Raw genomic sequence first — 121,896 nt, 5'->3', positions numbered from 1 at the left:
GGGGGTAGATTCCTACAAGTAGTACATTCAGTTATTTCCATCTTCCCACAAAACCAGTTCCTGCTTCTGCCAAGTCTCTGAAATGTTCTTTCCTAAGGTAGATGAAGGGGAAAAAAAGAGAGGGAGTGGGACAGAAACACAGCAAAGGACAATTGCTTTTCAGAAATGATTGGAGTCTCATTCTCTTTCTGATTTTCTCCCCCCACCCCGGTTTTTTTTTCAGAAAAGAAGACACTTCCAGATGGTAGATAATATTTTTTCATATATAATTCCTAGAATTTCTGTTTTAACATAGACCAGACATCATGAAAAGAGAATTTGGTTCCCAAATCTTTTTCCACTTTGTCTCTGCTAAGAAGAAATTGTATTTTCCTAGGAACAATGTGAGAATAGATTACAAGAAAAATTACAATTGGGGTATCCTCTTTAATTCCCTCAGGATTTATACAATCACTTCAGTGAGAATAAAATCAAAAGCAAAGGTATATCAGTAAAAGAAAAGTGTAGCAACTATATGTATTAGTACACTTTGGGGAACATGCACAGATCATGTATGTGTGTCTCCAAAAATTGTTACTGTATGAAATCCTTCTCCCCAACTATGCCTAGGGAACTCAGACCTCTCTTTTCAGGAAGTATTCTTTAATTGAAACAGAAGCAGCTGTATTTCATATCTCCCAGACAGTTTACATTGCTGCAAAAATCAACAGATACCTGTACAAAAACCAAGGCAGCCAATATCTGAAGATATTGTGAAGATATTTGAAGATAAAAGTGCCAGAACTGAGTCTGTGCAGGTGACAGGAGGAGAAATATCCAGGAGTTTCCACTTAATATGGGAAGGCTGGCAGAATGGCTTCTGATTCAGTGATAAGACCCCTCTTTCAAGTATCATGCCCACTCATCAGCTTTTGGATACATCTCCTGAAGCACCTGCATCTCTTGGAATCCATGGCTCTCCTGCAGTCTTCTATGCAGAACAGCTGCCCTCCTGCCCAGTCTGTTTCCATTCATATATAGGATAGACGAGATACGAAAAGAGCATTGCAATGGATTTTGTGTACTGTAAAAGATGACGACTAAAAATTCCTCACTTCATATTTAAAAACAGATAACCATAAGTTTGTATGTCAGACAATTCCTTTAGGACACAAAATCCTTATTTGGGATCCTATCTGAGGGCTCTTAATTTCAAATCAACATTACTTTCTCTTATTCACTCTTACAGGTATGGAACACGACTGTTTCAGTTCTTTTATTTGCAGTAATATGACTAAATAAATAATAAAAACATTCACAGAAGTAAAATGCAAATCACAGATTTCAATGGGAAACGGTCAGACAAATTTACCATTTTTTCAAACGGTAGCATGTGAAGGTATGCAAGTTTCTGTAAATAATTTGGTGGCAGTAATGGAAGTTCTGTAACATCATGGGAACAACTTCTGTCAGAGCTCTTCCATGCTGTTTTACTACTTTGAATTCTTAATTACAAGACTAATCCGATGTGATTTTTACTGCTAGTGTAAACAGACCAAACAGTGAAATTTTAAAACCACATTTATTTTTAATACAAAATCCGTTGCACTATTACAGAAGTGAGCCTGTATGTTCACCCCCACATGCACAGATAATTCAGCATCTACAATTAAATAAGAGTAAAATGATTTTTTTTTACCAAAACCATTGGCAAATCCTGTGAAGAAATGTTCTCTTTGTGCTTTGTAATCAGTGTTCATAGAATTCATTTTGTATTTCAGTTCCCATTAAAAAACTGACCAATGGAAAGCTCAAAGGTGCGAAAGAAGCTTATTACAGCTGGGCTACATTTGGGATTGCTTCAATTGTGCTTTACCTACAATATATACATGAAAGCTGCAAGGTGTCCTATGGGCTAATGTAGTGCACTGGCAAAAGCTCTGAATGGTTTAGTTGGAATCTGCAGTACATGAGCAGATAACTATTTTATTTCCACAAAAAAAAAAAAAAAAAAAAAAAAAAAAAAAAGAAAAAAGAAAAGAAAAAAATATAAGTAGATGCTTTAAAATACCATGCACACCATTGGCTATAGTACTTCTTACACAGTACAACATAAGCTTTCTTGGTTTATTTGTCTGTAACACCTAGAAGCATATAGCATCTACGCTTTAAGTGTATTTACAAATTCAACAAAATATCTACATATAAAAAGCTTACTTAAAATTAAACTTGATGCAAGTTATGAAAAACCAATTTATTGGCAAATGAAACTGAGCATTCCTTCAACCATAGGTTGCCATAAAAATTTATATTTGGAGGTAAACATTTGATTGATATAGTATGCGAGAAAATAATTTTTTAACCGATAAGGGAAATCCTTTACCAATAAACCGTATTAGCACTTGTCAGATGGAATGCTGTGGTCCGAGCGTAACCCCCACACTGCTTCAGGCTGGAGATAATTACAAAGCTGCCACACTGATCAGGCTGGGACACAGAGAGAAATGCATTCTCACCAAATGATGGAGTCAGCTGCTTTGGGTTTTTAATTATTTATTTTACAAGAGCTTATTCCTTGCTGTGTTAGTAAATAATTGAACTCTGGTTGTGTTTTGGGATTTTTGTTTGTTTGTTTTCATTTTTGTTTTAAGTATTCTAAGGCCATGAAAACATGTTGTGCTGTAACTGTGTAGAAAGCATTTTCTAAAGGGAAAAATCATACTCTTCTTTATGTAATTTAAAATATTTTAAACTTTCCATTTTTAGCACAACAGTTTCATAACACTTCTTTTTCTTCACATTTTTCCTTTATTTGGCAATGACAGTAGTCTGCTGATCACAGTTTACTGCACTAACTGATTTAGTAGTACAGCACATTACGGAATGCATATCGTATAAAGGCACTGAATGTACTTTGCCCTGTGTTTTCTGGAATATTTTCCTTAATTTTTAAAGTTTTTCTTTCAGTGACTGTAAAAATTCCAAAATGCATTGCAATGCATATCTTTTATGCCCTAAAATCAATTCAATATGTTTTGATGTAAAAATAGAGCACTGTACTGCCGTAATACCTGACAGATTAAAAAGGCTATAAAGTAATAGGAGCAAAGAGCAGATAATAGGGTCTCATTAAGCATCAGCAAATGCAAGTGTCATACTTAAATCATTTAGCATTTATATACTGTACATACTGTTCCTAGCTGTCTTGCAAAAAGACATATGATAGCTAGACATTAAGTCACCAATTTCACAACAATGTCCACAAAGACATTGAAGTTCTATATAATACTACTATAACACTCTGACATTGAGAACAGAATTCATATCCAGGGATTCAGCTGAGGACTGCATAACAAATTGTCAAACCATGTCTTTATAGTGTACACGAGATTATCTGTGAGTTGTGTAGGGTTTTTTTTTTCCATGCATTTTACTGTATTTTCAACAGGAAACAAAATTACAAGCTGATGTTACTGTTTGTGTCAGTTCCTTTAAAAAAAAGTAAAAATACTCAAGTTTTGAACAAAATTTGAATTTTATATTTTGATTCATAGTAACATACCACTTACTGTGTCATTATGCTGTGTACTGGTGTTAACCTGCATGTTCTCATAGCATTAACTTCTGGTGGTGAGGAGCTCCGATACCTGCGTGTTCATAGTATGAGAAGGAGGATGTACAAGTGCTTTAAGCAAACTGGAGATACAAGGGGATCAAGTTCTGTGGTTACACAAATGAATTCATGGCATTTACAGGAGAAGGAGCCTCAGAGCTTTCATTTCCTTCTGCAGGTTCTTTCTCTTTTTTACCACTATATTGTCCAATAAAGGAGCCATCCTCATTGAACTGACCATTTACACCTTCTCCATAGTCAACTAAACTATCATCACTGTCTTCTTTTTTCACAGTTCTGTCTGAAGGTGTCCGGCTTCCTTTTTTTAGAGGTTTATGGTCCTCTGCATCGCTGCAGACACAAACAAACAAACACGGGATTAACGGATGCAGTGTTTATTAAGACAAAATCAGCCATGCATGCAGAGTTTATGAAAAGCATGTGTGCAGCCCTATAATCCTTTAGTAAACCCACATCACATTGTAGAGACAAATCAATATGATGCAGTTCACATGGAAACATGGGGTAGGAATGGTTTAAACAGAGAATGTCTTCAGTGGTGGGAGGGGGAGTTGTAGTTTCTTTTATTTTTTTTTCCCCCATCGTGCATGACTTTTGAGTGGTAAGACTGGGCCCTTGGAGGTCATGTAAATGCAACTGCAAGCATTAAGAAGTGGGTTGTAAAGCTATAAAAAAATAATTTGTTTGTTCTCCAAAGTAACAAGCTCATGATGTGCCGTGAAGTTAGTCTGTTAAACTTCTTAATTTCTTTGACTCCTTGAAAATGAATGAGGAATGAATTTGGTTAAATGAAATATACTGATTTTCTTTACTAGTATAAAGAAAATAAAAGAGCTGCATTTCAAATAATTTGTTACATAATGCAGGCCAGACTTGCAATTTTCAACCTTACCTTTCAAGAGACCTACATATTCCATTAAATGGGTGCAGAAGAAACAAATGAAAATAGCCTAAGAAGAAAAGCAAAGTCCATATCCTGATAGTGATCAGTATTGTATCAATAATAAGTTGCTCTTAAAATTTCTACAATATTTACTGTATTACAGGTAAAGCAACAATTTAGCTTACAGTAGCTAGAATTGAGGAGTTGAGAGCATGCTTAGCTTTTTTCATTTCTTATCAGATCCATCTCCCTAAGCTACTCCATGACTGATAATGTTCTGACAATGATGATGGTGATTTGGAGGACAAGACAAAAAGGAAAGGAAAGAAAGGCCAGTGGAGGAGATCCCTGTAGCAAAGTACTGTGGTCTTTCCTTTATCAGTGGAAAAGGCAGCACCATCAACATCCTCAAATAAATTTGCAGCTGTGGTAGGCTTGTATTTCATGAAATAGATATAGTTGGGCTCTTTTCAGAATCCTTTACATTGCACTTCAGTGTCAAGATGAGGATTTCAGCAGCAGCTCCAAAGCATTTTGAATTGAAACCCACCATTTCCAGCTGCACTTTTGGGTGCAATTATATACCTTGTCTTAAACAGAACATGTGACTTGATTTGCATATAGGGTACAAAAAAATGAAGTGGTTTGGGGGTTTTATTTAGATTCACAGCTTATGGGAAATATAAAGAAACACATATAAAATATTAAAGAAACAAAATTACATTTTGCAATTTCTAGAACACTAGGCTGAATATATACTCAGCAAATTATTTTAACCCTCAAATTCCTAAAACCTAGTATGTTATAAAATAATGCATTTTTTTTCTAACTAATACCTTCCTTTAAGCACCCAGAGAAACCATATATATATATATGGGGGTGTGTGTGTATATATATATATATATATATATATATATATGTGTGTGTGTGTGTGTATAAAAAACACAGGATGTACAAGGCCACATCAGATCATATAGTTAGCCAACAAAGGCCCTGGTGGGAAATTGTTGCTAGAAAACCATTACTGCCATTTTCCAACAAGCTGTTTCTCCTCATCACCTTTTTTTTGTTTCTTTTGGAAAACACTAAGTTATTAAATTCTAAAAGAAGGCCACCTCTAATATACATATACTTACAGAAAAGCATACCAGAGATTTTATCATTCTGAATATACACTGGGAAAAAAATGGTAGGAATATCTCTCTTATTTACATGTAAGAAAATCCTCATGCTCAAAGCACACAAAAGCAAAACCTCCCAATGTGACTGTATCAGGCTTGATGTTTTCCTTATTGTGGTGTACAAGGCACGAGGATAAATGTCCTTCATCTGTGCTCACTGGTGCTACAAACATACAGGCAAATAACATTTAAAAGACTGCACTCCAAAATTTCAAGAATCCAGCAGCAAAGTGAAAATGTTTGTAACACTGTGAACGCAAGCAGATTACAGAGACATTACTGAAGAGAGTTCATTTTGGAAGGACCTCATATTTAAATGTTGAAGATGGAATTGAGTATTTAATACTCATACACAATGTAGTTTCTCCAATGCCCCCATCAGAAGGTATTAACAGTTATTGTAACAGACTGCACAAGTCAAAGGAAGGCCAGGCCCTCCTGCTGAGATTGTAACCAGTCCTTCTCCCAGGGAAGATCTGCTTTCTGGGTTAGACTGTTAAGGAAAGAGCACTGGTATATGGTTTGCTGTTTAATTTCAGGTGAACAACTTCATAATTCTTTACACCATAATATGCAGAAATTAAAATAAATTAAAATTGCAGTTGTATCATATTCTGATTGGTCATGAATCTCTGTGCAAATATTCTAAAATATGACTCTAACCAGTGTAATTCACTAGGTTGGAATATACAAATATAAACAATATGCCACTACTGTATAAATACACCAACATTTTTGTGTTTAATCCAATGAAAAGCTTGATTTGCCATTACAATTTACAAAAATCTGAGTATGAGAACTTCTGCTTTCTGTTGCTCCTCTGGTTTTCTTATTTATATTTTTACAAATGAAGTTTATGTAGAAGACAAACAATGAAGAAATACTTACACAGTTGCATTGAGTATAAGATTTTTCTATATTTTAGTCAGGATGTGAATTCCACAATCTCTATAATTGAAAGCAAACAAAACTGCAGATTTACCCAGGAGTGTAACTACATGGAGGTGGGTACTGGTGTGAGAGCCTAGGTCACAGAAACTGCAAAAATCAAATCTCAACCCGGGGATTCCTTCACTTGTTGCACTATATAAATCTAGAGAGAGGTTCTTTCAGGACTCTGGCAGTGGGAAAAACAAGTGGGATTATCCAAGATGCTTTACACTCCTGGTTCAGAAAAGATAACATATGCCATGGTACCATTTTTTCTGTATCAAACTGGATTATGACTCTTAATATGAACACAGTGTTTTGAGTGGAAGAGAAAGAAATTGAGAAAAAAACCAAACAAATAGGAAAATGAGAAAAAAGTGAACACATCAATGTTTTGGACAACACTTTTGCTACCCTGGGGATTCAAAACAGAGGAGGGGCTCTGGTGGTCTGGCAAAATGAATGTATTATCTGTTTCCTGCCAAGAATCAAACTACAAAAACTGCTGAATTACATTAGGAAGAGCTATAGAACACTTTAGACAGTAGAATATATAATATTATATTGCCATAACATGGTAAAGCCATAAATTTTGATACTGTACCCACAAAGTTTGCCAACCTTGCTTACAACTGTTCATAAAACTATTCCAAAGTGCATATCAGGATAAATCATAGTTTCTTTCTGTTTCTGTTTGAGGTTTTGCTTGCTGACTTCTATTACATACCTAGTGTAATATTATGATACTAAAAAATAAAGTGCAAATAGGATTGACTAAAATTACAGTGGTAAAGAAGTTTTTTAAAGCGTCATTTATGCAATGCATATAATAAATAGTCAGAAAACAATAGTTGACGGGAACCAAACATGAGGTGAGAATGGGTATGCTTTATTTAGAGCCATGGAAGTTAAGTGTAGTCATACTTTTACTATTTTTTGCTGTAAAAATAAATTCCATACTAGTATCTCTTTAGGGATGCAAATTTCTCAAAGAAGACTCATATGTACCAATCATTTTGATAAACACTTATATGTATCATATACACTTCTTTTCAGTAAGAAAGTGTTTAATATTAAAACATATTCTAAAAGCATGATTTAAATATTAATCATTAATGATTGCTATTATATGAACATGTTTCTCTTTCTTCTTAGTTTAATGAAACACATCTCAAACTCGAAGTTAATTATTAAGAGATATAAGAAGTATGAAGGTAACAATAACATAAGTGCACAGCACAAATTTATTTGTTTAAAAAAAGTAATTCCATTTCACAAGCTTATCAGTTATTGAAAGAAATATGTACCTTGAAATCTCCTTTCTTCTTTCAACTTTTCAATTTTTCTTCCTTAGATATGGGTACATGCAGCAACCAGTCAGAATGGGGAAGACACTTTTACGATGCCTCTGCAGTCCAGCAGGCAACTAGTTCCCAACTAAACTTTGCCACATTCTTAGACATGCAAAAAGACTCAATATATGATTAGCAATATACTACTTTTCCTCACAGCACAACTGTCAGGTGAAAGGCAACATGAAACAAAGTGGGTAAAACATTCTGGGCTATGAGACACAGAAAGTGGATGCAGAAGATGAAAACTGTTGGCAGTAAATCCCTTTTTCTGTGACCTCAGATCAATAGCCCAGAAATGTTTATGTAAAAGCAATCAGGTAAAGCCACAGAAATTCCTTCCTCTATGGCTTCCCTGCATACTCCAGGAGAATCTGTCCCTATACTTAAGAGGTTTCTGCTGACACTCTTAAATTATTAGGACTGAGAGTCCTAATATTATTACAGTCAATCCAGACTTCAAACCATTTTACTATTCCTTATTTAAGCACACCTATATTAGTCTTCTGAGTAGTTTTTCATTAACATCTCTGTAGTACTTAATCTTCAATCCTGACAGAAGCTGGAAAAACAGGGTGATAAAGCCCTGGCTTTAAAAAGCAGTGCGCTGAAAAAGTTGTTAATCACACAAGTATTCAAGAATTAAAAAAAAGAATTGTCAAAGAAAGTACATGTGCGTAAATTAGAATACAGTAAGACTACTGCCAAATCCAATTGGACTGTTCAGTTCTTCAGGCAGTCCACTGAGATAACCTCTTGCTCTGGAAGGGACCAAGCTTAGAATTACAGTCCTGAGGCACAAATCATGGCTAGGTCCCTAGGGAAACACACCTAAGCTGCAAGTTAAGTAACTACAGGAGAAAAACCCCACAGTTGTGGTTACAAACTTTATTTTCATTGTTAGATAGCTCAGAAGAGGGAAGAGTAATATATTATCTAGCAATTCCAGAACACTCTGCCACAGTGTCTCACAGCATATCCTAGAATTTCTAGGAAAAATACAGTGTCAAAATATTGAAGAGGCAAAACAATTTTTAAAAAAGTGCAAATATCCTGTGTAACCACCCTATCAATCCAACCACTGTAGTTGCCTTGTCCTGTTTCATCTTCTTAAGAACATTCTGCAGACCACTGGACTTTCGTCCTTCCCTTGTAGTTGTTTGCTTCCAGTCTTCCTACCCATGAACTCACAGGTCTGTAGCTGTCATAACTTCTTAATTTCTCTCCATTTATGGACCAAGAGGAAAATTTAGGCTGATTTATACACCTACACTGACCTCAACACACATCTGTGGTAGTTACTCTGTTTCTTGCAGGTTCTTGGTGTAGACAATGACTGTCCACAATTTACTGTCTCAGTCTTCTACAACTCAGAAAACCACTGAGAGTGCAGAGAATATTGCTACAGAGGCACTGTTTTCCCTTATTACGTAAAAATGAAGGAATCCATCCAGTCACAGGGATATAGCATGCATAGTCATTCCATAGTTCCTGAAGCACCTGCATTTCCTAAAGCATTCTTTCCTTCACTAGATCAATATGGCAAAAAAAATCTGATGTTGTCTGGTCCTGCAGACCAGCCAGCTCTCACACAGAATGTATTCTCTTAGTTGATGTTGAGGAGTGCAAAACTTCAAACAAATCCAAACCATCCCAAGACCACTAGGAAGCCTAGAAATGAAATGGGAAAAAACCCTCCCCTAAAGAGAGTGGATTTGAGAGCTATGATTTCTCTAGCTTAATTAGTCATTAAGATTTAAGTAACTTCATAAATTAAATCTTACTTGGAAACCACTAATTTTCTAAGCACTCGGTTTATTTGTCCAGAAATACTGAAACATTTCCATGTCTTTCCATGCTTCTCGGCTCCTGGGAAACTAGGAAGCAAGTCTATGTTAGAAAGTTCCTCTTGATGGTCTGATATCTCTCTGAAAGTGAGATGTCTTTTCGTACTTGGCATGAAATGACTGTGAGACCTTATACTTTCCCTTCCCTCCTTTGAACTTTGGAGGAGAACGCAAGGAACTCACACTCTTGTGAGGAGAACAGGAAGAGCTTCCAGCAGAGCTCTTTTTTTTCCTCTGACATAAGTAGTGCTTGTGTTCTGATACATCCTTCATGATCTGGACTAAGGATTCACCAAACAGCTTGCCCCCTGTGTATGGCAAGGACAGCAGTTTACATTTCAGATCTAGTGATGAGCTCCAAGGACGCAGCCAGAGAGCTCTCCAGGCTACAGTGAGGCATGCCACATTTTTAACAGTGAGTCTGAGAGAATCCTCAGCTGCATCGTGGATAAAATTAGCTGCAATTTTACACAGCCTGCGTTTTCTCTGCATGGCACCAGATGGGACCCATTTCTTTTTGTATCTAGCTCGTTCTTCCTCTAACCATATTAGTAAAGCTTTAGAAGCATAAGTGCAGTAGATAGATACGCCAAGCTGGGCTGCAACTAGCTTAAAAGATCTTTTAATTGCTTCCTCAATCTTTCTGTCAGTAGGATCTTTAGGAAGAGCATCTCTATTATCAGGCACTGACAGTACAGAATTACCAGTAACCAATACTCTGTCCACCTCAGGCAAGGTCCCCCACAAAGCAGCTTTATCCACTGGGAAAGGATAGAGCTTATGTAGGACTGGTGGGGCTTCATGCTTGCCTTCGGGATTTCCCCAAATCCTGCAGACAAGATCTTCCACAGCTGAATGGATAGGAAGTGCATTATCTACCTTGCCTTCTTCGGAGGGGATAAACAGTTCTTCAGAGGCACATTCAGATTTGGAAGATTTTAACATTAGCACCCTCTTTATGTGTTCAAAAAGGTAATTCTGATTCTCCATGTCAAATTTACGCAGAGGATCTGGTCCTTCTGGATCTTCTGTAGGGGACTCAGATGCCACCTCTCCATCTTCAGGGTCTGATTCAACCTCCAAGGCCTTGTCAGCCTCAGGTTTCTCCTTCCCAGGGGCTGTTTGATATTTTAAACTGTCCATATGATCAAACTCAGAAGTCTGGGAACTGCTCCCAGATGCTTCTAAAGGAACCAGTGGAACTTCTGCAATTGGTATCCTGGGATGCTTCACTGAATGGGACCTAGCCTGTGCCACAGATGTTATGCTTTGTCTGGCTGCTGTCAAAGCATCCTTTAAGACAGTGGCCAGCTCAGGCAAGATTACAGATTTCATTAGTGAATTCTTTTCAGATTCGGAGAAGCGAGTAGCAGTAGAAGGTCTTACCTTCCTGTGGCAGGAGCTCTGCATGTCGTCTGAGTCTGAGCTGCAGTCTGGGGTCTGGCTGCACCAGTGATGGCGAGAAGAATGCTGCCTTGCCAGTAAGCCACCAATTGAGTTGCAGCTGAGGGGTTGCTGGAAAGGGGATGGCTGTCCTGCCTGAGAATCTGAGCCCTCCTCCGACCCCATTATGTGTTGCTCAGAAGCATGATGTCTAGAGCCATGCCTGTACTTCCATTTGTCTGACCTCTTTTCCTCTTGGCAGAGGGAAGCAGAGACAGAACTAACCCTTGTAAGCTCTGAAGACTGCCTAGCCCTCCTCCTGGTGTAGGAGGTCTCTGATCTGGTGCTGGAGTATTGATCCCCTGACCTCCTGAAGAAGTTGGATCTGTCAGATCTCACAGACTTTGCTTTGGTAAAGACAGGGTTTGCTTCAGCAGAATTGGCACAGCTACCTTTTGTTTTCTTTTCCTTGTCCAGTTTCTTTCCTGTCCAAGCAGACATGGACCTGAAGTGATGAAAAAAGTTCAAAATACTCGAATTCCTAGATCCTTCAAAAATTACATTTTTTTCCAAGGGAAACCCTATACCCTTTTTCCTCAAAGAAGCACCGCATCATGTGAGGCAGACAAACTGGGAACTGAGTGACTGCAGTGATGCTGGGCTGCAGAGAGGATGACAAGGTATCTTCTGTAATCTGACTGGTTGCTGCTCCTGCCCTGTCTCTAAGGAAAAAAGAGGAAAGCCCAATATAGACTAATTACACAGAAATACATTTTTAAAAGGAGGTTTTGCAGGGTACATAGAACTCTCCCATTGAATAAGTGTGAAAGCTTGGCATGCATCTGCCCATATTCACTAGACACGAGTGAATGAATGCATTATAAAATAATTTAATAAAGCTCTAGATCATTCTTCAGATTAACTCAAGCCACTAAACATGGAGACATAAATTCAAATCTTGCTACAGGTCACACATGAAAGCAGGCTTGAATACTTATTCCAGGCCTGAGAAAACATGCATTGAGGTCACACCATTTGTACATTTCTGTACAAAGGTCAGTTTCTGCTGCTGGAAGTTCCAAGATTCAAGAACCAGTGGAGCAATAAAGGAGTATGCAAACTAGGCTTCCCAGAAAAACTTACACAGTACTTCTTAAACTCTCCTTCCAAAGATTGCTCAATACTTCCCTTTTTATCTGTTGTATTTAGGTAATTCATATGAACTTACAGCTGTAATGAAATACTATTCTGAACTCATGAACCTAAGAATGGAGTATACTGTTTTTAATCAGAGAAGAATAAACAGAAACTGCTCCTTAGCATTCAGAACTGTACATCTAGTCCTGTCAGATCAGGATGCACCTTTTCCTTTTGTGAAGAAGCTATGGCAACAAAGTAGATCCTTCTTGAAAAAAATCTGCTTTTTCTATGTACATTGTAAATACCAAATCTTTGCAGTAATAAAGAACTTCTACACTGCCTTTAACACAGGAATGCACCACAAAATCTATTTCATACCCACGTGAAATATAATCTTATTGACCTATTTAGAAAATAGCAACATTATTTTTCATACTAATCAAAAAACAAATAAACTGCTTATTTAATAAGCTATATTCATAATTGTTGTATGAATAGTCTTGCCAAGGCATGCTTTTGGTAATGCCAGATTTGGCTAGTATAAAGAAGAGTGCCAAGAATAAGAGCTGTGCTGCATGCTTTGAAGCTGCTTGCTATATATCTTGTACTGAAATACATGAAAGGGACATTGGCTTTCTTTCTGGACACTCCTTCACCTCTGTGTATAACATCACTTCTTTGTTATTGGATTAGATGTTAGTACTGACAGCGATTTTAAACACATGTGTTTTCCAGTCAACACCAGATTGTCTTTGTTAGAGTTCAGTTAGAAATTTATTTTCAAAAACTGTAATGCTCAACATAGTGCCCTAACTGCAAGGACACTGTATCTGGCATTTGAACTCTCTGAAAGATGGCTTTGTAAATAAAGATTCCACACTTTGACTTTCAAACACATACAATTGTGTTTGAATGTGGTTTTCACCTTGAATTAGCAAATGGCTTATACTAAGCTTGGATAATTTTTTTTTTCTAATGTGGTTGAAATGTTATTTTTAGTTCTAAATAACACAGCATACAAAATCTTTGACATGGAAAAAAAAGTTAGTCTTAAATTAATAAGTGTGATACTATATACAGTACATGTGTGACATCAACAGTGAACATGACAAACCACATCAGCTGCTCACCTGTATTCACCAAATGTTCCATCATCTTCCTTCATAGGTTGTATTTCTGGATCAGCATGTGCATCCTCCTTTTCCTTCACTAAAATATTTGAAATAATAATTTTTATCATGAAACTGCAAGATGAGAAAGTGTAAGACCTTAATTTCTAAAGCTGATAACATTTGGCAGGAATGTCTTTTGAATAAAAACTATTTTTTAAATGGGGCCTTAGGCTATTACTTTTTTTTTTTTAAGAAAAAGATCTGTTAATTAGTTATAGGATTTTATTTCCATTCAAGTATGACTGTATGTCATTTTGCATTAGCAGAACTTTCTCTTTTATTTCTAGCACTAAAGAGAGAAAATTGTAAAAAATCCTACTAAAATAACATATTTACTTAGATTATTAATAGAGTTATTGCTTAATCAAATTTGAATTATTCAGTTCTGCTTAACAATACTCTCTATTTCTTCTTGATATTTTTCTCATACTGATTGATAAAACTGAATCAGATTCACTTTTGTTCACTGTCATTTTGTACATTTTCTGCTTTAATTTCATGTAGTAAACCTCCAATTTTAGATTTTTTTTTCATTATTAATAATTCTCAAAATACTAGGCATGGTTCGTTGCTTCTTTTCTACAACATGATCAAACCCAACACAAAATCACATACACTGGAACCTAAATTTTACACAATTTTATTTCTCGCACATTCTGGTTTTAGGTTTAATCCTTGTTCACTGGTGGGAATAAATCCAGGCATATAACTTGTCCCTATAACATAATAAATGGAGCACATTGACACAGAAACCCACAAGCACCTGAGGAGTCAGGTATTTACAGGTGACATGTATTCCTATAAGTTAAGATTGTTCACAGGATAAAACAATATACTGACTTTAAGAAATCTATTTATGGTTCTTCCCTTTGCCTTTTCATTTTTGTTTTTCTGGCATCTATTCCAATCTTTCCCTTGTCTAGCAGACACAGTTATATAATCCAATACACAATCTCTTGTCTTTTACTCTGGTAATTTCCACACTTTATTTTTACATCACTGATTTATGTGCCATTATTTAAGAGGATATTAATCATTCCTGACAGTATTTACTAAGTCCTTAACTGCAGTAACACATAAGGCCTTGAGATGTATCAGGCTGCTATAATTTCATACTGAAGTAATGAATTACTTTCTACAAACCACAGGCAACCTCAGGATGACATGCAAAAAATTATGATGAAAAAGAGTTCATAACTTAAATTTTCATAGATTTCATAACTTAGTGTTTTCTGTTTGTCACTACCTGTGGAACAGTACATTTGCAATGACCCAAGAAATACAGAGTCACTGCTATAAACACTGGTACATACTGATTCTGGAAATCTTAAAAACGGTCCAGGTCCACCTTTATATATGTGTGTGTATCTGTGCATGAAGAAACATTTACCTTGCAAGTAATAATTCTGCAGAAGCAGCAAAAAAGACAGAATATCAAGGATCCATAAAGTATGGATATCCTTGATATCCTGCCCTCCACACTTTTACTCAAAATCTCTGTTTTACCCTCCTCTGGATGGTGGTTCACTCCATGCCTTCCCTACTCTTTTCAGTTTCAACACTTCACTTGTTTCAGTCACTTGAATCACTTTTTCTATGTCCTCTGTTATCTCATTTCTCTTTAAAAAAAATCAAAATATTAGGAAAAAAACCCTAAGAGGATATCTTCAGCCTGTCATATAATTCTATGCAACACCATAAGTTCCTTAATCATCTGTTTTCTTCATAGGCATAGGCAGCTGGAACAGAAACTTCTCTTACCTAATTTTTGCTGTCACTACAGATCTTTGTTCTCTCTGTAAAACAATCTAACAGAATAGAATTCTTATACTTAATTATGTGATTTTCTTATAAAAATAATCTGCTATTCTATTCCAGCAGATTTCCCTGTGGGGAGCTGAAGTTCTTAGTGTTCCCTGACACCAAGTTTTTAGAAATGCACTGATCAAAATAAGCAGAAGAAAATAAAACAAAGTGTAGATTTTTCTTTTATACTTTTCTAAATGCATCCATCTTTTTCATGCCCAAGTTAACAGTAGGGAGTTCAAGAAGTTTGAGTTGAATTTAAATAAGCATTCTAGAGTCTAGATATTTATTCCCAAACCCTAGGAGAAAATAATTTTTTCATTAAATCAAGATTTTACATGAAACTTAGCAACTGTACTTTCTATTGCAGCTAGAATAGGAGAATGAAAAATCAGATTATCCTTGGATGCTCACTTGAAGTTCATTCATAGTCTCTCATACCTCAACAGCTGCTCTGAGATCCTATCCAGCAGTACTGTGCAAGGTACAGTGGTTCTCACTATCCTTTTCTAGAGAGCTTTGGTCTATGGAGCTACTCCATAGAAAGAAATATAACACTAGGGAAAGATATATATGATACCTGTACATCCACATACATAAATACACATAATACATGCCTTTTGTAATGTACACCAGGAGGGATGAGTGTTTTCATAGAAGACATACATTGTCTAATTCCAATTTTTAATAAAAAATTTTAAACATACTTGGCCATTCCTAAACATACTATAAAAAAACTATTTTACACCTCCTCTTAGAACGAAAAAATATAGAAAAAAAATCCCAGTCTAACTGAATTATGGGAACTTTAAACTTAGCTGAAAAACTGCAGAGGCTGAAGATGACACAGATTCTGGGAAGGAACTCAAGGTATTGGAAATAACATAACATATGAAGGGATTTGTCCTATGGCATGCATTCCCCATACTTTAAAGTAACCAGTAGCTATGATTTGGACTTTCTGACCAAATAAATTGTAACTCAACTAATGTTAATGGATTAAACTCATCTGCATTGGACTTCAGAAAGTGCAATGTGCACTGGTGGTGATGTTACAAATAAAGCTCAACCTCTGTAGAGAGGTCATGCACTGACAGGACCCTCCGGGAATGAAGAAGGTCCTTCTCCTATGCTGAAACGGATGTAGGTTTCCTCCCAAAAGGCAGATGGCTCCTGCTAAGCCCAACAGTTTGCCATATACACAGTGTAAATGTAAATCAGCAGCAAATGTAATTTTCCAGTAAGCCTGAGATCTGTCTTAGTGGGTTACCAACAGATGAATTTTACTACCCTGGTTACACAGCATACCTGGATACTTGCCACCCTTATTCCTCCTTATGAAGCAAACAATCAGTAAAATCAAGATCAGAAGAGCAACAGCACACATGAGACCAATGAACCATCCTTGAGTAGCGATGTCTACCTGCCGGCTTGCCATTGCTAGAGATAAAAGAAGAAAAAATATGTTTTGCTGCATTTAAATGCTATGCTAATTCAGATAAATAATAGAAAATACAATGTTCATTAAAAAATAACACTCACTGTGAAAAATAGATAGCATTAAGAAAAACAGCTATTCTGTATTTTGTATTTCCATTATTCAGAATATTTCCAAGTACCTATGCACAGAAGTTAGTTTTCAGTATATAAAGTGTCTGCTAGCATTTAAGCTTAGCAACTACTTTGCAAAATCTCTGTACATACTACATTACTTTCCACAAACCTCAAAACTATTCTCAACCATTTCGAATTAATTAAACTCCTGAAATAAAGTTGCAAGTTGCAGTTCACACAAATATGTCAATTGCATTCTCAAGATGAATAAAAAGCCAATACTGATAAGCTAATGTATTTCCATCATTCTGAAATGGGGAAACAGATGGATCATTCAAAAGCCCTAATATTAAATTTCAACTAAATATCAACAATGAAGCATCCTTTAAAATTTATTAAGCATCAAGTTTTCTTTCTTTCCTCAAACCCATACCTCATCCTACAATTAATTTATCATGATTGCCATGATTTAGCATTACTGAAGTGGGAAGCCTTCCCTTGGCACTATTTCTCTCCAAATGCTGACTCTAGTTGGAAGATAATGTAAATAATAAGCAAACTACAAAGAAAACACTACAGGCAGTAATAAGAACAGGAATTAACTATGTGGTCTAGGGTCTGGATCTACTGGTCTCCAACACAGTAGAATTATTCTGGTGAAGCTTATTTTCTCCTCTATTGCTGGAAATACACTACAGGCAACCTGATTTAGGATTAGCTGCTGGGAGAAGGTGGAAGAGTGACAGGAGTTAGGGATACATGCTCCAAACAAAAAAATATGAAGTGGAGGAAGATGAACATCTATCCAAACCTGTCTTATTCATTCTTCAACTTCTTTTCCAGACCCAAAACCCAAGAGTTCGAAACTCTGTGAAGAGCTGCTCAACTGACAGAATTCAAGTCAATGTCTCAGTGTCATTTTCTAGTTAAGGAGTGTGAGACAGGTATCTTAGAAAAGCAGCAATGGTTTCACATTTCTCATGGATTCTATGGAAACACAAAGTTCTTCTGATGTACAGTATCTCCAGTCCACTCCATACAGAAGACCAGTGTGTATTCCACTTTAGAAGTACTATGCTAAAATTACCTTTTTCTTTAAATGCTTATTTTTGGTCTCACTGGACAAAGACTTGATTTTCATCTAAATAATTCAGTGAGTTAATGTGCTGGGTTATTTTGGAGATACAATCAGAAGATTTCTCAGTCCTTGTTTATATTTTCTGATATTTTAGAAAGTGACTCTTATATGCACAAGAATTTAAACTATGTTTGCATCAAAGTCTCTACATCTCATATATAGTTTATATACCTAAATATTTCTACTCTTTGTGCCACATATAAATATACATAAATACATATACATAAAATATTAAAAAGTGGCAATTAAAAAAATCACAAAAGGAATCTTTCTCTGGGCTACATGTGAAAATAAAAGAAAATTTTGTTTTCATCTTAAGGTTAAAATTATTTTGAGTTTTGTGCATCTGCATTCATAATGGGACACTAGATGTTGTATAATACATACTGTAACAAAATGCAAAAGCACAATTCATATTCAAATGTAGTAAGAAATAGAATCAAGCCAAAAACTCATGCATAAAAATATGCAAGATAGATGGGAAGATGAAAACTTACTTATGCAGCTTCTTGTATTAACTTACTGCATTTCCAGTAGGAAAGGGTTTCTAGATCTCTGTGCATCTTTAAAAATGGCATATTTCCTGCCTATGCTAAGCAAATTATTTGCTTCAGGCAGAACAACCTTGCATCTTGGTGAACCACTAATGCAGGAGTCAATGCAGAACACTGTACCAGGAATGCCCAAAAAGGATAAACCTGCACACTATGAAGATGTTCTATAGGAATGCTTGTCAAAGAAAAAAAATGTGGGAAAAGCCTCATATTTGAAATATCAAAGTTTCATTCCTAACAAGGACATACTCCAGTGTTTGCCTCTTTATCCACTCCATCTTTTTGCAGTGTTTAAAAGCTTTGACCAAGACTGAAGACAGTGTGACACAATATTTTTCTGTAAGAAATAGGCTGTTTAAAATTTCATGCTGAACATTGAAACTTGCCACTAGAAAGGAGAATGGAGTGTCTAAAGTCCCTTCTTCCTTAACTACAAAAGGGCATGAGTTAACATGACTGGGTAAGTACAGGAATCCTTATCTACTGGCTCAATACTTTTTATGCAGGGAGATGCTTTTGGGAAGGTTTCCATGCAACTTGTTTTGAATTATTTTACAGTCTTGATCCTTGTTTCCTGCTCCTTTAGGCTTCTGATGTGTATATGCATAGCATTTCACAGGTAGGCTTTGGCACCACTAGCTGTTCCTGGCTCTGTATTCAGCCTGTACATATTTGCCTGGCACTGTTATTCAGCACTATGTTTTCAAACCTTCCTGCAACATGATAAACTGTGAACAGAAATTGAACAAATAAAAGGAAAAAATGACGATTTTAGAAAGTGCTCACTCACAAACTGGCATACCCATTATCTATATTGTTGCCTGATAAATATAACATAATGTTCAAGTGTACTTTCATATTTAGAATACTTTCTTATAACATAACATTCTAGAGTTGGTGGGGCTACTGCTGTATAACTATGCACTGGCTAAAATGCTTAGAATGAGCAGAAGTGGCTGGCAAAGACAAAAATAATAGCTGACCAAGAACATGATGATGGCATGGCATGTGATGGCAACACAATATTCAGCACAACATCAAAGAACCTTCCAATAGAACCTTTTTCCTGAGTGCAAATGGCAGGCATTGCTGATTTGCTTACAAAGAAATAGGACTGCAGCATGAACATAAGAAACTTAAACAGCCTTACTGATTCCCAGGATATATGTGTGACATCAAAATCCATATTAAACTAGTATATGGCAGGAAAAGAGATTTACAAGTAGGAATGTCTTAACACTGGTATAAATAGATTACATGGGACATCAAATCGAATCTGCATTTTCTGATTATGCAAATATTTTAGCCCTATAAAAAGCAGCATTATTTAAATACAGCCCTGTAATTATACTAATTGGAAATATTAGAAATAGGTCATCTTCAGTGCACAGCACACAGATGGAATGTGGGCAGGGCATATATTGCCCCTAGCACCAAACATCAGTCAAGTAGAGTGATTTGAAAGGATTGTAACATTCATAATTCAAACATAAATAAACTGGCATTATTTAGGCGTTCATAAAATGATTTAACATTGCTCTATGAAAGGAACATGCAAAGATTCTAGCTGCAACATCTCTTGGCTAGAAGCAGTTCAGCATTTCAGCATTGGTCTAACACGATTCTGGCTAGGATACAGAAATGTACTGCAGTACAGTGTGCCTCACCTGGACCTGTCTCAAACACATCCTCTGAACTCCTAAAACCAGACAGGCCCTCAGCACCAACCCGGACTTTATATGCTGTTCCTGGTGTTAAACCCTTTAAGACAAAGAAGCTTCGAGAACCATTTACAATTTCTTTTTTCCAATCTTCTTTGCCTATAAAAATTTTAGGAAAACAACAAATTGGTATTTTAATTTTATCTGTATTACTGAAAGTTTCTAGACAAAATACTACTGACAGTTACTTGACTAATCTATGGATCATCTGAGACAAATAGCTGTTGTCTCAAAAATAATTATATAAAATTATGAGCAATAAATTGCATGCAACATATTAAAGAATTCGTTGTACAGTAATTATGAAACTATTTTAAACATTTGTTCCATTGTACTAAAGAAATAAAAATTTAATTTATTTTTAAAATGCTTATTGAACCTGTAATTATGAGATACATTAAAATAGATTTTAGACATTTTATTAAATGACAGTTGCAGTTTCAGTCCATATTTATTTTGGTCAAGAAGTTCTACTTCAAAATCTGAATCTACCTTGTATCTTTTTTCTAGGACAGTCTCAGCTATTTCATGGCCAATATCCAGAAAAATGCATTTCTATTCCAATTTTCAGATTAGTCACCTTTTGACATAACTTTAGAAGGATGGGGTATTTGAAAAGAAGTGTCTTGCTTTTATTAGCTAACTTTGTTCTAATTATTACCAGTATTATCAAAGTTTTAAACCTGGTTTTAGGCAATAAGGGCACATAAATTGTTTCATATCTTATTTTAAGGTTTAATTTAACAAAGAATATCTTATTTAATCTTTTTTTTCCCCTGAATTAGGCATAGTTTAGGAAAATCCTTGTATCCTACTTTAATGCAAGTAATCATATTTTTATACATGTAATCGCTTCATGATAAACAACTTCACGCAAACTACGTTTTTAGAAGTTCGCGTTCAAAAGAATTTATAAAATAATACAAAGGAACAAAGGTTCATGTTTATCTATTCATCAAAAACATGCTAAGCATTGATGTTTATTCAAATGAAAATTATTTGATCTTCCTGATCAAATTATAAAATAATTTAAAACATTTAAGAGCTATCATTAACACTGGGTCAATTTAAGACCCCATTTACTATAAAAATCCAAAATACATCTCAAAACTTTATCAGAATTTAATGAAATGACTTCTTACTGCCTGCTACACCATATTCAACATAAAAGTTCGCATGATCTGGTCCCTCATACTCCCAACTGATATTGGCATAGGTCTCAGCAGCAGCTGTTGTAACATTTCTGATCCTTGGATAAAGTGGTTGAACTAAATACACAATAGAAAAACAAAGCAGAATATGCAGTTGTGACTTCATACATTTAAAAAAAGTATTAAAAGAAGTTACTACGTTAATTTAGACCATATAGAGGGAAAGTATAGCACATTTTTCATTGGTTCCATTACTGGAAATTAGTGATTAAAGTACAGTATTTTGAAATTTAATCCCAGGCAGTTACTACACTAAGAAATTAGTAAAATCTATGTACTTTACTGAGCATGCTCTGTACCATAAAAACGACCAAATACTTAAAAAGTACCTAACTGCCAAAATTCCGAAAAACATTATTTCTATTCATCTGGAAGTAAAATGCAGACAGCTGGAAAGAGATGAGAACAGTGTCAGGGTAATGGGAAATGGTAGGACAGAAGGGAGGCATGAAGGTGGTAAGCTCCTCCCTTTATGGCATGTGGCAGTGAATGGACTGCAAATGCCCCAAGTGCAAGCCCTTACAGGATTTTGGCTCTATTGCATGGATAGCGATAAAAAAGGAAGACAATACCCTTATAGAATGTTGGACGGACAGTATGCATGACTGGGGAAGTTGCAAAAAGGATTTCTGAATATCCTTCACCATCAGAGATAGTAGGAAAGAAAAAATAAAGAGTAAAAACATTTTGCATCAAAAAGTAGCAATTAACTAATACAGTAAAACCTTACCTGTTAAATAAATAACACATGCACATTCTAAAATCATGCAGGTTTCAAATAGTTTTACTTGTTAAAATATGAAACAGCTAAGTGATACACATGTATTTGAAAACAAACTGAAGTATGTATGTACTGGCAGCTTTGCTTTCACAGGACAATCCTGAAATCAGCTTTTGTTAATATTATGCATTCATGGCACCTTTAGACGCTGGAAAACTAGATATCTGATATTGGAAAGCCAATATCAGAGTACTCCGGAGTGAAGGACACGAAGGACTGGAATGCAAGGAGCTGCCCATTGTAAGGTGCTGTGTCTCCCTGCTGCCATTCCAGTCAGACATCAGCACTTCTCACAGACACGCAGAATGCCCACATCTGTGAAAAGAAGAGCTTCTCTCTCCAGCATTCTGAAATTAGCCACTTCTCTGCTCATACCTTTGTTCTTTGCCACTACTCTGCTCAAACCTTCGTTCTTTGTAACAAGCTAGTAATGCTTGCTACAAATGAACATATAGCTCAGCGTCTCTGTTTGCCTAAGACTAATGAAAATATAGATTTTATTAGTTCTAATGCTGTATAGGGCAGATACAAAGAGGATGCTCCTCAGATGTATGAAATTAGCTTTAACTGAAAATGCTTCACTTTGCCACTGACTTTTCTATCCTGCTAAAAATAGCTTTTCTATTAGGAACATTAAAAATGCTTCCCAAAGTACCATGAAACATCAGAGGTAAAAATCTAGTCTCAGTAAAGACAAATGACAAAATTCCAATGCCTTCATCTACATGAGAAAATAAAATGAGCAAAAGCCTGTTATCAAGGCAAAAGAGGCTACACAGAATTTATCTATCCATCCACTTAAATTACTTTCTTCTTCTTCTACCAGGCTGGCTTTGCCCATATGGCCAGCTGGAAAAAGTTCAAAGTTATATACACAGAGAAAATGGCTTACTTGGGCCCCTAGAACAGATGAAATAATATGAGTACCATGTCTAGAAAACTATAGTTTCTGAGTATTTTTTTAATACCTACATTAGGCAAATTCCATCGGTTCTTATGATAATGTATTCTGATTATTACAATGTTTTACAGAATAATTTTTTATCACCAACCAAAATAATAAGGAATATACTATTTAAATAATAAAGAATGGATTAATTTCTTGTTAAAACCACCTGAACAAAATACTTGAGAAAGCACTACATTTAGAAAAAAAAAAAAAAAAAGAGCCATCTAGGTCTCTAAGTCACAACAACCATCCTAAGAAATACCAAAGTCAGAGCTGTCTATGGGAAATCTAGCATGTATCAAAATACACAACATGGTAATGCAAGGATATTAGATTCTGTTTCTCTGTGCCACTTGTAGAGGTAGCAAGAGGAAAGAAAAGCTCTAAAGAAAGTCTCTAAATTTAGGAGGGTGCAGAGTCTGAGATTGCAGACAGGATGTATAAACTTCCTTCCTGATTGAGACATAGGAACAGGTGTTTATTTCAATAACAATCTCAGCATTTGTGCTGGGCCAAGAAAACAAGTGGTTTGTATTTGAAATATGACTTTGTTTTGTTTCATTAAATTGTATTTTCTCAAAGTCCTATTGTCCTGGATTTTGGTATTCCATGGAATGGAAGCCCAAATGGGAATGGGAATTAGCAGCCCAACCGTACAAGTGATATTTGTCACAATATTAAGTACAGAAAAAACTGTTAGCAATAATCTTTTGTACTCCTGTAAACAGATGCCACAGCATTGCCCCTAACTTCTTCCTTCTCATGCCTGAGCACTCGGGGATGAAGGAAACTGTCTCATCTTCTGTGAAAGACTCCAGATTATGGAGAGTTTCTGAATTATGAAGCAAATTCAATAATTGCTTGATCTTATCTTGTGGGGTATTTTTCCATATCCAATTTCCAGTTTCTGCTCTCATTAAAGAGTTGCCTGCTAGTTTAAAGTATCTGGTAAAAGTCTTTCTGTTCATATGATTGATCATGTGTTCCTATGATCAAACAATCAAGTTTGCTCTGAAAGTTACCATAATTTCCTTGCCATCTTACTTCTAAATTCTCTCAAGTGACTAATTTATGCTTATATTTATCAAATGTACTCATATCTGATTCTTACCAATAGCTGTATGTACAGATTTACCCATATGTAGTATTTGGTCAGATTTAAATTCTGTGAGTTTTAACTATTAAATAAGGTGCACCAGGAAATTTGTTCAGTAGCGTGCTTCTTTGCAAAGTTATTATTTTTGCAATTCTTTTGCATTATTGCTTGATCTCATTTGCCATCAGGCCTGCCAAGCTTTACTTAAGTCTGTTAAATGTGCCATATTTGCAACATGACTACACACAGAAGAACATAAAAGAAGGCTGATGGATCCTGAGGTGATGAAAACTTGGAGGTGAATTGGTTACGACATTTAAAGCTTGTAGTCAATCCACCCAGACTCTTTTGTCTCCTCAATCACCACACCTCTAATTATAATTAACCTCTCAGTTCTTCAATATGTTTCCCAGCACTGTTCACAAATGGCAAACGTGTAATTGTCAGCTGGCAGAAGCTCCCAGCATGTGCAAGCGCCAGTTGGGAAAGAGGAGGGGAGAGGGGCGGGCAGGAAACTCTGCACTGGAGAGCAGAGCACTGCGCTCTCTCATCTGTAACCATGCCCCACACTGTGCAGCGCTGCTGGCAAAAGCATCACTCTAAAACACATGGGAATGGATTGCTAGTAAGCTACAGGTTTTATACAGACCCACTCTTATTCATCTACCTTAATTAAGCTATTTCATTCCTGCCTCGACATCAGGGAAAATTCAGCTGGCAATTCCAAGTATGGTTTCATTCATTTTGTATAATTATAAAAGCATAAAAGCATCATATAAAAGCATTTGCCAATTGTTGAGAAAGAGGCTTAGGCTTGAAGCTAAATTTTCTTCTATTCTCAAATTAATTCCAGTGCTTTTTTACTGTAATCTTTTGGTAGAGTTTTATTTAATTTTTCAGCCTTTCAAGAACACAGTTCCTACAAATAACAGTTATAGCCAGGCTGCAGAATCAATAGAATTTAATAAGACAGGACTTGAGATTGGAAGGTATTTTAACAATGAAATTGTACTCTTTCTCAAGATTTTGTCCAGAAGAACAATAAATCAAATAATTCCCAAAGTGACTAAAGGTTAGGAAATTTCATGGAATTCACCCGATACTCAGGAAAAAATGTTGCATGAGTACCAAGCATAAATTTGAAGACTAGTGTCAAATGGGAAAAAAAACCCCCACAAAATAATATATCATAGAAATTTAAGTTAAAATGCATATATAAAGAGAAAAGTTAATTTAAAGGATAAAACCCACACCCAAAAAAGAAAAAAAATTAAGGACAAAGGTAATAGATTCCGTCAGATCCTGTCAGACACCGAAAAGTGGTTTATTTTCCTTTGCCTTTTAAACATGTGTAGTATGAAATTCAAGCTTTAGCATAACAGTAGGAGAGAATTCCATTTCTGGCAGTGAGAAATGTGCATCAGTTACTTCTGGGATTATTTAGATCAATTGCAAGACCATTTCTGTAGTGTAAGAAATACAAAAGTCAAAGAAGTAATGCAAAAAATTATGTCACTAATGAGCATGTAGCATTACATCTACAAAGCAAAAGGCATTTTCAGGAATTTTTGCACAGTGATAATAATAATTTTCTCTAGTCTAGTCATGCAAAGCATCAGCATTGTTCCCAGTGAACTTAAAAGAGGACAAAAGAGAGGTTCTGCATAGCAGGCTGTACTGAAAGAATCACACAAATACATAATGAAGGAGTCCACAGGGGGAGAGTGGCTGAAGGAGCAATACAAAAATACTACACTTCACTTGACTGTAAAAGCAGCTTGAAATTGTTAGTAAAAGACATGGAGACATTATGTGAAATTATTCAAGAGAGAGGAAAAACAGATGGTGGGCAGGGAAAATGATTTAAAGAACTGCATTTTGTACAGAACAAAGAAAACTGAGATGATCTTCTACAAAGAGATCAGAGATACAAACTCAGTTGAGACTGATTTCCAGCCCACAGTGAGGAGTTACATACTGGTGATTCATTCAAAAACCCCAAAAGAATAGCTTCAAACCCAGAGGACAGACTACTTATTTATCCCCTGTGTAACAAAAGGGAGTACTTTTTGTCACTGGTACTTGAGATATGAAGTTCAGTAGAAGATGACAGACCAGATTGAGTACCAGTGACAGGAGGCACTAGCTACAATTAAAGGTTACTGTGATCTCACAAACTTATTTTGATTCCATTTCAAGACTACCAGATACCAGTGCTGGCACGCATGCAGATTAGAAGTCCTTGCTTTCAAGTTTAAATGTTGACTAAATCAAAGAGAAACTAAAAAGTGAAATGAGAAGGCTTGTGGAATGAGGCTGACATGCCATACCATGACTCCCTATACTTCAGCTTAAAAAACCATGCATCCCTATGACTCTGTTTTAACCAGCAACTTTCATTTCTGCCACTGGTCAAATTGGAATTCTCTTCCTTCCTCTATAGGGCAGGTATTTGGAACTCCTTATGGAAAAGGACAGAAAAGACTTGACTCCTGTGATCACCTGAGTCACCTTGCAGGTGCTATTATAATTATTTTATATGTAATTGGGTTATTCCCCCATTTTTCTCACATCTGTGTTACCTCATGCCTGTGGCTAGATGCCAATATATTAATGGTAATACCAGGGTACGCTTAGTATCTAACATTAGGTATAATAAATCCTGATTTATGTATGAAGTTTTCAGACACATTTAGAATATAGCTTGTTAAGAAAAATTCTTTCTTTTTTTCTATGTAGTCCAAATAATTTGACCAATTTTAAGTAATTCATAACATCACAGTATTAGAAAGGAGAAATGACAGTGCATGTCAAATAGGATTATCAACCATAACATAATAGCTTTTACATCTGGTAAATAACATCTAATGATTTACTCATGTAGGCTTGGGACACTAAAAATATTGTATCTATTAAGATCCTTAGATTTACCACAGCAATATATCCCTCTGCACTTCAATTTATAGATTTACTGTGAGAAATGAAATATGCCCCAAGTGGCACAGCTCACTAAGGTTTAAATTTAAATTCCTCCAGGCCCATGTGTCTAATGTATATGGCTGGCCAAGCTGCAGGGCTTCACAGGCAGCTATCCAGTAGAAAACACCAAATTCAGAAATTTCAGTTCAGCAGTTTAGGCCAGATGAATCTGGGACCTACTGTCTACTTAAATTCCAGGATCAGTGTGCTCAAATCAAAAAAAAGGGGATAATTACATTTTCCTGGTAAGTTCTGCCCTTCAAAATTAAAAACTCAATATGTTTTTCATAGAACACAAAATGGTTGTGGTCTAAATTTGTTCTGGCTTTGGGTCCAAATTAATAAGAACTGTATGGACATATAGGCTCTCCTGCACTTAATAGAAAAAGGAAAGTTCACTGCTGGGTCCAGCTACTTTTTGAGTGGGGTGAGCCCTTCTATCTTCCAAATCCACCCACTCATGAGACCAACTAATTTGGTGCTTGATGTTGATAATATGATTCTCCTTTTCCTTACTCGTGGTCCCTGAGCAGTGGCAAAGCAGTTAACATGGTATTGTAGTAACCACTGAGAACATTCATCTCAGACCTGCAGCAACTCAGATGTCCTAACAGATGTCATGGCTTTAGTTCTGTGCTGTTTGCAGGTCCAAAGTCTTCTTTGTAATTGCAAGAGCTATATGCTACAGGAATATGTGAAAACTTTGAAACCATAAACAATATGGACCCAAACAAAGACATCTGCTTAGTTTTCAGAGAATTTGGGATGACAGCTCTGAAATGTGAGCTGCTCCAGCTAATCTTACAAATAAGATGCTTTCTGATAGCCACATACAGCTGTAATTAGACTCCAGTTTCACACAGAGAATCCATTTTTCCTTGCATGAGTTTTTAGAGTCAGCTATAAATAATGACTTAATTTACATTTCTTCTGTGCATGTCCAGGACTAAAGTCAGTTTGATTGTTACAGTCTGTGCTGACTTTTCAGCTACAGCCAGAGTAAAATAGTATAAAAAGACTTGCCATCAAAATAATTCCACAACTTCACACACTTGCCAGAAACACATCTGATATCAGAATACACTTATATATATTCATATAAAAGCATGTATTATATATGCACAAATGCAGGCATACATATATTTATATATTGTCTGATTTATACCAGACTGGATGAATGAATTTCTTTCTTATGGCCATCATTCACAACACCTGATAATCAAGTGAAAAGAACCTATATGTAAAATAATTTATGCTGTCTCTTCTAAGTTTATTGAAAATGTTGGGTACTTCATGTACAGATTTTGAGTTGTGATGTTTATGGTCTGAGAATCTGAGGCACAGGTGCTCATTAGTGTTGATTACACCTGTTATTCAATGATACCTCTGTATAGAGAGATATTCCTGAGTTTGAGCTACCTCAGGACAACCTTTGTTTCTGACAACGAAGGTATCAAAATTCATTAAAAATGTGTGCAAAACTGCATCATAAAGAACTAAATTATACCAAAATTAATGAATATGAATGATACTAGCTTGTACTCACTGAAATATCCTCAAGTACTCACTCACAAGATCTGTGAACCTAAAACAGTGGGAAGACATTTGCCTGTCTATTCAATCTGATACTCAAACTGAGTAGACAGAGGGTATTGACAGTCATCTGTCTCCTATGCACAGTTGGCTTGCAAATGAAGTAAATGTGTTCAAGTGGGTAGCGGTAATCCACAGTGAGAACAACATTGCAGATAGTTTTTTGAAACAAAAAAATGCACGTGGCCCAAGCAGTAAATAAATCTCCTTTGCAAAAGTGCTGGTTTTTTTTTCTACTCCAGCTAATCAGTGCTAGTGCACCTGGATCCTGAATATTTATGACAGCGACATACATCTGTTAAATGTTCAGAAATAATTAGACTTTGCTAAAGCAAAGCTAATGAATTCCCCTGGAACTCTGTGGCAAAACAAACAGATGAAAGGTATTAATAAGCATTCTGGACTCCTTAAAAAAACCCCAACAAACCCAAACAAAAAACCTCCACAACTGTTTTCTTCCAGCCCTGATTATACTTTCTAGAAAAATGTGTAGTCCAAGATTTTCTCTCCTTACCACTGCAATTTCCCCATTTGAAACACTGCAAAATCCACACATTAATAAATCATGCAGTTTCATTTTACCTTTGCCTGCACCTACAGCAGGACGGAGAATACCAGCTTTAGTGGAGGAAAACAAGAATAGGAACACTACATAATTAGATACAACACCAAAGGAAACATACACATATAATTTCACTATAAAAAGCATGCAGACTAGATAAAATGTATTAATTCAAATAAATTAGAAACAATCCATTTATGCTGAACCCTGACAGACTACAAGACAAAATGGCTGTACATGCATTTACAAAATTTAATTGGTCATGCTTGTTAGGGTGCAAGATTTAAAATAAATACAGTTCATATGCAAACTTAATACCCTGACAGAGAAATTGCATTGAATAGCAACTCATCTATGGCACTTCCAATAAACCATCATTTTAATGTGCATAAAAATATGTGAAAACATGTTACCAAAACAGACTTATTAATATTAAGATGATCAAAATGATTAAAAAAGTTCCAAATTTCCTGTTGGCTTTCAATTATTCTTATTTTGTTAAGCATCCATATTTAATTAAAAAAAAACTTCAACAAAGCTCTAGAATGGCTACAAATATAAAAATCAATTGTGACAGAAGTTAACAATACACTTGGTGGTTTTTAAATACTATACAGTTACTTGGGGCCATAGATGACAAATTTATTTCAACAGTTTCACAGTTTTTTGCCAGTTCTGTGAATGCAATTTAGATTTTTTTGCATACTAAAAAGAGTAAATAACTTCCTCTAATCACAAACCTGCATTATTCCAGTATTTTTCTCTGTAACCAAAGCTGGTCAATGATGCAGAACAGGTGAATAGACAATAACCACTAAAAATGTAAATTTACATGAAACTTGAAGCACAGAAAGGCCAATGCCTGTCTTAGAGGTTGTGAGTTGATATTAAAAGAAGGGGCTTTATACCTTCTTGGGGGTTCCCACTACAGCAGAAAGCCTTTTACATGTATTTTCTTTTAAAAAATTTAGAATACTTTATTAGCATATGACACATTTAGGAAAGCTCTAGGAAAAAATAAAAATCACTTGGCCCTATTTCCTTAGTGGAAGGAAGCAATAGCAATATTTAGATACAGATGTTTATATAATCTGCAGTGGTTTTTAAACTCAAAGGACTTTCCTTATACATACATATCTTACCTTCATCCATAATTGTTACTGCTTCCTCAGTTATCTGACTTCCTGATCCAACTGAAGTCTGTGCGTTAAAGTAAAACTTGTACCGGGTGCTGTAATTTAAATTTTTTAATATCAAGCTGCTCTCGTTGGCAGGAATTCTTATCTCTACCAAGGGACCCAATTCATGTGTGTTGTTGACTATTGTTACAAAAAAAAAGAAAAACAAAAAAATTAGGAAATTCACACACACTGTCATTGTAATTTAAAAGGCTTTTGGTTTGTATGTATATTTTTTTTTTTGCTTGTCTCTGCATCTACACTTTCAAAAGAAAGTCACCTTTGTATAAAGGTGCCAAAATCCAACTGGGAGATAGGAAACACCAGCAAGTTTTTTAAGATCAGGTTTCATTCTCATAAATCTCTGAATCCAAGGCAAATGAGTTCAGTTCAAATCACCTGAATTTATGCAGCATTGAAGCCCTCCCTGACCATTGAAAAATTCTGAAACTCTAAGGTCAGTATGCTTAGGAAAAGAAAACATTGAAGCTCCTTGTGTCTAATGCCAAAGAACAGTGGGACTTGGTAAGTGGAAGAAAATAAATTTCCTTTATCTGTTCCATGCATATGAAACTCTTTCCTTACCACTGTCACTGCTGAGAAATTTCTGGTCTAAGTAAACAGCTGGGATATAAAAGAAGTGATTTAATAGCTCTGAGATGAGTAAATGGCACATTTATAAATTTTTCTTTTTAAGATTATTATACCATGAAAATTGGAAAAGCAGACAACAATATAATTTGGCACACTTTGGTTTACTTCTAATGACATTTTCTCTGCAGTTAGAATACAGAATTTGTAAGTAGGTAGTATCTTGCATCTAACTTGGATGCCACTTATATGTAGGATCTCACCTTCATTTGTCTGTGAATTATGGTTTGAAGTAATGAAAGTAATAAAAATGTTAACCTTCTACTACCTCAAGAAAAGATTTCCAAGTACAGTCATCTATATTATCAAAATGTATTAGTCTTTTTCAAACTTGACATTTTCAATGCAATCATATCTTTTGTACATTATAAATTTAGCATAATTTTTTCTTCATAAATGGATTATTATTTGGTAGATACATTGCCTAAGTTAGAGTTGTACCACAGAATCAAATAATGATTGGGTTGGAAAGGACTTGAAAGATCAGAAGTCCAACCCCCAAAATATATTGATATTTAACTTACTTGGCTGAAACTTCAGAGTATATGATGTCAAAACACCATTTGGATGGGTGGGTGAACCCCACTCCAGAGTCAAAGAGTCCAATGTTGGGTTAGTAATCTTCAGAAAGGAAGGTGAACTAGGAACTTTTAAAAAGAACATAGAGTAAATACAAAGTAGATTAAACAGGTCATTCATTATGAATTCTTAAGAATATTACTGTATTGAGAGAGACTATTATTTTATGAAGTCCAAGTAAACCCCATTTAAGTTTAATATCTAGGGTTTTCATTTCATACCTCCTTCAGGGGTCTTAAATACTTTGTCTGGGCTTGCTGGTCCTTCTCCTTTACCATTAACAACTCTGACATTCAGCTTGTAGGAACTATAGGGCTCTAGCCCTGGTAACATTCCAAAAGTCTTGTTTCCCCTGAAAGTCAAGATCTTTTTTTCTACATGTCGTCTACTCCTTCTGGATAGACTCTGCACTTTCCAGTAGTAAACCTAAAGACAAAAAAAAGAAAAAAAGTTACAGTGACTGCTTAGCTGTTCTGATTTTCTAAACTCTGAGCTTTTCCATGAGTGTCCATGAATTATAGGTAGAAATAACTGCAATTTTAACAAGCTCAGGTTAGACACAGCATAGAGCTTTCCTGCTCCAGAAACAGACCTTGTCCAGAAATAATCTACAGAGCTGGGTGCACACTACCACCTGCCAGTTCTGCCAATCCTCAAAACCAGTTTAATACAAGTTTTGGTTGGGAACTACTTTGGTCTGTGATCATTCTCCTGCTGTCCAGTCTATCTGAGAGGCAGAAGTTCTCCATTCTTTCAGTAAGATGTCTACAGGCCTTTCCAAGCTGATTTGGACTTTGGCTCCTTGTTAGATCACATCCCTGACCATGCTATTCCTTGATGTCAGCTTACCTATAAATGGGGAAGAAATCAAAAGTTTTGACTTGGCTGGAAAAACACATAAGTTCTGAAATTACTCTAAGGTTAGAGTATTGGAATGATCTCCACCCAGGGATGGGAACACTGTCCTTCCAGTTATGTGACAATTTGATCAGATGAGAAAGCTGATTCTGGTCTCCATTGAGCTGACTGAATTTCTAAGAAACCACATATGAGCCTTAGAGGTGCCTTCCCTGCACTCTCTTTACTACACAGTCTCTCTACCATGGCAAATTGAAAGATATTAGTAGCTGCCCCTCCAAAAGACTTGTGTTACTCCTGAGATTGTCAGCCTCAAATACATAATTGTTTATTTTTCACAGCATCATTATCATGCAAATATGATCACAAGCTAAAGATCATTAAGAAATCTAAATGAATAAAAAATCTGTTTCTATTCAGGCCAACTGCAACACACTAATTTAGGAAGCTGGGATTTCACATAGGATTTAAAAAAAAGGAGCTGTTAAGACTTGCAAAGCCCAGCTAGATAGTTATAAAGCAATGTTGCACTTACATCAGCTTTTAACATACCATTTCACTCCAATCACTTTTAAATGTCACTATGTTTTACATGGTTTGAGTTAATGTTTTTCAATATCTCCAGCTGTCATCCTTTAGCTCTTTCTCTATTAGCGAGTGTAGAAAATAATTTACAAGCTAACAAAAATTGAAGTGTTGGTACCGAAAGCTATAGTAAAATAGAGTGCATCACATTTTCAATAATTTCTTCTTTAGTTTGAAAAGCTTTATAGTACTGCAGTATATTGAGTAATAGCTAGATTAATACAAGAGCAAAATATGAATTAAGTGCTGCAGATTGCTGCTTAGTTACACATCTTCCTTTTTTGTTCAGACATTTGCCTTCAAGATGTGACTCTTTAGTCACTCCCTTAGTTCTCTCTTTGTTAAGAAATCTGTCCTCCGTGCAACACTATATATTGTGTATATTGGCTACTGACAAATAATTTTATTAATTAGGAAAGCCTGAGTATGCTGGTAGGATTTTGCTTCTGTGTTTACAAAGGGCTCGTCATGTGCTTTGTAAGCTATGTCAAAAAGGCTTCATCCATGAAAAGTTTTCAGTTTGTATTGAGAGAAAGCTTTTTAATAATAGCTACCCACCAGGTCTTATGATTTCTCATGCCTTGTCTAGTCTTTAACCTATTTTGGCTTGATTTAGCTGTATTTGCAAAAATTATTTAAGGTATTCTTGCTGCATCTGCAACTTACTCAAGGAAATATCATTGTCACATCTGTCCTAGCCAGAACAGCAAAACTCAGTGGTGTAGTCTGCTGTCAATCTTGTGGCTGTGAGCTTGTTTTATTTTTTATTATTATCAAGTAACTTATTTGACCTTCAGTTTTGCTTAGCATCGTGTAATTGTATGGCTCTCCTCCCTACAGAAAAAAAATTATATCCTATATAGAGAAAGCATAACAAATTAAATAGAAGTGGTCATGACATGACTAAATCCCTAGATCACGTGGAAAGGAAAGTGATCCCATTAGTGATCACAGGACAGAAGATAACCCTCAGACACTGAAAGTCAGAGGAAAAAAGAAATATCCATCTAAATTTTGGATTATGCCAATTCACTCTAACCATGCTGTTGAACTTAACACCTGATGTATAGGCAAAAGTGTGTCTATGGATTTTGGTTTTGGTATCATTATCAACCTTTAATAGAAATCTTGTGATTTGGATTAAGAGCTTTAGTGTTGCTGTAACTTGGTCAATAACTACCACTAATTTCACTAGATTCCAACTCTTTAATCCTCACATAACAGACATTTTCTTTTGCTTGCCCATTTCTGCATGAAATACCAGGTCAGTGTAAAGCTGTCACCTAACAGATAAACATATAAGAGACTAGTGAAGTCCTGTTTCTCAACTGAGTTTATTGTGTTAGTGTGGCCAAGTAGCACACAAGCTACAAACATTCATACTATGACATACAGAACTTACATGTCAGACAGTCTAAGTCTCCCTGGACGGTGGTATTTTCTGCCAGGAAAGACACACCCACATACCAGGAGTTCACATTCATGTGGTAACCAACTGAAGTTCAGTTTCAACGTTTTTAACGGCTCCATTTTATAAGTCTGGTGTACATTTATTCTCCTCCAAATACTCTTTACTCGTTTGATTTTTCAAATATTTCTTTTACCTCTTTTCACTTAAAAAGAAGTAGGTCAAATTAGTCTTAATCTAGTTTGGGCTAAGTAATCTGTCTTGTTAGAACACCCTTATGAAAATACTTACAGAGGAGTAAAGAAGGAATTACTTTGATTTTCTTCTATTGTTACATAGGATGTCAGTATACCCTCACTGAAGCAACTTCTCCCTATCCTCCAGGGACATCACTTTCAAATATTGAAGTCATTCTGTCTCCCCTTCTCTCTTAAAATGCAGGTTTTTTTCTCCAGCACAGCCTTTTCAGTTATGACCAAAGGCAGCACACTACCTTAGAATAAGCTTCCTTCCATTATATGGGCACTCTGAATCTTCTGCCATTTCATATATCCTTAAGTTGAGCTTTTACACTGAGCTTTTTCCTGGCCTCCAAAAAGACACAGAACCCAGCATATGCTACTAAGTGCCCAGTTATTCTGAATTAAAGATGTGATTGATCATATTGAAGCAGAAAATGAGCAACCTTAGCATTACACCTAGAAGAGAGTCCTACCAAAACTAGTTCTTCACATCCTCTAAATTACTTCGGAAAAAGATCTGTAAAACTGTTACCATTTCTTAGCCTGTTTAACATGTGCAAGCTTGATTGCAAACACATGCCATTTTTCTTCAAGGACAATGTCACAGGAACCTAGTGCTACAAGGCTGGAACATTGTTGAACTCTGTATGAATTGCATCAAAGCTTGCTCTTGTGAGCAGAACTTGGGAAAAGCAGGAGTCCCCTTACATGTCAGTTACTTCAATCTGGATACAATCTCATACAGGAAGACCATCTATTTTAACAAATAAGGAAGAGAATGACCGTACTTACTTTGTACCCTTGAAGGTGTCCTCGGACACTTTTTAGTGGAACTGGGTCCCAATGCACCTTTGCTAATGTGCTGTTAATAACATGAACCTGCACATTGCCTGGAGCAACCATTGGCACTGTGTGGAAAGGATGCAACAAGCACCTAGTTAGAATTAGAAACCACACAAACAGTTTTTTAGAATGAGTCTTTGCATTGTACTCATGGAACAGGTTAAAATGTTCCTATGTTTTCCGTATTGAAACTACAGAGTAGCATGCAGCCTTTACTATCTCTGAATTGCTTCCTTTCAATTAAAAAAATAACTACTATTCCCCATATCAAGATTTCAGTATTTTAAATAACCATTCAGGCTACACATTTATCTCCTTTTAATTAGGATAACTGAGTCAAACTACAAAACTTACAGTCTTCCCCTGAATGTCCAATCACCTCTGATGGCTCTGGTGCATACCCCAAGTCATTTAAAGCTTGCACTTTTACTTCATATGGAACAAAAGTTGGTGTACCAGACACAATATATTTAGATACATTTGCAACTATAACAGATGTCCATTCATCATCAACATCTTTCTGGCGCCAGCTGACTTTGTACTGAAGCCCTGGTCCATTAGACTGAAAACCTTTTAAAGGCTGAAATGAAAAGAAATATTTTTTTTAAATATTCTGAAGCATCTGAAAAATCATAACTTAGAAAGAAGTGCATTGATTCTTTTATAGAATGTCACTGAAAATTTACATCTGTATTCTGCAACAGAGAAGCACTGCTGAAAGTTATGCAATTTAGTTTTTACAGGAGGTCATTTCAATTGACCATTTTTTTCAGTTTTCACTTTTTGGTAAAAAGCACATTGAGTGATGTTGGTGGCTAATTCTTACACAAATAGCACATTATGATTTCTGAATATATATTTTGTTTTCAAATATTTCCTAAGAAGTGGAAGAGAGAAGACCAGACTTGAACCACCTCCTTGTAAGGAGTGTACCCTGGGCAATATTTCTTGCCTGAGAGGGCAAATTGATTATACATGGCTCTCCTTGAGCTCCTGTCACGATGGTAAGGGCATGATGAAAACAACTTCAACCAAAGTTTTCTAGTGGGAAAGCACACAATGATTAGTTTATCATAAAAGGTGACAGTAGAAGTAACATTCACATTAGTATTCACTCTAAAAGTTAGACTCTCCTTGACATAAACCTCCATTTATATTTTGAAGTTTTCCTAAACTGGCAGCAAAACATCCTGTATTACCTAATTATTGGCTTATCTTGAGAAATTACGCAGGGAAATATGCCCTCCACCTTTAACTTATTTTCATATTAAAAAAAAAATCCATTTCTGATTTTTCAGAATCAGTTTCAATCAGTAACTGATTTTCATATTTTAAAAAAAATCATTTTTTCATGAAAATTATGATGGGGAATGTATGAATTTAGTCCTTTTTCAAGAATATATTAAGCAGGCAATTGGGTATTCTCTTTTCTCATCATTTGTTCAAAAAAAAAAAAAAATCTACTCACAAACCTGAAAACAAATGAAATCTTGAAGAAAGACCCATCTTACCTCCCATGTTATTACCAAATTATCAGGTTCTGAGCCTATCCCCTGTACATTAGCAGGATTTTCATCAGGGCCTAAAAATAAAATATTTACACGTGAACAAGAATGGCTGCTGCGTGATTCCAAGCAAACTCAACGCTATTCATAGCGGGAATCAATCACCGGGAAGTGGGAATAATTATTTACTTGCAGATTTTGTCAGGTACTGCTCAGATGGCTCGCTGGGCTGGCTCCTGCCAATCCTGTTGACGGCGATCACGCGGAAGGAGTAGTTGACGTAGGGAGACAGCTTGAGCTGCGCCGTTGTCTGGGAGCCAGGCACCTCCGTCTGGTAGCGCCACACGCCCGGCTCGTGCAGCGCGTCCTCAAACTCGATCACAAAGCCTGCAAGCAGCAATCGCATCCAACCTCACGTCACAACTCCAAACTGCCTCCCAGACAAGTACAGGTGTTTCTGAATGAGCTAGCCAGGAGGGATTGCTCCAACCAGGGCTTTCAAAAATCATGGAACTTGACATGTAAATACATAAACCTAAAACAAATCTATAATGTGGACATCAAAAGTAGAAATAAAGGTAAAATATAAAAAAAACCCCTTACTTTTATCCTTTGCTACTGTTGTTAATGCAGCCATCCCTCAGGCAACACATTATTACAAGAGCTCTCTGTCAGGTATCGGATTTTAATTTAATGGGAGCCCTTGAACTATCACAGCAAGGAAGTGGAATTGACTGCCAAATGCATTGTTCTTAGTTGTATCAAGCAGACAGCAGGCAATACCTGTATAAATTTAAAACTCCCTGAATATTCCATTTTCCCCAATGAAACTGGAATAATGAAAATCTATTTAAAGTCAAGAACCTATACTCGAGGAAGGTTTTTGAGAGCACTTTTCATTATCTTCAAATTAAATCAGAGAATGTATGTTCAGAAACTAAATTTCTTGAGAGTACTCTGTGTGAACATTATGATGATTACTGTTAAGACCTTACAAAGCATATAACTTCAGGGATAAATAATTTTGTAGAATTCCAAAAAGAAAATCATATTCATTATGAAAGACAAAAGGACATATTTTTGCAGATGTGAAACAGCCAAAAAACCCTGCTGTAAGATATGAGATATGAATTCTGAAAGACTCAGGAGAAATTTTTAGGACACAATAAAAAAAATGGGAAAAGAATGTACAGTCTGAGTACATTCCACAGAACCTGGAGCATCAAATATTTACCTGCAGCATCAAATATTTGCGTGTTGTGTAACAAGAATTTCCTCTATCTCATGTGTAGGTGGAGACAGAATATGACTTAAGATTGATCCTGTTCAGACTACTAAAAAAATTCTTTTAAATTTCTTTTAGAAGAATACTTACAGCACCATACAGAAAAATGCACAACAATTTGAGGAGCAAGATGTAAAAGAGGTAAGTAGTACTAATTATAGCCTTCTGGCGGGCAGATTTCATTCTGACTAAGCAGTAAGAGGAAGAGGGAGAATTGACCCCAAATTACTGTCTGAGCTACTGCTGCTTTTGTGTGCTCAGTGATACAGGTCTTGGGATGGGATGCCTCCTGGATGAAGCCTTGCTGAAAAGGTGAGAATATTACATGCCAAAAAGGTTTTCACTACTGCTTTTTGCTTCCCTGGCCACCAGCCTTCTGCCTGCAACTCTAGTAGAATAATTTATAGGAAACTTCAAAGGAAAAAAAACTATCTGAGCTTTCAGAGAGATTCTAGCATGCCAGTCATACTGTGCAAACAGATCACTCCTAATGAAGTGCAATCCCTGAGTCTTCAACTGCACTTTGAAGTGATAGCAGCAGCAGAAGAAATAGGCTTACTTAGAAAGCAAATGCCTTGTTTTGCAGCATCTAAGAAGACCATGCAACAATATAATTGTATTATAATTAAACCCAGCATTATTTAGTTAGAAGACTTCCGTTTCCAAAATGAGAGTGCGTGCAGTTTCTCATTCTAGAAAAACGTACAAGAGACAACACTGCATACTGCTAACTCTTTTGCAACAGTGTGATCTTATTCCTATAGAAAGATAACACTTCTGTCTTCTGGCATGGGAAAAAATGAAAATACTAATAAAAAATATATCAATATGAATAAAGCAATATTCAGCTGTTTACACTGATCTTCTATATATTATATTTTAAGGTATATTATAGTTGATATACATCAGAGATGCCTGAGACTGTAAAATTTCAGAAAAATCACTTAGTGTTTCATGAAATGTCATCAAAATCTTTGATGTGTTCAGAAACTTCAGAAACTCTGTCTTCTACAAATTTTCCTTTCCAGATGCCTGATCCTTATGGTTTGTTTTCAGTGTTGATACCAACCCACCATCAAACCCTGGAGAGCAACACCCAGTCAGTCTAACTAATTAATTCCAAACATAAGATATACACTAGTCTTAACAATAACTTGTGGCAGTTATTATCTAAAAACACACTGCATAAATAATGAAACAATTGAATTAAGTTGCTCATAGGGAAAAAGTAATGCCAAAAAGTCTTTTTCATCCCATGATCTTTAGGAAAAAAACCATTAATATCTTTGTTCCTTGCTCCTAAATTCCACACCCTTCCCCCATCCTCTCTGCTCAATATAAACAAGAGTTTTCATTATGTTTTACTGGGAAGAATAACAGCATTTAAGATAAATTTACTGCCTCAAAATTGTATAGATATTTATTTGTTTAGTTTTATGGATGTGATTTATTCTTTTAACTGTCTGGACTAGAAAAAAACACCAGAAAAACTATCTTATGTTTTCATGAAGAATAAGCTTCTGCACCAGTAGAGATGGATAATCACTGACAATGGTGGGACTGATGCTATTTCAAATTCATAGAACTACAAAAGAGTTAATGCAAGATGTTAGCAGCTCTCTCCTTCAGAAGCATACAAGCAATGAACAAGACTGCTCTCTACTTATTCATAAAATTGGACCTTGTCAGACAGACCTCATATCAATATATATAACTTCTATGTTATCTAGCACAAGATTTTGAATAAAAAAGCCCAGCTCTTCTAATCTTCCTGCTTGGCTGTACAGTAGTTTTAAAGGTATGTTATGTAAATAAATGATGGCTGTAGAGAACTAATTTCCGTTTCCCTATGCTGTACACAACATTTATTCCAGAAATTTTTGGAATTTGGGAACAATTAGAACAAAACTGTCAATGCAGTGTAGTAGATGCAAACAAACATACTTGTAATGGGACTGTTGTTTTCATCTCCTGGTAACCATGAGAGGTCAATGCTTCTTTCTAGCTGACCTGTCAACTCCAAGTCAAAGGGTGGATTTGGCCGAGCTGTAAATCAAATGAACACAAAGTAAGTAACCACACCAGAATATGTGCTTTAATATTTGAAAAAAATCCTTACATTCCAATTAAAGAACTCCACAAATACAGCAGGGCAGGTCTACTCACTTATGTAAGCATGACTTAAAGACTAATAGCATGCAATTATTACAAAACAGACAAAAATGATGTAACCTGGAAACTTCTATACCTTAACAAGAATTGGTATTTATTTTTAGCTATGTCTGAGTGCACTGTGATATAAAAATGTGATGAGATGCAAGGAATTATGAAATGCCTCTTTAGTTTATCTTTGAATGATTATGTTATCTATTGCAACAGACATACCTCATACAGCGTGGAAAATAAAGAAACATTCGTATCAAAGAAGCTTTTCTAGAACCATTACAAATATTTTTATGTGAATTCAAAACTCATGAAGGTAATTTATGATATGATTTGTTACACAAAAATCACAATGAATAAGTAGGTTCATGTAAGAATACATAAGCATTTTCACTCATAGGATTTACATAAAAGTGCTTAAACCCCTCACATTTATAAGTGCTTTAGCTTATAATATTGCACTTGAACCCCCAAATTCAGAAAACATACTACTATTTAAGGCTCTATACAATCAAATATAAGACTATGCCTGACTAACAGATTTTTTTTTTTAAGTTTTCACTTAAATTTTAAAATTTTGGTGATTTCATCAATTATAAGTCAAACTGGTCAATATGAGCATATTCATCTTATGAGTGGAGTAAAATTAAGATAAACTATGAAAGAAAATAGAGCAGGACTACAAGGCTGCAAAACCAACATTAACATACAACATAATTTGGTTGGTGCAAAGTCTTTAATAGTGAATTACCTTTCACCAAAGAATTGGATTTACATTTTAGATATTTCATTTACTATATAACTAACTTGTATTACAGTGTGGTCTATGAGAAAAACATGGCCATCCTATACCCCATCTTAATTAAAATTATCTCTGAAAATCACTTATTCCCTAAATATAAAGCAGCCTGCACTGTAACATTCCAAAGTTGTGTGCTACAGTAATGGAGTAGTTGGTAAAATGGGATGAAACCACACAGACACAGACACACACAGAGGAAAAGGGGAAAAAAAAAGGCAAAAAGAAATTGCAACAGGCAAATGAGCAATATATCTGCCTGATGATGTAGAAAGAGAACTTTGTTTTAGTTTACCGTAAATGATAGCTGGTGTTGGGGGAGCAGCTGAAAAGAACATTAATATAAAGGATTTAATCAGTTAGTAGCCAAAGAAACAGAATACTGTAGGTAGTTAAAGAATATAGTAATTAGAGACAAAGAAAAGTTAACTTATTTAGATTAAATGGTTAATTTTAAAAAACACATTATAATTTTTCACTGAAGAGCTAAAAAAGCATTCTTGAATACTTTATTCATTTTTAAAATAAGGACAGATCAAGAAAATAAATAAAGTAAGCAATCTTATAAAAATTCCTAAATGAGTGCTAGCTTTTTGGCTTAGGTCATTCCTGGATAGGCTTAAGATCACTGCAGAATTTTAAAACACAAACATACTTGCTCTGAGTCTCAGACTGAACTCATGTAAGAATCATTCAGGAATTCTTCTTAAAACATTCTTACAAATTGAAGAAAAGTAATATATTTGACAAAAATCTGCAATCATAAAACTTAACAGAGAACTAAGCTAAAAGTACAATCCATGAGAAGTCATACAGCCAAGTCTGCTCAGCCTTTATGAAGCATAATTTAGTTGTTGAAGAGATTCCTGAGTTAACACTCTCCAACACAACAAAGACATGTTCCTGTTGGAAGGAGTCCAGAGGAGAGCCACCAAGGTGACCACAGAGCTGGAGCACCTCTCCTCTGAAGACAGGCTGAGAGAGCTGGGGCTGTTCAGCCCAAAGAACAGAAGGCTCTGGGGACACCTTAGAGCAGCCCCAGCACATACACAGGCTCCCAGAGAGCTGGAGAGGGACTTTTCACAAGGGCATGTAGTGGTAAGACAAGGGGGATTGGCTTCAGCTAAAGCAGAATGGGTTTATGTTACGTAATTAGGAAGATATTTTTTATGGTGAGGCACAGGAACAGGTTGCCCAGGCAGGCTGTGTGGAAGGTGTCTTCACCCAAGGCAGGGGGGTTAGAACTAAATGACCTTAAAGGTATCTTCCAACCCTGGCCATTCTGTGACTCTCTTGACCATGCTTATGTTCAAATACTCTGCAAAATTTCATTTCCTGTAGTAGCTCAGACATGGTCAAAATAAAAAGCTCTACAGCACAAATCTGCCCCATAGCTACTCAGTCATCTTGTACGCAGCTGATTCAAATGCAAACTGTAAGGTGAGACTGCATTTTTTAAAAACTGAAACACATTGACACCTAGGTGGCATTTCTGTTATCCTGTCCTAAAAACCAAAACTCTGTTTGTGCTTTTCACTTTAAATCTAATGCTGCTTTCATACTTAACAGTAGAAGTTGGAGAGCATTCTTACCAACAACAGTAAGCACAGCACTTGCTGAAACACTGTCCAGAGTAGTATTAACTATGCAAGTGTATGTTCCATCATCTTTATCAGTTACATTCATAATGGTCAAGTTGTCTTTACCAACTAGAAACCTGTAAATACAATAAATTCAGCCACTGATTTGTCAATAACTGGCACTGTTATAAGAAACTTGCATAAAACATTATCAAATCCCAAATACTTGTACATACCTAAGCTGCTATATTTACCCAAGTTAAGCTATGGGACAGCACCATCTTTTTTTTTTTTTTTTCTTCATTGCTCTTGATCATCTTCCCACAGTGATTTTTATTCCAATTTGCTTTTATTTTCAAATATATTCAAACAAATTTTAAATGTGATCCAGAGCAAAATAGTTTTATGTTACCTGTTTAGCTTCTTAAGTCAATTATCTTTACCTTACACTTAATCTATAAGGTCAGTGTGCAGAATTTGTATAAATGTTTACATCTCATTTTATTTTTAATTCTATCTTGATATTTTCATCACACTAAGTAGGTCCTTTAGTCACCAAATATTGGATAGCCCTAATGTTTATCAGTCTTTGGAAAATATGTCAATAGGGTCAATATGTTCCCTTCAAAGATCAGGAAAAGGAGCAGACAAAAGGACCTAGAAAATTAAAACTAAAGGAAAACTATGTGGTCCTTACCTTTCATCATCTGGCAGTTCATCATTGTCCTTCAACCATGTAACTGTTGGTAGTAAGGTAGAATCATGTTTTATTACACACTCAAAAGAAACCTGGCCATATCTCTGAATCACTTTGTATTCTGGCTGTTTAATGATCATCGTTGGATCTGAAATTTAAAATTAAAATTAGATATCCAGAAAGTCTGAAATTCTTTAAAATTCTGAAAAACAGGGATGAATGAATGACTAATTTCTCACCTTTAATTTCCAACTGCACCTCATTTTGTATCTTTCCTAATTCATTCCTTGCTACACATGTGTATGTACCAGCATTATTCTTCTGAGCCACTGGAATCTCCAAGGTTCCATTGTCATGGAAAATGTACTCATTTCCACGCAAGATGCTACCTTTCACTCCCTTAAACCTTTGTACAAGGAGGAATATCATTAGCCAGCATCACAGTTAAATTCTGAATGGTTTTATTGTCAATAAAATACAAACTTAGGACAACCACATTAGAAAATAGAGACAGAAGCACTCAAAGAAGTTTAAAATTGACTCTGTGGTGTAACTTTACTGCAGGTTCATCAAGTACATGCAATATCGTATTAGCAAATTGTAAACAGCATATATTTTAAAAACATTATTTTGAAATTATAAACAGATTTAGAAGAGTTTTAAAGCTTCAAGTGTTTGTTTCTACAGATACAAGTGGCTCATCTTCTGTACCATAAGCACAGCTGGAGCTTACCATTCAATTTCAGGCTTAGGTGACCCAAAATAAGCACAGTCTAGCAATGCGGGGCTGTCTGCAATGACTTGATACAGTTTATTAGCAGGAGTTAGAATTCTTGGTGGCTCGGCTGAAAAGACAGAGATCTGCATGTAGTTACAAAGTTACAAATAGCAAATACATAAAAAGTATAAATACAGATACAAAGACATCAAGAATAGCCCAAAGAATTACATAGAAACATTTTTTCCCTGGGATGATTTTGGGTCTCAGTCTGGGCTCAAATACATTCTACTGGTACTAGCCTGAGGAAAAGTTAATGCAGGGAAATTATCTTGTGAAAAACAACTGTTTCGTGCCTATTTACAAGTAATAGTGATGGGCACCAAAGGCAATGATTTCAATTGGAAAATGTAAATCAGTATATACTTCAAGAAGATAATCTCCTGGGTACAGACCGAACTATCTAATTCCAAATACACCTGCAGGCAGAAAGAAGCCAGGATGCATTTTTGGTGTAACACCTACATTTTCTTTCATTTAAACAACAGTGTCAATCAACACATCTGCCAGCTCCTGCAAGAGAGTCACTAGAGGCCATTCTGCCTAGGATTTTGCTACTAGCTTTTTTTAATTCAGTGAGAAGAATTAGAGGGGCCACAACATATTGTAATCAGAAACACATGCCAGGGAAGCCTTAGAGACAAATGCATAATCATGTCCCCTTGCAGCAGTAACTTGGAGATCATCCATTCCACTAATCCAAAACATCCAGATTCCATGAAACGGTATTGAAATGTACTAACTTAAGCAACACTAATTCCTGCCTTCTTTGTCAGGCTTCTGTTTGACTGACTTACAGAAACAAAAAAAAACAAACAAAAGAGAGATAAAATTTCTTCCAATTTTTCCCAGCTTTCACATCTACCCTTCTCACTTTGGAACAGTGAAAGTGAAATTCAGAAATACCCTAAAAAAATAGCTATGTATACCCTTGCTCTTTACAGGGGCCAGGAAATAAATCAATTCCCAATGAAGACCTCAAGCAAGGTTTGAGAAGAGAGTCTGTGTGTTAGCAGGAGACAACAGAATACCCAAGAAAACAGAAAAATATGAAGTCTTTTTCTTACCCAGAACATTCACAAATGCATTTGCTAGTAAGTATCCATATTCATTAGAAGCATTGCACTGATACACAGCACTTGACCTTTCTTGCACGTGTGAGAAAATGATGGTGTCACCATCCACCTTCCTGCTAGGATCTTCTGGGGCAACTGTTGGTGTAAAGAAAAAGAGTTATTGCCTTTCCTAAACTGCTATTGGATTGTGAGTTTTGTACTTCTGAAAAGAAGGAAGAATCTGAAGAACCAATATACCCTTTAAGTTTGGGGGTTTTTCCCCTGGGTGACTGATCACTAGTAAAAATGTGAATTTTAATACAGTTTAAAAAGTTCTTCTCATTCAAGGTATTAACTCAGGATGGTAGAGTTCCCATTTTTTGAGAGGTTTTTTTGTTTGTTTTCTAATGGAGTGAAGCTGAGATTGTATTTTGCACAGAATACAGAGGAAAAATACCAATATTAAGAGAGTCAGGCAAATACAGTCAATCTCTAGAAAATTACAGAAATTTCTGAATGTCAAAAGAAAATGCTGATGTAATGACATAGTCCTCTGTATCTTTAAAGTTCCAAATTGATTGTTATACAATAAATAATTTTCCAAATACAAAATTAGCCATACTTAGTTGAAAATTATCTCAGAGTAAAGAATAAGCATTCCTTCTAACCAAATCAAGAAACAATCTTCTTAAGAGCAGAGTTAGTACTTCAGTAGGTGGCACTCTTTCCCTGATGTAAGAATTATACAATGCCATTTCCTCAACTGCTCTGGAGTGGCCTGAGTTGTCAAACAGCTTCTGCACCTCAGAAGCACGCAAGACATAACTGAAAATAAAATTCTAAGAAAATACTGAAGAGTAAGAGCTGTCAGTTCTGATACAACTGGATGGCATTAAAGAAGTATAATGAAGAAAAAACTTAGCTTATAACACCATTCTGCATAAAAATGTGCAATCTATAGTTTGATATTTTATGAACATACTAAAGACCAGATGTATTATTATTGTATTAAAAAGCACAAGTATTATTAAAAATAAAAATTAATGGTAAAATTACAGATCTACTAATATGAAAAATAGATGTATTTATACAGACATAAATGCATCATAGTTTGGCTGCATCATCAAAATTGACACCCTTATTGAAGCTTGAAAAAGAATATTTGTGGAACACATTCTCATACAAGGAAATTCTTATTTGAATTCATAAAAGAAGATCTATCAAGTAAATTAACATCCATTTTCTGCGACAGGAACCTTTTGATTCAGACAAAGCCTTAGTTCCCATCTGTAAAGAAAATGGAGACATTTCTCCTGGATTTTATTAAAGTATGTATGACTGAATTCTCTACAAAAGAAACCAGATGAAGGGAACCACAGTTCTGTGCTTCTGCTTCTTAAGGGTATTTCCAGCTTGGATGAAATCTAAGGCCATTTTTCATGTAAATACCTCAATTTCCAAACAGCTGCCTCAAGAATAGATTTCCATTTCTATTTTTTCTCATCTTCCATCACTCTGAGTTCAAATCAACATCACAAATGCAAAAATTTTGGGAAGGAAGAAAAAGGTACTACTGAAATTTTAAACGCCTGTTCTCTGGACTTCTGGATTGCTGGCACACATTTTTCTCTCTTTTGCTTTACTTCCTATTGTGTTCCATGTTTCACATTGCCTCCTTTTCTACGTAAATGCCATTTTCATTAAAAGATTCACGAGCTGAAAATAGCCGGAGCAGGTGAGCAGCGCAGCAGGCAGGGCAGTCAGCTGCGGGAAGCAGTCTGTTTCTGCATACAAATCACAGCTCAGCAGAAGACAGGCACAACTGCTCTCCCACGAGCAAGGAGAACTGCCCACAGCCGCTCCAAGCATGGCTGTTCCAGCCCTGGGCTCTGGGCTTCCCTCTGCTCGCTCCCTCTGAAGCCTGCAGCCCTTTCTGCACCCAGGTGGGTCATTAATGGGTGCACAGACTGCCCCCCTCACACACACTCCAACACATAATCCCTCACAGGATGATGGTAGGCCCCTCCTAAGAGATGGAGGCCATTAATTCAATCTTCTATGGCTGAAGGAACTGCATTGAAAAGAATGATCTAACCGCTAAATTACTATAGAAAAAGAGGGGCAGCGTCTTCCCTTCCCTCTGCTGTACTGAAGGAAAAAAGGAGATAACCTCTTTCAGCTATCTGAAGGAAAGGAGGTGCCTGTTCTCTAAAAAGGGCTTCAAGCTGGGGTCCCAAGAGAAAAGAAGGCAGAAGTGTCAGGTTAGCTGGTGCTTTCTGTTAATTGGTCTAGCCAATTGGATGCTGAAGGGCACTGATTCAAAAGCTCCTGTTAAGACAGACATCTATTTAACTGTCTGGTGAATACAGCTTCCTTAATGGGCTGAAGCACGCACTGCTGCACTCACAGACACAGAAACATTGAGCTTGGAAGGGACTTTTGGAGGTCATCTGGTCCAACCCCCTGCTCAAGCAGGGCCACTTGGATCCAGTTATCCAGAACTGTGTCCAGATGGGGGAAGGATCACTTTCCTCTACCTGCTGGCTACACTTTTGTCTCATGTAGCCCAGGATAATGCTAGCCTCTGACATTGCTGGCTCATGGTCAACTTGGCATCCACCAGGATGCTCAAGTCCTGTTCTGCTAAGGCACTATCCAGCTGGATGGCCCCCAGCAGGTACTGGCACTAAGGCTACTCCTCCCCAGGTACAGGAATTTGTTCCACTGATCACCCTCTCTGGGTTTGGCCATTCAGCCATTTTTCTATCCACCTGTCTGCTGTTTATCCAGCCCCTACACCAACAGCTTGTCCATGAGGATCTAATGGGAGACAGTGTTGAAGGCCTCACTGCAGGCCAGGCAGACATTATCCACTACTCTTGCCCTCCTCTATCTGGCCAGTCATTTGATCACAGAAATGTATGAAATTGGTCACCCCTTGGTGAAGCCATGAAAACTGCTCCTGAAAGTTTTCTTGTCCTTAATGTGCCTTGAAATGGTTTGCAGAATTAGCTGCTCCATCACCCTCACAGGGATAAAGGTGATTGTAGTTCCCTGGTTTCTCCTTATGGCTCGTTGAAGACAGGAGTAGCATTTGCTTTCTCTCCAGCTTTAGGCACTTCTCCCAGTTACCATGATCAAACAAAGATTATCCAAGACTGTTCTTGCAATGACATATGCCAGCTCAGTCAGTACTTGTGGCTGCATCCCATCAGGGACCACACACTTAGGTATGTTCAGTTTGCTCCTGACCTAATCCTTTTCCACCAAGGGTACATCTCATTCTAGTCTTTTCTCCTGGTCTTTGGGACCTGGGATTCCTGAAGGTCAGTCTTGCTAGTAGAACCTGAGGAAAAATAGCATGCAGTACTTCAACCCATTCCATACACCAGTCTACCACTTGAAAAAAAAATCTTTTAAAATCCTTTTCTGGGGAAAAGGAGTGATGGCAGGGCCAGTCAAGCACTGCTTGTTTGTATGTATGAATATTCTGGTCACGTTACACGATAGTGGCATGAGAAGGAGAAAATGCTTTTGACACATTAGACAAATCTGAATTTGGCACTGATAGGCAAAACAGCAAAAACCTATATAATAGTTAAAATGAGCTTGTACAAATAGGATAATGAATTATAAGGATTTGCTATAGGAGTTCTGTTGCTGTAACAAGACAGGTGAACATGTGCCATCTAACAGCCAACATCTGCTCCCAATAACATGAAATCTCAGCTTATCAATGTGTTTTGGTCCTTTCTGAACAAAGACCTGGTTTCACGTGATTTTTTCATCACATTGTGCAATGATACAGTTTCTTGACTCTAGCCATGTTCAGCATATTCCTAAACAGAGAAGGCAGGGCCTCCATCAAATATTCTTCTTGTAGTTAGAGATCCGCACTGTGAATAACTTCTGTTCATTTGATTGCATACTTCCATCTGTTTCATAAACTTTTGACAGCCTAAGCAATTACTTTTGCTAGTATGCTCAAATAACCACAATGGCACCTTTTTTTTTTTTTTTTCTTGAAAAAAACGACAGAATGACGTGTTCTCTCTGAACAGAAGTAGTTCAAACATACTGTTACGCTTAAAACTGGAAGGGGAAAAATCTGGATAAAAAAACCATGGATAACTGAAAGGGTAAAGAATATAATTTTCTTTTTCTTACCAATCTGGCTTGCTGCTCGGCATGTTATTTTCCTGTGATCACTGAAATTCTTTTCTTGCTGAGTTTCTGATTCTGACAGTTCTGCTGTCTCCAAAGGCACAGCATTACCTGCACTAACTATTACCATCCTGACTATTTTGTGCAGAATTGAAAAAAACCTGATAATCAAAGGTTTTTCATCTGCTGAAGTTCTTGGGCCAGATGCAAAGTTCCAACACAACAACAGCAGAAGCAGTGGATAAACATCCTCCTACGGAGTCTTCTCTCCAAGACTGAAATACTGGGGGCATTAGGGTCAGCAAATTTCGCCCCAACCTCCCATAGCTACAGTGAACAGCTTCTGGTTTTTACTCTCAGAGAAAATGATGGATGATGAATCTCTCAGCCAGGGATTATCAAGGCCTTTCATGAAAGAAATCTAAGGGCTAATGTTCCTCCCTTAAATTCAGTGTGAGTACTAATGGAGACTAACTTAAACCTAAAGATTCAACATGGAATGTAATATAAGAAGAGAACAATGTGCTGAAAGAAGATAAACAGCACCTTTGCACTACTTTGTATAAATCTAAGTGTCTGTATCGAATATTTAATAGCTCACCATGAACTATAAACCACTGGACCAAAAAAACCAGTCTCTTGTACAGTATTTGCAATGCCTTTCTGAAGTCCAATTATGAAAGAGTTTCCCCTTCCCAATTAGTCTGGGTTGTTACTTTCTTAAAAGTTGAGACACTTTATGCATGGCTTCCCTTTTGTAAAACCATGCTGAATATCTAAGCAGTAAGACACAATGGCTTATGCAGTGATATAAATAATGCAGATCTTGAGTGTTAATTGAAGCACAAGGCAACACAGAGTCATGGCCTGAACATTCAATTGCTACTTGCCAAAGTAATTCTAATTGACCTTAGCAGGACTGGGCACATAAGTTCAGCATACTCCTGTGAGTAAACATTAGGAGGTTAGGTTAGGTCCTTATCATTCCAACATGTCTAAAGCAGCATTTTTTCTATAAAAATGCTGGTGTTTTCAGCATGACTGTTGAAGAAAACTAATTAAAATATTTCAGGGAAACCTAGAATCTGATGTAAAAAATATTTTTTTCCTCAGATTATTGGAATATTAAACAAAATTCACACCATTGCAATTTTATTTTATAGTTGCTAACACACACTACATTTTTATCCTTTTTTTTTTGTTTTTTTGCCTTTTCCCTATAGATATTTAAACCTCAGCCTTTGACTGAGATACGGGCGAATGGTTCTTTCTTCAACATTCCTCCTTCCTTGTCTGACTCTATTATGGATAAACAAAACCGGAAGAATTAAGTATCTCCCAGTTGTGCTTTCTAACAGAAAATTAAAGTATTGCAAACAGATTACTAGGCCACAAGAGGCACATTGTGGGATATATGATGACAGCAGGGCTTTGAAATTCAAATGTAGCTCTTTTTCTTTGAAATCCTGCCATGGGTGTAGCTCTCTCAGCACTGCCCTGAAGCAGAAACAGCTGCTTTAGTTTCCTTTTACAGTGATTTCCTAATCATTCAGTTGGAAGATGAGGGGCTCAATTCTATAATTTAGTAACAAGTGAACAAAAAGGCACACTGTACTTGGTAATTTCCAGAACAGCTTTTGATAACTCAGAATAATAAAAAATCACAAGAATCTTAAGAACTGCACTTTCTGTGATCATGATGCCTTCTCATAGATGCCCTGACAGATGCAGTGTATTAGAGCATTCAATGAGCTTGCACTTAAATATTTAATGTGGATAAGACCTCAGCTTTTCTCAGCAGTGAAAGTGACCTTTAATATAAGACTGAGCTTTACTTATTTCCTGTGTTCTTTTTTTTCCCCTACTGAGTTTGAGAGGGTAATTTAATTAAAGTCTTTTAATTTTTACTGAATACCCTCAACAAGACTCTGTGTACCAATTCCTCAAGGCCAGTCCAATATATGCTTCCTTGTATTTAGGAAATTTCATGGCATCCTGCAGCTGCTTCTGGAAACTCTTTTTTAATGTTTTACTGTTACTGTGAAATAAAGCAGAACACATCACTGCTTTTCTGGAAAATGTACTTGTCGGTCATTTGAACAGCTCATCCTACCAGCTTTGATAAGGAAGAAGAGCAAAGCAAAGCTGACTCTCATAGCCAGATGAAAAAGATCTTACTAGTCAGGAGGCCTGAAATAATAGTTAAACTACAAGAACTGCAGGATAAAAATCCCCTCTAAACAAATAAACAAAAAGTGAATGGTCAGTATACAGAAAACAACAAAGGAAGATGAGACCACCAAAAATCCAGAATGGAAAGTGAAAGACAGACACCAAACTTTGATGATAACAAAAGCATTATGATATATTTATTTTTAAATATATAATATACTGATGTTTTCCTGTTTTCTTGTCTTACCATTGTTTGATGAGGTGATTAATGTCAGTTTACATAACTTATTTACCAATGGAAACTTCTCAATTGAAGTCTCTGGCTGTAGATCTCACCTTCCATTTAATTAGGATTCCTTAAACAGGTTATTTGCTAGATATTTCTATTTGTTTCTATATATAGCCATATTTTGCCTCCCAAAGTTGCATTTTTCCCCTACAAATAAATTTAATCTCTTTTGTATACCAAATAGTTCAAATATATCTAATGAGGGTTCTTGTTTACTTCTTCCTATTACCTAGATTCTGACCCTAGACAATCCTTCTCCATGTCCCAAACCTGGTGAATTTTATTTCATCAACAGACTTGAACAACTCCTAATCTTCTGAAAGTGACAGAAGGGACACTGTCATACTTTAAACAGACCACTATTTCAGAGTACATTATCTCTCATGAGCCAACAGGTGAGACTGGTTTTTTATTATTGTTTTGAGAAAGGGGAAGGATAAAGGTAGAAGAACCAAGTGTGACTTTAGAGTACAGGGTATGCTCAGTATGCAAATCCAGCTGACAACACACCTCAGTGTCCTCCAAAAAGTTCTTTCCAAGGCAAGTTGTCCTATATATAGCAGCCACCTTGTGTCTGTCACACAGCATTGCCAGTCCCAACACTGCAGCAATTAAGTGGCTCAATCATCAGTTCAGGGCTGCTTTTCTTACCCAAGCACACAGAACAACTGTTCCACTGCCTCAGGGGTTCCTTTTCTTTGACACCAACTTGGCACAAACTCTTTGCCAGGTAGCTGCTGACACATTCAGACAGTTTTGCTGCTGCAGCTTCTTAGAGATGAAGCCTGGAAGGCTCAAGCACACACTAAGCTGCAAATCCTGCAGTGTACTGCAAATCCTGAAAATTCTACAAGTGCTCTGTATATCCACACATGTGGGAAGTTCACTTTTTATGTCACATTTAGGGTTCCTAGGCAGCATTAGAGTTGCAGCAAGGCAGCAAAGGAGAGACCTAGCAGACGTGACTGCCACAGAAACACAGGGGTAACAGTGACATCCCAGCAATAGCCCTGTGAGAGGCACCATCCAACAGCCACAAAGATACTACCAGCAGAATGCCAGACAGAAGAACCAGGAGCATGATTACACATTTCAGTTCTCTCAAATGCATTAGAGGCACATTTTGTTGTTCAGCTTTCATGAACCACAGTATTTCATCACATCTTTTATGATTTAGCATTACCTGTCAGGAAAAAAACAACACAAATAGAGGCTCTTCACATCTATTTGACAAAAAACCACCCTGAGACTCCTCATATTTTGTTACTCATGTTCCTGTAAGGTAATTAAGAATCTTACTTGCTATGGGAACACCATTTGCTAACCAGCTTATACTAGGCTTTGGGTTGCCATTAGCTCTGCAGATCAATGTTCCATCTTCTCCAGGAGACAATACCAAGTTTCTGGGTGCTGTTATCCAGTATGGAGCAGCTGGGTTTAAGGAAAGAAAGACAGCAATTATTTTCTAAAATTATGCACAGAAAACCATAAGGCTCAGGCACAGTAATCAGAAGATAACTCAAACAAGCTATGTGTAGATATAGGCTTACAGCTATACTGTTACTGTATATGTATATATATATATATGTGTATATATATTTATACATATATGTTTATATGTGTGTGTATGATACTCAATTCCGTGATGGATCATACACTGGCCAAACTGACCCCCTGGTCACCCAATGCATTCAAATTCTGAGAAAAACAACAAGAGGATCTTTCTTTTATTTAGGGTTGCCTGCTTTGAATCTAATTTGCCTTTTCTAAAGAAAACAATATTTATCTGTGTATGGCATTTGCAGACACGACAGTGGTCTTCTGATTAATTTCAGAGATATCCATGCTCTTAGTAGTTAGGCTGTAAGGAATTAATTTAGGTTACAAAAAAATATTTCTTATCAAGGGTGAAATTTTAAAATGGCAAAATCCTTGGTCTCACTCAATTCAATGGCTGATTGCAGTGGGGCCAGATGTGTACCTGAGACAGATAAAAACCCAGAGATCAAAATGGGTGAAACACTGTCCTTACTAAAAGATATTCACATGTTTCTCCATCCTTTTGTACAATAAATAACCACAAACAGCATATATTATCACATCTTGCAATTAATTTTCAGATTTTGGATTGATGGACAGATGCAAACAGAAAATTAAACTTCTGTTCTTAGAAAGGAAGCTAAATGTGATCATAAAAAGATGCTGATCTACAACAAAATAAGTGACTATTTAGCATGCAAACTAAGCAATACAGCTGATTATTTCAATGACTAATTAACTGTCATTACAGTTTTTTGTTTCATGGTATTCACAGCTTACTTAAAATTCCTATTTAGACAAACATGTTGTAAATGTTTTTAGAGCTATAAGGCATCATCTTGGGTAAAAAACATGAAGAAGATAGGAATAGAAATAACAGTAAAAGAGAAAAAGCAAGAAAATCATAAGACTGTAAGACAATAGTAAAATAGAGGAAAGAAATAATCTGGGCTATAAGAATGAAGAAAAATGGAGAAAATGAGCATGAAATGATGAAGAGGGATAAGGAAGAAGATACAGAAGCAAGAGAAAGAAGCAATCTAATGACAGATAATCAAAAGATCTAAAATAAATGTAGTACTTGTGCAAACTAAGGCATTATCTTACAACTGTTACAGTAAAATATCAGTTTAGCCTGATGCTTTACAAAGTAACATTAAAAGATGAAAAAGCTATTATAGATAGTAAAGCTCTTCCAGTGTTAGAATTCAGACAGTTGAATGTTTCCTCAGGGTGATTTTTAACCATTATCCTTCATCCTTTTAGCTATACTTCATCTGAGAAAGCCTGCTTCCCTCCTGCATTCTGGGCCCTTGATAACATTCCATTAAGGATAATTTTAGTATTACCTTTCACAGTTACTGAAATCACATGATGAACTGAACCTAATGCATTTCTTGCTATACATTTGTAGTTCCCAGAGTCAGCTTCTGAAACATCTATAATCTTGAGAGTTTTCTTAAAGTTTTCAAAAAATGTTCTGTTGGCTGGCAGTTCCCCACCTTCCTTGATCCAGCGGATTACTGGTGTGGGTCTGGAGAAGTAAAGGCACAGATCAAATTTAAGGACTGAAGAAAAGGGAGGTAAGAGTTCAGAATGTTAATACTTTAAATATATCTTTTATAAATAATTATTTTAAAAGCCTCTACCCAGATTCTGGGCCACATCCAACAAATATGAAAATATGCCAGCATTTGTTTCTGGGAAATGACAAGTCTCACTAACATTGTCAATGGCCATCTGTTCATAGGATTAATAATTACAGAATACATTTGTCTGCTGATTAACCTAAAAACCTGATGGTTAATAAATGAAGACAAGCTTCTACTATCAAATTGATGCTTATGGTGCTTGTAAAGGTAGCTTCCATAAAATGACAAGTTTATAATTGTCCTTTGTGTGAGCAATATCCTAATACTTCATGAACATCACACACTTCACAACAGATCTGTAAGGACACAGAAACATTTCTTGTGCAAAATCAAGAAAAATTGTCAGTATTTAGCCAAGTATAACTTCTTGTCACTGCACTGAGTCTAAATCTTGGCTATGCCCCATGTTGTCCACAGAAGTTGAAAGTTGTTCAAACAGGTGGAGAAATACTTTGAAAATTACAAGAAATTGCAATTTGTTGCTTACTGAATAGAATGTGCTCTCTCAAATAGTAATGGCTCTAAGCAAATATTCCCTTAGCAGTCTAATATCACATATTTAATACCACAGACACCTAGAAAAGATGACTTTTAATTATGATGTCAGTGATTAGGAATAGTTGTTTCAAATAAAATCTACATCTGGCCCTTTGTAGACAAGTATTCCCTCACTGATTACTTGGTTTTTTTTAATTACATGACAGCTAAAGACACAAAGCCAAATACAGTCTATTTTTTTTCTACAGGTTTTATCCAGCCATTTTACTGGAATTTGGATCATCTAATACTTTTATTGCAGGGTTATCAAAAGGCATATAACTGTATTTCAGATGCAAATTACCTGGGCTGGTGCTAATTCCACTCACAGGGGTGGTTTTGCTGGTGCTGCTGGGGCAGGCACCTGGGCACAGCTGAGAGAGAAATACTGCACTGAGGCTCAGATCAAGCTGTGCTGAGCACGCCCTGTGGAGCTCATGCAAACAAATGTGTGTGTGGTGCTGTGCTGCATGATTTGCAATGCTTGGCATTCCTCATGGCTACCTGAGACCACTCTCCCTTTGTGCACTGCAAACATGTTTACAGTCCTTGAAATAGGTACTAAAGGTTTTCTGCTTCTATTCTATAACAAATCTATTCTCAGATTTCTTCCTGAGAATGAAACTGATTTAAAGGTCAACCTAACTCATGAAGTTAAATTGCTCTTAGTAATTTTCTTTTTGCACAATAACCAGCAAAAGCAAACTTGCACTGCACTGAAGAAACAAGTACCAATTAAACTCAATTACAATGAGAAATTAGATGTAAGGACCTAAAGATTTGTTCTAACAATTCCCACCTAGCATTACTAAGCAATTATTACCACATATAAGCAGTTTTTCTGGATTAGAACAGCAAATTCTTATCTGTTTTTATATAATTTGAGAACCTAATGACTGTAAACTTAGGAAAACAACAGAAGCTTTATTCCTGACTGCAAATCTGTGGATAAATGTTTGAGATTAGTCTATAGCATTTCTTGTCTGTGTCCTTTACAAACAATGGCACAATCTATATCCTGTGCCTAGAGTTTGGAGATAAGAGAAGGCAGAGGCCATACACATTCATAGCCAGTTTCAAAGTCTGCTGATGCCCAAGTAAATGGCGGAGTTCCTCAAAAAACCTCTTTCCATTTTACACTTCTGCCTCTTTGAAACACATAAGCTTATACAGCAGTCACGTTTTTAAGCATGTCTGAAATGCTTCCCTCTGTTTCTGTATTTCTATTTAGAAAAAAAAAATGTCTCAAAAGTTACTCACAATCCTGCTGCGATGCACTCCAACAAAAGCACATTTCCTCTGAGTTCCACTTTGGTACTTGTGCTACCTGTTGGTGTTAGAAGAACTGGCTGCCTTTCTGTAACTGGCTTTGCTGGAACAAGAAGTAGTAAAACAATTAATTTCTAAATTTTATTCTGATACCAATCAAGTGCATACATCCATTTTCACATTTTGAACAGAGATTTTGCTCCACACTGGCCATTTGATTAAAAATCATTGTGCAGCACAACTACAAAGCTGAACAAATTAGTTTTTTGACAGACATAACATATCTGTTAAATGCCACAATGTTGAACACATAGAAGAGAAATGTTATTATTAAAAGACAGGAACAATTGATACAAAGCTTTTACATAGGCAACTGTGCAGTCTTAATCCTAAATAGCCGCTGTTTCGTTCAACAGAATTATAATGGAGAGCAAGGCCACTGGTGTGAGGCACAGTGCAAGACTGAGTATTACTGAAAATTCCTGGGCTTCCATCAAAATAAAAATAAAGCAAAGTTCTTTTTAATCAGAAATATAAACCAAGGGAGTGGAAGGTACAGTCTACTTCAGAATATGTTTTAATATTTTCTAGACCATGTGAGGCATTGTTTCAGAAATTAATCCCGGTATTTTCCTCTTACTATATATTTAACTTCAACTTAAACTGTTCCCTAGTCTTGCAATATAGAACCTTGATTAACCTGTAAGTAATAAGCACAGTAAACAGGCAGCTATAAACATAAGATTCATTTCTGATATTACACTCTGTTGGCTTTTGAAGAATATGGTATTTCCTATGTCTTCATGGAATTTAGAATAAGAGTTTTCTGTAATTATAGTGTTTTCTGTGAGTAGTCTAATGTTCTCTTGTAACAATATTAATATATAGAATTAAATGGGTCTGAAATGTTGTAAGAGTCTGAACCATTACAATAAATAATTTTGTTTTTTAAAATTGGGATTAGAAACATAATAAACTCAAAGCTTGTTAGGGTAATGATTTACTGATACATTAGCATAAATGCAACACTTCATTTTAATCCAGTATGTGCTGTGAATTTCTTAATAACCTGTACACAATCAACTCAAAGCTGTGGGAGAACGGAGCAGCCCAGAGTCAAGAACGCAGCCGACAGTCACAGCAGCAGCTCACCCACCCAGGGGCTGCAGACTCGCTTGGCCAGACCGTGAGTGCTCAGAACAATTACCCAGGGTGGTTCTGAGCTGGGAGCCAACCCAACAGTGTTCTCCTCACTAATTGTAGCTAATACATCACTTTGTGTTCGGACACTTATTTCTTTTTCGTCCCTCCTGAATAACATGCAATTTTTATGTAGAGAAGTAATATGTTCTGCGCCCATGTTTTATTGGATAATGTAAGTTATGGTTTAATATGCACAAAGCCCCATTTCACAAAGAGAAAGACAAAAAACAGAATAAATAGCAAGTAATTTTTATGTAACCCAGTATCAAGTGGAGAGTCTGGAATCAGTGGTGCTCCACAGTCAGCCTTGCTAAACACACATACATCTGCTCAGGAGGATTTAATTCAGAGCATACAAAAGACCATTCAACATAGATTAATGGAAAGAGCAGCTTAAACACCAAACACACAAAACTTATCCTACCACTATGAATTTATTGGTACATTCAGTCAGTTATTAAATGTGAAGTGGATCTGTTAGGTGCTTAATTGTTGTTATTTATTACGCAGCACATGACATTGAATAGTCCTAGTGATAATGAACATAATCAAACTACTAGGTAAATTGGGAGAAAAATATATTAAAAAAAATCAACACAGCATAGAAGTAGTTTTTAAAATCTGCACCAGTGTGAAAGGAGTCTTTTATTATAAGTGTTTATATTTTCTATGAGTTATATGCTACAAGATTATTGAAAAATTAAATATTTGAAAGGATCACACTGTGCAGTCCCTTTGAAAAGTATGTATTATCACCAGCACTAATTGATACCTTTGTTAGAAACTGAAAAAGGAGCAAAAGATTAAGTAGCCATGGAGGTGAAGTTAGTTAACTAAATGCTACTGTAAAACAAGGAGTATCAGTGGGGACCAGTGTAACTCACCACCAAAGATATCAGTGTCACTCAAATTAGCAGCTATAGTGTCATTCAATGAATCCACTGAAATAAACAGAATATCATGAAGAAAGCATAAAAAAGGGATAAATAAAAGTTCTGGGAATCAAAAGGTGATGATATGGCCACGGTGAGTTAATCAAGTGATTGATTAATTTGCTTCAATAGTTACAATAATCATAATAACTTCATATTCTTGCACTGGAAAAACATTTGAAAACTGTTATTTTTTACACTGTAAATATCAAATCTTAAACACTTTTTCAAAACACAAAGCCTTATAAAGTGAAAAATTATAGCTTTTAAAATAAATTATCTATCAAGAAAACTGGAGATTACTTTTCAAGTTCATACAGTAATGTAATTTCTTATTTAAAACTGAAATGAAAAAATTCCCTAGCATAACACTACTTAACTTTAACATGTAACTTGAGAACTCTGGATAAATACTGTGTAAGTATGTAATTTGGTGATGCAATACCTACTTGAAAAGACTTTTACAGATATGGGTTGTTTCTGCTGTATAGTTTGTGTGTGATTAAATCTTGCGTAGCAGATATAGTCCTCCCGGGTGTCCTCTGGTTGTACATTAGAAAAATAAAGATCTCCATTTAGACCTTGGGAAACTCTTTCACTTTGGGGCAGCCTTTGGAAAGCTGAGGGAAAGAAAGCACACATTTATGTTAAACATAATTGACACACTCTATTATTATGATCTGCAGACTCCACATTCATTCAATTACACTTGTTTGTGCCTTGGTACATGTACAGACATTTCTAAGCTTCCTGATGAGATCCCTTGTCTACCCATTCTTCCCCAGTGGGTTAATCTACAACTTACATCAAGATCTCCAGCTGCTTTTGGCTTCATGCTTTTGGGCTGTATGTCTGCTTGTTTCCTCTGTTCTACAGAAATGGAAATTCACTGAATTTGAACTTAGAGGGAAACTTCACCATCTGCGGTTTCGGTAAGCAATGATTTACTACATAGAAAAACTGCAAGAAGTCAACTGCATAAAAAACAAACTCACCATTATCCATCCAAAATATGATAGGTGGTGGCAAGCCAACAGGAGGTCTGCAGTGCAGCACTAGGGAATCACCTTCGCGAACATGATTTGGTTCCAGCTTTTCTTTCGTCCACAAAGGTGATCCTGCAGAAAGGGATTCGGACACGCACGCAAACTTTGGATTGGCAAAAAGTCAAAAATTTTAAGGGAAAATGCACAGAGTACTCCAGAGAAATGAAAGAACTTAACATCCATCAGAATGTTAAGTCCTTTCATGTTTGCTAAAGCTTTTATTTTGTCCTTTTTCATGTTTTCTTGGAAGAAAAGTACATCAATGATTTATTGAAAGTATAATCAACTGATTCAAATTATTTTGTCTACTCTCTAAAGGTTTTATTGCAGTATCTTGCAAATTTTTAACTATACTGAAAAAAAAGGTGATGTGCTAAAATAGAAAAAGGGGTAGACATTCCTGAAGCAGTATTATACAGGCACTCTTTAATTAAGATGTGAGAACAGTACATATTAAGCTGAGAAGCTTGAAAACTAAACTGAGATAACGCACATAAAAAGCTGTAGAAACAATCTACCTATAATCAAAAAAATTTATCTTCTTTTTAGTTCAAATCTGTTATGTTTTAAAGCTATTACAAAAATTATGGAGTACAGACTTCATAAACAATAAAAATTGTGGTTATCAATTATGCCATCAATGTCAACAAATAATCCTTAAAGCCCTACAGATGTAAATATTTTATTCTAGCAGTAGTGTCATACACACAACTCAGTTGTATGGTTATACATTGTAAGGTTATCCTGATGTATCAGGAAAAAAATTAAATTAAAAATTAAATTTTAAATATAATTTTTTTTGTTAAAAACCCCCATATTTGAGAGAACCTGTAATACAGTATTATATCTGGTTGTTAGAAAATAAGCAATAACTTCTAGCATGGTCATTTGGATGACTGAAGTTTTAAGACAGGAAAACAAAAAGGCAAAAAGTTCATAAGCAAATAAGAAAAGCAAAGTGTTTCACACTTTATGAACATTAAGAGCTTTACTTACTAGAAGGCCTCACAACGATATTGTTGGAAATGGCTGCTCCTCGTTCATTCCTTGCTGTACACTGGTAAACTCCCTCATACGCTTCTGCTTTCCCACCATTCATAATATTTATGACAAGAGTCCCTGAATTTGGTTTCATTGTTACCTGGGCATCTTTATCTATATCAAAATGAGTTCCATTGCGTGTCCAGGAGAAGCTAAAACAATATTAAAAAAAAGAAAAGTTTATTCTTGGCTGCTTTTTGTTGATGTACAAAGAAAAAGAAGAAAAAACAATTAACAAAAATACATATTATGTTTTCATTAGCAGATAAATAAGACTCATTCCCAAACTAAATTAACCAATAAAGCAATACAGAAATTTTACTATAAGAAATCTGGCAACATTTTAAGAGAAAAGATTTAACTGAACATATTAACAGGAGCTATTTCAAAGTGAATTATTTTTTTAAAAAATACATTAAAAATTTCTGAGGTTCATCATACATGGAAAAGAACTGATTTGCTTTCTACTCCAAATGATGCAGTAACATCTGCAAGAACTGATATTGCTAAAGCTGCATTAGCATTTCCATTATAAAACCTATTGTTGAAAGGCTTTATAAACCTGTCTTTAAAAACTTGCTCAGGGCTGAAATGTGTCATCTCAGGCCCCAGCAGGAGACCATTTCTTTTAATTGGTTTGGCAATTTTGAAGTTATGCAAGTGAATTAAAGACTGTGGTGAGTCTGAGTCCTTTTCACTATTCTAATGCAAACATAATTCTCTAATAGAAATTATATAGTCTGAGAGCCTTTATTTGACCCAGTAAATTTATACTGATACTACTCAAAACAAGAGATATTTTGAAAAGTAGTCCTTAAAAATGAAGACTGACAGAACTCATAAAAAATTGTAAAGAAACACAGATTCACAGTCTGCAACTTAGACCATAAACACCACTTTCTTACTTATGCCCTGTTTATGGTCAGAAGTACAGAGAACTTGACCAACATCTATGAAGTGCTGAGCACTCACAGCTCCAAACACTGTGAACAGCAGTTTTTGTACTTGTTACATTTCAGCTTCAGAATCTTAAGTACAAACACTCTTTGTGTTGGTTAGAATGCTTCCGAAAGTATAAATGTAAAATGGCACTGGAAAAGCTCAAATTCTAACTGACTTAAATTGTGCACTGACCCTCTGCAGCAGGACTGGACATGATATTTGCACCTTGTGTTGGGGGAGAGAAGAACTGAACCTGCAGCAATTCAGTGTTTTTGGGAGGTCTACCATACATAGTGAATTAACAGTGAACCTCTTTCTTACAACTTTGCAGGTGAAATTTCAGAATGTGGGATTTCTGTTACCAATAATATTAAGAATGGAAGAAAGTGTAATGTAGATTCAAATGAGAGGTGGAAGAAGTGGTACAAACCCCTGAATTTGAGATGAGTGACAGTCAGAGTCTTTGCTGCTCCAGCTATAGCTTTATGCCAGGTGCTCTCACCAATAAGTTATCACACTGATATCACACAATTCCCACTGTGGGCTGAGAAAGTCCACCTTTGACTTCAGAGCTCTGGAGCAGTTCAAATTCCAATATGCATTTGCAGGTTACCAAGAGTGGTGGACTAAGCAGACTAACTATTGATACAAATGAAATAAATTTCATATCTTAAAAAATAAGCAAGACTAAGCACTAGCTTAGAAAACTCGTTAGAAATTTCTTTACTTAAAACCTGTCACTTCCTCTGTAGCACAGAAAAAAAGCCATGTTTGATGGGGAAGATGAGGATGTGCAGCAGAGAGCCTTGGCACATGGCTCAGATATGTCAGTCTCACAGACAGCACTCTTTTTCTCTCAGGTAATTCCAACCAAAAGTGTTTAAGAGAAACATCTGCAGAAGCAATATTGTTGTCCCAAAGTGGACAATAATCATCTGATCCTTTAGGTAAACACCTAGACTCCTAAAAATGGTATTGGGCCAGCAAAATTAAAATGCTGTCAAACAAAGCAGCTCTGTGGAACTCCTGTCCTTAATGGAGCACTAGAAAGAGCATCTCACATAATCTTCATCTTCTCCATTCTGCTGCCCAGTATGATAATGACCATGATGCCAAGGCAACCAGCAGGAGTAACACAGAAATAAAACTGGTTATTCAGAAGAAGTACATCTAACAAGAGAAGAAGTACATCTAACAAGATCTGTCTGTGTCTGAATGAGCAGTTTTAGACAGACCTTGCTAATAAGATGTAGCATAACACTGCTAGAGTAGAGAAAAGGGCTGTGAACACTCTTATGTTCACAGTCTCTGCAATCAGCAGCAGTTACTAACAATGCCAGAGTGTCTCACGGCTACTGAGGTTTCCAGTGCAGGTACTCAGTAACTTGCAAGGAGTTGCTATCAAATATTTCAAGATGCTGAAAGACAATCTTAAAATGGACAATGAACAGGAATCTGAGCCATTTGTGCCAAAACCAAAGCTTAAGGCTATTAAATACACAAGGCTGCTGATCAATAAGACTGATACAGACTACATAACTTCTGACAAACTGTATTTCAAGATCAGCCTCATAAAATGGAATTATTTACAAAACATTACATTTGAATGCATTAGTGTTAGCCTGACTTTATTTAATGCCCATTGTTCTTAAAGACTATGCCTGAACTTGGCACATGATCCAGCTCATAGTACAGCATGCCTCCTAGTGTGTTCCATGGGCATTTACCTATCTGTAATAATCAAGAATTATTTTATTATTAGAGTTTTGAGCAGAAAAAAATGCTAAAATTGCTTGATGACTCTAAAAAACATTTAAATGTCAAGTGTGATAAGAGTCAAAACTGTGCTGCTATCTGGTAGCTGTGTAATTTACAGAGGTACAGATGTGTGCATGTTCCTGCATGTGCAAGCACATTAATACATATAATCTTGATCTTGTTAGTTCACAAAAATTACAGTATGCTCTCCTAATTCTTCCATAGTCTTAGGCCAATAAAAGAAGAAAAAAAAAAGCTACTAACCTAGGAGGTGGCTTTCCTTTGGCTTCACACTGTATTACAATATTCTCTCGAGGGTCAACAATGTAATCTTTTGGAGATTGCTGAGTTATCGTAGGAGGTTGTGACACTTCATTATGAAATACAACAAAGAGAGAGGATTTTAACAATATTTTCAAAGCACCATCAAGACACTTTTGTAAGCAGAGAAAGAATTGCATTTAGCAACCACATCATTGACAGAAGAGTGGGATTAAAGCATCCTTTGTATCAGGAGGCTGAAGCTCTCTACCCTTGTAAATCAGTGTAGCTATGCTAACTTCCAGCTGAGCTATCCTGATTTACAGCGGATGAAGATCTTGGCCAAAACGTTTAATGAAAATATCATTTCTATACCTCAGATTTCAACAGAGTTTTACAAAACCAAAGGACACTCAAATTTTAAGTCCAAGAAATCTGAAATCAAGAGCTGCAAGACATACATCTCCACAAAATGGTTTTGTACCACACAGAAAGAAAAAAATATACATTGCTTTGTGCTTCTAAACATTTTGTATATTTTCAAATTCTGTGCATGTCCACACATTTATTTTGTTTAAGATATTGCATTAATCTATAAAGCATGCTTTTAAGAACTACTTTTCAGGAGTAAAAAATGTGTTATAAGCAAAAGACACTGTTACAAATGACAAAAATAGTATCTAGATTCCAAATAAAGTAAATATGTAGGAAAAGCAAAGCACCAATTCCCCTTAAGAAATCCATTAAGAACATAGTCTCTGGAACTGTCCCAGGAGAAGCAATCATTTAACATTTGTCATTTTTCAATTAATATTAAACAAGTAGCACAGAACAAAATTGATTCACCTGACAAAGTAGCTGGTGTCTACCTATGGTAATTTATAACCTATTACCATTATCTATGCCCATTTTTGCATTAAAAAACACTGTTTATGATATCAAGATAGTGAGAAAGGTGTTGTCATCAACATTATTCATATGCTTATAGTTTAGTGTCACCTAACTAAATTTGTTTAATAACATGCCCATGAACATCCCTAAGTGCTGTAAATCACCTGTCCAGCAATACCCTTTGTTTGTGCTTTGGGGTAATTTCTAACCACTGGAACAAAATATTTCAATCATTAGATTTAGTTTTGTTCTCATGCCTCACTCTAGACAGTTAAAATTCTACAACTGGGATTTTTATTTAAGTCTTCCTTAAGGATACCATTACACATAAAGTGCTCCTTTGCACTGACAGAGGCAGCTGTCTGTAAAACCCTAGCTGCAAGAAACAGTGATGAAAAGAAATCAGATCATGGAATCATAAAAAAAACACAGGAGCTAAGCAGAACAAAACAGGCCATGGAAAACTGGGTTCTGCTCCTCACTGCACAGGGGAGAATCCTTGAAATAGGTAGGCAACATTCTTACATGATGCCTTCATGTGTATTTCTTTAGGAGTTCTTGAAGACAGCTCTTTTCCCTCTCAGAGGCATTTCTCAGGGTCAGTATGCATCAGAGGGCAAATTCACTCGGAAAATGATATGACACAAACACTGCCCAGCCTACAGGATATTCCAACTGATGCACATCAAAGACCTGAAATCTCCACTCCTGTGTTATGGACTGCACTTAAAACTGATTAAATTCACCATAAAACTAAAGCTAAGTTAGAACCCATAAAATATGAGGTCTACTTAAATAGCTATATCCACTGTGGATATAAAAACATGTCCACATCAGATATGCAACGTAGCACAAAAGTACATATATTCCAACAATTTTTATCAAATATATTTACTCCTGAAAGTAGTAATAAAACACTGCACATGCTGATATTGAGTGAAGATTTTAATGTTCAAATAGCACACCATCAAAAATCACACAATTAATTTATTCAGAATATCAGAATGTTGTTTTATGTACATTAGTATTTTCTGAACACTGCATGCACAAAACATCTAGATACAGCAAACTAAATTATCAACAAGATGTCAGAATCACACATTTTTGGACTGCAAATTCAATTTGCAGCACAATCTGCATTAATTTTCAGCAGCACGCAGCCTATTTTTAGTGAAGAGTAACTTACATTCTTCTAGAAGTTTTGCTTTTATTCCCACATCAGAATCAGCAGTTGAATGGACAAATGGAGATTAAAGAGAAACATTTGTTAGTGAAGAGAAAATTAGAAATTTTGAGAGGGAAGATAAGTATCTCTGACAAGTGCATTGGTCACCATTAAAAAGAAAACTTTTAAAACATTCAGCATTGCAACCCATGCAGCGATGCCTGAAATTCCAACCACAATTTCCATTGTGTCAGATATTACTACATTTATCTTAAAGCTCTTGGCATGAGAAACTTTCTTGAAGTGTTGACTTTTTAATGGCAACCATGCTATGTGATTTTGGCCTTGCAAGGACATAAAACACAAATACTGAGGTGACAGCAGCAAATCAGAATTAATGGAGTGTAATGCACTCATGCTGCAGTCAAAATCAATCCACCCATATGATCACATGGAAGAACAAAGAGAATGCTTCAGGCTAAAATTACTCTTGTAAAGACAAAAGCACCTAATCCTACTCAACAGGCTTGCAACCCTTTCTGGTTTGAAAAATAACTAAATAAAAAAAAATCATCTTAGCTAATTGGAGTTATTGCTTAATTCCAATGTTTTGCATAAACACCTCTCTTTATCAATAGGCCAAATGTCCCCGAGTCCCTACATTTTCAGTCATTCCTGGCCTGCTTTGAGGAGACACTGACTAGGAACTAGTGAACTTGCTGTGAATAGAAATTTCTAACCTGAATGAAACCTAAATATTCAACTAATCAAGTAGGTTCTCACCACCAGGTCTCTATGGCTGATATTCAGGGAGAAGCCACAAAAAATCTGTGTCCTTCCCTTGTGGTGCTCTCCCATTAGTTATGAAAACAATACCATCATTCCAGATGTAATTTCTGGTTAAAAATTCAAGTATGTGACTTTATCAGATCTCACAAAATTAATAAGCATGAAGCAGAAGGGAATTAAATTCTCAGTACAGAATTAAAATGATACATCCAAAGGGGCTATTAATTTTTGTCTATTGATGCGTTTCTGGTAAATTAAACCCAAAATCTTGCTCTTAAGATAACAATATTAAAGAGGTGCAGAATCTATATTAGTTGCTAAACTACAAGATAGATTTAGAAGACTATTTATAGCCTGCAAAGATGTTTAAGGAGAAAAATTAAGTTTTGAAAGTTACACATTCATTTATTCATTGAATTTTCAAAGCCTTCCTTAACCCACAGCTTTTTCCTCTAAAAGCGTTTGCAACACAACAAGTTTGATGTCATTCAGATATATTGATTTTGTTACAGAAATACAGGTCATTGGTTTGATAGGCTTGTAAAATGCATGGGAAAAAAAAAACACCAAAGCACTTGCAACGTATGTCAATGATTATTAAAGAAAAACATGCATTTCGGGAAGAGAGGAAGGTATCAAAACCACAGGGTAAAGAAAAACATGCAGATTAGAATCACAGGCAATTTTACTGATGTATTAATCCATCAATTAAACACCAGCCCTAATGTTCCCTTCCCTGGAAATTAGTTTAACAAATGAATCATCACTGTGAGGTGCAACATGGCTCACTGAATTCTGAAAATGTGATTATGTTTATCTTAGAAAGAAAAGAGCAACCTGAAACATGAGTAATTTAAGAAAATTAGCTATTGAGAATGTAAAACACAGAAGCTACCATTGCTTCCTTCTCAGCATGGAGTGCTATCTTCAAGGTCCCCCACTAACAGAGTCATATTAGACAAGAACTTCAGATAATGGGGCTTCCCCTCCTCCAGGTGTTTCCTCATGCGTTCATGCTGGAGTTCCCTGCCCAGGACATTTCTAACATGTTTTTAAGTAAAATTTCTTAACTGTTTTCAGGCACTAGTCAAGAAATCTAAGAGCCTTACTTACCCTTTTGCATCAAAAAAATAAGATGCTTTGAGTATCTGAATTTTAGGTATTTGAATTTTTTACTAGCTGTCATACCAGCTCCTGGGAACCTCTTCTCTGAAGGTAAGGGTGATTGTTTACAGCCATTAGGAACTGTCCTGGGATTTTTAGAAAAATATCAATGTAATCTTAATTTCACAAATAATTAACATTTAGCAGGGCTTTTCTGGCTTTCCTCAGTTTGATCAAACAAAGGCACACTGAAGTGTAAGTAGGTTTCTGTGAGAATCCTGTGTTACACCTCCTCAACTGAACAATGTAACTCATTTTATGTGCACAGGTTTTGAAAATCTTCAGTAAGTCAGTGTAAATATTCATAACTATAATGTCCCGATTAAAGTGAATAAACTTTATTTTTATTTTTATTTTTTTATTTTATTTTATTTTTATTTTATTTTTATTTTTAGCTCTTTGTTGGAGTTATCTTCAGTTTCCTACAGAAATTATTTAATTATTCTTCCATTATTCTGCGCTTAATTATCAGGTTAATACTTACAGTCAAGAGGTACATCCAGTGCAGAAATAATTTGGCACAGAAAGAGGACCAGGGAAGTTTTGCTTGTAGATATGCTCATCTTTTTCGTCATGATTTTAAGCTGTACTGAGTAAATCACACTTGAAGAATGAAGTTCAACTTTGTTAAGATTAGATAGCTTGCAGTAGTTATGTAAATATAGACAAGAAACCTGATAAATAAAAAAACAAAAGAACGACATGCAGATATAATGGAGAGTTAAATGGTCACATGCATCATAATAATAACATGAAATACAAGCAGTCTAAATGCTATATTTAAAGATAAAGGTTACACCATGTATTCTACTGAAATCCAACAAATTCACAAGTTCTTAGGTCATCTAGATCATAACACTTTCCTAAAGAAGCTAATTAGGAAATCCCACAACCTTATTGAACGGAAATACAAATACCTCTCCTAAGAAGGATAAAGCATCAGTCAGTCCATCTAGTTAAAAAAGAGTATATACTAAAGATAACAGTCCTCTGATGTAGATTTAGAGGATTACAGCTCTGAATGCCCACCTAGTCTCTCTTTCAAGCACCCTGCACCATTCTTGGGAAGAGGCATTTTTAGGCATCTACTCCAATGAAAATATGTCAAGCCATGAATTTGCTAAGCAAACTGTGGCTTCTTTCTGCAGCTTTGAGTTAGGTATCCCAGCTTCTCCCCACTTTGGAACTCTTTCTAATAAGACAGCTGTAGACTGAATACACAAGACTTCATGAAGGTGCTATCCTGAGCACTGTACCTAGGCTTCAATTTCTGGATATCTGATTCCTCTCAAAATAGGCAACCTCAAAATGCTTTGTCATTTCTAGCCTGAAACCAAAATGTAATTAACTGTCAGCATATTCTCAAACACTCTTCTCCTCCTTTCATATGTGACAAACTGCCGGAAATGAAACTTAAGTTCTTGGAAATATGTTAGATTTCCCCCCTCAGCCAAGCATGAGAGATCACATTTGCCATGCAGAATGATTCTGGTTCCCTTCTTATTTTCTGCATTCAGGACCAAGCTCTAGCTGAGAAAAATGTTGGAGGAGTGAAAACTGCCTGCAAGCCCCATCAGCATCACCAGTGACCTACAAAGAGCTGCGCAGCCCTAGAAATCCAAACGGGGCTTGCACAATGCATTCCCAGTAAATGAACATCCACTGAGAAAGCACTGCCCAGATGGATCAGGAAGTTCACAGTGATCAGCATTAATTCACCTTGAAGAGCACACTTGCTCAGCTCTGGCTACAGATATGAAACACAAAGCTATCCAGTCCACAAGGAGTTACAGCTGCAAAGAAGCACCTGCTTTACAAATGTTAAATTAAGATTTGTTTGTGCTTCCTGAAGTTACTTAATAGTAAGAATTTACCTCAATTTTCACATTACAGAAGAAATTATGCCTCTTAATTGCTGCTGTAAATTATCTTTCTCTTTGTACAATCCTCTGAGCAAGAGTGCAATTAGAAACTAGAAATGAGGTGTGGAGCTCTACTTCTCATCCTAACCTAGGACAGACATCAAATTACCTGATTCTTACTGTCACTATCTGCAAAACAGATTTTTCTTTCAAAATAAGAATATTCTAGTAGGTTAAAGTTCTAGACATGTACTACTTGGAGTTGTTGGGCAAGTTGCTAATTGACATTCCAAACTATCTCTAGGACTTCATACTGTAATGTAAAGATTAATTATTTATCATGGCAGATTAGAAAAATTACAAAACACATCAGAAGAGAGGACACCATAGTTCTGGCCTTTGCATAATTATTTATATAAACTGGAATTGCACAAACAGTCAAGAAGGTGGCATGCCAACCTAAAAATACTCAGAAAGGAGCTCAGGCATGTAGCAGGAAGGCATGAAAGATAATCAGACTTTTCTAGAAAAACAAACTGAACTTTGCTACATTTTAAATAAGCACCCTAAATTGCTGGAGGTTGAGTTGGGAAAGGTGAGAAGTGCTTTCCTCATCCCATTTTGGCACATACAGTTTACTACACTCCTGCTGCAGAGAGCAAGGGGAAGGAGTAGAGCTTCTGTCAAGAGTGCCTGAGAACACTCCAGCATGTTTCCTGCAATGAAGTGCTCTCCAGAAAAGCTGATTGTATTCCAGCAACCACAGCTGTCTGCTCTTCTCAGTTAAACTAGGTTCTCACCCTCTGTTCTCCTGATTAATATGCCATCTCCTCATTACAGTATCACTGCAATTATCAAGGTGCCCTCTCTGTGCCATGACCTGGGATTTACAGGATACTCTTTGAAGTACTGCACAAGTGAGCCTTTACTTCTCTTGTTTCTCCTCCATGCAAGGTTTCAGTTCTCCTTCTGAAACCCTGAAAACCTTATTATCCACTTTATTGTCTTGTTCTTTCGACATGTAAAATGAGTATTGCAGCGATTTGAGAGTATTGTAAAATCAAATTGCATTTGCTTTGAACAAGTGCAAATGAATACACAAGCACTGGTGAATCAGGCAGGGGCAATTAAAATGATTGGGAAAGTAATACTCTTGAGAAATTGTCTCATATTGTCTACCTCTGCTACTGCAGAGTTCCAGTTGGATACCAATTGAATCTACTGCTGGAATGTTTGGGTGCAATATGGGAATTCAACATCAGAGAGCCCAAAGGGTTTGCGACAGAATATTACTGAAAATTATTTTAGATTTGTCAGCACAACTGGGTGCTCCTGCTGAATGTAGCCAAGATTAAATCTGGCATAATTTAGTATGAATACAACAGCTGCTATGCAGAACTAAACATTGTTTTGACATAACATTATCTGCTACAAAATAAGGACAGGCCTCTAAGCGCAGATCAATGTAAAGGCTTCAATTGCAAAACTTGAAATATTTATACAGCAGATTGCCTTTTCCTCCAGATAATTTATTTACAATCTCTTGTAACTGAGACATTTTTTCCCACTCTTTTCATAGGAAAACACATATATTGTGACAGTTTGGTCAGGAGTTTGCTCACCAATTTGTACAAAAGATGATTTTCTACACTTGCATACCTCCTATGTACCTAACAAAATGTCACTTGTTATGTCTAATGTGCTTCTTGATGAGATGCTGATTGTGATTAACAACATGGACTAAGGGTTGAACCTATGGGATAGCAAACAGGAGTCCAGTTAAATAAAAATGCATAAGCAAAGTGCAATAGTATTTCATCATAAAGTATAATTTCAGAAGGCAAGGGTTTTATGTAGGTATTACAAAAGAACCAGGATCAAGTGAGAGACGTCAACCTTTTGTTCACTTGGGAAAAAAAGAAACCAACAAAGAATTACTTTTTAAAAATGACCCACAGAAAGACACAATTAGAAGAATGAAGGCGCCTGAGGTAGACTATATGGCAGAAGATCAAGACATAGTTGGTTCCCAGTGGTCTCTTCACTGGGACCATTTGGCTATAAACAGCAAAACTCTGAAAAACAACATGTTTTTAGGAAAAACAATATGTATATGGAAGGGATACTTTGGAAGGCAGAATTCAAGATTCCTTTTGTAAATCAAAAGGGACAAGGATCTCCTCAATTTTAAGAGCTCAAGAGCAAATGAATCACAGAATTGTTAAGGTTGGAAAAGACCTTTAAGATCACCAAGCCTAACTATCAGCCCAGCACTGCCAAGTCCAACACTTCACTATGTTTCTAAGTGCCACAGCTACATGTGTTTAATTATCTCCAGGGATGAGAGCTCAACCACTTCTCTGAGAAGTCTGTTCCAGTGCTTCATAATTGTTTCAGTAAAGGAATTTTTCTTAATATTTAATCTAAACCTTCTCTGGAGCAATTTGAGACTGTTCCCTCTTGTCCTTTTGCTTGCTACTTGGGAGAAGACACTGGTACATCATGGGTTACATCCTTCCCCTCACTGAAGGAGTATCCATCCTGCCTGCTCACTCTGACACTCCCTGAATTGTGTCCAGACACCACAGAATGACAATTGGGTCAGGCCAGTATTTGCCAAAGAGAGTGTTAACAGCTGAACACTATCCATGACTGTAGAGCAAACACCCACACACCCAGACACAGAGGATATTTTACTGTACTATACTGCGTAATACTGATTTCTGATTGGAATATTAATACAGACAGACACACTATCAATTGACACCTTAAAGGTAAGTCAATTGAGTCTCCAAATGCCAGAGAGGACTCATTTTTCCTCTGGCTGTCTTCAACAGAAGCATACAACATGTTTAATTTCCTTGTAAGTGCTGCTGCAATATTTCTTTTTTAGGATGTAAAAGTGTAAGGAAGTGTGTTTACTGAAATTCAATCTACTCCAAAGTTAGACGGCATTTTCTAAACGTAATATTGTTTCACAGAGATTTGATGCATCACTGATTATGCATTTTTACTCAATTATATTATTTTTAAGACAAAAAGGTCTTTAGAAATGTGAATGGAAACTAAGGTCAGTATAAGAAATGTGAAAGTGTTATTAAATTGCAAGACAGAACAATTGGAATATTTCATAGACATTAGGGAAAAAGGCATTATCTTCTATATAAACATGATTAAATTCATGCAGTACAAGTTAGACACTGGAGATTAGAGAAAAATTATTAATTAGCAAAAAACTTCCTCTGCTTCATTTGTCTAATGCCTCTATTTTTTTCTCACAGTGAAAGACAGACATAATTAGAATATAGGAAAAATAAATAGTTTTCAAGGAAATTTGTTTCATAGCAGTCTTACATCCACAGAAACATTAAAAGCAATTTTAAATGGCATAAATGTATTTAATGATTTGCACATTAAAAAGAAGTGTTGAAGATTATAATCAAAAAGCACAAAATGCTTGCTTTTGAGGACAACAGCAGTACCCTTATCACTTAATGGAAGGTCTTTACAGGATTTATGTGATTTATACAACTATGCTAACTATACAAGTATTAATAAGATTATTTAAAATATTTTTAAACAAATGGTTTCAAATTTCACCCTTCTTTTTTAGGTTATCTAGTATTTGCAATAATAGGCCACATAAAAAAAACACTAATTAGAAAAAAATATTCAATTAAAATCTTTCAAATAGAAATAGATAACAATGCACTTAGTGTTACACTACGTAAGTGTGTAAGTAACAATAATGCTATATAACAAGAATAATTCTAACTGTTTTTATGAGGGCAGTATGACATAATAGACTGAACACCCAGGTATGTGCTGACAGACCCAAGTAGTAGTCAAAATTCTGCTCTTGAATAACCTTGTAGTCAATTCAGTCCCAACTGGTTTGCTTTCCCCATCCATCTCTTACCTATTAGATGTAAATTATCCAAGTTATGGTCTATTTCTACATAGCTGGTCTTAATCTACTTAGCACAGGACACATAGCTTTAGAGTGTCTGAGTAGAGGTGTCAATAAAAAGAAATAATTTTTAAAACTTTCTAAAAGCACACCACATTAGAACTATTTCTCATCCTTTAGAACCCTGGAAAACGCCACACTGCTTTCCTCCAAGTTTTTAATTTGTCACAATATACTATAAATCTATCATTTAAAGTCATCAGGAAACACTAAATCATTTTCTGTGATCTCCTGTTTATGACGCTGAAGCCCATTGCTTTGGAATTGGCTACACTGTAAATTTTATAGGGATATCCATTTAAAGAGAACTGGATGAAAAATAAACTATGGAGACAGAACTCCTGAATTCAACAAGATCTCCTCAGGACTAATTCAGATGCTTCAGCTACTTGTTAGGGTTAGATGTTTGAAAATGGCACTTAGCCATTTTCAAGCTATTTTGACAAAGGCAGATGGCCTTGTGTGCCATACTCTAAATGTTCTCAGCAGTTCTATATACAGCAAAAAAATCATCAGCCTGGTTACACTCCTGAACTGCCACTACACTCAGCATTACTGTTTTGGCTCTGAGAATGTACTCAAGCATTCATAGTGGTCTCCTTCCTTTCCACAACCCAGACATAATTTACAGTCTCTCTACTGTCACTCTATTTTCAACTATGGGAAAGCCACTTAGTCCATGAAACTTCTTTACTGACAATCCTACATAAAGACCTGCCAACTGGTTTGTTATTCGTCAAAGTCGGGCCTGTTTCGTTACATAGTTCAATTCATGTTTTTATTAATTGGTTTCACATGGCAATAAGCCAAATGCTTTTCAAAGTCATCGTACCATCATCTTACCAAACTTGTAATTTTACCAGATATTAAAAGATTAAAATCAAATTTTTGTAAATCATTTGTTTTACAAGCTCTACTTTCCATAAAACTCTGAGCAGAATCAATTTTACTCAAGGCTTTTAATTCCCTATCAGCTGAGTCCCCAATCAGCTTTTTCCATATGTTCACTGTGATTTATATCAGGCTATACTTACCCTGCTCAATCAGCTTGTCTATTCTGAATCTGGGCAGAACACCAGCTATCTCCCAGTCTTAAGGAATATATTAAAAAACTAAAACCTGTGAACCAGATATCTTCTCCACTAGCTCCTCTGGAGCTCACAGGTCACCTAGACTTGCTAAATGACATAAAATTATGTATCTTCAACACATATTATTCAATATCTACTAATGGTTACTATGACTAAAGAGGCTTTCCATCCTAATATGATGCATCATAATTTTGCTTCCAATTAATCATGTTACTTATAATAATATAACAACATCAGAAAACAGTGTTTTTAAGACTTGGTCCTATTAAAAAACCCCAAATATTTGCCTGCTTGTCTCCACCATGGAAATCACCAACACACCTGCCATGAGAACATGCCTAAAATTTCATAGCTGCTAACTGGATCTCTTTGGTAGATTACTACGAACACTGGGATGCAGATAAAAAAGCAGAGATAGGGGTCCTTAAAAATTCCACTCTTTTTTCAACTGTCTCCTCAAGAAACACAATCTATGAGCACAGAAAATGCAGGGGAAAAAAGCCCAAACAATTAAGCACAGAGGTCAAATATCTAATTAAGGGCAGCAGGTAAGCCTGTAAATTCAGTCATGTGTCACAGACTTGAATCCTTAAAGCAGCCACTTAGGGTTGACTTTTAAAACACTGCAAGGCTAATCTGTGCTTTTATAGTTGTCTTACATATTCCCTTAAGGGCTATATTGGATTTGGCCCTTTTGAGGATTTAAACAGAGCAGCACTTACTTTTTAGATCCTGCTCAGCTTAAATTATAAACTGCTTTGGCTGGAGTGACTATAGACATGACCAAGCAAAGCTGTGGATAGCCCTCAAGTAGGTAGGTAAGCCTTGTAAGCCTGGCAAGTTTAGATGCCCCCAGAATCAAATCAGCATCTGAACAGCACTTTCGTATTGCAAATTTAAACAGATGTCTGGGTCTTGCTTGGGTCCTTTCTGGTGTCCTAAATACTTGACTGGATTCAGATTCTCTTACCTTTTTAATCCCCTCATGTAAAAACAATGGAATAGAGCATAAAACTAATGGTATAGTGACACCTATTTCAGCAGTCCTTTAGAGTCATTACAGCCTGAACAAATACACATCATCTCTTATGCATATATACATACTTTACTGTCTTTCAAAAACTTGGTTGAGATGCTGGAGTTGAGTGTACTTTGCAAATCTGCTGCTGCTGCTGATGATCTACTCATGCTGAAGACCATGAGTTTACAAAGGAGGGAGTGAAAAAGTAACTTGCATAAATTTAGGGAGCTAGTTTGGCTTGAAGTAAATCACTAAATATGGAGATCAAGGAGAGGAAAGAATTCTGCTTAATCATTAAAATTCTCCGTAAGTTAGTAAGAATTCAGAGTAACTGAGAGAAAATAAACTAAGAAACACATTTTTACAGCTTGTGGATGGTAAAAACAGGTACCTAGATGATGCTATCATTAGGATAGTTCTTCATGCTTTGACACTTTTAGAGCATGCAAATGATCTCATCGCTCTTTAAGTACAAATAATTCAGCAGAAACTTCAACAAGGAAAACATTTTCAAGAAGCCCATCTCTTTCCCTCTGAAAGGTTTTGCAATAGAATAAAACAGTGCTTATAAGAAAAAATATCAATGTATCATCAGCCTACTTTCACAGCCATTCCATAGTGAAGTGGTGAGTGGAGCCATACCCTGAGTGAGGACTCCCAGTTCAGTTTCCTTGTTAATATGCAAAGAGGATGCTTAGCTGAAATATTAATTTTGTTACCTGGGAGATGTGATAAAATGGACTTTTTTTTCTATTTTCCTAATTTTTTTCTACTCATCAGAATTCAGTGCAGGGGTTTCAGAGAGCTACCTAAGGAGAAGGTAATAGATTCTGTATTACACTGGTTAATTATCTTCTTTGCATCCCTACAGCTAACTCCAAAAGCACTGACTGTCCAGAAGTATTCCTGCAATCCTGGAGATACCCTTGAGAAAACCATACTGTGCAAAAGAGCAGGATTTGATTCACAGACAGAGCAATTCCTCCCTTGGGGAAGTAGAGCAGAAACCACTAATACTGGCACAAAATGCTGGAATAGTTATGCTAAAGAGGAGGTCACTCAGAACAGGGACATTGCCAGAAAAGGAGGACTAAGGCATTCTGTCAGATATAAAACCTTAACAAGTACATGAACAAAGGAGGGTAAACAGTGCAGAGGGAATAAACTGTACCAACTCCAGCTAGCTGCCCTGGGTACATTTTTTGGTGACGGGTGTAAGGAACTAGCCACCTACGTGCAACACCTATTTAACAGGTAAAAGTTAGCCTGTTTGCTCATTTAATTTTAAATAATTCTGTTAAAGTAGTTACAATTACACCTGTTATCTGTCCACCATTAAAAACTGAAATGAACAGAGAACTGCGATACAAGCACTTCAATACTATAGAAATTTTCTTAGCTTTCTCTCTAAAAGTGAGACTTGATAATCTTCACAATTACTATAGCTGTGCAAATCAAGTCTGTTCCTCCTTTATACAGCACTAATTCAAGCTGCCACTGCTCCCAACAGAATTATGTGAGACTTAAGTAAATGAACCAACTTATAATTTGTTTGCAGATATCCCCAGTGTTGTGGTACACTTCATAACCAAGTCGCTACACTCAGGAATGCTGCTGAGCACCATATGTGAAGGGGTGAATAGTGTCCTAACAATGGTTAGAAAGAATTTGCCTATTTCAAGACTTTTTGAAAGTGATTTCTGAAGTGATTTTTACCACATGTATAAATGAGCAACTCTAATTTCTCCTCACTCTCAAATAATTCATAACAACTCAGAAAGTTCTGATTAACTTCATCACTATTAGAAAACCTGCCTGCTGCAGCTGGACACCGCAATTCTATAGATAAAATAAAGCAGGGAAGATTGGAATTCAGGTTTTTTTTCTCCACTACCTTTTTTTTTTTTTTTTCTTGAACCTCCACCCACCCCTAGTGAGGCCACATCTGGAGTGCTGTGTCCAGTTCTGGGCTCCTCAGGACAAGAGAGACATGCGATCTCTGGAGCAGGTGCCACAGAGGGAGACAAAGATGGTTAAAAGGCTAGAGTATCTCTCTTATGTGTCAAGGCTGAGGGAGCTGGGCCTGTTCAGCCTCGAGAAGGGACAACTGAGAGCATTAATGTTCATGGAGCACTGGAAGTTCATGGTGCAGATCATCTTGAGTGCCATCATGTGTCACATACAGGACAACCAGGGGTTCAGGACCAGCCAACAGGGATTTAGGAAAAGCAGGTTCTGCTCGAGCAACCTGAGCTCCTTGTACAACAAGGTGACTCACTTAGTGGATGATGGAAAGGCTGTGAATGTTGTCTGCCGGACTTCAGTAAAGCCTTCGATTACTGTTTCCCACAGCATCATCCTGGAGAAAATGGCTTCCCAGGGCTTGGTGGGCATACTCTTTGCTGAGCAAAAGCCTGGTTGGATGGCTGGGCTCAGAGTGGTGGGGAATGGCACTGAGTTGGCAGTGCTGCTCCCCAGGGCTCAGTACTGGGGCTCATCCTGTTCAGTGCCTTTATCAATGATCTGGACAAGGGGATCAAGTGCACCCTCAGTGAGTTTGCAGGCAACACCAAGCTGGGTGGGAGGGTTGATCTGCTGCAAGGAAGGAAGGCCCTGCAGAGGGATCCGGACAGGCTGGATTGATGGGCTGAGGCCAGTTGTATGTGGTTCAACAAGGCCAAGTGCCAGGTCCTGTCCTGGGTCACAGCAACCCCAGGCAGCACTACAGGCTGGGGAAGAGCGGCTGCAAAGGGGCCCAATGGAACAGGATCTGGGAGTTTTGGCCAGCATCCATTTGAACATGATCCAGTGTGTGCCCAGGTGGCCAAGAAGGCCAATGGCACCTGGCCTGTATCAGCAATTGTGTGGCAGCAGCACCAGGGCAGCAATTGTTCCACTGTACTCAGCACTGGTGAAGCTGTACCTTGAATCCTGTGCTCAGTTTTGGGCCCCTAACTACAAGCAAGACATTGAGGGGCTGGAGCATATCCAGAGAAGGGCAGTGGGGCTGGTGAAGGGTCTGAGCACAGATCTGATGAGGAGCTGAGGGAGCTGGGGCTGTTCAGCCTGGAGAAAAGCAGGCTGAAGTGGAACCTTATGAAAGGAGATTGTAACAAGGTGGAGGTTGGCCTCCTCGCCCAAGGAACATGAGATAAGACAAGAGGAAATTGCCTCAAGTTGTGCCAGGGGAGGTTTAGATTGGATATTAGAAAAAATTTCTTCACTGCAAGGGCAGTCAAGCACTGGAACAGACTGCCCAGGGAAGTGGTTTAGTCACCATGCCTGGAGGTATTTAAAAGATGTGTCCACATGGCACTTTGGGACATAGTTTAGTGGTGGACTTGACAGTGCTGCATTAATGGCTGGATGTGATGATCTTAGAGGTCTTTTCCAACCTAACCCATTCCATGATATTATTATTCTGTAAAAATGAACATTTTCCATTCACAGCAGGGTAAGTACCTTGGATCAAAACTTTGGAAGCACAGATGACATTTTGGATGAACCAGCATTGCACCTGTTATTACTTCCCCCCACAGACTACTGCTATCCAGAAAGTTTTCCATTTATTACTATATTTTTCTTCTTGCTTAGAAGAAATTATGTGATTTTAGTAGGTTTTACTGACACTATTAAACCACATCTGTTCAAATGGATAGACCCATGTTGTTATATTATTTTAATGGGAAGACTTCAAATAACAGATATAGTTTACTAGAATTCATATTTTCAGTATTTATCCTTCCTTTTGCCAGTGTTATTCAATTAAATCTGTGACTGGCTACATCTGGTGTAATTAAAACTTGGTTTGGTTAAGATGTGTTCTATCTTTGCTGCAGCTGATTCTGCTAACTTTCTGTTCTCCAACCATTTTCTTGTATCTTCATTATCAAAGGCCAAGAAAAGAGAATTTATTCAAAAACATAAATGAATGTCTATTTTATGCATTTCACATTTATGTAAATATGAACAATTTCTCTGCTAATATGATGTTAAAGGATTAGTATGGCTTTTAAATGAATGCATTTTTTAGTTTAGTGTATCAAAAATAAAACCCGGCGGCTTAATTCCCACAATAAATCTTACCTCTCTAATAGAGTTTCAAGACATCATTAAAAACCTGAAACCTAAATGGGATGTGCTAACCTACATTTCCATGCTGTTGCTCATTCATTTGAAATACATTTTATACATTAACAATATTTTCAATTTCTCATTTAAAAGAATTGGAGAAGGCATTTAACACCACTGAAATAATGTAATTTCAGATGCAATTTAAGCAAGCAGAATAGAACAAAGCAAGTAACTAGAGCCTGAGTATGCCTTTTTGTAAAATCATTAATTTAAACCTTAAGGGTAAAAAAAGCTCATTTATTCATCAAGAAGTTAATCCAGTTTGTTCCCTAACTAGGAACATTTTTTTTTCTTTTTTTTTGTATGTCTATGCTATTTATTAATGAAACAAAAAAAAATTCACCCAGGACTTCAGATCTATTATGTAAGTAAACATTACATTTTGATGTAAAAATTTACATTGTTCACAGAATCATTTGAATTTCACATTCATATTACCACTGAGGAGATAAAGGGAATTTCTTTCATATTGCCATGTTCACTACTATTTTCTTTGACTGTTTTAAAGCTAATTTATTCTTTACATCAAAATCTCAAACGGAAACAGCAGGCCTTGCAAAAGTAGTACTTTTTTCTGTGTAAATTAAGCCCATCACAGTTCTGGCACAGTCACACCAATGGATAAAAAAAGCTTTTTTCCATTAGAAATACTCTCTTTCTCAGATGAATACTATTCTAAGCATATATGATATCCTCCCCCAAAATACTAAATATTGAATTACAGAAAGATTCTTCAAGGTGAAGGAAAAAGAACATTGCAAGAGGAAAACACAATAAAAAATCAGAAAATAACAAAAAAAAAAAAAAAACCTATAAATTCTGTATTTAGTACTGCAAAAGCACTTCACTACACACCTTGTAAACCAGAGTGTAAATTAGTACTAGTAGACTGATAAGCATATTATTTTATCCACAATAGAGAATGAGTACCTTTAACGGTTGAAAAATAAAAAGAGCTTATTTACATATATACATATATAATACTTGTATTACACAATAAGGCTTCCAAAGAAATACCTGCTTGCTATGACAGTATGTCTAGGCAGAGAAAGAGGTAGCACTGAAATGAATTGAATTCCTATTTCCTGAAAAGGCACTGGTTTATAATTATGTATACATCTTCTTTCCAAACTACCATTTTTTCCTCAGCCAGGTTATTTGCTCAATTTCTACACATGCACAAAAAATGAAAATCTAATTTCTCTCCAATTACCCAGGTACACTAAGAGCAATTTCTCACAGCACAAGTAATAAAAATTATTTCATTCAATTTTGCCAGTTCTAACCTTTTTTGTAGTTGTAATATCTCATGCACCTTTTTCATGCAAATGCAGTATCAAATACGAACATTTCAGAAAGAAAAACTCAAAAAACTATAACAGCGAAGGCATCACAAAAGTGAAAATAAATCACTCCTCATTAACTTTGATTACTTCAAACACTTTGCTATGCTTTATAGTTTTTATAAATTACCTTATTCTTTGAGGCAATCTTCAGTCAATCCAGTTATAGTTAGAATAACAGTGCATCAAGGCAGCTTGTCAGTTAGACCCTTCTCCTTCACACATCTTGAAATATTGATCCTTCAAAGAAAATACAAAGGACTGTTCACTCAACTCTCAAGCAACACCTGCAGGTAATACAGCCATATTAACATTACACTATTTTGGATTTCAGCACATAAAGAATGAAAAATTGCTATAAATCAACATTAAAGGCCAAAATTATTTTCTCAGACATGCTCATTTGAATTGAGAGAGAAGCTGTTGTCCCAGGATTTTTAATTTTACATTAAATCGCCTTACTGCTTATACACCAGAGAAACTGTATTTAACTAAAACCAGAAAGTACTCTTTAATCTTTAATATATAATTAAATCTTGGTGGTTTTTCAATTTATCCAGAGATATAGTACCTCTAAAAACTGTGCTTTGTTGTACTCATTTTAATCAAATGTTATTTTAATTGGGTCTGTAAGGACATGTAGAAACTCCTGCACCATAGGGAAGAAAGTAATTTTTGATCTTCTATTCTTACATCTCTGAAACCAGCCTGGTTTGCAGTCTCACCTTTGACTTCCCTTCAGGCATTATTCCCTAGGGTTCCACAGTTTCGATTCCCAATTCAGATTTGCTCAAAAGAATAATGTGTCTCAAAGCAGTACTTCTGGAAATCAAAACATATGGAAATGGGGATGTCTTACCAAATTTTCCATATGATCTATGGGAAGAAGTTGAAACCTAAAGTAGGGCTCCTGGGAAATGTTTCACAGACCACGTGGACATAGCACAAACAAAAAGGCAGCTCTAGCTACCAGGTAGGTTCCTGATGTTTATGAAGGTGCCACCATATGAGCACATTACAGAACTGGAGGCTCTCCTTCCAAAAAGGAGCAAGAAATCAAGATAAGACCTTCCTTAGACAAGCAGTTGTGAATGGACTGCATCCCTCCTTCCCTAACCCTGATTTCTCCTAAGCACCCTTCCTTCTAGAAAACAGAAAGGGGCAGCCTTTCTTTCATTCACAAAACCTGTAAGCTAGGCAGCACCACCAGACTGACAGGAAAGCTATTCTCCACACTGCTGAGTGCAGCCATCTGTGACCAGAAAGAGTGATGGGAAATAAAGCCCATCATGGGAAAAAACCTCGACCAGATCTTGAATAAGAACAGTCTACCTCATACTGAAGAAGAGGGTTTCAGACATGCCTTTTCTTATAGTCAGAATAATAAAATAATAAATCAATAATACACTCACACAGAAATCAGTTACAATAGCTAAGACTGGCTGGCAAATCCAGGCTGCAAAATTAGGGCAGCCCCTCTCCTAGTCCTCCTTCCTTACAGGAACTTGACTCAAGCTGTTTCACTGTAATCATTTGAGAAGTAGTTCACCAGTTTCTAGCCTAAACAGCACATTAAATTCATAACTATACTCTACAATTCAGTTAGGTTCAAATTTTCCAGGCAACATTTAACTTGAAATTAAAAGCTTCACTTCCTGTCAGAGTCAAATTTAAGGCAGCAAATCAACTTTCATCTCTAAATGCATGAAAACAGTGTTTCTCATTCAAGACATATTAAAAAGTTCTAAGGATGGGGGTGAGGGGAATGCATTGAGGTTTTCTACATTTGTGGGTTTGGTTGGGGTTTTCTTTCTTTTGTTGGGGTTTTGCACTAAGTTTTATGCAGAAATGAATCAAATTTTGAAAGGGGTTATATCATGTTGGCTGCCTGTGCAGCAGTCACTAGACAGCAATGAGCAAAGAAACCATTGCAAGATTCCTCTTCCTGGAGGAAAAAAGCAGAAAACAGGCATCAACATATTTAGGGATTTTCAGCATATGAATACTTTTCCTATAAGCCTGAATAGCAGAAAAAGGAAAAAATCTGTGCCTTCTTTAAGAGTCATATCTTAAAGAGTTTTGGTTTTCTCACATTTGAAATATGAACGGAACCCAAAGGCAACCAGGCTTTTTGTACCCCATATAATTGTTTTAAAAATGTGTACAAGTTTTCACAGTGCATCACAGGGATCTCTGCACTCATACTCATTTTTAACTTCACAACTCATTCTGTAACAGGAGCTGGTTTCTTTAAAAAGGAGTCACTTGGAAGCATTGCCCATGAAATCATGGAGAGGGTAAAGATGAAATAAGATCTTTTCTCATTCTTCTTTAATCTTGATAGTGAGTTCCCAGCATAAGGCTGGGTCCAACAGTTCAAAATAATTTTCACATATAATGCTCGCTGCTGGGTTGTTGCCAGGTAAGATAATAAATTTCTGCTTAATTAAACCACATTCCTTTTTTTTTCCACAGCAGCTGATAATCTTGGCTATTTTCAATGCTGCAAGATGTATTCACATCAGTATATGCTGGGAAAAGTATGATACACCTTTTGTTTAATGTCAAAAACCAGTATTTCCAGACATAAAATCAAGATTGGCATGACCAAGACTCTCTGAACTTCACACATAAGCTTTCTCACATATTTAATCAGAGAAAGTTTACCCTAAGTCATTATGCTGGTTTGGCAGAGATATTGAATGTCATGGGGAAAACAGAAAGAGGAAGAAAAGTCTCAAATATTTAAAATGGACAGAAGTGTAGTTAAAGTATTGTTTTAACAAAATTAATCACTTCAGTGTATGAGTCAAGACACCTGCACCAAAACAAATCTCCCATTTCAAAAATCTGAGTTCAGAAAACAAATAAAATTAAACCTGAACAAACTTGACTGCGGGGTCTACAAATGAACTCATCTATACAATGGTTTTGCTGCTATAAAAGCATTAAGGGCCAGGTTAGAAAAGTAGTTTCCCCTTTATTTGCCAGCAATCACTGTAATCTCTTGATCATTGAAGTACTTTATCATAAGGTACTTTCCAGTACTTAAATCTTTCATATACCCTAAACAACTCCTCGTATGAAAAAAAGGAAGCTTCACAGAGACTTGAACAACGACTTTTCTTCTTTGGGTGGCTGGGTGGAGTCACAGAATTATGTAGGGAAGTTATTTCCACAAATTAAAATAGAAGCTTTGTGTGTGTGTGAAGGGGTGGAATTAGGACCACGCATTCACTGGCTAAACTCCCTTCTTTTTGCAACAACAGACCTTAGCAGTCTCTCCAGCATTTCCTTTTACTTAAATGAAAAAATTGGTACTTCATGTAAGGGTGAATTTTCCCACTGGACTTGCTCTGATCTAAAGAGAAGTAGCTGTCAAGAAGACATGAAGAGGTCCTGAGCTCTTCTGCTCCTCACTGCAAACTCCTGGCCTCTCCCCTCACATTTAAGAATTGTAGCATCCCGAGAGAGCTACGTCAGCTTATTGATCCAAGAGACAGCAAACCTCTGCAAGGAAAGATTAGGTTTTGACATGACAGGGATTTCCTCAAAGAAACTACCTCTTTGGGATAACAGCCTGAAATTAAACAAGGTAAAGCAGCATGTGAAACTGTATCCCCAGCCTAAGATGTCATGGATGTGAGGTGAATGTAATGCTGAAGTATTCCCATCACTCTACACTGACTCTGTTCCTTCCTACATAAGCATTGGCAAGATATACTCTGCAAAGCCAAGGACAACTCCTTCTGAAGTAGAGTGAAACATCTGAAAGCAGATATGTAATACTGATTAAAAAAATCAAATGAAGGTCCTACTATCTCTGACTTAATCCATTTGACTCAGTGAACAGTGAGTCAGTAACATCCACTGATTTTTCAAATCACTACCAAGTACATAAAAGTTAAAATATGTTCCTCAAAGACAGCCTCACAAACAGGCTTTCTTTTCACCTACTTTGCTATGGCAAGTACTTCTCAGAATTGCAGACTTACTGCTTTCCCAAGGAATTCTGTCACAGTCTTCATATTTTGTTTATACTTGGCTTTTTCATTCAGACTAATCAGCCATCCAGTATTTTGAACTGCTGATTATTCTGAATGACTTTCATTCAGACATTCTTTTCCATGACCTTCAGCAAGGACACAGTTTCTCCAGTGTCTAGGATTCACAGACACATTTTCTTTTTAATCTAATTTTCACTATAGCATCCCATTTCCTTCCAGATTGTAAAACTTTCAGGTTTAAATACATTCAACTGCTGGATGCCACAAACAATCCTACAGTACTCCTAACATGAAAAATCCTGCACTAAAATTTCTACCTCATAGAAAACTGACTTCAGTTGTAACAATTTAGCTAAAAAGAGCACTAACTTGGATGGAGTTCTACTTTATTTATATCACTTCACATGCACAGAATTTTACTATCCTTAGCAGAATTTCTTCTAAAGCACACAGGGAAGAAGAGAACAGAATTGGATCTCCTGCCTTCACATAATTCCTGTGACATGTCTGTATCACAACAGCAGAGCAATCCATAAAGTCCATACTGATTTTTCTCTCACCATGTCTCAGACACTTCTCATAACATGTCATAAATTTCACTGTACATTTTTATTAAAAAACACTGACATTTTATTTTTCCCATCTTTATGATTCAAAGAATGTCTTTGTATTTCTTTCTAATGAGTTGCAGCATTGCTCCTAGTGTAGGCTGTTAGATATGTGAATTTTTAATTCTGAAGAGAAGCAATATATTCTGCAGACTCCATAAGTCATGTAAAAAGAAATGTCAAGCCTTTATTGCATTTCCCTGGGTTTTATGTCCACCAACCTTTTAAATCGTACTTGAATAAATTAGTGTGTTTGGTTTATCGGGAATAAAATAATTCAAGGAAGTGCAGGCAACTACTGTACACCAATGTATGCAGTTTTCTCCAAAATAATTCTAAAATAGTATCATCCTTCACATACATTTAACAGAATGTATTTTATAAATAGCATAAATTTTGTATCTGAACGTTTTTATTTCTAACAATAGGAAAATTATGACTAAGACACTCAATCATATCTGAGAAGCTGTGGCAGCCCAGTTAAGTTCCCAGTGACTGGGAAGGAGGAGAGATAACCCTCATTTTTACAAAAGGAAACAAAGGAAAACCCAGGGAACCACAGGCCAGTCAGTCTCACCTCAGTGCTTGGCAAGATTGTGGAGAGCACAATCTCCAGGAAAGAATACTGAGACACATGGATGGTCAGGAGGTGATGGGTGACAGTCAACATGGTTTCACTAAGAGAAAACTGCCTCACAAACAATAGGATGAGAGCATCAATGGATAAGGGAAGAGCAACTGACATCACCTCCCTGGATTTTGTGAAGCATTTGACACTGTCCTTGCACTGGCCTGCATCCTTGTCCCTAAACTGCAGATAAATGGATTTGATGGATGGACCACTCAGCAGATAAGGAATTGGCTGGATGGCCACATTCAGAGAGAGATGTAGTCAATGACTCGATATCCAAGTGGAGACCATTGGTGTACCTCAGGGGTCAGTGCTGGGACCAGGACTGTGTCACATCTTTGTCAGTGACATGGACAGTGCCATCCAGTGCACCTCAGCAGGTTTACTGGTGACACCAAGCTGTGTGGCGTCGTCAACTGTAGCATTCACATTTTCTGGAAAAATCCTGGGCAAAGGGATTTTTCTGGAAAATGTGAATGCCACAGTCAACATGCTGGAGGGAAGGGCTAATGCCCAGAGGGACCAGCACAGGATTGAGGGGGTGGGTCTGTGCAAACCTCATGAAGTTCCACAAGGCCAAATGCAAGGCCCTGGGTCAGGGCAGCCCCAAGCACAAGTACAGGCTGGGCAGAGAACAGACTGAGCAGGCCTGAAGAGAAGGTCTTGGGTGTGTTGAAAAGCTCAGCATGACCTGGCAATGAGCACCTGCAGCCCAGAAAGCCAAACATGCCCTGGGCTGCATGAAAGCAGCATGGGCAGCAGGGCAAGGGGAGGGAAGATATTCCCCTCTATTGCTCTGCCCTCATGAGATCCCTCCTGGAGTGCTACATGCAGGTCTGGTGTCCCCAACACAAGAAAGATGTGTCTCTGTTGGAACAAGTCCAGAGGATGGTAACTAAGATGATCAGAGGGCTGGAGCGCCTCTCCTATGAAGACAGACTGGGAGAACTGGGATTGTTCAACCTGAAGAAGAGAAGGCTTTGGGGAGACTTACAAGTTCCCCCAAAGGGGCCTAAAAGAAAGCTGGAGAGGGACTCTATAAGAGCAAGTATTGAGAGGACAAGGGAGAACGACTTTAAACTGGAAGAAGGTAGGTTCATATTGGATATTAGGAAGCTATTCTTTACTGTGAAGATGGCGAAGCACTGGAACAGGTTGTCCAGAGAATTGTGGATGTCCCATCCCTTAGGTGTCCAGGGAGAGGCTGGATGAGGCTTTGAGCAACCTGGTCTAGCATAAAGTGTACCTGAACATGGACCTTTCCAACCCAAACCATTCTATTTTTCTATAAAAATTATGGTGTAAGTGATTAAGTTATAACATTATATACTTATAAAATTAATAATATAAGTGTGTGTGTATATATACATACGCACACATACACATATGAAAATAATATTTCGTCTGTCCTGTCACAAATTAGAGCTATATTTCTCAACAGAATGAGAATTTGTTGCTCTGATGAGTACGCTTCTTTAAAAACCATCCTGACTGCAATTTCTGTGCTCACTGAATCTTAAATACTTCTGGCACAACACAGCTTTTCCATTTGCACACTAGTTTGCAAATTATATCATTGCTACCCAAAAGTCAAATCAGCTATTAAAACGGAATATGAAAAATTATATTTAAGGTATCTATGGAAAAGAGGTGCAAACAAAGACAGATCATTGACAGAAAATTTGTTAGGTTAATCTAATATTCTGGAATGTGACAAAGAGGGAGAATTAACCCAACATTCTCCATCAGAACTCATTGAACTAATATCAGAATTTAAAATCTATTTTTTGTCAAAAAATTAAACTGTGTGCCATGTTAAAGAAAAGCTCATAGGAGAATAAAGACTTGCAGAAGGTTCTGGCTACTAATTTCATTTCAACTGTTGGTATCCTTTTAGGAAGAAAAATAAAGAAAAAAGGAACTTTCAAAATGCTGTCAATACAGAAAAAGACGACAAATACTGCTTTCAACCTGAATGCCAGCCAAGAGGCATCCCACTGTGTAGGTTATTCCAAAAAGGAGATTTTAAAAACACATTTAATTCATCTATGAGAGTCCAATGAGACATTCTTTCAAAAATTAATCCAGTGCTATTTTTGTGCTCAAAGCTTCATGGTCTTTTCAGGCAGCACCCTGGTGGAGCAGCTCACTGCCTCCACTTTGCCCAGGCCACTGACACTGTTCAGGTTCTGTTTAAACTTCTCCCTCTCTTTCAGCATTGTCAGTGCAAACACACATGCCAGCTACCATCTTTTCAAATCTGTAGGACTCCTTTATTTGTTAGGAAGTTTCTCTGTAGAGAAATGGACAAATGGTTCTGAGTGGAAAAGTATTTATCTCAGTTTAGCTCTGTCAATACAAACAGCAGTGGCTAAGTCAGTCTATCAGCATCAGGAAGCCCTCTCATAACAATAAATAACCATTTATTTTGTTCTCTAAAGGTAGACAGGTACTTTAGACATGAAAAAAGGGACCACATGCGTTATTAACAATAATAGAAGGATGTCAACGGGCACAAGAACTTTCACAGGAAGTTTTCTACTAAGCTAGTTGCAGGTTTAAAGGTGCTGTACTCAGAAATGCCAAATTAATTTACACATGATCTTACTGACTACAGAATGCAATGAAAAGCACATTAACCTTTCTTGATGAAAGAAAGCACATTTTTGTACAGAGGTACTGGCAGTGACAGTAGGTAGAGCCTTTCCTTTTGCCACTTGACAGAGTGCAGTGCAGTAGGCAGACACAAAAGAGACTTGCTACTGTTCCCAGGAGTCTACCCATCCTTTTTTCTACACTATCATGATTTGCTTTAAAGGAATTACAAAACAAAAGTTTTTAGTGAGTAATTAATGGATTAATTTTTTTTTTTATTTTGCCAGGTAGAATATTCAATTTGTTCTGTTATCTTGCCATTAGATTAGGTCAGTATTTTCCTTACAAAGCTTGAGTATAAAATTTAACATGAGAAGGATATATAATTTCAAAACAATTTTTTCCTTTTTAATTCATGTCTGCTTTGGTGGCATTTCAAAAACTAATGAATATACAGACAAATGACTAGATGACAGATTCCAAAGAATTGTTTTTGCTTTCTGTGGCTAAACATTTGACAGTTTTCTTGCAGAAACCTGTTTCCTGAATAACACTTCATAGAAATTCAACAAAAAGAAAAAGAATTTATACTCAAAAGCTGTAAAAGCCAAAACCCCATGAACTGTAATTATTTTAGAATCTAAGTGGCCATCAACTTTTGTATATCCCAGTCTTTATTGTTTTGTTCTAGAACTGTACACTGTCATTATCTATTCTTTCAGCAGTATTAAAAGGCTTTACAAACTGCTGATACACAGTCATTTACTCTCTGGTGAAGCCAGAGAGCTTTAAAACATTATCAGTGCACATCACATATCAAAAGACACTTAGCTTCTGCAAAAGAGGGTTCCTGATGCCAGACAGATTACATTATTGAGCTGTTACAGTACTCAGATCTGCTAATTTTTAGAAGGCCCACAAGAGTTCATGAATCCCAAAACAAAACCAAAAGCCTCTGTGGGATACATGAGATTATGTTTTCCTCAGCATGCATTATTTAACAATGTTTCTGCTTTGGATTCCACAAATCCCATATAGATTAACCATTTAATAAAAGCCTGAAAATGTAGATGCTCCACAGATGCTTTTGCAATGTAACAGTTCTTCTATTTCACAAAAGACTTACAAGGGTTGCAGAAAAAGGCATAACTGGAGAATTTTCATATCACAACTATTAGACTTCACCTTTTGCAACAGAGAGAATGCAATCCCTGGTGTTTAATTAGAAATCTGAAATCACCTACTACTTTGTACTATTCTAATACTGATCCCAAGTGATACTCTAAGCACTTTTCCCCTCTGATGATAGTGCCCACACAGCCACATTATAGGGTCAGTGAGATTTTACCTCAGTTCTGTTGAAAGCCGAGGTCCTTCTTCCTGCTTCTGTCTAACCAGTTTAGGGCCAAAACTTTCAGTTTTCTATCCTGAGATGCATACATGATAATAGAGCTTAATAGGAAAAGCAAAACCCATGAAAAGCACATAAAGGAATTAATTCACTGCTCTGCAATGTTCAGCCACCTCCAGGAGGGCAGGGCCCTTTTATATGTAATGGTTACTGGGGAAAACAAGCACCATCATTCCAAATATTCCCCCTGTTCCTCCTCCTTCCCCCCTCTGCACATACTGAGCATGAGATCATATGGAATCTCCCTTTGGTCAGCTGGGGTCACCTGTCCTGGCTGTGTCTCCTCCCAACCTCCCATGCAGTTCTAATTTCCTGGCAGAACAAGAAGCAGAAAAGGCCTTGGGTCTGTGTAAGCCCTGCTCAACAGTAACAAAAACATCTCTATATTACCATCACTGCATTCAGCACAAATCCAAAAGACAGCCCCATACCATCTCTGTGAAAAAAATGAACTCTCTCCAAGCCAAAATCAGAACTCAATGTGTCACAGAAAGCTTTCTATATCTCCTTTCAAATTATTTATGCTGAAAAAAGCATTGTCATCTTTGTACGGATCTACCGACTTGTGTAGACTAGTACAGATGAAAAAAGCTCCAAGAAATCAACTAGGGAAGTAAATCAAATATTCTGAACCTAATTCTATCAGTTTTCCTATATCACCAGGAATGCAACCTCACCACAGACAACCAAAGGTAATGAATAGTATCCTAACTTGGTAATGTCAATAGGACATTCTGCTGCTAAGCTCAATTAGACATGAATGCATCCAAAACAAATAAGGTTATCACCCAGATGAGTACAAGTAACAAAGGAGCTACGTAACCTGGTACAAAATGGGTTCCTCCTGAAGATAAAATGGAAGGTGTGCTGAACCAATGTGATTTAAATTTAGGAGTGGAGTACAGGTCAGGTAATCAGCTCTCCTGAGGTGTGTGAGAAGAAAGCAGGGTGCAACAGAGTGCCCAAGATCAAAGGTGCTGCGCCAACCATGTCTCACAGAAGCCACTGTCAGACACAGCATGTCCCAGGCAGTCATTGTGCCAAGCAGACAAGGATGGTAACTGCACACACAACAGAAATAACTGCTGACACCTGTCAGGGTGCAGTGCACACACAACATATTGCCCTGCAGCCTGTTTGAGCCCTAAGCCCATGCTCTTTGTAACCTTTCTCTCACAGGCTCATTTCTCGTACAATACTTCTTCTTGAAGCTCTCCTGAAGGCAAGACCAACAGTGGAGCCCTCTGCTGAACAACAGGTGCAGGAGAAGAGCTGAACCTTTCCAAGAGAAGATGTGCTACTGCAGCTGCAAGAACAACCATGGGTGCAGGAACATTTGCTGCTGCAATCTGCAACGTAGTGTTCGTATACTTGTACTTTTCCAAGGAAGAAAACCTTGTTCTTGACTGGTTGGATCATTCAATGCTGCACCTATGGAACTCCGGGATACGTAATAACTTGACAATGAACAAGCTGAGACAATTAAATACTGTATACACAAGACAAGACAAGATCCTACGTGAACACCTTGGACCAAACCCAGAAAAAACAGACACATGTTTTCAAGCCCTGAACACCATAAGAAGAGTAATTCACATTGCTGGTTTGGGCATCTATGCCCCCTATTATACGGAACACAAAAGACATTTTTGCACAGTATTCAAACAGCTACTTATCTCAGTGAGGAAATACCTACCTAGACAACAGAAATTAATGGAAGTTTTAAAATTCTATTATATAAGCATAGAACCAGAAAAGAGAACTGCAAACCTTTTGTGCAGTGATGAGAACATATAATGACTTTGAACATGGAAAAAGGATGCAGCAACACTTCGCACATTAGTGTGGTAGAATCACACCAATAATCATAGAATATGCTGACTTGGAAGGCACCCATTAGGATCATCAAGTCCAACTGCTGGCCTGACACAGAACAGTCCCAAGAATCCCACAGTGTGCCTAGAAGTGTTTTTTAAATGCTTCTTGAACTCTGACAGGCTGGTGCTGTTATCATGTCCATAGGGAGCCTGTCCCAGTGCTCATATAGCTACAGAGCAGGAGGAAACCTGTATATAGTAGGCCTTTAGCATTTCATGGTTAAGCTAGCAAAAGGCCCTAAACATGAGACTCTTGGGAGTTTCCATTACTCCATAAGCTGGGACTCTGCACTCAAGAAAAACCTAACTGCTGGTATGAAGTACAGCAAAGAAGTGTTAGTAATAAGGAGTACACTGTGTGTCAAACTCCAGGTATGGTCTTGTGTAGGGCTGCCCTCTAACAGGAACCTCTGATACACCAGTTTCTGTTTTGTGGAAGCTGTCCCTGGTCCTTTAGCAAGTGGGACAGAGCACTGTGTTACAAGGTGCTTGTGAAAAGAATAAAACTAAGAATTTTTCTTGGACCTCTAAGTGAAAAGGTCACACCTTTTACCACAAAATTACCTTGCATCAATGACAAATCCTTCTGCAGCTTCATACAGGTTTTCTGCACAATTTTTGGAACAGCAGTATGAAGAATCAACTCTCAAAATCCTCATCATAACTTACTTCTTTGATACAAGCAAATAAGCATCAAACACCTTGGAAGAACTACTTTGGTTTTGAAAAGAACAGGCATGGATCCAATTTCCTTATAGTTTAGGCATAAGCTATTCATCACTTTGCTGCATTGATTCCAAAAAGGAGTCAAAAAGTGCTCCATCAGCTTTTCTTGACTTGTGTCAATTTTCAACTGCCTAAGCAAAGGATACTTCTGTAGTGAGCAAACTGGCTTTACAAAATCTTCAGATTAAAAGCTTACTTATAAACTAAGTTAAAAGCAGATAGCAGCATTCACGTGAAAATGTTGAGAATCCCAACAGTATTTTACACCAGGAGTGTTTTGTGGGAACTGTGTAAGGAAAGAAACAAGATTCAAATGTTAATGTAGGGAAATAACTCTTTTAGGGTTCCCATTAAATCCCACAACCACTTTAATATCTGCAGGCTGCATTAATATTTTGTGTTTTTCCAGTGTTTTATATCAACTAATATAATTAATGAATAAATAAATTTTCCACATTCCTGAACCATGCCATTGTTCTGGAAAGGATCCCAGAGGCCCAAAACCCACAAACTACTGTTTACTCTTTCAACAGCAAACATTCTACTACCTGAATCAATGAGACATGGAGAAGTACTGTTTAAAAAAAAAAAAGTTAAAATAAATGCTAGGAAACTTAATCCATTTAATTTGCATGAACTGAAGCTGTCAGATTCTTCAGGGCTCTGCAAGCAGTCCAAGGCAACTAATACTGTTTGGATGAATGGTTGCTTTATTCCACACCATCATTCAATGTATGGTTCCACTTCATAACTTTTACAACTACTTGAACAACATTAATGGGTGGAAGCAGATCATCCTTCTGCAGTCTGCTGTTGTAGATGTGAAGGATTCAATGCCTTCCAAACCTGTGTGGCCTGAGAGCTGCTGGAGAAATCTGTCTGAACACACCCGAGCTATCAGAAAGACATGACAGTTAGTAGTAGGTTATCTAATATATACCTAGAGGGTTTAAATCTTCTTGCAACATTTTTCTCTTTTCTTTGGCTGGAAAACATCCACTCCTGCCAGCCAAAGATCCATTTTCCTTTGAAGTACTTCCTGGGAATTTAATTGGCCAGTAAATTGCCAACAAAACTTCCAAGGCGCAGATCAGCCCTGAGAGACTCCTGGGAAGCAGCCTGAAAGTCATCTTTCCACAGTCAGCAGGGAGGGCAGAGCTGCCCTACAGTCATAAAAATCAATATTTGACTGGATGAAATTTACTGAGCTAAATACAGCCATATACAGGAGGCAGAAGCTCTCACCATTCTCAGTGGAATCTGACATTCCAGTAGAATACTTTTGAGAACTTGGATATTCAGATAATTAGCATCTAACTACATTGGCAATACAACTGCAGTCTTTCCTGTTTGAATATTTGTCTTAGAAATTAAAACTTCTGCAGTTATTCAGCCCCCTTATACAGTTTCTCCATTCTTAGCAGGTCCTCCAAATTGACGGTGTACCACACATTTCAGGTCAGCAAGGTTCAAATGATGACACAACGTAAGAAATATGGTGAAGAAGAACATGGAGTTAGCAAAAAAAAAAATTTTTAGCAACTGAAACAATTGCAGAGTCTCACAATTCAACACCTCTCAAAATAATTAATTGTCAATAGTGAAACAAAAATACTCTCTCACAAGACAGAAAATATGGAGGTTAAACCAGAATCATTTATTTTAAAAGAAAATGCCAAATAACTTCAGTAAAAATCCTAACTGAAAGTGCTGACTTAAACTTAATGTCACAATAAATTATACAGCTCATGCAGTTCTGGAAACTATGTTATCTGTCAGGAAAATGTAAACTGAGGTACCACTGAGATGCAACCATGCCTAGCATAGAATGAATTATATACGAATTATATCATATTAGGGTTTGTTGTTTGGAAACAAGTCCTCTACAAAAAAAAAAGTTTACACTAAACTACAGGCTGTTAATCACTCATGACACATTATTAATATTTCACTGAATATTCTTTAAATTTTCAATTTCGAAAAATCAAGACTTTTACATACAAGATACTCAGGCCAGTAAATGGTGCTGGAATACACCATCATGAAGGGTTAACTTTAATGGCATTATTTCAGTTTCCATAAAAAATCACCCTTAAGAATGGTAGCGAAGCTAAACTGTTATTATAAGCTTGGTCTGACCTGCTTGCAGAAGCACATGTGATGCATATCTGGAGTGCACCAACAGTGCTCCCTCTGTTCACAAAAACAAGCCAGGGATACTAGAGGTGCTTCTCCTCTGTCCCTGCTGAGCTTCTGAATTGCAAATAGGCCAAATTCCTCCACTGAAGAAGCAAAGAGCCTCATGGAAAACTGTCCTGAGGTCAGGCCCCAGCCTCATCCTCCTCTGAAGACAATAGGGGTCACTGAGGAATTAATTCTGGGTGATGTACACAGAGTGTTCTGCTGGGAGCAGTGAGGGCCATAAAGAATAAATGCAGCTTCTACCTGGCTACTCTGAACAATTCTGCAAGTTTCAGAAGGTTGTTTCAGTTTACTCAAAAGAAACTGAGGCTCTGAAATCATAAGCAATTCCAATCCCAGAGAAGGGACTGGTATTTTTTCCTAGAGATTGATCAATAAAACATAGTACAGAATTTGAAGATTGCAGCAAAATCATGATTAAAGTCCATTCAGTGGAGCAATTACTATTATTTTCAGCAGAAAATAACTTTCTGTCCATTCTGTGCCTTCCCCTGGTGCTACTATATGGTTCTGATACAGCAGAACTAACTGACATAGAAATGCATTGGGAAATTAGGAGAAGGGAGAAATTAGTTGCAACACAATAGTTGTCTTATTCATTGTATCTAAAGCACAGATCTAGATTTGCTAGCATATTACATTTTTAGAAATAAATCCACACATTCCAAATACCTCTCCATGTGCTACCAATCTGTAACACTGATAACATGAACATCTTGCTGCAGAGATGAACATGTAGCTAAATCAATAACACACAAATGACTTTGCTGTCTTAACACTTTTAGAATATTAATTCCTTGATAGAAAGAGTACAAAATTAAAATGAAGATCTATATTCATTGAATACATTATCAGTATTCACATACCTTTAGACAAAATACAGTCCTGCTGCAAAACACTAGAAGAATATTCAGACAATTAAAGGGTCATTTCAACTCTGCAAAATAACATCAGCCTTCAGCAAATGCTGTAGCCTTCCAGATTTTAAAATGCACAACATTTTCTGCCTTCATTACATCCATTACATTTTTCTGATGCATAAATCTGTCCAGATTATCCCATAATATTATGTATGCTGATTATGTTTTCTAACTCTTCTATAAATTTACAATAAAAACAAAAAACTGTGTCTTTTTTCCTTTATTATAGACAGTAATAAAAAATAGTGATTTAAACTCAACAATGATTTAAAAAACAATTTATCCCTCTCTATGTTGAGCTGTTACCCTTTGCCCTTTATGTTTTGCTGTAATCCCTTCCAGTGGTCTTTTCCTAAATGATTTTGTAAGTTCATCTTTTGCGTCATACAGTATCTGTGTCTAAATTGTTTCAGATTTATAAACTTTACTGTTTCAATACCTCTCCTCTATTTTCCCCTCCATGCTTCTTTACAAAACAAAGATACAACCAAGCTATTGAAGCATTAACTAAGCAAGAACTAGATGCAATCTAGGAGTTGTCCTGTAATTAAAGCAGAATCAGCTACAGAGAGTACAACTTGCTTTTGGTTCTCTTTCTAACTAGTGACACACTCAGAAAATGTTTGATTGTAAATTTAGAAGCATATAACAGACTTCATAACATTTAAAATGCTTTTAATTGCTGCTGTTAGTGATCCAGAAAGTTTCAAATGAATAAAACTTGGTTTAATGTTTCTTTTACTTCCTTTACCATCCCTCCCCTTTTAACATTATGCTAAAAAAAAAGGTTATAAAATGTTTCCTTATGGCATCAGTGGTTGCATGCACAGTTACCACAGGAACAGACTCAAATTTGCAGTGATGTAGGAGTATCACTTTTATCCCACAGAAGTCGTCACCCAAAGTTCTTGAGCATGCACCAGTAGCTGAGAAACTTGGGAAACTCACAGCTTAAACACTGTCCTTTTTTAATATATTGAAAAAACACATAGCAAGACATCTAAATAAAGAACAAGTGCTTAAAGAGGTCCACTTAATCTATATGAAGTGAGAAAAAAAGCTGGGCAAAACCTAATGTTTTATATGAACACCAAAATTATCCTAGACACCATACACTTACTACACTTGGGCAGGCTTCAGTAGAACTAGAGTGGCTGTGATCCCTACATGAGTTACAGCTACTTCTCTTTAAACTCTTTTTAGCTGTAAACACATTTATGAAACATATCAGTTTAGTAACAATAAATGAAAGCCTTGTGAGGTATTTTTTAACATGTATAAATTCCAAAAATCAAAATAGAAGAATTCTTTTGGTAGACCCTACCTTTTTCTAATCTGTTAAAAATGTCTCTGACTTTAGGGATAATTTCTGAAATGTAAAATGCCTACATTTTGATTCTTGAATACAAACCTCCCTCACCCTTTCTTTGCTGATGTTAGGAAACTACAGATTACTGAAATATGCTTCTCTTTTCCAGACAATTTCTCCTATCAAGTTTCTAAAATTTAACTAGATGATATGCCAGTCTTGTTACCATGAGGGTGTTTTTCACAATAAAATTTTATGAGAAATAATGTAAACTTGAAAAATTGTATTTCTGTTATTATAAACAATTCCTCTGACTCCTACCAATTAAAAGCACCCTTTCTTAGTCTGTCTTAAACAGCTGTGAGATGCCACGTCAAGCCTTTTCTTCTCTTTATTTTCCACTTCTGTCAGCAGGTATTTTTATTAGTAAGGACAGTGAGGAACATAAACAGTTGCTGTATAAACAGTGTTGACAGTAGTTACCTAGCTGACTTCACACCACTTAAGAGTATTTTCAAATTTGACAATCTTTAAATAACTCTCTTCACACTTTTAAGTATACACCAATGAAAAAGCATTACTTTAGAAATACGCATTCAAGTCAGCCAAAGGAAAAGTGAGAATATTGTTTTAAACAAACCTTCAACTGAGGAAACACTGATTTCCTGGAGCCACCCTGCCAGCAGCACCTGCTGGGACTGAGACACCCTGGGCAGAACAAACCAGCTAATGGCAGGCTCTGAGTGACAGGAGAGCAGCAGATGTTGTTTATATTGACTTTTGCAAGGCTTTTGACATGGTGTCCCATAAATTCCCCATAGACAACCTGATAAAGTACACGCTACAGAAGTGGACAGTGAGATAGACTGAAATCTGGCTGAACTGCTGGGCTCAAAGGGTTGTGAACAGCATGAAGTCTAGCTAGAGAAAAGTCTGCTGGTGTACTCCAGGGATCAGTACTAGGGCCAGTTCCATTTATCTGGCTCATTAATGACCTGGATGATGGGATACAGTGTGCTCTCAGCAAGTTTCCTGATGACACCGACTGGGAAGAGCAGCTCACAGACCAGCTGGCTGCTCTCAGAGGGACCTTGAAAAGCTCAGCCATAAACCAGCAGGAATTTTATGATGTCCAAGAAAGGGAAATACAAAGTCCTGCACCTAGGGGGAAATAACCCCAAGAAACAGAACAGGAAGAGGGATGATCAGCTGGAAAGAGGCTTTGCAGAAAAACACCTGGGGGTCCTCATGGGCTCCAAGCAAGACCATAAGCCAGCAGGGGACCCTTGCAGCAGGGAAGGCCAAAAGCATCTTGTGCTGCATTAGGAAAATATGTTGTCAGCAGGTCAGGATCAAGATCATTCTGCTCCACTCAGCACTGCTGAGATGTGCCTGAAGGGCTGTGTCCACTCATGGGCTGCCCAGTAAAAGCAAACATAAACATTCCAGAATGCAGTCCAGGGTAGGACTGCCAAGATGATTAAGGAATTGGAGCATCTGACATGGTGAGCCTGAAAGCATTGAGACTCCAGCCTGGAGAAGGCTGCAAGGGACCTTATCAACATGTATAAATACCTCAGGGGGACACAGGTAAACAGCACTTCTCAGTGGTGCCCAGCAACAGGGTAAAAGGCAATAGCCACAAACTAAAATAGATGAAATTCCACCTAAACAAAATAAAGCCCTTTTCTACTCTATGGCTGTTCAACAGCTGTCCAAGCAGCAAGCTCTTTTACTTGATCAGGGTAGGTGTTGGACAAGCCAACCTCCAGACATCCTTTCTTACCAGGTATCCTATGGTTCTTTGTGGAAGAGACAAAAGGAAGGCAAATATTTCTAAGTAATATAGACTATGGGCTTAATGTCGGTTGTTTTCTATGCACACACCAAGTCTTCAATAAGAAAAAACAGCTGCCTGTGTCTGACTTCATTATATGAAGGCAAGTTGTTTACTTGACTAAGGAAAAGCCTCATTGTGCAAATACAACAAAATAAGTTCTTTTTTTCTCCCATACTTTTTCTGATGCCCAAGTCAACAGGTCAAAACAGTATGAAAACATCTAACATAAAGATTAAGGCAATGTATTTGTCATTACCAGTCAAATTATTCACCTTATTGTCTACTGAAATGTCCATTTGTATCAGCAAACTTCCATCACTGTAATGAATTTCTGTGTGTCTCCACCAGCCAGTACTCAAGCAGTAAAGCTAGTTTAACCAAAGCAGGGCAATGGGAAACCATCCTTCTCCTTTGATAAAGCCTTTTCTCTCACATCAAAGTATTGACACTTTTGTTTCACAACTGTAGGAAAAATGAGAGGAACCAAGAGAACGTCACAGAGGAATGCTAGAACATCTCATTCATGAAGAGCAGGCACCTGTGCACTGACCCAATTAGGCATTCAAACACTTGTCACTTTGGAGCTGGCTGGTTGTCACTCATCCAATTAGCCCCAGGGGATGCATTGTATGGTGGCATTCCCTGACAGGAGAACTGGAGCAATGGAGGCAATGAAGGCACAGTGATAGGGTGCCAGGATCCTGGTGAGCGAGAGCAGCCAGTAGCAAAGCCAAAGAACTTCAGAGCTTCCTAAACTTGTTTGCCATCCAAAAAGCCTTTCAGAGTCCTCAATGGTCTTTTGGTCTTTTTTTTTTTTTTTTTTCAGAGCACTCTAGTTTAAAAACCTTACAGTAACAGTTCTCTTTATCCAATAAAGCATTTAACTCCTGAGTGACTAAGACGAGAACCATTTCAGAAGAGGTAAAAAACAAACAAGCAAAGTACCTTCATTGCAGAGAGAGATGCTTCCAATGTTACTTTCAGTAACTCTGCCAGGAAGTAATTCAGAAGTCAAAATGCTTCAGTGCCCATCTCCTCCCTTCTCTGTTTTAAACATATTACTGATGCTTTTAGGTGCTCTGTCTGCTTGACCACATAAATGAGGGATAAAATGCTTTACAACCATCCACAACTACATATTGTAAAAGATATAAAAGTCCTGTTCTACTGAACTACATACTGTACCACATTCAAGATCCCCAAATCAGATTTTTAGTTTAAAGAAAATTGGACACTAAACCACAGATGACTATTCAGCAGCTACTACTCACTTCAAGTAAAGCTATCTATCATCTTAGGCTGAGAGAGCAGGGAAGAGTTCAAGGGGGACTGGGAAAAAGGTGTTACAACCTAAACCATTTGAGCAAAGATTTCAGAATGTTCCCATCACTGAATCTGTGATCTATGCTAGAAGAAAAAACTTCCAATTCTTTTGGTACAATATTTCATGGTCATTCTAAGTCTATTTTTCCTGACTCACTGTTTCACTACTTGACTTGCCCTGACACCAGTAAAGAACATCAGAGATGATTAAGGCTACCTGCAAGTATGTAAAACTATGAAATATTTTTAGTTGCTTTTCTAGTTAACATATTTTGATATGCCCTTCAGTTAAAATCTGATATGAAATAAAAAAAAACAAACCTCACATAAATCACAGACTGTTAACTCAGACAAACATGAAAATGCAGGTAAATGGGTAACATGTTATATGACTATCCTGGAAAACCTAAGAGATAGAAAATCAATGCCAGTAGTTTAGGGCTTTTCTCCCACTTATCATGGGAAAATAAAATTTAGAGGGAAAAATTATCTTACCTTTGTATAAATAACTTCTGAGAAAGTTGGTCTCTCTCTTTACTTTTCCTTCTTTTCTTCTCTCCTGTACAACAGCTCTTTAGTTTACTGCCTTGCCTGAAAAAAATAACAAACAACATGAAATATTTATTGAGGTAAATAATTACATTTACTCTTAAATTACAACAAATATTTCATATATGTCTTTATAAAGCTGCAATACTAAACTCAGTTAAGTCAAATGAAATTGTATTTTAATAATAGCTAATATGTTGGGCTAAAGAAAAAACAAGAAAGAGTAGAAAGAAAAGCAGCTCCCTAGGTTTCAAAGTTGGGTTTTGTATTCAGCTCTCCAAAACAGCCACTGAGATCAAACTAAAGCAACCATGGTTTATCCAGGTTCTCTGCACCATTGGTAAAAACCAGTCAGTGCTTCACAAAGCTTGGGCAAGATGATTAGGAAGCTTAACTGCTTCTTTCCAGTGTTCAGTAACCCACACACCCAGTAAGGCCCACTGGGTGCCTCAGGAGTAAACACGTCAGTGCTCTTTGTGCTTTGGGTGCCCAGAATTCTAAAAACATGCACTGGAAGAGGGGGATGCAAAATGGAAATGTTTGGTCACAAACAGCATTTGCCCAGAAAGAGAGGGCTGGGAAGCGAAATTTGTAATTTATCTTAACTCCTACTTTCTAGGAGAACATCCTAAATTCCAGTGGATGGATGGGACTCACATCCCCTGCTCCCCTCCTCCCTCAGTTTAAAAGCACAAAACAAAGAAAGAGAAGACAGCAGGAGAGGCTTGTTTTGAATTCAGCTACTACCTTCTTCATTTATTGACAAGAACTCTGCAGTCAGTTCCTCTTATCTCTCACTTTTTGTTACTTTAACCTATCTTAAACACATTTAATGTTTTGTTGAAAACAAGTAGCCTATCTTTCCATAGTAGTGCACATGAGGAGTCAAACTTTCAAGTAAGCAAGGTTCAAGAAGGACCAGGAATTTTAAAAGTGAGCTTCAAAAACTTTCTGAAGAGTCTCCTTATCCTCTTTTAGCTTGCCACAATATGCTGTCCTTATTTCAGTGAACTGGTGATGAACTGCAGCAAACAGCAACAAATTAGCATCACTGCACCACCTGTTATTTTGTGTCCTGTACATAAAAGCATATACATTTTATTTTCAGAAAGTAATTAAAGTTTCTTGTTTAGTCTTAACAGCAGATTGGTGCTGTTTTGTAAAGTAAACCAGAAGATTGCAACATCTCAGCTTACAATGCTGACACAGGAATATCAGTTTAGTTTCTCATCAAATTCATAATTTGGTCATACAATTTCTTTCCATATACTTTTAAAATCCTTTTTATTGCTAGCTTGGCCTGCCAGTTAGTCAAACCTTAACTGTTGACTAGAACTCCCTTGTAGCTATTTCTTTCAGTAACAAGAAACAGTTCTCATAAATTGCTTTTTATCATGCTCTTCCAAAACAACTTGTTGCTCTTACATAATAAAACACTGGAAACAATACATTATCTTTGTAACATCAGGAGTTTTGGCATACATACATAATTTATTTCACTGGGCTGGAATTCTCTTCGGAGATTCCCTTCATTGCCCTAATCTTTATTCAGGCACTCAAATCACTTCCAACCCCCTGCCTCTATACTCAGCTGGAAAAGTTGCCTGCAAACCAGCAGGACCTGGATGAGCCAAAGCCAGCAGAGAACTTGTGTGCAGCTCCAAACTGACCACAAGACAGCCTGACAGTGATCACACAGCTCCCGTGACACCAAGGTACCAGCTACACCCACCCTGCCATTCATGCTGCTTCCGGGCTGGTTCCAGTCCCCAACAAACTGTCTCCAAGACAAAAACTGAGCGTGCTTTAGGGAATGTTCTAGCCTGGAGAATCCTTCCAAACAACACCATGGGTAAGGCTGCCTTAAGTTTTGATTCTCCACTCCTGACAGCCCTGCAATTCTCTCCTTCCAGGCACTGCATCCTCATTTGCAGCCTCTGCTGCCTCCATGGGACCCACTGGAGCAAACCCCAGGATTTAGTGTTAGCCTGTAACATCAGGGCTTTGGTGGGCTGCAACACAGCTCCCACCACCCCAGGTACTCTCAACTACAAGACACCAGCTGCTTATCAGGGCTGCAGGAACACCACAGCTCCCAGACCACACCCAGATTATGGCCAGCCTTCTTTTTAAGAGACTCATTTTCTAAAGCATTAAAATGCACATGCAGCCCAGCCCTTGCCAACCAGCCTACCTCAATGACAGGTATTTGTCCCTGTCCTCTTGTTTTTGCCATTTAAGAACATCTGTAGCCTCAAGGGCATTGTTTAAAAGTCAGGCATGTTCTGAAAACCAGGGATGACTTGCATAAGACCTCATATACAGCAGAAAACCATAGCTCTGTGGACATCATGGGTAATCTCTCCAAGACTTCTAAAGATTCACTAAAAGAAGGAGAAAAAATGAGTAGGAAACAAAAATCAAGGAGAAGGGTAAAAATGATGGTTCTAAAACAAGTCCATAGATTAGATGAAACATGTATGTATGAAAATTTATGAGATATATTTGGGATCTTATAAGTTGCTTCATCACTAGCATATTGTAGAAATGTAAAGCACACTTCTCCACCTGACATTACGCTTACTGCATACTTATTTGTCCAGATATTAATGAAATAACTATAACTTACATAGTATTGTTGCTTTTCTTGTAAAAGTGTTGATAGACTGCATGGAAGCTAAATTTAGAAAAAGAAATAATACACAGATACCAATAGGCAACTGTGCAAAAAAGTTCTCATGTGAAAAATTAAAAACAAAAAAAACAGTTTTTTATTCCATAATCTGATTGACTAAATGGTTTTACATAAAATGTACTCAAAACTATTCTTTAAAATGTCAAGACACTTTAATATTTTTAATGCAACCTTAGCTTCATAGTGTCTCACTATTGCTTTTTTCTCATAAAATTAATAACGTATCTATATATACATATATTTAATTCAATTCCTGTTTGCTTTACAAAACTGTGCAAAGCTCTTTAATATAAAATATTTGCTTTGTGATATTTAATGTGTTTAAGCACAGTTCTATGCAATCCAGTACTGCAGAGCTCCATTGTTCAGCCTTGTGTAATTTCTTCTTTCACAGCTAAGGATTAATGAGGAGTTCTCAGAAAGGAGAAACCACCCTGGCTGGTTGATGAGGGCAGTGATCCATCTTGCTGTCATCTATCTTATTTCTGGGTGTGCCCAACCCCAGACGTTTCTGCCAAAGTAAAAATGGAAAAAAATACACTCGAAATACAACAAAGGTAGATTTGTGGTTTTTTCATTTCTGATACACACACCCTCATGAAGACACTTCCCAGAGTGGGTAGTCCAGCCTAGGTTACATTAGCATCCGTGAGGACAATGCCCAAATTTTACTCATATTATACTAGTCAAAACAGAACAGATGTCATCTGATTTTTAATATGTTGCAAAGCCATGCCCTTCCTCCATGGATACAAATGATAACCTCATTCTGTCAATTCCTAGACTATTAATCAAAGTTGAATGTTTCAGTAAGTTACATAGCATAGGTTTGTTCTCCAGTTCAAAGTCATAACCTGAATTTTTTCATGATACTTCATTCCAATAAATCAAACTAACTAACACTAAGGTAGATCAATCTCAACTATTTGGGTGAGTGGGAAGTACCAGGGTAAAGAAAGGAACTCAGCCATTACCTTGTGCATGTAGCTATACAGCTGTCATGGTCCTCTTCTTTTTATTTTGGTGGGTTACTTTTCCTTTTCTTCCTTTTAGTAAGAGGTAAGAATTTTTACCATGCTCCCCTCCATGTTGCAAGCTTGACAAATCTCTGGTGCTGAGCCCTGCTGCTGCTGGCCTGTGGGCAGGGCACGCACAAGAGGGGCCCTTTCCAGCCGCCCGGCGCTTTGTCCTCAGCCCCCCGAGCTTCTGTGTGATCAGCACAGCTTTTGTGGCCATACAATAGGGGTTAAACATTTCCCTGTATTTACAGAAAAGCAGAGCTAAATCTGCTTAGCCGCATGAACCTTTTAATAAAATTACGCTCACATATTAGGGCATTTTTCCATTTGTTTTGGTTTTTATAATTTTTAGATTCTCTTAAAAAACCAAAGGAACACATAATATAGGGGTTTTTTTACGTTTTTCACATGTAGAGCATAGAAAATGCAATCAGCATTAAGATTTTCCCCCAGATCTTACATCCACAATCTCCTTCCAAGCAACTACCTGTGATTCGCCTATTTACCCAGAGATATAGTTTAATTTCTCCCTTACATTTATTCTCCTTGACAACTTGCCACTGGGACAACTCCCCCACCTCCAACAGGGTGTCTAAGAGACAGATCACTGCAAAAACTACAATCTGCACTCAGTGGTGAAATTCCAGTGGAAGAACGTAAAAATGTACTGAGGAATAAAGGAAAACATTTTAAAGAGTCAAATGTGCTTGTCCACATTCCTACAGACACTGATCTCATACGCCACATGAGCCTCTGGACCACCCTTCCTTCCCAAGGAACTACCTTGAAGTAATTGGTATAGAAAACTAACATTTTTTTTAACTCCTAAAGAAAGTTTTAAAACAGTTTCTTTCTAGTGTGTTCTGTTACAAATCCAGGTTTTTCCCTTTGGTTTTTTTTTGTTTTGTTTTGTTTTTGGCAGTTTGTTTGTTTTTTTGTGGGTTTTTTTGTTGGTTCGTTTGGTGTTTTTTCGCTTGTTTGATTGATTGATTTTCTTGTTTTGGTTAGGTTCTGTTTGTCTTTTTTCTTTTTTGTTTGAGAGGGTTGTTTGTTAGGGTTTTAAGTCCAGTTAAAACATTTCTGGCTTTAAGGGTTTTGCATCTTTTTATAGCTAGCAGGATGAATTCTGTCAGTCTCTATTAGCACCAAAACCAGTTCAGACAGTAACTCCATCTGGTCCTTTTGAAATCTATTCCGGTTTTAAGATCTCTTAGAACAATATTTTTCCTCACAAAAGCATGAGCTGGAATTAAGAATCTACTTTAAAGCAGATTGCCAGTGAGGTTCAATAATGACTGCATCCACCTGAACTCTTAAACTTGACAAAATAGAACCAGAGTATGCTAATTTGAGCTCTCACTTCACACATGTGTCTTGATTCTAGAGCTGTTAACACTCAGCTGAGAAGGATAAAAAAATCAGAGATTAATTACCATTACAGGTCATTAATTTTTTTATGTGGAAGTTCATCATCAAATAGTTCAGTGTTGATTAGGCAAAGCCTCTGCCATTCAGCTACTAATCTTCAACTGCACATTTACAGCTGTACATTCAAACAACAACAGCAGACAAGAAACTGTAAATAAGAAGCTACTTACCATGCCACAAGCATGGCACAGTATTCATCTATTTTTGCTTAGTAACATTTAATTCTTGGAAAAGCTCAATTCTCAAAATAGTTATTTTCATGGTTTCAACCATTCCTTCCAAAATAAAGTTCCAGAAGAAAACTATTTGGGTAAGGCAGTAGCTTTAACTATTTGCTCCCCTCTGCCTTTGACAGCATATTAGATCAAGAAATCAGCTCATATATAACCGGTTGACAGAGTTTTTGTGTTTAACTGTGTTTAAGCAGGAATTGTCCTCTGAATTTTAGAACTGAATGATGGAAGGGCAGGGCTTATTTTGTCATCTGATTGACCAAGCCTAATCAGAATTATTTCTGCACACTGCTTCACTACAGCTGTAGATCCATTAAACACTAAATGCTCCAGAGGCCCAGTCCCCTTCAGCTTCCCACTGCGACTCCCATCTTTCAGACAGTAGCTACCCTGTGGGCTACTCACAACATTCAAAAAACGGAGGTGTTATATTTAATGAACAGCTCAAAACCCATAGCAAAATCTGTCACTAGAATGCCAGGACAGCAGCTATCATAATAAAACAGGCTCTTTGTGGTGGAGACTTAAAAAGAAGCCTTTGATATGGTTCCCTTACTTTCCACTACATTTCTATTAGGAGAAGGTTTTCAGTCACAATAGCTTTTTTTCTTCAACAGAAATAATCATGTCTGCCTCTGGAAATGTTCACTGAGATGGGCACTTTTTTTTTGTAATCATAATATTACCCTTTAAAATCTTAGTACCATTTCAGCCTCAGGAAGCTTTAAACTAACATAACCACTAGCAATGACTTAGTGCACAATTTACTTATTAACAAAACCATTTTTTGGCCTCTTGAACTGTTTAAGCAGAAAAAAACTGATATGCACATACAGCACACAATTCCTTACTTTGAAATCTGCTTGTTAGAAAATATAAAAAAAAAATCCGAGAAAGATGTAGGAACTGTCAATACAGCTAAGAAATTTTGCACAGATTTCTTGCTTTCCTTTCCAAATGTCCTCAATTCTTTCCAGATATATGATAGTACTCAGGAAAAGACACAAATCACTTATGCTGAGGTCAAAGTCATATTCCCATCAAAATTTAGTTGGGCAATACTCATCTGAGACCTTCTGAAGAGCTAACCTCATGGTGCTGCTCAACCCCAGGGACAGGCTTTAGACTCTGGGAGGTTGGACTGGGCAAACACATATGGGATCTGTAACTCTAAAATGCAGCATAGCTCACAATTACCCAGGAATGGGGCAAAGGAAGACCCAAAATAAAACCTGCTCCTGCAGTTAGGTTAGGGCAATGAAGAAGATCAAAGGCTCACAATCATACCATGATAATAAAATGGGCTGCTTCTTTTACCTGTTACTTTGCACACTGAATGTTTTTAAAGCTTCTGCATGCCTAAAATTACAACTGAAGTCATGTCAATAGTATAATTTTTAGAGTACAGATTTCAGTATTGAAATGTACACCATTTATGTCCACATGACAAATGGTAAGATGGTATTTCAATTTGATGATTACACCAGGACCAGGATTAGGCATCCTGGATCACACTACTATTACAACTACTATTGTTTGTTTGAAAATCAAGAGGCAAAATGTTTCCATTTCCTACATAAGAATTAAAGAAATGCATAATCTTGCTTTACATGTTTCAACAGTTTCATCTTCTCTTTGCCATGTTTGTGCACATACAAACTTGATTTTTTATTTTCCAGCTTCAATTTCCTTTACTTTACCAGTAAAGTTTTCAGGAATCATAATTGTGTGCAAAAAGTTTGAGTTTCTTTATGAAAGATACCTTTATGATTATGGAGTCTGAAAATACTTTAAAATGGAGATGACATTCAAAAAGACAGTTTCACAGGGATAACAAGATATGCAAGGTGATTATTCACCGTCACCTGCATATCCTTATCCCAAAAATTCAACCTAAGTACTTGGGCTGGGAGGTGAATTGCAAGGAGTATCTGATAAGTCTAGGATATTATAAAGCAAAAATTATGAAGAGCAGGACCTTCTAAGGATTACAGAATTTATTTATTTACTTTAAAACTTCATCATAACCACTTCTACTGGTTTTAAGCTGTTACCACTGAAATTTCATGGCCATACTTTAATTAAATCCATTGCTGTTGCTCTTCCAGCAATCATTTATTATTTCTTTTGGGTTTTCTTCCTACAAACAACAGGAGGCTCGATACAAGAACATAGCCAGTTACTTCTTACCAGTCACTACATGGTAGGGAAAGCAGGTTAAGTAATTTTTAACTAGACCTGAGTAATTATTCTTTGTTCCAAAATAATTGTAGCCTATATGTCCTGATCACAATTTTTAGACTTTTGTCTTCTTTCTGCATTTTCCTGAAGTTCATGTTACCAGCAAAAGCAGATTATCAGCTACAGAAAATGCCTTCTCACACACTCAGGGGATGCAGACTCATGCAGGTCCCATTTCTCTTAATCCTTTACAGGCAGAGCCTTTGTTCACATACGTAAGGCACATAAGCTGTTTATCACACAGAGAAGTTGCCAAGGAGTGTGAGATTTCCCTGAAGTGATTCCAGCACAGCTGACTGAGAAGAGTCCTCTTCAAATAACTCAAGGTTCATTCACTTTATTGTTTTATCAGTACATCCTGTTAAGTACTGTACATGGGCTTTCTTTATGTTTTCATGTTACTTTTTAATGAGGAAGAGCCATAATAAGATTCACAGCATTAACTTTAATTATACTAAGATTTTCTCTAGTACTGTTCTCCATCCCTTTTCATAGTGGAACAAATGCTTTGCCCTTCCTCTTTGGGCACAATGAGTGCCCTTGACTACTGGATGCCTAAAGCCATGTAAATATAAAGAAACACAGTGTAAGTGTAGACAAATGTGCACTTCCCAACCTCAGGATGAGGAGATTTATCAGCAGCTAGAAAAGCAATTGCAGCTTCAGGAACAAAACAGATCTGCTGGTGCTGCAGTGCCTGTAGCTAACTGGAAGTTACTGAAACTGAAGACATCAAGTGCATAGCCAAAATGAATTTGCATCAACTATGCATTAAAAAAAAAAATTAAACAGAATCAAGCCCGTGAAAAAAAGAGCAGAGGATAAAAGGAAGAAGATGACAGCTATGAAGTTATAATCTTGATTCTGTTAAAAAAACCCAAACCAACCAAAAAGGAACACAAAACAAAAAGCACCATTCAAATAGAACCATTCAAACAGGCAAACAAAAAATCCCAATAAGACAGAATCAAGAGTCTGTCTGTTCTCAAGGAAAGGAAAAAAAAAAAAAAAATCAATGAAATTGAGTCTTCTTTGGATGTAGAAATCTTCTGGGGAGGCTGCAGGGGTCCAAGATTTTTCTTTTTCCTGGTAAGGCACATGTTGTTTGAACTTCTGCATGTGCTATATGTGCTATACCTGAGCCTGCCCTACCCAAAGAGAATCTGGCTGGAATGGAGGCCACGTTCAGGTGCTGACGTTCCTCTGTCCACCCTCATCTATAATCACACATAGAAACACCCAAATTAGCAGTGCCTTAAACTTTACTTGAATGCTCTCTAGCTATCTACCTTTCTTTCTCTGCATCATTTTGATAAAATTTAGAAGCTGTCTGCTTGAATGGTGTCAATAACTTGACTGACATCTTGAAACTAAGTTTAACCACCTGAAACTCCTTCGGGACTGTACACACACACAGCATGCCAAGCATACAAAGGAACTGGGCTCCCCAAAGCACTGGCACAGACAGCTGTAATTTGATTTTAAATAAGAGCAAGAGGAGCGCGATGTGTGGCAGTGCTTTCTCCTTTACACTGAGCAGCACTCGCTGTGGCTCACCCAGTCTTCAGCACTTAGATTCAGTGGCACAGGGAAGACAATCTCTCCCTCTCACAGATCATATCTGAGGAACATATTGAAGTAAAAAAAAAAAAAGGATTCTTTTCTACCCCTTTGTCCTTGCTATCCAAAGATCCTAAAACACGATGAATAGGGATTTTCTTCAGAGACAAACCATGGAGGCTTGCATCTACTTAGCAAAAAAGTACATTTTATCTCCAATCTCTCTTCCAGAAGGCATTGCAGTCAATGCTGTTTGTTGAAAAAAGGCACAAATCTGTAATAATTCTTCCAGTAAATTCCAAATACAAGATCTTCATTCAAAAAAACAGCACTCAGCAGTAAAGCAGTCTTAATAAAACAAAAAAAAGAAAATCTGACCTTCTGATTCTGTGCCAGTTTTGCTGTGTCCCAGCTCTTCCCAGTGCCCACTGCTGGCTCCAGAGGAGAGCCCTGGAGGCACCACTGCTGTGCACAGCTGGAACTGGAGTGGCACAAAGTGGGGAAGGGAAGGGGGCATTAAAAACTGAACAGCTCCACAGGATACCATGTGTGAACATGCACACCCACACTGGGAACTGCTGCTGTGGAGTGGAAGCCCCTATTTTGATAAATTTGACCATTTTCAAAAGGGAAAAGTTGAACATAACTGCATTTCTGGGCTTCATCTTCCACAAACTTTCACTTTAAACCTGGTTTCTATTTCTGAGACTGAAACACGAACATCTATCTCCAAAACACACACGAAACTGCTTTCAGCTTTAACTTCTTAAACGTGGCATGTTTTTCACTATAGCAGAGCCCTTTCATACTATACAATTAAGACTTCAAGGTCTCAAATTTAAAAAGATTTTTTGTCAATCTGCTGATAGGCAAATTAATTTTCATGACTACTGATCTAGAACAAATTTCAACTATTGACCTGGATATAAAAAAAAAACACTCAAAAGGCTTGAAACCATTCCTCACTGCAGGCCAGTTAGAAGCACATTTGATTTTAAATACATTTGAATAATTCGGCATTACTTATGGAAATAGAACATTTGATATTTTTCTTTGTAATTATACTTGTGATTTCAAAGTATTGTGTCTAGATGTGCCTTTCACATCTTCACAAAGACACTGTGTCATTAATATTCTGTAAGTTGTCAAATGCTTTAGTGTAGCAACTAACTGCTGAATTTGGGTTGCATGAATAGAATAAATATTTCATTTTCGTAGTAGCCACTGTGAGAACATTAAACGGGAGCCACATAAACACAATAGCTTTTTCACCTCTGCAACGAAAAAAAAATAAACTATTTGTATTTCCTTTAAAGACAGTAAAACTATATAGAAACAGAGGTAAACTAAGCAATAAAATCACACATTCAAAAGATAGTTTCGGCAAGAAAATACACTATACAAATACTAGCAGTGTAGGAAGAAAGTAGCAGGTTGTATACAGTATCCAAAAAGACCAAAAAAGAAGGGTAGGATTCATGTAAAAATAAAGTAAATATTAAATATTATAATATGGAAATTTTATTAAAATAATTAACATCATATTCATTGCAGCCAAATTACCACACAGCCAAACTCACAGCAGGTCCAGGTTTTGATTTGCATGCATTGCATGAATTTGTCTTCTCTGCAGTAAGGGATTAAATATCCACACACATATAGAAACTGGCTTTATCACTGCTTAAAAATCCCAAAGAAGCTGTGCCCTTTATAGGTTTTTCCTTACTTCACACATTTGTCAAATGACTTCCTACAGGATTAAAAAAAAAAAAAAAAAAGCTAGAAATCTCTACAAGAACCTGAACTTTGCAGAAGCCTGCTTTGCAGTAATCAAACAACCTGATGAGCAGCAGATGTACCTCTCCTTTATTAGCAGCTTAGATGGCAAAGGTGTTTGGAATCATTTTTGCACATAGGTGGCTGCTGGGGCTGCCAACCATCCAGTTCAGTTATTTACCAACTGCCTTTGTACAGCAAACCTGGTTTGCAGCAGCCAGAACTGCTGCTCAGACAGAACTGGAGCAGCTGGGAGATGGCACAGCTGTAACTGCAGCAGCTGTGGCACCGGCAGGTACAGTTATGTTAGATTACCTCCTGAGGCCACGTGGTCCCTCTGCAATAACACCATCTCCTCCTTTCATTAGGAGTGTATGACACAAGTCTAAAGGTATCAAATTATTTTACTTTTCAATTGTAAAAGGAGGAATACAATTTACATATAATTTCTGTATTTAAATATAATCCATTTAAAGCCCTTTTTTGCTTATCAAATTGTATGCCATATTTAGAATTGCAAAAGCTACCTGTTTTACAAACTCAGTGGAAATCTCCATCTGTAGGACAGGTTTTACTTACACAAGAGCATACAGCTCTGTTTTCCAAATTGCTCTACCCAGGAAACCAATGCACTTCCAGCAGGTGCTTGAGGTAAATGTGCTGTGTTCTCCTCCAGAAGTATAGATAGCACATGCACCAAACAAACACAACCTCATGCCTCAAAGGGTGATGAGTTTACAACATACACAGTAATCAAATGTGAACTCAGAAAGTAAGGAGCTTGTCTTTGAGGGGCTTCTATGGCCATTGTTGCCATCTTATTGCAAAGTTCCCATACCTTCTTGGCAAATTCTCATGGGGAGCTCCTCACAGCACTGACTCCTCCTTCACAGCACAACCAACAAACTCCATCTCTCTCCTCACCCAGCTAACCCACTCTTTTGTAGCACTCATCCTTATTGGACACAGCTGTGGCCTGTTAAGGGCAGGTCTGTTCCTAATCTTTGGTGATTAGTGCGGCTGCAGCTCCTCAGGTGTGAGACTGCCTTCTGCACTATATTTATTTTCTTACATTCTATCCCTCCTCAGCCCATGACTAAAACTGATGCTGTTTTATTCAGTATACTAATATTAGTCAGTATTTCAACTCACAAAGAAAAATTATGATATAGAAGGGATATGTGAATATCCTGGTCACATGGTCTCCTAATTCCCTTCTCTCTCAGTACCACCTCCCTGTATTAAGAAAACCCCTAGTTCCAATGAGTTACACTCTTTCCCAGCAATCTTCAAGTATTTCTCTAACTTCACTATTTACTGGAAAAACCAGTAAATAGATAAAATAAAAACTTGAATTTTACCTCATTGTTTTAGTTATACTATTATGGCCTGTAGATAACAATTCATACTATGAGTCTTTCCTGAAAGCATGGTGATAGAGATGTTACCTCATTTTTAAAGTAGGAATATTTTGGCTCAGGATCTGTGATGGGTGAAATGCCAACTTATGATAAACCCAAGTCCTCATGAAATTCTGCAAAACGTATTTGGAAATTACCTTAGCAAACACAGCCTATTAAAAATTATGATTTAGTCTCAAAACACTGAAAGCATTTCTTTTTCATCTTAAAGATTATTCAAGCAGGCCTCTTGACTTGGTAAATAAGCTTTTAGCAATTATTTTCTACAAACACAGAAATAAAAATATGTTTTCAATTTGCTAAGTTTTGGGGGATGGTTATTTGAAAATATACTTAAACCTAAAATTAACTAGTTAACATATTAATTACTTTAGCTACTATTTCATTTTCCTTTAAAGAACAGTAAATTTTATTTGGATGTACACAAAACAAATAAATACCTAAAGGATGATTATGGAAAACAAAGACTAGAGGCTTGAAGACATATTAAGTAAACCAGGAAATAAAATAAAAAGCGTATTTTATTCTGCTGTTGCTGTAGAACTGTTTTCCAATTGCAAATCAGATTTTTTTTTACTTTCTGCAGCTGCCACAGTGTCAGTGTCATTGTCTAGGATAATCCATCACATCAGCAAGTAGTGGTATATATGTACAGCTCCCCCTTATTAGAAAAGGAAAAATACGTGGGCAAGGACCACAAAGAACAATTTTAAAAACATATTTTTACTCTCCAAACACTACAAACAGCAAGAGAGTATGTGTATACTATTGACAAAGCTAAATCCAAGATGGGAACTGGAATTCAAACACATTAAAGGAAGAAAAAAACCAAGCAAACAAAGAGTATAAGGAAAAAAAAAAGGCACTGCAGGTTCTTTAAAAGGATTTACAGGCATATATTGATTGAGGTTCACACTGAGCACTACCAACTGACTCGAAGCACTAAGGTAGTTTTAAAATACACAGCAAGTTAAAGCTGTGGCATTATTAACATTTAATGTTGTTTTGACTTTAAACACTGACAAGATGTCTATTTTACCAAAATAAAAAATTCATTAAAGAACTCTTGTGAGATAGAGATTCAGGGTTAAAGCACGGAGTGCAAAACTTTCAGCTTCCTCAGCTCCTGAGGACATTTGAAGAACTGTGTCTTCATGCCAATTACAACACTATCAACTCAAAGATGGTATCTGCATTAAAAAATAAAACTAAGTCAAAATCAAAAACTATTTTGAAAAAAAATCTTGATAAAATAACAATGGCTTTTGATAATTTCAGAACGTCATTTTGGTTTTATGTTTAAACTGAACAAGAACGAAACCCACCTAAGCCTCGTGCTAAGGGCAGTTCTGTTAAAAGAGCTCACTTTTCTGCCAGCCTTGCAAAGGCATGACATCCTCCATGTAACCTGATAAATGATGTTGAACTGGGATTAACTTAGGTGACCAACAGCAGAGTAACAGGACCTGTCAGTAGAAGAAATGAGATAGTCCCTCATCCCTTCTGTGTTAATACAGAAGCTAATAAAATACAGATGGCCACAAATAAAGTGAAGTACAAGAACCTTCACTTATTCTGAAAATGAAATCTTAAAAAAATCTTTTTAATATAGATTTAAATGTAAGACTGTTCTACAGAGAATTCTACAAGCTGCATATCACTACTTAATATGGCACAGTCAAGTTGGCTGCTGTCTATTGAGAGCTGAAATGACTCAGGGCTACAGAGCAGATGATGTGCACCAGTGTGACAATCACACCAGCTTCAGAAAACAAAGAACTTTGGTGATGACAAGATCACAGTAAGAGACACTAGTTCTGCACTGTGTTCTGTACGGGCCTCCCAGACTTACCTGGTTCTGCTTTTTGTCTCCTTCTCACTCTGCAGCTACCAGGACTCTGCCCCCTCTCCCCAGCCCAATCCTCCTGACCTCAGTTCCCAATCCAATTCAAATTGCAATGTTACAAGTGTCAGCAGTGGCCAGAACCTTCACAAATCATGCCCCCTTTTTCAGCAAACACTGTAATGTACCTGCATTAATGGGGGGTTTCACTTTCAGCTAAATGTATCTGACAGTCTAAATCAGCCTCCCATTCAAGTAAGCTCTGCTTCATTCCCTGTGGAATATGTCCTTACCCTTTTTATATATCAGAGGCAAGTGGAAAGTGCATTTATATTTAGGAAGCTAGTTCAGGCACCTATTGAAACACAGGAAACAGAACTACAGGTATTGAAACACAGGAAACAGAACTACAGTGACAACTGATAACAACACAGTCTAGAATGATAGCAAGATGTTTTCATTTTGCATCCACTACATATAATGGTAACACCTGTCAAAACTACAGGGTATCAAACTGATTTTCACCACCTGCTGAGAAGGTGAGCAATCCACAGAAACCACCTGACTCCTCTAATAGGCAGCAAAACTAAGATAATGAAGAAAATAAACCCCATATCTCTTTCCCTACAATACCTAGGAATTGCTTTTGCCCCAGGAAGAGAGGCTAGGAACACTAAAAACACTGAACTTCACTAGAGATGATTTTGATCTTAGCTACAAGGCTGGAAAACCCAAAGTGTTTTTGTGAGCTGGCAAATGATTAAAGCCTCCGAGTTCTGTGCTCTCCCAAGGGGCAGCAGGAGCTGGGGTCTGTGTGCTGCAAACCCCCCTGCCTGGCAGCAGAAGAGCTGACAGGTCACCTGCCAGCACCACAAAGACAGCACTGCCACTAAGCCGGGAAGCTGGGCCTTCAGCCACGCCGCAAGCACCAACTCCAGGAGAAGAAAGTGAGAAAAAGATCCATAAGACTATCAGCAGGTATCTGAAAATAGGCAACTCAAGCTGTCCATGCTAGAAGTAATTGGGAATTCAGTCCTAGGGAATGAGGGAGCTTCTGCAAAATGTTTCTCCAGAAAAGTTTGATATTTAATACTCTGGGAGTGGCCTGTTGATTCTTTCTACGTGTGCTTCCCCCCCATCCAACTCCATGTATATTTCATAAACCGTAAATGGTATGACGAACTGTTATCTTTACACTGATCTCTATAACCATAACAACAATTAAATTTTCCAGCAACAATTTCAGCCCTACCCCTTATATAAGCAGATGGTTATTTACATCAATTTCAGCATGCCTTATCATGTAATGATTATAATGCACATGTACTATGAGACTAAAGTTCCCAGCACATTTGCAAAATTATTCTAATGTTTCTATTGAATCCTTTATTGTGCAGTTCTTTGATTTCTCTCAGCAAACCTTCCATAGCAGATCTTCAGAGAAATTTTTGGGAATAAAAATTTTATCTATTCCTCATTATAAATAATGACATCGCTTAAAAGCAGAACTGGAACTTCAGATCTGTTTCAAGTGATCTAAACTCTGACCTCTGCACAAGTGATCTAAAAAGAAGAAAAATAAAAAAAGGAAACTTCTTCACAAAACGCCATAAGCAGAAGAGATAACTTAGGCTTTTGCAGTGGAATACACAGCAACAGAAAGATGACCCCAAAATTTTGGAGTCAGCCTTTGAAGCTGTGCAATGGGTACTGTTCACAAGCACATTTCAGCCTAGATTAACCTTTTGTGCATCTGTATCCCACCTCTTCTAATACTGCTGCACCTTGACCTCATCTCATGCTCTCTGCTATCTAAGCTTCAGCTTTTTCTTCAGGTTTTTCCTGATATCTCCTCACTTCCCAGCTGTTACTCTTACCTGCTGCACTCATCCTTTCTGTCCTCCAAATGCATGCATATAAACAAGCTTCCAGTTTTTTAGGTCAATCTGTTTCTCCCAGTCCCCCACCTTCAGAGGCCTAATCTCTGTCATATTCATCATGACAACATATGAGTACAAAAAAGGTCTCTGGAGGAGCTTAAGCACTGATCTGCATGGCCATCCACAGTGTTTGGTTCCCTAAGCTGGCTTTTCAAATTATCACCTCACTTGGGGGCTGTTGGCAGTGGACAGCATCATTTCTATTTTAGCCAGCAGTGCTCCAAGACCTTCCTAGGCAGCTCCTAGCTCTTGTAAGGTCTTATGTTCCCCAGGACACACAATATACACAACTAAGGCCATGCTATGAAAAAGAAGGTCCTGGCAGTCTTGGTATTATATCAGACACTGAACTGAACCTTCCAAAACCACCATTTGATTAAAGGCACAGGATTACCACATAGGACTTGAGGAGACAGCACACAGTGTGGGAGTGCCCAGGCCATTACAGGATGCAGCACTTACCAGTGTCAAGACAGACACCTTACCCCAGCTGCTTAACAGGGAAGGATCTGTTTCCTGCCTAGCAATTCCAAGCCCCAGCTTCACCAGTTTCACAACTTCTCACCGAGTCTGAGCCTAACCCTTCACCCTCTTGCTGACTCTCCTTGCTCTTTCACATTACCAGCTACTCATTCCTCAAAACTGACAAGCAATATTATTAACCAAAGGGCAAACTTCCTTTTCCCCTAAGCCACTGGTTCTTTTACCGAGCCCCAAACTTGGCCAGCTTCAATAGCTTATTACTATAAGTACCAAGCCTTGTCAGACACCTCCAGGTATAATTTGGGATGCATTCAGTTTAGTTATAGTATTTGTTACAGTTTATGCTTTAGTACTGAAAACAGACAAGCTGAAATTTATCAAAGGTTCTTTAATTCAGCCAGTAATTAGTCATAGCAATTACAAAGTACCAATCCTGTAAGGAAGGGAAAGGTTTCTAAGTAAAAACTGTGGCTTTTTTTATTTCAATAGTTTCTACTCTGTCCTCATCTTCAGAAGTGACTGAATTACTTTGGCTGAAATGTTTCAAACAAAACTAGCTTGCAGCAAACACTAATGTCAGACAGCTTAAAAACCAGATAACATTAACAATTCCTCCCTTAAGATAAAGGGTGAGACATGATCAACTGTTACAAGTTATATATATTTCATGCAATTTGGTAGCACTGTACCCATATGTATGAACTAAAATGACTCAAACCAGGAATGAATACATAACAAAAACTAATTTCCAGATTTGAACAGAGCTCTAATTTTAGCTCAGTATTGTGTAACAGTTTTCTCAGGTATAATTTCCTTCCAAGTGTTTAAATTAGGAAGTTGTTCTCAACCACTTTTTAAAGCAACTGGAAGAAAAGCTGCATCCAGATCAGGTGCAGCACACAGCTTAGATGTCTCAGGAGCATCTGGTCTGCTCAGAGCAACACTTGACTTTTGGCTCTGTGTTCTCACATTTTTAGAAGCCTACTCTGTATTCATGACTGCAAAAGCAGAAGCATCCTCCTATACACACACACACATGCCATCCCTAAAAGAAGTGGGGGAGCAGCTGGGATGCTCAGAGCCTGAACACAGAGCCAGCAGCCTGCACGGCGAGGCACACACCCTCGACAGGAACCCCGCTCCAAGGAGCTGCTAAAGGACAGCTCCTTCTCTGCCTGAAACATAACAGTGCCAGTAGGAAGAGCTTTTAATTCAAAAGCAGCACACTGGAAGTAAAATTAGCTCAAAGCACTGGATCGTGACTTGGCATCTAATCACTGCACCATCCCACATGATTCACCAAATGAAGAACTCCCAAGAGGCTGACCTTAACAAAAGCAAACCTCCACCACATACCTACAATACAATATTTTTAAGCATAAGGAACACTGCAGTACACACTGATCAGCACAACCACACAAGTCAGACAGCTGTGCACATTCTGTCTGAGCTCATTTAACAATAAGCAAAATCCATCAATTATTAGAAACAAAAGTATATGACTGCTTCAATTATGCAATAAACCTTCAAATAGGCGCTTGAATATTTGACAGTTTAAGCATGGTGGGCAGAAATTTTTATTTTAAATAATTGTTGCTAATTTCCCAACCACCACCACCGCCTCAAAAGGAAATTTCCAATATGAGGGCTAACAACACACTCTAGAAATCAAGCATTTCCATCCACTTTTCTATTCTAAAACATTTAACCCCCTAATAGAAAACACTAAGTGAGTAAGTTTCCCAGTTTATCTGCTGGCATAAAGATACTGACTTTAAAAATGTTAAATAATTAAAAACTGCAAAACAGTTTTTAAATTACAGTTAAAAAACCCAACTGAGAAACAGTTCCACAGAATTTCCATAGAATATTCCACATTCCATAGAAATGAGGAGAACAGACAACAGTAGTTTGCTTTTCTTCAGGATGAGCACCTTCTGCTGTGTAACTAAATCTTAACATCATGCTCATTTGAGCAAAAACTTCTTCATCAAGAATTATTGGTCTAACACCAAGATAGCCTTCAAGTTAAAAAAATAAATAAATATTGCCTGGTACATAATTTCTTGCATTTTTCATTTTTCTGGGTTATCATTTTCTGGTGACATCTGAATAACACTGGTACTAGCCAGCGTAAATTCATCCTATATAAAAGAAGAAAAAGCAAAGTATTTTCTCCAGTAAAAACCTGGAAAGTACTTAGTGTAAAAAGGAAACTGAGTATGCTTCTTCTTACACCATGACTAAATTCTTCTTTTCACTCTGCTTGAAAAATAGTTTATGGGTCCAGTGCTAGAAGGCAACACATCTTCATAGTTCCTTGAGAGGTCATCTGGGGAAATAGTGCTAAGTTTGTCAAATAACATCTGACAGTTGACTAGGTATCACTCTATGCTAGAAATCTAATAAACTAAATTACAATCCTGCTGAAGGCAGAAATAATATAATTGAGGATACAGACAGCTAATGAGAAAAACAAGGCTTTCCAAACCAAGACATGTTAAGCAGGGCATAGAGAGATTGAGTCAAATTTAACAGCTATTAAGTTAATTGAAAATGATGTCAGGAAAGCATAGAATTCTTAATATAACACATTCTCACAAATAATTATAACTGGGAATATTATCTGAACTGGAGGTTATTGTCATCACTCTCCTTCCTACTAAAAAGTGCCAAAACCATCACTCAGATAGGATTTTTTTTCTTGCCTTGTGAAATGCTGTAATTTTTTTCCCCCATTACACATCTGAGGAGCACAGAAAGAAAAAAAAAATTACTTAGGCTCCAACAGTGATGCAAGTCTACTGAAATCCTGCCAGTTAAAAACACCAACCTTTATGTTCAGGTTTCACTAAGAAAGACGCTAAAGATGTTCCCAAGGCTGTATTTATGCCTTGCATCATCTGTCTGGCGATACACAAGTCTTTATTGTTAGGCCAGGAAGTTAATGAGGCAGTACACTTACCAACAGCAGGGAAAGCACAGACAAACTCAACAACTGTCTCGGGCTGGTTTAACACATTAAATGAAATGCAAAATAATGACGATTACACATATTCCCAAACAAAAGTACAAAAAGTTTGTACTTTTAGAAAACATTTCTCTGCATTTTGCATTTGAACTTAGAAAAGCCTGACTTGAAGTCATCCTGTTTCAGTACTCCATGAATCACCCCACATGCACCCTTGCTCTTTAGAGCCCACTCCCTGCCACACCACGCTGACTGCCGTCCTTAGGATTACAAAGGACGCCCCAACAAAGGGGGATCGCCCACTGGTTCCTATAAATCATCTTGAACCTCACTGATTATTTCAACAAAGGTGGTTCTGATACACAGGCATCCTTGGCTGCCTTCACAGAGAAGGGAAAGGAC

General features: G+C 37.0%; 1 protein-coding gene across 26 annotated transcripts; it reads right to left on the bottom strand.

Annotated features, from left to right (window-relative positions):
- Positions 1-406: 406 nt before the first annotated feature.
- Positions 407-101,888, bottom strand: NRCAM (neuronal cell adhesion molecule). 26 transcript variants are annotated; one of them, XM_054276794.1, is made up of 33 exons: positions 101,831-101,888; positions 82,017-82,126; positions 68,950-69,139; positions 66,534-66,551; positions 64,460-64,565; positions 61,451-61,647; positions 60,404-60,526; positions 59,858-60,028; positions 59,361-59,417; positions 57,265-57,376; positions 55,165-55,349; positions 53,576-53,707; positions 45,664-45,807; positions 44,552-44,663; positions 44,058-44,224; positions 43,819-43,966; positions 43,134-43,258; positions 41,837-41,866; positions 40,524-40,625; positions 37,484-37,681; positions 37,301-37,371; positions 36,144-36,369; positions 35,739-35,854; positions 32,075-32,279; positions 31,799-31,921; positions 30,588-30,764; positions 29,466-29,501; positions 22,058-22,123; positions 21,417-21,542; positions 20,221-20,373; positions 16,616-16,747; positions 13,460-13,538; positions 407-3,943 (listed from the first exon to the last, which is right to left on the bottom strand). In XM_054276794.1, the coding sequence occupies exons 3-33, from the start codon at positions 69,038-69,040 to the stop codon at positions 3,706-3,708; spliced, it is 3,966 nt and encodes a 1,321-aa protein (XP_054132769.1). In that variant the 5' UTR covers positions 69,041-69,139; positions 82,017-82,126; positions 101,831-101,888; the 3' UTR covers positions 407-3,705. The 26 variants fall into 26 exon arrangements, with proteins under 26 accessions (XP_054132769.1, XP_054132778.1, XP_054132886.1 ...); XM_054276710.1 differs by lacking the exon at positions 407-3,943 and adding an exon at positions 8,983-11,694; XM_054276719.1 differs by lacking the exon at positions 407-3,943 and adding an exon at positions 8,983-11,694 and having other exon boundaries at positions 82,017-82,173; positions 101,831-101,873.
- Positions 101,889-121,896: the final 20,008 nt, after the last annotated feature.

The sequence above is a fragment of the Melozone crissalis genome, unplaced genomic scaffold (genome assembly GCF_028551555.1).
Source record: "Melozone crissalis strain CALT ecotype California unplaced genomic scaffold, PUWL_Pcris_2 ptg000004l_1, whole genome shotgun sequence".
NCBI classification, from domain to species: Eukaryota; Metazoa; Chordata; class Aves; order Passeriformes; family Passerellidae; genus Melozone; species Melozone crissalis.
Note: the sequence above shows the minus strand (reverse complement) of the source record. Positions and strands in the feature narration are given on the sequence as shown.

Bases quoted from the DNA above. Each gene is read 5' to 3' on its own strand.
- NRCAM (XM_054276710.1), bottom strand. From the start codon at position 69,040: ATGACGAAAAAGATGAGCATATCTACAAGCAAAACTTCCCTGGTCCTC. The intron at 44,664-45,663 runs GTAAGAAAAAGA...CTGTCTTTTCAG, and splicing joins TGCATTTGTGAATGTTCTGG to CCGAGCCACCAAGAATTCTA. The intron at 21,543-22,057 runs GTATTGTCTTCC...TTGTGTATTTAG, and splicing joins CCGTCCAACATTCTATAAGG to TTCAACCACTTTATCCAAGG.